This window comes from Dromiciops gliroides, chromosome 4 (genome assembly GCF_019393635.1).
Source record: "Dromiciops gliroides isolate mDroGli1 chromosome 4, mDroGli1.pri, whole genome shotgun sequence".
Taxonomy (NCBI): domain Eukaryota; kingdom Metazoa; phylum Chordata; class Mammalia; order Microbiotheria; family Microbiotheriidae; genus Dromiciops; species Dromiciops gliroides.
Window position 1 is genome coordinate 263,510,952 of NC_057864.1, and position 144,179 is coordinate 263,655,130.

The 144,179-nt window shown below is 38.5% G+C and overlaps 1 protein-coding gene across 1 annotated transcript; it reads right to left on the reverse strand.

The window, feature by feature from the left end:
* Window positions 1–3,533: 3,533 nt before the first annotated feature.
* On the reverse strand, window positions 3,534–62,457 carry ADGRF1 (adhesion G protein-coupled receptor F1). The gene is made up of 14 exons (XM_043999532.1): window positions 62,380–62,457; window positions 60,753–60,810; window positions 58,535–58,684; window positions 55,625–55,798; window positions 43,053–43,153; window positions 38,004–38,062; window positions 34,246–34,397; window positions 31,221–31,384; window positions 21,906–22,094; window positions 18,738–20,111; window positions 16,877–16,918; window positions 15,271–15,333; window positions 7,133–7,196; window positions 3,534–3,607 (listed from the first exon to the last, which is right to left on the reverse strand). The coding sequence occupies exons 1-14, from the start codon at window positions 62,455–62,457 to the stop codon at window positions 3,534–3,536; spliced, it is 2,742 nt and encodes a 913-aa protein (XP_043855467.1).
* Window positions 62,458–144,179: the final 81,722 nt, after the last annotated feature.

Genomic DNA, 144,179 nt, shown 5'->3' on the forward strand with positions numbered 1-144,179 from the left:
AAATTTGAAGTCTCAGGGAATTCTATCATCTGAACCTTATCCAGTTTCAGGTAGACAACTTCTTAACCTTTTTGTATCTAGTGAGGTCTATGGACCCTCTCTTAATAGAAAATTAGATTCAGAATACCAAAGTCCTCTATGATGAAAAAAGAACACCCAACAAGACAGTAAAGCAATACATTTTATTAAGGGGAGAGATACAACAGAAGGATGGAAGGGCATAGGGTAGTCCACTGGGGTCCTGGATAGAGTTTGGTGTCCCAGTGGGGCACCAGAGGGAATGGGGCATTCTCTCCTCAAACCAGTAAAGACTGGGGCATTTTATAAGATTTTTATTTGGATCTACCAGGACCAGGCATTAGGGGAAAGGAGTAAGGAGCCTGCTCCTGAAGACTGATGCTGATTCATGCTAGTAGGGAAAAGCAATACTCCTTGTGTAGAAATAGAAGAGGCATCATGGTGTAGGGAAGAGAATGCTGGATTGGAGTCAGAGGGCCTCAGTTCAACTTAAAGCCCTCTTTCAATGCCCCACACTTCCATTTTCTTCTACGAGTATGATCTCGAACAAGTCACTCAGTTTCTTCATTTGAAAAATTATTGGGGGGGGCGGGGTTCAACTAGGTGGAGCAGTGGATAAAGCACTGGCCCTGGATTCAGGAGGACCTGAATTCAAATCTGGCCTCAGACACTTGACACTTACTAGCTGTGTGACCATGGGCAAGTCATTTAACCCTCATTGCCCCACAAAAAAAGAAAGAAAAGAAAAGAAAAATTATGGGGTGGGATTAGATGGATGCCAAGGTCTCTTTCAGCTCTGGATCTTAAGAGTTGGAAAATGAAAGACTAGACTCTGTACCACTTTACTAACTTGCTTAGTAATATTGGCCAAATCAATTGATTCTTCTCAATCTCAGTTTCTTCCTCTAAAAAAAATAAGAGTTAGACTAGATGATCTCTAAGTATTCAACACATGTGCAAAGAGTAAATATGCCACTATTTCAGGGTGAGGGGGTGGTATTTAGCTGTGGTACATGATATATAATGAGAAAGGAGCATGGTTACTAATTGGCATGAGATGGAAGACTGGCCACAACTCTGTGGAGAGAAGGGAATGGTGGAACTATAGCTATTTGGGTAGTCTTTACTTTCATTTTTTTCATCTATTCATTTCAACAAACATTTATTAAATATCTACCATATACATGGCACTGTATGACAAAGGCAAAAATGAAACAACCCCTACCCTCAAAGAACTTACATTCAGCTTGGGGCTAAAACACATAAACAGATAAGTAAATAGAAATCATATGTAAAATAAATGCTAAGTAAGTTTGGGATGGGGATGTGGGAGAATGGCACCAACTAGGAGGATCAGGAAATGTAGCACTGGAGCCATTGTTTGAAAATGTGCTTATTTCAACAAGGGGAAGTAAGGAAAAGGGACAATTTTGAGTACAGGAGACAGCTGGACAAGGGTATGGAGGTGGCAGCACAAAACTTAGCTGTTCTACTTATTATCAGTGTAACCTTGGGCACTTGCCCAACTTTACCCCTCATGATGGGGCTGGACTCAGTGATCTAGTTTCCTTTCAACTCTACGTCTATGATCCTGTGATCCTCAGTTCTTAGCTCCATTTCTTCCAGGAATGAATTATCAACATCAACATCAATAGGAGATCCTACAGGCTTAGCCTCATAGCCTTTTAGCTGGACATCTAGGGAGTCAAAAACCATAATCCCTCAATAGGGCTGAAGGCTAGATAAGTATGTGATATCTAGCTCCATCAGTGAATATGTCTGTGTCAAGTGCCAATGTATGAAAAGGCACTATGGAAGTGTGTGTGTGTGTGTGTGTGTGTGTGTGTGTGTATGGGGATGCTATCCTATATCTGTAGATACTACCTTTGTGCTATGGTATTAGTTGAGACTTGATTTTCATAATGAACTATTATCTCAAGGAAATATCACCATTCTGACATAGATACATCATGTCTCTAGCATAGGTGTTTTTAACCTGAGTTTTATGCACTTAAAAAAGTTTTTTTTTTGATAGCTGTATTTCAGTATAATTGATTTCCTTTGTGATTCTATATATTTTATTTTATGCATTTAAGGACATTATTCCAAGAGGGGACCTATAAACAATACCAGATTGCCTAGGGTTACCATCACACAAACCAAACGATTAAGAACTCCTGCTCTCTAGAGTACCAGTTGGATCCATGCTCTATCGAGGTTCCCATTTGTTCTACCAAAAAAATGTGCACTTTCAGGAAAAGGCTATCTGTTCACATGAGCCCTTAAGTATACACTGTCTCAAATACGAATTATTATTTATCCAAACCGTAGAAAGTTCTTCAAAAAAATGCGATATTTAGCCACTAATTAGCATTCTACCCATGGGCTAATTGACCAGAGCAATGAGAATTGGAGAAATTAAATGCTTTCTGTGCTGCTACATTGTCCACCTACAGCTTCTTTCCAGCAATTTTCTGTAATTACAGCTCTGCACTCTGACCTTGAGGGATAATTTTTAGCAGATATGTATTCCCCACATGTATTTGTCTTGTACAATCGTATCAAACTCAAATAGAAATGGGTACCACTAAGTCATACATTCCTGCAGGGCACATATTGACTTAGAAAAGAACAAATTATCATTATCTATGTTTTATTATATTTTTATCTTGTTAAACATGTGCCGATTATACTTTAATCTGGGGAAACTCTTGGCCTGTGGGCTCCATCTTTGACAATTCTGGTCTAGTGGATATGTCAAAAACTCAATGAATAGTAACCTAGATAAATTGGAAATAACATGAGAAGAGCAAAATCTGAACTGCTCGGTGAGCACTAAGGCAGATATTGAAACAGAAGATGTAAGAAGGTAAATAAGAAAGGACCAACATGCGGGAGATATTGTATTCCTGATGTGGTTTTACATTGAAGTCAGCAAACTCAAAAAGAAAAAAATAAACAGTCTAGGATGTCAATAGAAAGTCAGGGAGGTTAGCACATTCATGGTGAGTCTGGGCAGAGTGGGGGGAGGCTCGAGAGGGGTGGTGTTTAGCTCAATTGCCTTCTAAGAGGAAGTAAGTACAGGCTCATCTGTTTGTCTGTTTGTCCCTGGTTTTTCTTCATGGATGACTTATACAAATCCCAGGGATATGAGATTAACTTTCAAGTCAGAATCTCCATTTTTAAGACTCTTTCATTGCAAAACAAGGGAGCACTAAGTGATATGAGCCCTGTTCCATCTAGTCATCAAAATAGTATCTCCTTTTTTGGGGGGGCTGTGATTCTCAATCAGCCATCATGCCAGAGAAGAAAAATATCCCACCTGATGGAATATAAAAAGGGCATTGGCAGAGCATCTGTGGTCTCTTTGTCTTGGTCCCAACCTCACAATCTGACATGACTAACAACGATCCTATAAAAGTCACCTAATGCCAAGGGTAATTTCTCTCCTGACATTTAGCTGTAAATGTTAAGTTGTGCAGAATGATTCTTATTTGATTTTGTGTTCCCCAGGATCATTCAGATGATAAAAACTGAGTGAGCATAATGTCATTTGTGGACTCTCCTACATCAGAAAGTGTATATATGCCTGAAAGAGAAGACAAGCAAATTATTTAACCACATGAGCATCCAATAGGCTGAAAGGCACAGGAGAAGCCAATAGTACTTTTCATGACTGTAGAGGTGAACTCTGAGTAAATATTAAGGATAGATATGAATAAAACATGTTACCAGTAAGAACCAGCTCAAAGACAGAATGATAGACACTGATGTATCTGACAGTTCTCTTTTAAGTATAATGGCTCATTGTCTATATCTACGTCTATGTTTACATCTATCACCTGTATATCTATATCTATCTATAGATATTACAGATATTATCTGACCTTATCAGGACATGAAATCAAGTAGATTAGATAAGATAGGATTTTATATTTTTCATAAGTCTGGTTTTCCCAATAATACAAACTTTAAGAGGCTTTGGCTGGAGTATGGTTGTATTTTTGTCCTATAGAGCAAAATTCACAGACTTTGTGTCCATAATTAACTGACATTTACATAGCACTTTGATTTGGAAAACATTTATTATGTATTTCTGTGCATTATCCTCATGAAAACGTGTTGAGGTAGGTATTATTCATATCACTCTCACTTGTTAGATAAAGAAACCAAGAAATAGGGAAAGCAAATAACCTGACCAAAGTTAGATAGGCAATGAAGTAGCAAGCTACAATGGAAAGACTGTTATTTCTGAAATCAGAGGACCTGGGTTCAAATACTATCTCTAATAATGCTTCCTGCTTTTTGTGACCCTGGACAAGGTACTTGCCCTCCCTGTGCCTCATTTTCCTCTTCTGTTAAAAGAAAAGGGTTTCCGGGGCAGCTAGGTGGCGCAGTGGATAGAGCACCGGCCCTGGATTCAGGAGTACCTGAGTTCAAGGCCAGCCTCAGTCACTTAACACTTACTGGCTGTGTGACCCTGGGCAAGTCACTTAACCCCAATTGCCTCACTAAAAAAAAAAAAAAAAGAAAAAAAAGAAAAGGGTTTCCAAAGAAAAATAAATTAATGCTAGCAATATATTCTATAATTTAGGCTCAAATCTCCCGAAAACTTTATTAAATTTAACACTGATCTAAATATCCAAGCCATTTCTGACTTGGAGAGAAAGATGTTCAAACTGGTATAGTCTATCATGTCTTCTAACACAACTCTTTCCCGCAGAAGATTTCGGGTAGCATTTATAGGAATCTTTAACAAGGAATAAAATCACAATATGTTAAAATATAGTTTGCTGTTCACATTCCAGAATGCTCACCACTCAATTTCGTCCTGGATCACTTCCCCTAAAGAATTCCTTCCTGAGATCAGTATCTTAACTTTGAATTTCAAGAGAATCATTGATACTCAGGTAGGTCATGGAGCTAATCAATCACCTTAGGTGAGTCTTATAGCTTGGTCATTATAATGTAAAGACAGAAAATGCTATGAAATGAAAATGATCAATCTAGAAGAATCATGAGAATGCACCTATTCTCTTATTTTGCAAAGACAGGGAACCAAGGATGTGGAACATTGCATATAATGTCAACATATTTGATGTGTTGGCTAATTTTGTAAAACTTGCACCCCCAATATTTATTTTTTCTTTGTTGTAGAGATAATTCTCTGAAAGTATAGGGAATAATATATTGAAAAATATAGAAGTACTCTAAAAATAAAATGTATCAAAATTATTTTTAAAAGTAAAAGCATTGGGGCAGCTAGGTGGCACAGTGGCTTGAGCACCAGCCCTGGAGTCAGGAGGACCTGAGTTCAAATCCGGCCTCAGACACTTAACACTTACTAGCTGTGTGACCCTAGGCAAGTCACTTAACCCCAATTGCCTCACCAAAAAAAAAAAAAAAGTAAAAGCATTGCGGGCAGCTAGGTGGCATGGTGGATAAAGCACTGGCCAATGGATTCAGGAGGACCTGAGTTCAAATTTGGCTTCAGACACTTGACACTTACTTAGCTGTGTGATCCTGGGCAAGTCACTTAACCCTCATTGCCCAGCAACAAAGAAACAAAACAAAACAGTAGGTTTAAAAGTAAAAGTATCAGGGGCAGCTAGATGGCCCAGTGGTTAAAGCACTGGCCCTGGATTCAGGAGTACTTGAGTTCAAATCCGACCTCAGACACTTGACACGTACTAGCTGTGTGTCCTTGGGCAAGTCACTTAACTCTCATTGCCCCACAAAAAAAAAAGAAAGAAAGAAAAAGGAATAAAAAAGAAAATAGAAAAAAAAGTACAGGTATCAACTTTATCCTCATTGCTTAGGAAATCTAACTCATATAAAATAGTTGCCACAATGTAGAAGCTCCCAAAAATCTCCTTTTTAGCATGTTATTTCTATATTTTATTGCCTATTTTTATTATATGTATGTATAAGCTTACATATGTGTATAATTGCACATGTATATGTATATACATACATATGAGCCATCTAGATGGTGCACTGGATAGAATGCTTGGCCTGGAGTCAGGAAGATTCATTTTCCTGAGTTCAAATCTGACTTCAGACATTAGCTGTGGGACCTTGGGCAAGTCACTTCACTCTGTTTGCCTCAGTTTCCTCGTTTGTAAAATGAGCTAAAGAAAGAAAATGGCAAACTATCTTTGCCAAAACAAAGAATGAAAGCCAAATGGGGTCATGAAGAATTGGACATGACTGAAAAATGACTGAGCAACTACATACATATATGTGTATATACATGTGTATATATATATATATATATAAGTGTATATATACATATACAATCACATGCATATATGCATATGATATATACATATACACATGCATTATATATATTTATATGTATATATACAATCTCTCCATCCATCTAGCTGCATCATATTTACAGAAGGTGGTAATGCAGCTTCAGCTGTAATACTCTCAACTTTATAAGGATTAGACAGCTGATATTCCGTACTTAGTGGTTTTTATGTTGTCTCCCCCATTAGACTGAGCTCCTTGGGAGAAGAGACAGTCTTTTGCCTTTCTTAGAATCACCAGCATTTAACCAAGTGCTTAGAAATAATAGATAGTTAATATACATTTTTTGACTGACAAAAAAATAGATCTGATGTTTTAGTGGACTTGAGGCTCAATAGGAGTCGATAGTATATTGTTATAGCTGAAGGAGCTAAACGGATCTGATGTTGCTTTGAGAGGCATAGATTTTTAGGAACAGAGAGTAGAAATCACAAAGGGGGAAATTTAGAATTAATGAGAGGGGGAAAAACCCTTCGTAAAAATTAGTCTTTCCTGACATGCAATGTACTGCCTTGAGAAGTGAGCAGTAGATATTTTTCCACCTACTTGGAATTTTTCATGCAGAAGTTGAATGGACACTTGTCAGTTTTGTTAGGAGGGGGCGGTGGAGATCTTTTTGGTGATGGATTGGACAAGATGGTCCCTGAGCTCCTTCCAGCTCTAAAATTCTATGATTCTGTAGATTGAGGGATGGTTTATTTCAAATTTTCTTTACAGAATACTATTGATGTTCATCTCCGCCCCTCCCCCCACCCCCACATGCTATCCCTTTAAAAACCCTGGGGTTATATGAGCTCACCTTTTTGGTGTAATGGGTTAAATGTCTTCAGGAAATTGGGCCCCACTTCTAGATCTGATGTACTCTGAAATAGAAAAAGAAAACACTAATAATATTTCCTTCTTTATCTTATCTTCCTTCTCTTTCTATTTTTCCTTTTCCTTCTTCCCTTCCTTTCTCCCTTTCTCCCCATTTCTCCTCTATTCCTCCTCCCCATCTTCCTTCTCCTTTGCCATCCTCTTCTCTTTCTTCTCTTTATTTTTTTTTTTTGCAGGGCAATGGGGGTTAAGTGACTTGCCCAGGGTTACACAGCTAGTAAGTGTCAAGTGTCTAAGGCCAGATTTGAACTCAGGTATTCCTGAATCCAGGGCCAGTGCTTTATCCACTGTGCCACCTAGCTGCCCCCTCTTCTCTTTATTTTTTGAAGGAAGATGAAGAGGAAAAGGAAAAGTAAGAGGAAGAAGAAGACTTGTTAATGATACTATGTTAGTGGTATTCTTCATATCTCAAATATTTGTAACAATTAGTGACTCTCCTAATACCAATCAGACTATCAAAAATATTTTATAAATCTAGAAAAATATAACAAAATTCATCTGGAAGAACAAAAGCTCAAGGAGATCAAGGGAATAAGTGAAAAAAATGGGAAAGAAGGTGGCCTACCAGTAACAGATCTCAAATTGTATTAAAAAGAGGTAATTATAAAAAAAAGGTAATTATCAAAACAATCTGGTAAGTATAAGTAATAGAGAAGTGGATCAGTGAAGTACACTAGGTACAAATTACATTATAGTAAATGACTATAGTAATCTAGTATATGATAAACCCAAAGATCCATGCTTTTGGAACAAAAACTCATTATTTGACAAAAGCTGCTGGGAAAACTGGAAAACAATATGGTAGAAACTAGATATAGACCAACATCTCACGCTGTATACTAAAATAGGGTCAAAATGGGTATATGATTTATACATAAAGGGTTATACTTAAGCGAATTAAGAAGGCATGGAATAGTTTATCTGTAAGATTTATGGACAGAAGAATCTAGGACCAAAGAAGATATAGATAGCAATACAAAATTTAAAATATAAAATTTTGATTGTATATAAACAGTTTTTGCACAGCAAAACTAATGTAACCAAGATTATATAAGGGAAGCAGAAAACTGGGGAAGAATTTTTGAAACAAGTATCTCTGATAAATGACATACTTCTCAAATACATAGAGAACTGAGTCAAATTTATAAAAATACAAGTAATTCCCCAATTGATAAATGGTCAAAGGATATGAACAGGCAGTTTTCAAACAAAGAAATCAAAGCTATAGAGTCATATGAAAATATCCTCTAGGGGCAGCTAGATGGCGCAGTGGCTAGAGCACCGGCCCTGGAGTCAGGAGTACCTGAGTTCAAATCCAGCCTCAGACACTTAATACTTAACTAGCTGTGTGACCATGGGCAAGTCACTTAACCCCAATTGCCTCACTAAAAAAAAAAAAAGAAAGAAAATATCCTCTAGATCACTCCTGGATCAGAGAAATGCAAATTAAAACAACTCTGAGGTGACACCTCATACCTATTAGAGTGGCAAATATAACAAAAAGGAAAAATATTGGATGTTGGAAAACTGGGATGCTAATCCACTGTTGGTGGAGTTATGAATGGATCTATCCATTCTGGAGAGTAATTTGGAACTATGCCCAAAGGGCTATCAAACTGTGCACAGCCTTTGATCCAGCAACACCACTGCTAGGTTTATATCCCAAAGACATCCCCCAAAAGAGAAAAAGACCTATTTGTGTAAAAATATTTATAGCAACTCTTTTTGTAGAGGCTAAAAATTGGAAATCAAAGGAATGCTCATCAATTGGGGAATAGCTAAACAAACTCTGATATATAATATTATTGTGCTTTAAGAAATGACAAGCAGGATGATTTCAGAAAGGCCTAGAAAGACTTGTATGAACTGATGTATAATGAAGTGAGCAGAGCCAGGAGAACATTGTGCACAGGGACAGCAATATTGTTAGATGAAGAATTATGAATAACTTAACTATTCTCAGCAATACAATAATCCAAGTGAATTCCAAAGGACTAATGATGAGGCATGCTATCCACCTCCAAAGAAAGAACTGATATTGATTGAACACAGATTGAAGCATGCTATTTTTCACTTTCTTTCATTGTTTCTTTTACTCAAGTTTTCTTATACGAAATGAGTAGTATGTTAATGTTTTATTTAATTGCACATGTAAAACTGTCTTAGGGAGGGGGGAGGAGTGGATGGGAAGGAGGGATAAAATTTGGAATTGAAAACTTTAAATAAAAATGTTTACTATTTTAAAAAATTAACAATTCTTTACTATGTCTCTGTTGCACATTAATCTCTTCTATTAAAGGCATTAAATATCTAAAGATATTTTCCTAAGTATGTGCTTGAGTTCTTATACTCACTAGTAAGAGGCTACTTTTTTTTAAAAAAAGTTTTTTGGGGAAAATTAATATAATTCTTTCCTATGGATTGTTTTCATATCATTACATAAACCCATTTATACATTGTCCCCTATATTACTTAGTTTTAGAAACCTTAGAAAATATCTTCCTTTATAATGCACCAAAGTATTGCTTCACTCCCTCCTGAGAATACTTGGACAGTATCAAGACAGCTTCAGACACTTTTGTACTTTTGACAGCATTTTGGTCAGTACTTTTGACATTTTTTTTTTCATTTACTAGGGATAACTTTTTAGAGCTATCATTTTGGATTCTGGAATTAGTCAACTGACCCTTTGTGGCACTTGTCATCAGCTGATAAAAGCATCCTCCTAAAAGATGACAGTCATGTAAACATAGTAAGAGAATCCATGAAAACATATGCTGTCGATTTTCCCCAAATTATCAAACACTATATACATTATTTGTTATTAGTAAGACAATCAATGGACTATTTATTAATTAGGGTCACACAGCCTCCTTCTGGCTAGATATAAAAATGAAACTCCTCCAATCCCCCTAAGATCTCCAGTAGTATCTCCACACATATCATTCAAGTCAAGATCTTTTTGATTTTAAAATCATATTTCCTTTCTACAAGACAAACCACAAATTGATTTACTAATAGTTCATTACTTTGAAAAATCTCATCCCCCCACATTAGGAATATGGTAAGCACTGGTACACCAAGATATTGTATGTGTGTGTGTGTGTTTAGATTCTTATCTGAAAGTTTCGAGAATCTTCTGTATACCTAACAAGGATTTTCCCCCTTTTAATTTTTTTTTATTTATCAAGCATTTATTTTCTCTCTCCTTTCACTGCCCCCCCCCCAACCCACTGAAAACCTGCCTCCTGATAGAGAGGTAATAGGTTCAGGTTTCAGATGAGACATAGATAGATAGATAGATAGATAGATAGATAGATAGATAGATAGATAGATAGATAGATAGATAGATAGATTCATGCATATCTATATGTGCATATATATATATATATATATTATGTATGTGTATATTTTGATATGGCCAGTATAAGGATATGTTTTACTTGACTACACATTTTTGTAACAGGGTATTTTGTTTTTCTTGTTTTCATAATGGAAAAGGGAGCACAAAGGGAGAAAAATATAAAATTTTATTAAAAAACTAATTCATGAAAAAGTTAAGGAATTTTAATTTGTTGCAATTTCACTGATACAAATATAAATAGGGTGAGGCCTTTAGAGTCATAATAGTATTATCGCAATAATAATAGGTTACCCTAACAATTTATATTAGAGCTAAAAAGAATCTTGTAGATCATCTGTTCTAACCACCTCATTTAAAAGATAAGGTAGGGGCAGCTAGGTGGTGCAGTGGATAGAGCACCGGCCCCGTAGTCAGGAGGACCTGAGTTCAAATCCAGCCTCAGACACTTGACACTTACTAGCTGTGTGACCCTGGGCAAGTCACTTAACCCCAATTGCCTTACCAAAAAAACAAAACAAAACAAAAAAAGATAAGGTAATGGGGGTTCAGATTGATTAAGGGACTTACCCAAGGTGCTAGGATTGGAAACAGAGTAGTGCAATGAGAAAGTATAACAGATTGTGATTCAGAATCTATGCTATGCCACATGTTACATGTGTGACCTTAGCTAAGTCTCTTAACTTGAAACCTGGTTATTTCACCTGTAAAATGAAAGGGTTGGGCTAAATGACCTCTAAGGTAGCTTGTAGTTCTAAATCTATGGCCCTATCATCTTTGTCTCCTTCCTACTACACAGTGCTCCTTCCTACTGTAGAATAAGGGCTTTGAGAGACAGCTAGGTGGTGCAGTGGGTAAAGCACCTGCCCTGGATTCAGTAGTACCTGAGTTCAAATCCAGCCTCAGACACTTGACCCTTACTAGCTGTGTGACCCTGGGCAAGTCACTTAACCCTCATTGCCCTGCAAAAAAAAAATTTAAAAAGCTTAAAAAGAAGAAGAAGAAGGGCTTTGAGAACAATATCTTAATGTCAGAGGCAGTTTTTTTACTGTTATTTAGCAAGTGTGGTATAAGAAGTTTTTTAAACTTTTTCTAAAAGCAACAACAAAACTATAAAGACTTATGTAGGTTTCCATGCAGTTAAGTTCATTGATTTATGTGAAACAGTGGAAATTTCTCACTTTAGCAATCAGGCTCAAGGACAGGAGAGATGGATCCTAATTAAATCCCCCAAGACCAAATTTCAACGCCAGAGTAAAACACACACACACACACACACACACACACACACACACACACACACACACAAATATGTTGTTTCTAAATATTGTTCAGCCGACACTCTTTTGGCAAAGAGAGAAATTGGAACCTCTTGCTTCTATAAAGAACTTTTCAGTCTTCGGTAAAAAGAAAAAAAAAATCTGTCCGAAATGAAGTTAAGTAGGACCAGCACCAATCAGGAGACAATGGATTATCAAGACCATTTCCTTACTTTTCTGGAGAAGGAGAATGGACTATGGAGAATGCAAAGAGGAGGAAACAAGGTGGTCGTTGATTGTCATGATTTGCACTGAATTGGATTTAGCTGAAGGAGGGCTGCACAAGGTCACCAACCTCACTCTTTCCTCCAGAGCCATCTGGGTCCAGTGGTAAGATATACATCAGGATGCCTGGAGATGGCCTCAGATGTTTAAGGCAATTGGGGTTAATTGACTTGCCTAGCGTCACATACCTAGTAAGTGTTTGAGGTGAGATTTGAATTCAGGTCCTCTCAATTTCAGGGTCAGTCTTCTATCCACTGTGCTACCTAGCTGCCCATGAAGACACAAGGTAAGAATGAAAATAATCTAAATCCATGGGGGCGACTAGGTGGCACAGTGGATTAAGCACTGGCCCTGGATTCAGGAGTATCTGAGTTCAAATTCGGCCTCAGACACTTTACACTTAATAGCTGTGTGATCCTGGGCAAGTCACTTAACCACCATTGCCCCGCAAAAAACAGAAAAAACAAAACAAGAAAATAATCTAAACCTAATATTTTTTAGTAGGTATTAAGTAGGTATCAGTTGCTAATATGAACAAAATTGATGTTATACAAAAGCTGTATTTTTTAAATATTCTGAAAAGAAAAAAATCAAAGTGAAAAAAAATCAAGTGAAAGATGCAAAAATGTTTCTCAATTGCACACACATACATACATATACACACATATACCATACATACACACACACACACACACACATATATGCTTTAAATTTTATAAAGCATTTTACATATATGGGATAATCCAAAAGTTAAGAAGGAGTCTGATGTTTTAATAACTTTTTGAAAATTATCTTTCTTTATTTTCCACCATTTACTAGATTTGACTTTTCACATATAATGTAAATTAATTTCCTATATATAGTGTATATGATGCTATGGTACTATAAATTATCAAATATTAAATATTTGTGACTTTTGGTCCACCCTCTATTATCTCATTTGAGCCTTATAGTAATGAGCATTATTATTATCCCTATATTACAGATGAGGAAATTGAGTCAGAGAAAGTCAGTGACTTGACAAGGGTTACACGACTGACACAAATTGGCTTTGTGATATGAGTCAAGTCACTTAAACTCTTTGGACTCCACAGTCTTTCTCTGAACTAGGGGCTCTTAACCTTTTTCTTGACATGACCTCTTTGGCAGTCTGCAGAAGCCTGTGGACTCTTTAGAGTAATGTTATTGCCTGGCTTCCGAATTGAAGGAAAATGGCAAATTTTAATTAGAGGTCAGTGAAAATAAGGATATAACCCCCCCCCGAGGGCATGGACCCCCTGAAATCTATCCACAGAGCCCTTGGGACTCTAGGTTCAGAACCCCAGTTCTTATATTGAAAGTTGCAGAATGGCTTCTGATCTGCATTGATAGAGAGGATTTCCTACTACCAATGAAATCACAAATCCTGACGAAAAAATAAAATATGTAGGTTTTAAAGTTCGATAGTCTTCAATCAAGGGGGCCCAAACAAATGGCTAAAGCTATAGGGTGGTTAAGGATTGTTTATGACTTTGATAGAAGGGTGTGGACATACCCTTAGACCTCTTGTTAAGAAGACTGTCATCCCCTGCATCTACCTACTTGGTCTATTTGCACTCCATTAAGGGAGTGAATGAACCCCTGGCTCTGGGGTATGATTTAACTGGCTCAGGCTGCTCTGAATTAGACATCCTTTTAAATTGGATCTATAAAAAGAAGAAAGAAGTCTGTCAGGGATGATCTGGGTGGATCCTGAGAGAGCTAAGTATAGGCAGACTGGGGAAGGAACCCTTCTTTACAGTCCCTGCCTTAGGAGCCACCAATTCCATTCTTGGAACAAAGGCATGCTGTAGTTGTATGTGTTCTCATCCAAATACCCAAGAGGTGGCAATAAGAGGATTCTCAAGCACATCATCTCAGGAAAGGATAGAACCACATGACTCAGGCTTGTGCTTTGGAGAGAAAAGAGTTTCTGAATCCAACTGTTGAAATGTGGGGGCATAATCTTTCAGCATGAGGGATGGCAGCTATGATAAGGGGAGCTGTGTAGCAACATGGTTAAAATTCCTAAATCCTTTCTAAATCTTAAGGATGATTCAAAAGAAAAAATATGGAGTCATGAAATCTGAGTTTAAGTTCCAATTCTGCCACTTATTTACTACCTAAGTGACCCTGTTCAAGTCATTTACCTACTTTAGGTTTCAGTTTCCTAATGTGTAAAATGAGAGGAGTGGACTAAGTTCCCTTCTCAATATAAATCCTTATGAAATAGATGAAAGAAAAAACTCACATTGGATTTAAACTCAAAAGACATGAATTCAAATCATGCACCTGTAATTTACTATCTTAGTGACCTTCAAAAAGTTTCTTAACCTCTCTCAGTTTCCTCATCTGATGATGGAGTTTATTATATATATAAAACAACAATTAATGTTAAATTTTTTTACTGTAATATAATGAAATACAACTAAGGGGCAGCTAGGTGGCGCAGTGGATAGAGCACCGGCCCTGGAATCAAGAGTACCTGAGTTCAAATCTGGCCTCAGACACTTAACACTTACTAGCTGTGTGACCTTGGGCAAGTCACTTAACCCCAATTGCCACACTAAAAAAAAAAAAAAAGAAAGAAATACAACTAATATTTAATAATGGAGTAGCTAGATGACACAGTAGATAGAATGCCAGGCCTGGAGTCAGGAAGATTCATCTTCCTGAATTCAAATCTGGTCTCAGATGCTTACTAGCTGAACAAGTCACTTCACCCTGTTTGCCTCAGTTTCCTCATCTGTAAAATAAGCTGGCAAAGGAAATGGCAAACCACTACATTATCTTTGCCAAGAAAACTCCCAATCGGGTCCAACAAAAAGTTGGACACAACTGAACAAAAATATTTAATAACATTGTCATAATATAATTAAATCTAATCAATATAGTGTTATATTAATATAATAACAATAAGTAACATTTATAAAGTACTTTAAGGTTTGCAAAGCATTTTTATATGTTATCTCATTCAAGACATCCTTGTGAGTTGTTATAATTACTTAATGTAGGCCTTTGTGTTATTCCATACTGGACACTCCTCTTCAGAAGAAATTTCTGTGACTATAGAAGAAAAGTGCTTTTTATACTCAAAGAAGAACCTTCCTACAATTGTAAATCATTATCAGAAGTTACCTTCATTGGCTGCATTGATGATGAGTTTATTGGAAACAGCTTCTTAGATAGCAGTTGGCGAACCTAGGAGGGCAACAAAGAATACTTAAGGTAACATTCTTGTATTCTTATATTTGTTGGTACTTGTTAGTCACTGTTCCGCTTCCATAGTCTTTGAGCAGGAGTGTAGGATGGTAAATCTAGATAAAGAAAGAACCTTAGAAGCCATCTAATCCAATTTCCTCATTTTACAGGTGAGGAAACTAAGGCCCAGTTAAATTGTGACTTGCCCAAGGTCATATAGAGAGTAAATGGCAGAGCTGAGATTAAGGGGGAGGGAAGAAGTTCTCTGCATAAAGGTAGATTGGTCTTTATGAGCAGTCCTTTTCTTATTTTTTGTAAATGTTTACAGATACCTTTTGTTTTTACATCATTACCCATTTCCCAAAATATCCCTCTGCCTTCCCCTTCCAGGGAGCCATTTCTTTAATACAAAGAATACAAAAGTGAGGGGGAGGAGAGGAAGTCATTCAGGAAACTAAGGAATCTAACACATTAACCAAGTCTCATATCTTATGCAGTTGTACACCCACAGCTCCCCACCTGTGCAAAGAAGGAAAGAAGGTATAGTCTCAGAAAGGACTAATGAACTCAGAATCAGATTAATGAGCTCATTTCAAATCCTTCTTTTTTATTTTTTTTTCAGGGCAATGGGGGTTAAGTGACTTGCCCAGGTTCACACAGCTAGTGAGTGTCAAGTGTCTGAGGCCGGATTTGAACTCAGGTACTCCTGAATCCAGGGCCGGTGCTTTATCCACTGTACCACCTAGCTGTCCCCTCAAATCCTTCTTAAGGTTTTTACTCACTGTGTGATCCTAAGCAAGTCATTTACTATTTTAGAGCCTCAGTTTCCTCATCTGTAATATGAAGGGATTAGATTGGTAAGGCTCTTTCTGCTATATGCCTATAATTTTATGACTAATACCTCTGTCATTTTAATTAGTTTAGATTTTTTTGATGTCCATTCACTTTACATTTTTGTAATCATTGTGTAAAATGCTTTCCTGATTTGGGCATTTTCAAAAATTGCATTATAAATGGTTCTGTATAATATTGCAGCTAGGTGGAGCAGTGGATAGAGTGCCAGACTTGGAATCAGGAAGATTCATCTTCCTAAGTTCAAATCTGGCCTCAGACACTTACTAGCTGTGTGACCCTGGGCAAGTCACATCCCCCTGTTTGCTTCAACTTCCTCATCTATAGAATGAGCCAGAGAAGGAAATGACAAACCACTCCAGTATCTCTGCCAAGAAAACCCAAATGGGGTCATGAAGAGTTGGCCATGACTGAAAATGATTGACCACCACCACCACCACCAACAACAACAACAACAACAAAATGGTATTGCAATCAGTGGTTACTGTTGGGTACTTTTGTGTCTCAATTGAGCCATCCATTCTGTTGTCTCATGTTAGAGCTATTGGAGCTGAGAGAGAGACCTTAGAGCTCAATTATGCCTATCCTATCATTTTCCAGGTGAGGAACTTGAGACCCAGGTTGGCCAATGACTTCAGATGATAATGGAGAAGAGCGACTGAGGAGGAAGAAAAAAAAAAGATGTACATACCTTATGATCAAAAAGCATTCCAAAACATAAGATGAAAAATCCCTAGAAAATAAAAAGGTAACAAACCATAGTTCCTTTGTTTAGCTTTTTCCAGACTTTAAAAAACCTACAAGATTTGATCTCTCTCTATTCTCTTGGGTCTGTTCTAAACTCTTTCCTTTGGCCAGATGCTATAGTTGGATAGAGAGGCTTTAGATCTTACATAGCACTCTATATTCATTATATTTTACCATTAGTTTTCCTTATTTTTCCTGATTAGTTTTATATTATAATTAATCATGCATGTGCTATCTTTCCTTGCTATATTATAAGCTTCCCAATCTTATCTTACCTATCTTTGTATTATCTTTATATATAGAAGGATTCTAGGCCCTGGCATGGTACTATGAACATAAGATAGGGATTGGATGGGGCTGACTGGGACTGTGATTTCATTGACATAAAGAGCACCTGAATGAAGGAGTTCTTTCAACTGATGAAGGTTGTCATCTCCTTTGTAATTTATAGTCATATAACCTTAGAATCCCAACATTATCATCCCCAAAAAACAATGCATTTGGAAATTCTATCTGGCAACTACTTCTACTTATTCTGCAAGTTTGTACCCTACTGATATACCACAACCCACCCCCTCTTTGGGTTCCATGTCAACCAAACTTGTCCTGGCCATAATTTTAAAGGTCAGCAATCACCACCCAAATTTATACTGATATATCGGAGAAGGGAGGAAGAAGGGGAGGAACTGGTTGCTGCTTTTAATTATGGTCCAGCTTCAGTGATAGAAGACCTGCCAGAGATGGAATAGTGCTTTACACATAGTAGGCACTTTGGAAACGTTGAATCGTTGCACTGAATTGTTAGAGCCCTCAGTAATTGTTCTGACCTAAGCCAGGCTCCATCCATGCCACATGAATGCAAATCCATCTCATTGGCTGCCTAACATCATAGCCCAGGAGTTCCAAAGTTCTTTCTCCCCCTAAATTCCATAATTCATCCTTGATTTCCTTTTTGCTGCCTCATTTCCATGGCAAAGGTTTTATGATGGGATTGCTTTCATTTTACCCCTTAACTGTCATTGCCTTAATTTCCTCTTTGATGCTGTGTTCTGAGACACAGAAAGTTTGGAGATTGTGTAGAAGAGTGGAAAGTAATGTTAATGGTGTTAAAATTCAATTCAACGGATACCTATTCATTGCCTTTAAATGGAATCTGCATATAACAGGTTTTTTAAAAATATTGTGTGCATTTCTCTTAGAAAGGACAAAACTAAGGGAAAAGATGGCGTAACAAGTGCACAAAAAAAGTCTATTTCAACAAAGAAAAAAACAAACAAATCAAGGGAGGTGTCCTTAATTATTAGGAGGCAGGATTTGGGTTGGATAAGTAGAACCTTATAAAAATGCTGGGGTTCAGGGCAGCTAGGTGGTGCAGTGGATAAAGCACCGGCCCTGGATTCAGGAGTACCTGAGTTCAAATCCGGCCTCAGACACTTTACACTTACTTACTAGCTGTGTGACCCTCAGCAAGTCACTTAACCCCCATGGCCCTGCCAAAAAAAAACCCAACCAAAACAAACAAACAAACAAACAAAAATGCTGGGGTTCTTGAAATGGATTACAAAAGAAGGTGATGAAATTTCCCATTTGGGAGGGAGGGGAAAAGGTAATCTTAAATCTTTTTTCAACCAATTTTTCCTTTTTTTAAAAATCACCTTTCTGGATAGTTAAAGGTACAGGAAGATGGACTAGGGGACCAGACAAAGTTGTATCTCCCACCTTCATGTCTTTACGCCCTATGGTTTCTATTATGTGATGATTAGAGTAAGATTCTTATATCTGAATTATACTATCATTATTCTCACCTGGAATGCATTGAGGAGGGCAAATATAATATGCCAAGCCACAGATTGGCTGTCAACCATTGTTCCTATGCCAAAGCCCCAAGTGAGCCCTAATAGGGGTATTAGAATGACTATTGTCTTTCCAATGCGTATGGCAGTAACTTTGTCTTCTCGGCTCAGCCTTTCTCCGATAGTAGGCCTCCGAAGTTTAAGTAAGATCACGAGCACAACCATCAGATTCACAACTATGACGGTCAGGGCTGGAAGGGCAAAGGCTAAAAGTGGTTTGGCATCCTCTGACCAGTTGAGCCAGCACACATCTCTCCTTCGGTAGGTATTGCTTGGTTGTGTGACAGCAATGGTGATGATGCTTATAAGGAGAGGACAACCATAACCAAGGGAGAAGCCAATGGCCATCATGGTGGGCATAGTCATGTGATGGAAAACCAGAACTATTCGATAGACCATTAAGATGCCTAATGCTAACATCCAAAAGAATAAGGAAAGATAGAAAAAGTGAGTGAAAAAAACAGCAGCTACACAAACTCCTGAGGCATTGTCCTGGGCATCAGAAGTAGCTGCAATGATAAACCAAATGTCAGCTATCAAAAGGGACAGAGCTATGTTCACCATGCAGATGTGGCGGCTGTGGGAGGTTTGGTTTTTCTTGACCTGCTTCCAGAACATAGCCTCAATCACCAGGCATAGGACCAAGCTTACAATGGAGACACTGAGACCCACATAAGTGATCCATTTCACCACAGGGATGATGGCAGGAGGGACAAAGGGTGACATCAGCATGGAGAAGGAGGTCAGGTGGGTGCATCTGCATGTCACAGTGTCATGAGTTTCATTCAATAGTTGGCAACCAGCCTCATTCCATTCAAAGTATCTGAAATCCCAAAAGACACAGTATGGCTTGCTCAGGTTGGAGTCTATCTTGGAAAAGGTAAGGAAAAGTTCATTTAATGAATAGTTTGGGATAATAGCTGATATCACTGGCCCATTAACTATAGCATTTCTCTTTGAGGTGCTGGGGAGTAAGCTTCCCAGAGTTAAAGAAGCCATACTGATGATAGTTTGGGGAAGGGATTTCTGGAATTGGTCTTTGCCTATTAAGAGCATCCCTCTGACAGGCATAGAATTGTTTTCCTGGAAGAGTTCTATCTGATAGCTGTAACCCTTCTGTTTCTGGCTTGCTGTAGCTGGAATCCCATTCCAATTAATGAAGTTTCCTGTAAACGTCAGAGGCATAACTTTAGAAGGAACCAGAATGCTAATGCCTTCCAGTGACTCTAGCAGCTGTGAAGCAGCATTTATTTCTTCCTGCAGCAACACCGTCCAATTACTTATGGCTGTAGAATTAAGGAGGTGATCGGCTACACTTAGGAAATTCTGAAATACAACGGAGGAACTTAATTAGTGGTTTGAAGGAACAAGGAGAACCATTACAAGTACATGAAAAATGAACAAAGAATTGCCAGAGGTATAATTAGGAATTTTTGTGCCCAGGGCAAGTACCACTAACCATGCCTGAAGCAAGCTGCACAAAACATCTCCCCAGCTGATCCCAATTTGATGCAGTTTGGGGAAAACTGCTCTGTTCAGAGACAGCAGGTCAGAATAGGGAAAAACTCTCTCCAGATTTAATATGTAGTTCCTTCCTATTTTAACTAATTCTTGTTAACTAGGTGCTAAACTTTGCTGTTTCCATGGCTATTGAAAGACTGTAAGTGCTATTATGATCCTGTATATTTTGGGCCCTGGGGAAAAACCCCAATTGCCCTGCCTTAGTTTTGACTCTGAGAATAATGCCCAGTCAGAGGAAAGGCACAGGCAAGGGAGGAGCCAGTGGCCATTGTGATGGGCACAGTCATGTGATAGAAAACCAGAACTATTACATAGGCCATAAAATTCACCAACTCAAATTATGTCCCTTGATGTATACAACAAGAACTTTGGGTTGAGTGGCTGACATCAACAGAATCAAGGGAATGTATCCAGGACTGATGAATCTAGGTCTCTTATGAGAAAACTGGAGAATCAGCAAATGTGAAAGAGGGGACATACGTACAGAGGGGGCGTACATACAAGGAGAGCCCCCCATGGGCATGCATCCCATTGAGGCTGTAGTGGTGGCTGCCATTTTACTCAGACCAAGAGGCAGCTAGGTGGCACAGTGGATAAAGCACTGGTCCTGGATTCAGGAGGACCTGAGTTCAAATCTGGCCTCAGACACTTGACACTTACTGGCTGTGTGACCCTGGGCAAGTCCCTTAACCCTCAATGCCCCACCAAATAAATAAACATATTACTCAGACCACAGCTGGTGGGTCTTGAAATCCTTTCCCCATATTGCCCTCATTTTACTGACAGGCTGAATTCATGACCTCTTTATTACTGTTTCAGTTTGTGTTTATTCATGTTTCCATGTTTATTGCAGTAAGATAGCAAAAATCCATGCTAACTTGCTGTGCACATTTTGGATTTTCCTGGGACTGAAGGGATTGGGTTGAAACATCCAATTTCCACAAACCCCATCTCCTCTCTTTCAATCCCCATATTCTTCTCTCTCCTGCAAACATCTCTGCTTATTACCAATGCCCCTTATTGTCCCATTCTTTCAAATTCAGATTACTAATCTGGCTGTTTCTTTGTTCCCAGTGTTCTAAGGGCACACTCCTTCCACAGGCCCCTTGACATCATTAAGCAAGTGAACATAAGTTATACAAAATTTGAGTTTGGGTCATTTTTTGGAGGGGAAGGAATATGTCTGTCTATTGTCTTTCTGTCTTTCATACATTCATCTGTATCAGGACAATGAGGCTCAGAGAGATTAAATAATTCATCCAAAATCACAAAGGTAGTAAATGTCAGAGTCAGGATTTGACTAGGTCTTCCTGACTTCTAGCATTCTGCCCACTCAACCAAGCTTTTCTTGAACATGGAATGGTGATTCCTACTCTCTTTGGCATGTGTTTTATAGACACAACCAACTTAAAGTTAGTTCTAACTCATTTCTAAGTCTCTGAGTTTAGCTCCTGAATTATTTTCCATATAGTGAAGAAGGTGGTTAGCCTCTCTGTGATGCCTTTAGGTAGTTGTTACAACTTTGTTGAATAGTTTTCAACTGTCCCCACTTCAATGAACATTTGGGTTGAGCATTGCCAAGCACCCAGGGCCAGATACCTTTGTTGTTGGGGCCGAAAGTTCGACATGACTGGACAATGACAGAGACAAAACATTTCTCAGAATTGAGACCGTGGATCCCAAGCTCCCAGCTGTGTAGGATGGACTTTGTTGAATGATGGTAGAAAGTTTTTCCATCACGGTAGACACAGCTGCCTCAGTGATATTGCCTTGAGTTGCACTGAGATTCTAAAAAAGGTTAGTCAGAGTTTTAGAAAACAAGGTAAGGTTTACTCGACCTTAAGGCCATTGAGATTTGTTGACTGCCATAAAAAAATTAAACTGAATTCCTTTAAACAAGCCTTTATCAAGAACAAGTCACAAAGGATAAATACACACACAGACACAGACACAGATACACAGAGACACAGACACACACACACCCACACTTAAGAAATAGTTTCTTCCTTTAAGATACAGCTAGGTAGCATAGTGGATAAGTGGATAGAGCACTTGCCCTGAAGTTGGGAGGACCTGAATTCAAATGTGACCTCAGATACTTACTAGCTGTGTGACCCTGGGCAAGCTTAAACCCACTTGCCTTAAAAACATCAAGGGCCATCTCCAGTTATCCTGAGATATATCTTGCTACTGGACCCAGATGGCTCTGGAGGAGAGAATGAGGCTGGTGACTTTGCACTGTCTTTCCTCACTTCAATCCAATTCATTGCTAGTCATGACATCACCCTGATATTATGGTCCCCTTTAAGAATGAAGGACAGGTTGACTCATCGAAGATGGCGGAGAGGAAACAGCAAGCTGCCTGAGCTCTCCTTCTGTTCCCTCAAAACGAACATTAAATCAAGCCTCTGGACAGATTCTGAAACTACAGAACCTGCAAAGAGACAGAGAGACACAGTCCTCCAAGGAGAGATAATTTAGAAGACTTCAGGAAAAGGTCGGTCTGACTCGGGCAAAAGGGAGGCCCAGCGCAGGGCAGCAACCCAGCGCCGAGGGGGTCGGGGCAAGTCAGCAGGAGCTGCGGGCCACAGCCAAACAACTGAGGCTCCTGGAACCTGGCTCAAAAATCTGTTGGCCAAGAAGGACAGTGGAAAAACCTACCTGCACCAGCCGAGAGGGAGACGAACGGGTCAGGCGGGATCAGACGCCAGGGTCTGGCGCCTGGCTGGCCGAGCGCAATCAGACTGGAAGTGCAGGGCGGGGGACCTCCACACACGATAAAGGCCTCAGAGTAAAAGCCCGGTCACACAGCACCTATACCCCTGCACAAGAAGCCCAAAACAGGGACCCTGGTGCCCCCAGAGCAGACCTCAACTTAAAGAATAAATCAATAAGCTGCAATAATGAGTAAGAAGCAAAAAAGAGCCCTCTCCATTGAGAGCTTCTGTATCAATAGGGAAGAAGCCAACACAAACTCAGATGAGGACAATAGCCTCAAATTGTCTACATCTGAAGCCTCACAAGGGAAGGTGAATTGGTCGCAAGAACAAAAAGCCTTCCTGGAAGAGCTCAAAAAGGATTTTAAAAATCAATTGCAAGAGATAGAAGAAAAAATGGGGAGAGAAATGAAAGCAAAACAAGAAAACTATGAAAAAAGAATCAGCAGCTTGAAAAAGGAAGCTGAAGAAAACAAAGCCTTAAAAAATTCATTTGGCCAAATGGAAAAAAAGCTGCATAATCTCACTGAAGAAAACAATACCTTAAAAAATTCACTTAGCCAAATGGAAAAAAAGGTGCATAATCTCACTGAAGAAAACAATGCCTTAAAAATTAAAGTGGGACAGTTGGAAGATAAGGAATCCATGAGACACCAGGAATCAGTCAAGCAGAATAAAAAAAATGAAAAAATAGAAGAAAATGTGAAATACCTCATTGGAAAGACAACTGATCTGGAAAACAGATCGAGGAGAGACAATTTGAGAATCATTGGACTGCCTGAAAGCCATGACCAGAAAAAGAATCTAGATACCATATTCCAGGAAATTATTAAGGAGAACTGCCCTGATATCATAGAATCAGAGGATAAAATCATCATTGAAAGAATCCATTGATCACCTCCTGAAAGAGACCCCAAAAGGAAAACTCCAAGGAATATTGTAGCCAAATTCCAGAATTATCAGGTGAAGGAGAAAATACTCCAAGCAGCCAGAAAGAAGCAATTTAAATATCATGGAGCCACAGTCAGGATTGCTCAGGACCTGGCAGCTTCAACATTAAAGGACCGCAAGGCTTGGAATATGATATTCTGGAAGGCAAAGGAGCTTGGATTGCAGCCGAGAATCTATTACCCAGCAAAAATGTGCATTTTCTTTCAGGGGAAAAGATGGACATTTAATGATATTGGGGACTTTCAATCTTTCCTGGTGAAAAGACCAGAACTGAATAGAAAATTTGATCTCAACATACAAGACTCAAGAGAATTTTAAAAAGGTAAACAGAGGGGAAAAAAAAAGTTACCCTATTAGGTTAAACTGTTTATATCCCTACACAGGAAGATAATACTCATAACTCTTAAGAACTGTAAATGTATTTGGGCAGAGAGAAGGACTTTATATAGAGGGTATAAATATAAATTGTCTTTGATGTGATGATACAAAAGAATTAAGGGGTTAAAAAGGGAGTCTATGGGGAGGAGAGGAAAGGGGAGGTGGAATGGGATGAATTATATCATATGAAGAGGTGGAAAAAAACCTATTACAATAGAGGGAAAGAAAGGAGGGGGGAACATTGTTTCAACCCTATTCTCATTAGATTTGACTCAAAGAGGGAATAACATATACATTCATTGGGATAAAGAAACTTAACTCATTCTTTAGGGAAACAAAAGGGGAAGGGAAAGGGGGGGACTGATAGAAGGGAGGACAAAAGCAAGGGAGATAAGGGTAAAGAAAAGAGAGGGGGGTGATAAAAAGGGAGGGCAGATCGGGGGAGGCAGGGGTAAGAAGTAAAACATCGGTGAGGAGGAATAGGGTGAAAGAAGGGGGGAAAAGTACAAAGGGGTTAAATAGAATGGAGGGGAATAGACAGTCAGTAATAATAACTGTGAATGTGAATGGGATGAACTCTGCTATAAAACGGAAGCGAATTGCAGAGTGGATTAAAAACCAGAACCCTACAATATGCTGTTTACAAGAAACACATTTGAAGCAGAGAGATACACACAGAGTAAAGGTAAAAGGCTGGAGCAGAATATATTATGCCTCAGCTAAAGTAAAAAAGGCAGGGGTAGCAATCCTTATCTCAGACAAAGCAGAGGCAAAAATAGATCTCATTAAAAGAGATAAGGAAGGAAATTACATCTTACTTAAAGGTACTATAGATAATGAAGTAATATCAATATTAAATATGTATGCGCCAAGTGGTATAGCATCCAAGTTCTTAGAGGAGAAGTTAAATGAGTTACAAGAGGAATTAGACAGTAATACTATACTGGTGGGGGATCTGAATCTCCCCCTCTCAGAATTAGATAAATCTAGCCAAAAAATAAATAAGAAAGAAGTGAAAGAGGTGAATAGATTACTAGAAAAGTTAGACATGATAGATGTCTGGAGAAAATTGAATGGGGATAGAAAGGAATATACCTTTTTCTCAGCAGTACATGGCACATTTTCAAAAATTGACCATGTATTAGGGCACAAAAACATCATAGTCAAATGTAGAAAGGCAGAAATAGTAAATGCATCCTTCTCAGATCATGATGCAATAAAAATTACATGTAAGAAAGAGTCAGGGAAAAGTAGAATGAAAATCAATTGGAAACTAAATAATTTCATTCTAAAGAATGAATGGGCCAAACAAGAAATCATAGAAACAATCAATAACTTTATCCAAGAGAATGACAATAATGAGACAACATACCAAAATCTATGGGATGCAGCCAAAGCAGTGCTTAGGGGAAAATTTATAGCTCTAAATGCTTACATGAATAAGAAAGAGAAAGAGGAGATTAATGAATTGGGCATGCAACTTAAAAAGCTAGAAAAAGAACAAATTAGAAATCCCCAATTAGACACTAAATTAGAGATCCTGAAAATTAAAGGAGAAATTAATAAGATTGAAAGCAAAAAAACTATAGAATTAATCAATAAAACTAAGAGCTGGTTTTATGAAAAAAACAATAAAATAGATAAAATATTGGTTAATTTGATTAAAAAAAAGAAAGAAGAAAACCAAATTACCAGTATCAAAAATGAAAAGGGTGATGTTACCACCAATGAAGTGGAAATTAAATCAATAATTAGGAATTATTTTGCTCAACTGGATGCCAATAAATTTGACAATCTAAATGAAATGGATGAATATTTACAAAAATACAAACTGCCCAGGTTAACTGAAGAGGAAATAAAATCCTTAAATAAACCCATATTAGAAAAAGAAATTGAACAAGCCATTAATGAACTCCCTAAGAAAAAATCCCCAGGGCCAGATGGGTTTACGGGTGAATTTTACCAAACATTTAAAGAACAATTAATTCCAATATTATACAAATTATTTGGAAAAATAGGTGAAGAAGGAGTTCTACCAAATTCGTTTTATGATACAAATATGGCAGTGATACTAAAACCAGGCAAAGAAAAAACAGAGAAAGAAAATTATAGACCAATTTCCCTAATGAATATTGATGCTAAAATCTTAAATAAGATATTAATTAGCAAGGAGATTACAGCAAGTGATCACCAGGATAATACACTATGACCAGGTGGGATTTATACCAGGAATGCAGGGCTGGTTCAACATTAGGAAAACTATTAACATAATGAACCACATCAATAAGAAAACCAACCAAAATCATATGATTATCTCAATAGATGCAGAGAAAGCTTTTGACAAAGTACAGCACCCATTCCTAATAAAAACACTAGAGAGTTTAGGAATAGGGGGAGCTTTCCTTAGAATAATAAACAGTATCTACCTAAAGCCATCAGCAAGTATTATGCGCAATGGAGATAAATTAGAGGCCTTCCCAATAAGATCAGGGGTGAAACAGGGATGTCCATTATCACCCCTATTATTTAATATTGTCCTAGAAATGTTAGCTTTAGCAATCAGAGAAGAGAAAGGAATTAAAGGAATTAGAATAGGCAAGGAGGAAACAAAACTATCACTCTTTGCAGATGATATGATGGTATACTTAAGGAATCCTCGAGAATCAAGTCAAAAATTACTTGAAACAATTAACAACTTTAGCAAAGTAGCAGGATATAAAATAAATCCACATAAATCATCAGCATTTCTATACATGACCAACAAAGTCCAGCAGCAAGAGATAGAAAGAGAAATTCCATTTAAAGTAACGGTAGATAATATAAAATACTTGGGAGTGTACCTGCCAAGACAAACCCAGGAACTCTATGAACACAACTACCAAACACTCTTCACACAAATCAAATCAGATCTAAATAATTGGAAAGATATCAATTGCTCATGGATAGGCAGAGCTAATATAGTAAAAATGACAATACTGCCTAAATTAATTTACTTATTCAGTGCCATACCAATCAGACTACCTAAAAATTATTTTATACAGCTAGAAAAAATAATAACAAAATTCATCTGGAAAAACAAAAAATCAAGAATATCCAAGGAAATAATGAAAAAAAATTCACAGGAAGGTGGGTTAGCGGTACCAAACCTGGAGCTTTACTATAAAGCGGCAGTCATCAAAACTATCTGGTACTGGCTAAAAAATAGAGTGGTAGATCAATGGAATAGGCTAGGCTCAGGAAATGCAGTAGTAAATGACACTAGTAATGTAGTGTTTGATAAACCCAAAGACTCCAGCTTCTGGGATAGGAACTCAGTATTTGACAAAAACTGCTGGGAAAACTGGAAGATAGTATGGCAGAAATTAGGCATAGACCAACATCTTACACCTTATACTAAAATAAGGTCAAAATGGATACATGATTTAGACATAAGAGGTGATACCATAGGTAAATTAGGAGAGAAAGGAATAGTGTACCTATCAGATCTTTGGAAAGGAGAACAGTTTTTGACCAAACAAGAGATAGAGTATATTATAAAATGCAAAATGGATGATTTTGATTATATTAAATGAAAAAATTTTTGTACAAACAGAAGCAATGCATCCAAAATTGGAAGGGAGGCAGAAAACTGGGAAACAATTTTTGAGGCCAGTGCTTCTGATAAAGGCCTCATCTCTAAAATATATAGGGAATTAAATCAAATTTATAAGAATCCAAGTCACTCCCCAATTGAGAAATGGTCAAAGGATATGAACAGGCAGTTTTCTGATGAAGAAACAAAAGCTATCTATTCCCATATGAAAAAATGCTCTAAATCTCTAATGATTAGAGAGCTGCAAATTAAAACAACTCTGAGGTACCACCTGACACCTATCAGATTGGCTAAAATGACAAAAAAGGAAGATAATAAATGTTGGAGAGGCTGTGGGAAAATTGGAACACTAATGCATTGTTGGTAGAGCTGTGAGCTGATCCAACCATTCTGGAGAGCAATTTGGAATTATGCCCAAAGGGCGATAAAGCTGTGCATACCCTTTGACCCAGCAATTCCACTTTTAGGTCTTTTGCCCAAAGAAATCATGGAAGGGGGAAAGGGACCCACATGTACAAAAATATTTATAGCTGCTCTTTACGTGGTAGCAAGGAATTGGAAGTTGAGGGGGTGCCCATCAATTGGGGAATGGCTGGACAAGTTGTGGTATATGAATACAATGGAATACTATTGTGCTGTAAGAAATGATGAGCAGGAAGAGTTCAGAGAAACCTGGAGGGTCTTACGTGAGCTGATGATGAGTGAGATGAGCAGAACCAGAAGATCATTGTACACAGTATCATCAACATTGAGTGTTGACCTACTGTGATGGACTATATTCTTCTCACCAATGCAATGGTACAGAAGAGTTCCAGGGAACTCATGATAGAAGAGGATCTCCAAATCCAAGAAAAAAAAAGAAAGAAAGAACTGTGGAGTATAGATGCTGATTGAACCATATTATTTCTTTTGTTTTGGGTGCTGTTGTTTTTTTTTTTTCTATTTTGAGGTTTTGCATCACTGCTCTGATTTTTTCTCTTGTAACAGGATTAATGCAGAAATAGGATTAATGTTATTATGTGTATATATATATATGTGTGTGTATATATCTATATCTATATGTATAGAGATATATAGATATAACCTATATCAGATTACCTGCTGTCTAGGGGAGGGGGGAGGGAGGGGGGAGGGAGGGGAGGGAGGGAGAAAAATCTGAAATTGTAAAGCATGTATAAACAAAAGTTGAGAACTATCTTTACATGTAACGGAAAAAATAAAATACCTTTATACATTAAAAAAAAAAAGAATGAAGGACAAAACACCAACACCAACATCCTACTATTTTCATTGCAAATAATGTGTTTTATATGCTTTCAAGCATCATACAAATATGACTTCCTTTTTATTATCACCCTGCTTATAGATTTTATTATTGCGAACTATGTAATCTAATTCAATTGAACTTAATTCCACAATTTGTCAAATACTTATTCAGCCCCTACTGTACACAGAAAATTGAATTAGATGGTAGGAAGAGAGACAAAATTTAGACAATATATAATTTCTTCCCTAAGAGTCTAGTAAGGTGAGGTAACCCTGGACAAGTTACTTAACCCTCACTGTCCTGCAAAAAAAAAAAAAAAGGCTTGTAAGGAACTATATAATAAAATAGAAAGGTGCAAACCAAATTATTATATGGTCCTGTTTGCTTCTCTAATCCTCTGTGTTAGGCCTAGGTCAGGTTTTGTTTGCTTCACTGGTTTCTCAACTTTGCTTCCTACCCAAGGTCCACTTCTATGGCCACTGAGTCATGCTTTCTTGCTTCACTGGTATGAGGAGGTGCAGTCAATTAGAATCAGCCAAGAGAACCCAGTTCCTGCACTGACCAGTTTCCTCTTCCCTGGTAACAGTGCCATTAGTCTCCATTGAGCATTGAGCAATAAACTATGTCGAGATCATTTCTTACCCCTACCCTCCAACCCCCTCCAGTCTAACCAAGTATAATCCCCTATCTGAGTGCACCTCTAGGTCTCACTCAGGAATGGCTTTAGTAAATTTCTAAAAGAAACCTCACAAAGATGGAAATTTACCTCATGATAAGGGTTTCTATAGCACTAGTTCTCTAAACCTATTGCCATGTTGGGTTTTTACTTTCCCTTTAATTCCTTTTAAAAAATTTATTACTTTTTTCCCCCAAGAATCAAGCATTTTTTTTTCTTTCCTCCTTCCCCAGTGGGGCTGGGAGTGGGGATAAAAGAGTGGAGGGGAAGACAAAGAAAGCCTTTGTTGCCCCTTTAATTCTTTTTTGGTTTCTTGGTTCTTGACTATCTTCTCAATCTAGTCCTTTGTTCAATCAGCCATTTATTTAGCAGTTATTCTGTACAAAACCTTCTGCTGGGTGAGGTGAGAGATACATTGATAACAAAGAAAGTCATCTGAATCTCTCTGCCCTTGACTACAGTAACACCAATGTAGCAGAGTGGCAAAGATATGAAGGAAAGCTCCTACTATGTGCCAGCTATTGGGCTAAGTGCTCATCCCCTTTATATGGTTGAAGAAACTGAGGCAGACAGAACTTGTCTGGGGTCACACAACTAGTAAATTTCTGAGGCTGGATTTGCAGCCAGATCTTTCTGACTTCTGGCTCAGTGCTCTATCCACCATACCACCTAGTTGAAATGAACCTTGCATGCCATAACCAGGCTTCTTCCTGACCGTTAGTTAGGATGTGATTCCGAATTTCTGATTCTCTTGCCTAGTTTAGACTCCTTCACCTCAGGAACTCCAAGTCCCAACTTCCAACCTTTGCTCTCAGGCTGCCAACCCTGGTCTAGGCAATGATAAGAGGAAAGGGATAAGTATTTATATAGGACCTACTATGTGCCTGTTTTTACATTAAGTGCTTTTTACACATATTGTCCCTGAATTCCAGGAAACTGAGGCAAACAGTTTAAATTATTTGCCCAAGGCCATACAGTTAGTGTCTTGAGCTGAATTTGAACCCAGGTCTTCCTGATTCCAGGCCCCATGGTCTCTCTACTGTATCATCAGTTGCCTCAATAAATTGTTGCTTTATGCCGAGCCCACTCTATGCCCTGGTAGAAGGACTTTGAAACTGACTTTTTTGTTCCTTAGAATGCAAGTTCCTTGGGGGTCAGAACCACTTTCATATTTGTCATTACATCCATAGTACCTGGAACCTAATAGGAAGTTTCTAACTGATCATTGAATTAACTGAATGCTGAGGACAATCAAAGTTGTCACATTCACTGAGGGCTGTTCATTGATGAAACCCAAGCCTGTGATAAGCCCCATTATATGGAAATACTTGACCTTCCTCAGTTCCTCCAGCTGAAGGGGCACACATGTTTCCTTGACCAGTTGCCATTCCGAAGAGTGACATCTGGCAGTGATGCATCCCCCATAGCCAGCACTGCAGGGCAGGGTGTACTCATCGTTCTCAGAACCAAATCCAAAGATGATGTTGTCACAGTCAGCTGGGTAAAAACAGAAACAAACAGGGGCGGGGAGGGTGAGAGGAGAACCAGAGCTAAAATGTCTGGTCCCCAAATACATGCAAGTCCCCTAGGAGCTGGCTCATGCTTTCAAAACAAATAGCCACAGGGGGCAGCTAGGTGGTGCAGTGGATAGAGCACGGACCCTGGAGTCAGGGGTACCTGAGTTCAAATCTGGCCTCAGACACTTAACACTGTGTGACCCTGGGCAAGTCACTTAACCCTAATTGCCTCACAAAAAGCAAACAAACAAACAAACAAACAAACCCAAATAGCCACAGGTGGCCTTGAGGTAAGACTAGGTGACACTGTGAATAGAGTGTTGGGCCTGGAGTCAGGAAGACTCATCTTTGTGAGTTCAAATCTGGCTTCAGACACTTACTAGCTCTGTGACTCTGGGCAAGTCATTCTACCCTGTTTTCCTCTGTTTCCTCATCTATAAAATGAGCTGGAGAAGGAAATGGCAAACCACTCCAGTATCTCTCCCAAGAAAACCCCAAATTCGGTCATAAAGCATTGGACATGACTGAAAGAATTCAACAACAACAACAACAACAAAACAAACCTTTGAACCTTTCTTCCCTCCGTGTTGTTTCTCCCTATAATAAGAATAATTATCTCCACTGACCCATTTGATGTGATCATAGAATGTTGAAAGCTAGAAGGGCCCCTCAGAGACCTTATAGTCCAAGTCATGGCCATCCAGAAGTCATTCCTACAATGTTCAAGACAAGTGGTCATCTAACCTTTCTTTGAAGATTTGTATTGGTTATGAACCCCACTACCTCCTGAGGCATTCTACTTTTGTAGATAGACTGCTAGACCTGGAGTTAGAAAAACTCTTAGAACTCTTCCTGAATTCAAATCTGGCTTCAGATACTTACTAGCTGTGTGGCCTTGGGCAACTCTCTTTACCTTATTTGCCTCAGTTTCCTTATCTGTAAAATAACACAGAGAAGGAAATGGCAAACCAATCTAGTATCTTTGATTAAAAAAAAAAATACCGAAATGGGGTCATGAAGTCAGACATGACTGAAACAAGTGAGTAACAATCACAGCAAAATTATCTCCTTAGTCCTGAATATTTATTTAAATTCACCTAAGATAACATCAGGGTTTTGTTTTGTTTTTTGGAGGGGAGTGGTGTTTAGGTCATACTAATGACTTACATTGAGCTCCCAGTTCTCTAATACTTCACCCCTTCTCCTGATCTTTTCTCCATCTAGTCATTGCAATCCTTCCCCTGTACTCCTTTTTGACTTCAGGTACCTATACTATGTCCTATTGCCCTTAGATGACCATCATTTAATCTTGCAATTTAAGGTGTGACCTGTTCTTAGATTTTCAAATTAATAAAGATTTTTAATCCAATATTTTTAGACCCAAAGAAATAAAACTAACTAAAGTGGTAACATGGGTGGTTACTTTGATATTTTGGAAGCAGGGAACTCTACCTAGAAAATAAGACAATAAGACAACTAGCTAAATAACAGTTGTTGTTCAGTTATTTTTCAGTTATATCTGATTCTGTGGCCCCATTTGGGGTTTTCTTGGCAAAGATACTGGAGGGGTTTACCATTTCCTTCTCTGACTTATTTTACGGATGAGGAAACTGAGGTAAACAGGGTTAAGTGACTTGCCCAGGGTAATTTAGCCAGTCAGTGTTTGAGGCCAAATTTGAACTTGCATCTTCCTATCTCCAAGCCTCGTTCTCTATCGACCACTTCCTAGCCTATAGACTTAGAGGTGGAACAGATTCCCGAAGTTTAAGTAGACAGGCCCCCTTTATTTTACAGATAAGAAATCTGTGGTTAGTCAGTAAAATTAAGTGATTTGCCCAACATCGTATAGATAGTAAATGGCAGAGTTGGGATTTGAACCCTCATTTTCTATCTCCAGATTCAGCTCTCCTTCCACTGTACCACACCACTTTCCCAAAACTCATTCAAATCCAGTTACTTATTTTTTAAGTGGAAGCAGAAAAGATGAATCAAATCTGGTTTGGAAAAGTCTAGGTTCAAGTGACAAAGACTGAAAGAAAAAGGGTCTTAGGGAAAAGAGTGAGTAGTTTGGGTTCAAATTTAATTCAGTCATTTCCTGGACAAGAAGGAAAGTTAAGTATTCTCAACATGGTTGCCTTGGGGGCCAAATTATGCAGTCATTCCAACCACAGCTTCCAATGACACCATAGTCTTTTTGCATGAGAGACAAATAAATACCACATCAGTGAGCAGCAAGCATCAGAATTAGTCGGCAGAACCCAGAAAGTATCAGTCATCCTAATCCAATCAAGAGTAGCACCCGGCCCACGGAACTCATTGCTTGCATGCCATATTGCAGTGGTATCAAACTCAAATGGAAAGGGAGGAGGGGGGACCGAGCCATATATAAGTACATCTGTGGGCCACATATTGGCTTAATTTTAAAATGCGATATTATCTATGTTTAATAAAACATATTTTTATTTCTTTTGGTAATTATTTCCCAATTACATTTCAATCTGGTTCCCTGCTTTATTGCGGAATATTGAATCTTGGATTAGATATTTCTGTGGTAGGCTTTTAATAAATATTTGTTGAATTAATGAATGAGAAATACTATACAATTGTAAGATTTTATTTTTCCATGTTTCTATGAGTAACAGTACAGCATGTATGTTTTTGTTTTGTTTTGTTGGTAAAAAGGTATGATGTGTGACTTTGGGTAAGTCACTTAACTTGTGTGGAACTCCATTTCCTCATCCATAAAGTGAATGAGTGTGACTATAAGGTCCCTTCCAGCTCTTTAATTCCCATGAACAAGAAAAGCAAATTGCTGCACAGAAGATTGAGAAATAGTGTTACCTTTTCCAAACACTCTGAAAGAGTTTTCTTCTATTAGGTAGTGCTTTTTAAGATTTGATTTCACCTTCTCAGAGACCTGCATGACAGCAGCCAAAAGCTCAGATGTGCTGCTGGAACCGATGATTTCATATCCAACAATTATGCTTCCTTCCCTAGAAGAATCACATGGAAAGAATAACCAATGTGAAGCAGAAAATGGAGTAACATTAAACCAAGATGGAACTAGGAACTTGTCCCAAGTGTTGCTATTTAGGGGGATGTAGTGCTTCTCTCCAAGGAAGATGCTTCCTTGCCTCTAGTAGTGTTGGTCGCCCAATCAACCATCTCCTTTTCTCACCCCTTAGCTGCCACTCTCCAGGGTCACATGGCCATCACAGTCCTTTCCTGGGTCTTCCCTACCCACCAGGAAAAGACTGTCCCAGTGGTCTCCACCATGTGAGCAAAATACTGAGATAGGCAGGTGAGATCAACTTCAGAGGCAACACAATGCTGGCTGCTTCAAGGAGTCCTCCTTACCCAATGACCACCCACAATCCCTATTTCCTCTGCCCTTCCTTTCCATTCTGTCCTCTGGAACCCTCCTCAATGACTAATAAAATCCTCTTCATCTTTGCATCCTCTGGTACTCAATGAAATCTACTGAAGATACCAAATTCTGTAATCCCAAGATCCATCTCTAGGGACCCTTTCCATGGCTGGCTGCTACTTCTCTCACATTCCCTGATACTCAGAGTAGGGAGAAGCAGTTGATAGATTCCTTGCTCCCTAGTACTACTTTCAGCCTTCTATTGTCACTGACAACTCTTTTTCTTTCTCCACAAAAGTTTACTATTTCCTGTCCAGATCCTTGTTGCTGCTGTCTTTAGACTTCCAGCTCACCTGTTCTTTTAACCAATAAGTTTAGTACCAGACTCACAATCTCCATTCATGTCAAACTTAAGTAGTAAAAGGGGCCACTAACCCATACATGGCTATTAGGTGGCACAGTGGATAGAGCCCTGAACCTGGAGTCAAGAAGACTCATCTTCTGAGTTCAAATCTGGACTTAGACACTCACAAGCTGTGTGACCCTAAGCAAGTCACTTAACCCTGTTTGCCTCAGTTTCCTCATCTGTAAAATAAGACAGAGAAGGAAAATGCAAACCACTCTAGCATCTTTGCCAAGATAACCCCACATAGGGTCGGGAAGAGTCAAACATGACTGAACAAAAACAAATCCCTACATAAAGATCCCAGCAAGGCACATAATAACTATTTTACAGGGTATATTATCTAGGTTTTGTTGTATTTTTATTTGTTTTGTTAAATATTTCTCAATTACATTTTAATCTGGTCATGCACTTGTCTACCTGTAGACCCTATGTTTGACACCTGTCTCCAAACCAAACCCTGCTTCCTTTGAATACCCTGGTTTCTCTGTTTTTCACCTTTCAGACTCCCCTCTGTCTTCAGTCTACCTCAAAAGGACAAGACATTTCATTAGACCTCTCTCTGACCCCAGTGAATTTGCCCCAGGTGCCAGGATTTCTAGTTAATGAGCTGTCAATAGCTAAAGTCATCGGGATTGCCCAAGTAAGATGAATAATTTCCTATTCAGTAAAGACCTACTCTATCTGAGTATCTATATTGCTCTGAGGAAGGAACTCTATAATCAAAGAAATCTTTCTTCTGGATTAATATATCTTTGAAGCAATCTGGTAGAATTGTTAAAATGCCAGACATCAGGACATGTGGCTATTTGTCCCAGTTCTGCCATTAATAAGCTGTGTGGCATTGGGCAATTCAATTCAATTAAGTAAAGAACTATTCGTTAATTGTCTAATATAAGTATTATTGTTCAGATGTTTCAGCCATGTCCAACTCTTTGTCACCCCTCAAAATACAAGAGTGGTTTGTTATTTCCATCTCCAGCTCATTCTACAGATGAGAAAACTGAGGCAAACAGGGTTAAATGACTTGACCGGGATAACACAGTTGGGAAGTGTCTGAGGCTACATTTGAACTCAGGTCTTTCTGACTCCAGGGCCAGGGCTCCATCCACTGTGCTACCCAACTGCTTATAAGCATTGTAGTAGGAGCTTTAAACAGAAAAGTAGATCTGACACAGTCCCTGCTTTTAAAAAAGTTATAATTGGGGGCAGCTAGGTGGCGCAGTGGATAGAGCACCGGCCCTGGAGTCAGGAGGACCTGAGTTCAAATCTGGCCTCAGACACTTAACACTTACTAGCTGTGTGACTCTGGGCAAGTCACTTAACCCCAATTGCCTCACCAAAAAAAAAAAAATAATAATAATAATAATAAAGTTATAATTGCATAGCAAATCACTTAGCTTCTCTAAGCCTTAGTTTCTTTCCTTATAAATGATGAGTTTCCCTTCTGGTTATAATATCCTAGGAGATTCTCATATTTGCCTACTGATCTTTTAAAGTTATTTTAGTAATCTATCAAGGGTTGTTCAACTATGCTTCAGTCCTAAGGATCCTAAGGGTATTTCAGCTTGAAGCACTATTCAATCTATAAACATATATTAAGCACCTACTATATACCAGGCACTATAGATACACAAACAAAACTGAGATGGTCCCTGATAACAAAGAGCTTCCGTTCTATTGCTGAGAAACAAGATGTACACAGATGAGTCAATATATAATAGATTCAAAATAGATTCAAAGTCATTTTCCCAGGAAGGGTACTAACAAGTGGTTGGGGAGGGGGGGTACAGTTTGGAGGAGAGGGAAAAGTAGGCTTCCTGTAGGAAGTAGCATTTTAGTTGAGCTTTGAGCAAAGTTAGGAAATCTATGAAGTAGAATTGAAAAGGTGGTGAATTCCAGGCGTGGGGCCAACTGGTGCAAATGAACAGAAGTGGGAGAGGGTATATGGTTTGGCTGGAATATAGAACGAGTCAAAGGGAGTAATATATAATAAGCCTCAAAATGTAGGCTGGAGTCACCTTGGAAAGAACCTTAATTGTCAAAGTTTACAATCTCTTATGATGAGGATGAAATGGAGAAGCATTTGTGTGGACAAAGATAGGACAAACAGCAAATTGAGGAAGCATTTTTCTATCCTGAACTAGATAGCCCTGAATTTTAACTCCTTTCATTTTATACAGGAGGAAACCAAGGTGCAGAAAAGTTAAGTGTCTTACCCGAGGTCACCCAGATAGTAAATGGGTGATGCTTTAAATAGTATGAAATATCAATCTGTTATCTCCACTCAGAGGAGAGATTGCAAATTTACTATTTAGTACAGTTAGCTCTCCAGGCTAGGAAATGAGCCTTGAATGCCAAGAAAGGTAACAATATGGCAGAAGATCTGTTGAAGCTTTAAATCTATGATGGTGTGATCTTATGAATCCCCCTATGCCTTATTTTCCTTGTCCCTCTGTTACTGGAGTTTCCCATTCTACAATATATCCTAATTGTTTATGTATGTGTCTTTTCTTCCCTATGAGACTATGAGCTCCACAGTAGCAGAAAATGAGTCACACACACGCGCACACACACACACACACACACACACACACATCTTTGTATCCTTTTGAACACAGCACAGGTTTTTACAAACAGTAGGCATTTAATAAATGCATGATGGATAAATGAATGGATATATAGGTGAATGTACAAATGAATAAATAAATATATGAAAGAATGACCTCTTACCAAGTTCTGTAAAGTCATTTGGGAATGGCAATAGACATTTTGCAGCCCATTATGCAATCTACAAGCCTACCCTTCCGGGGCTATTGTGTTACTTACCGAAACTGGGTGACACGAACAAAATCAAAACCCGGAACATATTTGTAGGCTTCCTTAAGCTAAGAAAGAGAACAGAGGGCAACATTTTGATTTCATACTCTTTGCCTGGGAAAGACATTTGAGCAACCAGTGGAGAAGACAGGAAATTAACTAGTTGAACAAGAAAAGCCTGGAAAGAGAGTGGGCAGGATCTCAAAATCAAACAAGCAGGCCAAACAAAAGTTGCCCTTTTACATTTTTTTTTTTAGTTTTAGGGTTATAGAAACAATGAGCCAATAACAGTCTAGGATGATAGAGGAATTTAGTTCAGATGGAGGGTACTCTGACATACTCAGGCCAAACTCCTTTTCCCTGCTGCATGAAGGGAGTAGCATTTACCTTATGATTAAAGTAAATTCTAGGAAAACACTTTGGCAGATCACCTGGGAGAGCCTGGTTGTCACCATTTAGGACCATATCTGAATCATCTGGAACTGGACCAAATCCAGCCAGTGATTTCTGAAGACTTTCATGAGAGATTTCATAATTTTCTTCAGTACTTAAGTTCTCTTGGGATAGTCTTCTGTACAAAATTGCATTATCTCAAAATTGGTAAATACCTTAGAGACCAACTAGGCCAAACCATATCTGAGACAAGGATACCTTGTACAACATTCCTGATAAGCACTTGGTCATCCAGCCTCTGCCTAATGAATTCACCACTGCCTGAGTTGTCCCATTGCTATTTTAGACAGTACAAATTCTTAGGAAGCTTTTCCTCATATTGAGTAGAAATATAGAAATCTGCCTATAAGGAACTTCCTTCCATGGTTTCTAGTTTTGTTCTCCAGAGAGAAACAGAGCAAATCCAATCCCCTCCTATGTGACTGTCTTTCAGATACATGTAGGCAGTTACCCTAAGTCTTCTTTAGGCTAAGCACTCTCATTTCCTTCTATCAACTCATATATCATGGTCTCTATTCTAGTCTTGAACTAGAATTCTAGAAGCTGCAAATCTACTCCTGTTTCACCATTCAACAAATTGAAGCACCTAGATGGCACAGTGGATAGAGTGGTGGTCCTTGAGTCAGGAATATGTGAGTTCAAATCCTCCCTCAAATTCTTACTAGTTGTGTGATCTTTAGGTTACTCTGTTTGCCTCAGTTTCCTCAACTGAAAAATAAAGATAATAGTAGCATCTATCTCCCATGGTTGTTGTGAAGATCAAATGAGATAATATTTATAAAGTGCCTAGCACATAGTAGGTACTATATAAATACCAGCTATTAATATACTCATGAAAATCTTGCTTCTATAGATCAGTGGTTCTCAAAGTGTGTGTTTTGGTACACTAGTACCCCAAGTTTGGGCTAGATGTTCCACAAATTGTATGGAATCTCATTTGTAATTGCATGTATGAATCTTCTATATTTTTTGGGGTCTGCCCCAATTTCTCACAGTATATAAATCATAGTGTGCCATTAGAAAAAAAAAATTATTCCACCATAAATATCCCCAAGACTGTCAAGATGTCTTTGTTCAATAAACTCAAACTTATTTGTCACCTTGTCTCAGTATCACAAAATGTAGACCTGGAGGTGACTTTCAAGAATATTCAGTCCAATCCCTTCAATTTATAGGCAAGTGAACTAAGGACCAGAGAGAAAAGCTGAGCTGTTCAAGGTCACACAGTAAGCAGAGTTAGGGCCAGAACCCTGATCTCCTGGCATCCAGTATCCAGTATAGTATTTGAAAGAGAAATAGTACATCATGTAATTCTCCCAGTGAGTATTAAATAATACTTTTTTTCTTTTCTTTTCTTTTCTTTTTTTTTGTTTTTGTTTTTGTTTTTTGGTGAGGCAATTGGGGTTAAGTGATTTGCCCAGGGTCACACAGCTAGTAAGTGTTAAGTGTCTGAGGCTGGATGTGAACTCAGGTCCTCCTGACTCCAGGGCCAGTGCTCTATCCACTGTGCCCCCTAGCAGCTCCAAATAATAGTAGTTGAATGAATGAATGAATGAATGAATGAATGAATGAATGAATGAATGAATGAATGAAAAATAGATAAAAGAAATGGACAAAAATCAACTAGTTTCAAAATACAAATATCTGGGTGGCAAAAACAGAACAATCAACAAATATTTTTTGAGCACTTACTGCATGCAAGGCTAAGAAAATATCAGGGTGGGGCACTAGATTTTTTTTTTAAAGAAAAGCATTCTGACACATTAAAAGACATCATGTGGGGGCAGCTAGGTGGCGCAGTGGCTAGAGCACCGGCCCTGAAGTCAGGAGTACCTGAGTTCAAATCTGGCCTCAGACACTTAACACTTACTAGCTGTATGACCCCGGGCAAGTCACTTAACCCCAATTGCCTCACTAAAAAAAAAAAAAAAAAGACATCATGTGGATGTGTTTTCTTTAGGAATAGATACATAAATTAAATGACTATGTTTACTCTCCACAAGAAATCACAGAGAAAATAAATGCATGGCACTTTGCCAGAAAAGCTTTTATTGAGGTCATAGTATAGAGAGTAAGGAACAGGCAGTGGGGAGAGGACAAATGCTTTTTTTTTTTTTCCCTATGGCATATTTGCTTCCATATTAGGGACATCTGAAGCCTTTGTTTACTTTCCTCTTCTAGTAATAAAACTTGTAAAAACATTAATGAATGAAAGCTTATCAAACTTCATAAATAGTTTCCTGACATTATGTTATATAAAATTAGACACTTTGAGAAATAGGAGGAACCTTAGGGAATCATTTTATCTGGTTCACTTACTTTACAGTGGAGAAACTGAGGTTCAGGAAGTTTAAGCAATATTTTTAAGCTCTCACAGAAGCAAAGAACAAGAACACTGGTGACCTGACTCTTGAACCAGAGGCTGCTTCCCTTAATTTGACTAATTCAACCTGGCATACTGAGGTTAACCTTCATCTAACCACAGTTCTGGTATCAGCCTTTTGTAGACTCTGGGGCTGTTATTGTGTAAAGGTGTCATCAGTATGAATACTCCCTCAAGGTAGATCTAAGTCTTTCTGTGTCTTAATAGACTTTCCTGGTCAAATAAGTAATTATCCTCTGACCAGTCTTGTGATGTCTCCCTCAAAACTTAGCTGAGATGGTTCATAGACATTTGACACCTTTCCAATTTTTAGTACTTACTGGAACTTACACTCCACTGCCTTTGGTTTGGAGAATTCAAGGTCACCTCCATGCCATGGAGGAAACCTCAAAGCTTTCCTAGCCATTCTATCAAGATAAATGAATGATTATGCATTTTAATTTCTATTTTCTGAGCTACTTTTTCCTAACCATTAATTTTCAGCACTAAATACCGAGACCCTAAAATATCATAGGAGTTGGGGGGAATTATAATTTAAATTAATTTAGACCTTTGTACCTTCAAACTAAAAAGTTATCTTCTTTCAAATAATTTTTGGTTCAAAATTCTGAAGGTTCAAAACTCCCATAACTAGGAATGGCTCAACTAAGACCCCAGGAATAAGACTGCAATAGTTCAAGAACACTGCTCTTATGGGCAGAGCAAATTATCTTTCGATCATAGATTCTTTATCTCATCTTTTTTTGTTTGTTTTCTTTTTTGGTGGGGCAATGAGGGTTAAGTGACTTGCACAGGGTCATACAGCTAGTGTCAAGTGTCTGAGGCCAGATTTGAACTCAGGTCCTCCTGAATCCAGGGCCAGAGCTTTATCTACTGTGCCACCTAGCTGCCCCCTGATCATAGATTCTTTTGTTGTTGTTGTTTGTTTTTTGTTGTTTTTGTTTGTTTGTTTTTGTTTTTTGCGGGGCAATGGGGGTTAAGTGACTTGCCCAGGGTCACACAGCTAGTAAGTGTCAAGTGTCTGAGGCCGGATTTGAACTCAGGAACTCCTGAATCCAGGGCCGGTGCTTTATCCACTGCGCCACCTAGCTGCCCCCTCTGATCATAGATTCTTAAGGGATACAAGGATAGATTTCAGGGGGTCTATCAACTTGCATCATTCTTTTCACTTATCTCTACTTGAAATTTAGCATTTTCCTCAATTATTTAAAAACATTATCCTGAGAATGAGCCCATAAGCTTTACCAGACAGCCAAAGGAATCCATAATACTAAGATAGGTGCAGGATTTCCCCATTCCTTGTAATAGGGATTAGTTTTCCCTAAAAAACCCCAACAAGGGACAGCTAGATGGTGCAATGGATAGAGTACTGGGTCCTGAGTCAGGAAAACCTAAGTTCAAATTTGACCTCGAGCTGTGTGACCCTGAGCAAATTACTTCACCCTGTTTTCCTCATCTATAAAATGAGCTGGAGAAGGAAACAGCAAACCACTCCAGGATCCTTGCCAAGAAAACTCCTAATGAGGCCACAGACAGTTGGATACAATTGAAACAACTCAACAACAAAAAAGCAGAAAAAGCTGTCCCTGTGATTTCATTGGTCCTTCCTTGCCTCCTTGGACTCGCCTAAGGACATAAAAAGTTCTGCCCACTTGGAGACAGAGTCCCTATATCTTTATGGATTTCTCAAGATTTCAGTCAGCATACCCAACCCTGCTGAGGAGATTCATTGACATTTGGAGATGAGAGGAGCTGCATCCAGAGAAGCTACACTGAATGCATGTTGTATATATCCTTGCTTTGTTAGGGCAAAGTCAACCTTCTTTTCTTAACTATTCGATGACTTTTGATTTATTTCCTCTCAACAATAAATCTGAATTAACAGAGTGCTAAAGTTAGAACTACCTTAAACAGACACACAAAAATAGATTAAGAACCCCTGCTGGTCTTGACAATAAATAATTTCAAAATAATTATGAAAAAGACAGATATCTAGGTATGGATTTAGATGTAATCATAAATATAAAAATAAGAGATAGATACAAATATAGTACACATCAATATGTTTAACTATAGCTCTATCATCTATCTATCTCAACTATATTTGGAGTCACTTCATTTTATAATGAATAAAGAATCACAGTCTCAAAATCCAAAGGGTACCTCATCTAGTCCAAACAATTTATACCAATATCCTCTGTGCCAAATGAGAAAATTCTTACTTGGATTTCAATGCCAGTTGTGTAGTTGGAGTATAATGCAGATGATGAATTCAGGAGATCTTTTCTAAATTTCTGATGAATTTCAAAAGTGCCAAAAATTTCTGTGAAATTTTGTGAGAGAGAGAGAGAGAGAAAGAGAGACAGAGAGACAGAGAGAGACAGAGAGTGGGAGAGAGAGAGAGATTTTAATGAAAATTTGTATACAAATCATTGATGGGAGTTGAATTAACATGCAATCAAAGCAGGTAGACTTCCTGAACACTTCATTTTCTTTTGATGACGGTCCTAAAATCAAATTGCTTCTAACAATAATAAGTTTAATTTCTAGGTGGCGTTACAGTTTTAAGGTGCTTTCACATCTATTATCTAATTCAATATCCAGATTCTCAAGGCAGTTTTTTTTACCTAGAAATTTCAATCACATAGCTAGGAGACAGTCCTAAAAAATGGAAAATGTTATTTCATAACGTTGATGATCAGCCATTTGATCACGTCTGACTCTTTGTGACCCCATGGACCATAGCATGCTAGGCTTTTCTGTCCTCTACTGTTTCCTAAAGTCTGTCCAAGCTCATGTTCATTGCTTCTATGATACTATCCATCCATCTTATCCCCTTTTCCTTTTGCTTTTAATCTTTCCTAAGATCAGGGGTTTTTCCAATGAGTCCCTTAACTCATGATGTAATTTATATACTTCTTTGCAATTAACATGCTTAAGAATCATCAGAGGCCATAGAGAAGAGTGAGAAAATAATTATTAATAATGGGTTTTTTTTGTGGGGGACCTGCCCCACTTAAAACTTTAGCTCAGGAACTTTAGCTGGTCTCTTTCAGAGCCAGCCCAAAGGTACAGTAGAGATGAGACTCTGACTAGCCCAGTGAAGTAAGGAGATTAAAACCACACCTATTTGAATGTGCCTTCGCCCTAAGGGGGTCTGTCTTTGCACTAGACCCTGATGTCCTCCTGGTAGAGCTCATTTTAATATGGATCACCCTCAGGTCATGTCAACCAATGGAATTGAATGATGCTAGCCAATTAGCTTTGATCAGTGTGTAAGAGCCACCTCTATCAGAAAAGGAAAAAGAACTGAGATCACAAGGTGAATGGTATTCTGGGTTGTGCATAGACTGTGAAGGTTGTCTGGTTGGTGAGTGCTCTCATCTTTAGGTAGGCTTTCTGAACTCTTCTTGGGGCCATGTGCTCTCTCTTAGAGACAATATGGTGCTGGGGGGCAGGCGGTTTCAGCTTGTGTAAATGTGGTCAATGCTCTCCAAGTATTTAATATACTTTAATAAATTCTTACTACCTAAACTGGTGCAATAGCCATTAATTTGTAAGTAACAATATTTTAGAAACCCCAGCCTAGTTCCCCAGTAATTTAGCCAGAAACAGCAAGCCCAACAATATTTTTAAAAATACAGAATTTAAGTGACTTAGTTTACAGGGCCATCCAACCAATACATGGAAGAGACAGGAACTAAACCCATGTCTTCCTGGCTAAGAAATGGGGATATTGATATAAAAGTGAGAAAGTCTTTACCCTCAAAGAATTTAGATTTTAATAGAGGGGTCAACAAAATTTGTGGAACTATAGCCAGAGGATATTTTCATCCAAGAAAGCACAGTCTAACAGCAAGGCTTTGAAAACAGAGATTTCAACAAGTGGAAATAGATGAGGAGGGAGAATGTTTCAAGTACAGAGGATGATAAGCTAATAGCAAATGGAATGATATCAGGGAATGGCTAACAGTCTAGTTTGGCTGGAATCTAAGATATCTTAAGGTGAGTAATATGAAATTAGGTTGGAAATATAAGTAAGAGCTAGATTGTGGAAGGTCTTAACTTGCCTGGCTGAGTTTATATTTAATCTTAGAAATAACTCATGATTTCGATGGACAAGAGTCATATGGTCAGGCCTCTGCATTAGGAAGATGATTTTGGCAGCTTTGTGGAAGATGGATTGGAAAGGGAAACAAGTAGAAACAGGGAAGGGAAGGGAATAAGCATTTGTATGGCACCTACTATGTGTTAGGAACGGTGCTAAGCCCTTTAAAAAATATTATCTTATTTGTTCCTCACAGCAATCCTGGGTTAAACAGCTTGTAAATATCTGAAGTTGTATTTGATCTCAGATCTTCCTGACTTCCTAGTGCTCTACCCGCTGAGCCACCTAGCTGCCAGGTAACACCAAGAGGGACATCTGTATAAAGGGTCAACTGTCCAGGAGAGAAATTATGAGAGACTCTATGTAAGGTGCTTTTTAAACTGTGATGTTTAAAATTAAATGTGTGGTCCACCTTATTTCTGTCCCAAGTGTAGGGAAAATTAGCTAGGGTTATTAATATATTTGTTACTTAAAAATTAGAATCTTTAGCACCAGTTTTGGGGCATTATTAAAGCAGACCAAATATTAATAAAAAGAGAACACCTGGGTAAGAAAGTTAAGAAAAGGCCTACCTAGCCTAGAGTTCCAGCCTGGCCTGCTTCTTCTTCAAGTCCTCCATCATGAGCACTTCCCAAAGCCTACTGAGAGTGGAAGCTTTCTCTGGGGCCCCGAGGAGAGGTGGTCCTTCCACACTGCTTCAAGCTAATTGGCTAGCATCACTCAAATCCACTGTTTCACTGGACTTGAGGGCGGTCCTCTGTTGAGGCCAGAGTTCACAGCCTCTGAGAACATAACCCTCTTGAGGGCCAGGCAGGTGTGGTTTTTTTTGTTTTGTTTTGTTTTTGTTTTTGTTTTATTGCAGGGCAATTGGGGTTAAGTGACTTGCCCAGGGTCACATAGCCAGTAAGTGTTAAGTGTCTGAGGCCAGATTTGCACTCAGGTACTCCTGAATCCAGGGCCGGTGCTCTATCCACTGCGCCACCTAGCTGCCCCTGGCAGGTATGGTTTTAATTGAATTAACTTTAAGTGAGTTAATCATCAAAGTCAATCAGTCCAATCAATCCAATCAATCCCCTGGAGCTGGGGCTTTGGGGTGTTCCAAAACCCATTATTTTCTCACAAAACCTTAAAGCACGATAAAAATATTAGTGGTGATAATGATTATTGTGGTAGTAATAGAGAACAATGGTGGCGGTGATGATGATGACAGGAGTGGTGGTGAAGAGAGCAGTGATGATGGTTATAATGATGGTTATGGTGGTGGTGATGATAATGATGAGGACCTGAACTAGGATGGTGATTATGTGAGTAGACAGAAGGGAATTCATTTGACAGATTCTGGAGACAGCCTCCATTGAATTTAGCAGATTAGAAAGTTTGCTGGCTTCGAATGTCTCCTCAGACATGAATGGTCTTGGCCATGTTACTTGGCCTCTGAAATCCTCAGTTTCTTCATCTGAGGAAGATGATAGAGGCAGCTAGGTGTTTCAGTGGATTGAACATGGAGCCTAAAATTAGGAAATCCTGAGTTCAAATTTGACCTCAGATAGTTACTAGTTGTGGGATTCTGTCCCAACTTCTGTCTGCCTCAGTTTCCTCAACTGCAAAGTAGGGATAACAATTATAGCACCTTCCTCTTAGGGTTGTTGTGAGGATCAAATAAGATAACATTTTTCAGGTACCTGGCACATAGACACAATATTAGACATTTAATAAATGCTTATTCCTTTCTTCCATCTCCAAAGTGGTAATAACACTATTTACATGACCTATATCACAAGTCTATGGTGAGGAAATCACTTTGCAAATCTTCAAGTACTATGTAGCTATGAACTATAATTGTGGACAGCTGCTCACATGTTCTGGGGAAAAAATAGTTAAAGAGGATTCTAAGGTTTTGAATCAAGATGATCTGGGAACATTAGAAAACCCAGATCTGGAAGGTAAGGGGAAGCTAGAGTGCTAAAGATATCTTTCCTGGTTCTATCCTTATCACTTTGGATTTTAGTCTTCCCTCCTTATTTGTCATACCTCTCACACAATCTCTAACACCCACCAAAACTTGTTGTTGTTCTTCCTTCATTCTTTTTTGTTTTGTTTTGGGTTTTTTGCAGGTCAATGGGGGTTAAGTGACTTGCTCAGGGTCACACAGCTAGTAAGTGTCAAGTGTCTGAGGCCATATTTGAACTCAGGTACTCCTAAATCCAGGACTGCTACTTTATCGACTGCGCCACCTAGCTGCCCCCTCCTTCCTTCGTTCTTGAAGAGGATCAATGATATCACAGGCTAAATTGTTGGGGGAAGGGACTGATAGAATAGACAAGGTTGTTGTTGTTTGTCCTTCATTCTTTTTTTTTTTTTTTGGTGAGGCAATTGGGGTTAAGTAACTTGCCTAGGGTCACACAGCTAGTAAGTGTAAAGTGTCTGAGGCCGGATTTGAACTCAGGTCCTCCTGAATCCAGGGCCAGTGCTCTATCCACTGCGCCACCTAGCTGCCCCTGTCCTTCATTCTTAAAGAGGACCATGACATTAGGGAGGTGACCTCATGACTTGCTTTGAATTAGATTTAAGTGAGGAAGGGCTGTGCAAAGTCACCAGCCTCACTCTCCTCCAGAGCCATCTGGATTCAGTGGTAAAATATATATCAGGACAACTGGAGATGGCCGTGCTGTGGTGGAAGACCTTAACCTTTTAAGCTAAAGCCTTTTCAGTTTGTCTGAGGAAATGCCCATTCAATGATTAAGGCTAGGTAAGAGAGGAGGCAAAGAAAGTCTTCTTTTAGAATAGACAAGGACAATTCTATTGAATGCCTAAAGGAAACAATTTCCCTTTTGCCGAAATTTATGGAGGGATAACCTTTCCTAGGGCAGCTAGGTGGTACAGTGCATAGTGTTGGGCCTGGACTTAGGAAGACATCTTCCTGAGTTTAAATCTGACCTCAGTCACTTACTAGCTATGTGATCCTGGTTGAGTCACTTAATCCTGTTTGCCTCAGCTTCCTCACCTGTAAACTAAGCTGGAAAGGGTGATAGCAAACTAGTATCTTTGCCAAGGAAACCCCAAATGGGGTCATGAAGCTTCTGACATGACTGAAAACAGCAACCACCTTTGATAGCTTTTATCATTATGTTTCCCTACTGGGGGAAAAAAATCAATGAGTAGAATCAAAGAATGGTTCTTAACTAATGCAATGGAAAAACTTTGAACTTAGAGTCAAGAAGATGTTGGTGGAAATCATAGCTTTGCTACTTTCTACCTATGTACTCATGGACAGGTCACTTCTTTTTTCTGGGCCCCAATTTCCTATCTATCAATAAAATGAGAGGGTTGGACAAGATCTTCTCAAATCCCTTCTGGCTCTCATACTATGGATGTCTGAACTTTTCTTTTTTGTTTGTTTGTTTGTTTTTGTTTGTTTCTTTGGTGATGCAATTGGGGTTAAGTGACTTGCCCAGGGTCACACAGTAAGTGTTAAGTGTCTGAGGGCGGATTTGAACTCAGGTCCTTCTGACTCCAGGGCTGGTACTCTATCCACTGTGACACCTAGCTGCCCCATGTCTGAACTCTTCTGACAGGAACACATGACAAATCAGAAGAGTAAGGATTTGTACATGGAGAGAGTCTATTCTCTGGCAGTTATTCACCAAGATTTATTGAAGCAGGCAGTCAGTGCTAACTGTCTAGAAAGCCCAAAGTAGAAGACTCTCACTTGTAAAATGTCACCATTCACTTCTTCATAATGAAGGATTGCAGCCATATTTCCAGAATGCTACTCCATCAATGTGAGAGGAGAACATACTGGGGGAGGAGAACACAGCAGGCAGTAAACATGGGATTTTATAGATGCTAGTGAATATAGAGGTGATCTGGTTCAATTCTGGGGCAGCTAGGTAGATAGAGCACCAGACCTAGACTCAGGAAGACTCATCTTTCTGAGTTTAAATCTGTGGATTTACTATCTGTGTGACCCTGAGCAAGTCATTTAACCCTGACTGCCTCAGTTTCTTCATCTGTAAAATGAACTGGAGAAAGAAATAGCAAACCACTCCAGTACCTTTGCCAAGAAAATCCCAAATGGGGTCATGAAGAGTTGGATACAACTAAAAACAACTCAAGAACAACGACAAGAACAACAGTTCAACTCTAGCATTTTAGATTAAGACTGGTGAGGAAAGCTAAATACAACACAAAGGGTTGGATTTGGGGGGGGGGATGGTATTTTAGTTTAGGTTTTTTAATTATACTGGGGAAAAGAGGAGGATCAAGGAAATGATAGGAACATTGCTTGTGATAGATAGGATAACAAGAACAAAAGACCAAGTGCTGAATTCTGGTTTTGCTTCTCTTTGCTCTGTCAAGAGGATAGTGGGGATACAATGGAAAGAATTGGCTTTAGAGTCAGGGTTCAAATCTTGTCCTTAATGCTTAATATTCCGAGTCATAGATATAGATAGATAGATAGATAGATAGATAGATAGATAGATAGATAGATAGATAGATAGATAGATAGATAGATAGATAGATATAGATAGATAGATTAGAGACAGAGAGAGAATTAGATAGAGAGATTAGATAGATAGATAGATAGATGATAGATAGATAGATAGATAGATAGATAGATAGATAGATAGATAGATAGATAGATAGATATCTGATAAAGACCTGAGCCCAGAGTGATAAAGACTTGAATTCAAATCTGACTTCAGATACTTCCTAGCTGTGTGGCCCTGGGCACTGCTCTCTACCTCAGTTTCCCTATCTGTTAAATGTGGATAATAAGAGCACCTACCTCCCAGGGAAGTTGTGAGGTGATTATGTGTGTGTGTGTGTATACACACATACATATATATGTATATGTGTGTATAGGTATACATGTGTATATATATGTATATATGTATATATACACACACAGATATTTGTAAAGTGCTTTGCAAATCTTGAAATTGTATATAAATGCTAATGATTATTAACACATTTATAACCTTGGGTAGGTCACTTGATTTCTCTTGAGCCTCATTTTCCTCAACTGCAAAATAAAGCAGTGGGTAGGGATGGATCAAATGGTCTCTGAGGTCCTTCACAGCTCTAGACCCATGATCCTATGATTATTTGATTGGAAAGGACAGGGCAAAAACAGGGAGTTCTGGGTACTACAGTTAAGGAAGGAAATCAATATATTGCAAAGCATGTGAAGGAAGACAAGCAGGATGGTGATGGGCCTTGAATCCACCCCTATCAGGATGTATGGAAGAACTAGACATATTTAACCTAGAGAAGACTCCAGGTGAAGGAAGACATGAGAGCCGTGTTTGAATATCTGAAAGGCTGTCTTATGGAAGATGGTTTGGGAGCATCCTGTTTGTTAACTGAAGAGTGAAAGTGGATGGAAGTATCCAAATGCAAATTTAGGATTCATATTAGGAAAATCTTGTTAACATTTACAGCCCCAATGTGGGATAGGCTGCCTTAGGAGGTTGTGAATTCCCCCTCTTAGGAGACGTTCAATCAGAGACTGAGTGACAACTTGTTAGGTATGTTATGGCGGAGTCTCTTTTCAAAATGACTAAATGGTGACTGAATCTGCCTCCAATACTAGAATTCCGTAATTTTGTGAAGATGAGTAAGATGGTGACAAGAGGGCATTTAGCTGACCTTAGTAAATAAGTCACCTGGTCTAAAAGAACTGCAAATTACAAAAAGAGTTGGTATATTAAATTGCTGGGCCACTGTCAAAAATGTTTAAAAGACTTTAAAGAACAGGAGAAACATTGCAGCATTGGAAAGAGCCAATGATGCTCTGATTTAAAAAAAAAAAAAATAGAATGGGATAGTTAGTGAATACTTAGAAAAGGAAGTAATGACCACAAAAAGCCAGCATAGTTTGAGCAAAACCAGATCTTGACACACCCATCTCATTTCCTGTTTTCAGAGGATTACTAGCCTGGTGGGTCAGGGAAATTCTGTAGATAAAATTTACCTAAAATTTAGGGAAGCATTTTACAAAGACTTGCATGCTATTCTTCAGGGTAATATAAAAAGATGTGGGCTATAATTAGGTGCATATGGAGTTGGTTCAATGACATGATCCAAAGAATAGTCATTAAGGGTTCAATGTCATCACAGAAGAGAATTTCTAGTGCAGTGTTACTAGAATATGTTTGGTCTCATGCTATTTATCATTTACATCAATGAAGATGGTAAAGATTATCACAATTATAGAAAACAAAGACATATATTGTATAGAAACAAAGATATAGATAACATCAAAAGAACAACATTTCTCAACAGGCTTCAATGTTGGAATTAGTCTAAAAAGATAAAATTTAATAGTGATAAAATGTAAAGTTTTACACTTGGGTTAAAAAAATAAACCTTCCAAGTACAAGATGGGAAAGGCTTAGTTAGACTATCTGAAAAAGGTCTGGGGGTTTTAGTGGCCTACAAGCTCAATGTGAGTCAATAGTATGATATGGCAAACAAAATTTCCTAATACAATCTTAGGTTGAATTAAGAAAAGCAGTATGTCTGGGATCAAGAAGGGGGATAATCTTCCTCTACTTTGCCCTTTGGGGTATTATATTCCATTTGGGGGGCCTTATTTTAAGAAAAACACCAACAAGCTGAGAAATGTCCAGATAATGGCAACCAGAGTGGTAAGGAATCTTGGTAGGGAGTTATATAGGAATTTTTTTGAAGGAAATGGGGACGGAAAGGAGAAAACCTAAAGGCAGGGAATATTAATATTGGCCTTCAAGTATTTGAAGGGCTATCAAATCTGAGAAAGAATAACCTTATTTTGTTGGCTTGAGATATCAAAACTAGGAGTAAGACAGAATTTACATTGAAGCAAATTTAAGTTTGATACAAGGAAAGACTTTCTAACAGTTAGAACTACCCACAAGTGATTCCAAATCAGTATGGTCCAGAGTGTAATGGATTCCTCCTCACTGACTTTGGTCAAAGGCTGGATAACTCCTTATCTGTTTTTTTTGTACAGGCCATACATTCTTGTTTGGGTAGAGATTGGGCCCTATGGCCTTTAAAGATCTTTTTCAACTTTGAGCTTCTGTAATTCTGAGCTGTGAAATGAACTTGTCCAAGTTCAGATAAGTATTGAAGAAGAGTAAGGATTTGAACCTACTACTTTTTACTCCAAATGCAATGTTTCTTCTATGGTTTCTCTCTGCTTCAAATGCAATGTTTCTTCTATGGTATCATCTTTCTGCTTCAAAGACAATGTTTTTTCTATGGTATCTCTCTGCTTCAAAGGAGCGGCTCAAGCCAGAGAAGTTACCATTCTAACAGAAAAACATTCTTCACTTAGGTACTATAACAAAGAATATTGTAGGGCCCTCAATGCCATTCTAATTTGTCTGCTGCATTCATATATAAAGATGATAGATAGATAGAAATATACATCTATATCCATATATACATCTATATAATTCATATATATCCATTCATATATGCACATGTACAAGTACTTATATATGTATATGTGTATACACACACAAATGTATATGGTATGTGCATGCATATATAAATATATATGTGTGATATACTATATATATTTATATAGTATATTTTATATACTCTACACACATATGTAGATAGATAAATGAGAGATGAATGATAGATAAAAGATGAATGAAAGATAAATGATAGGTAAATGATAGATAGATAGATAGATAGATAGATAGATAGATAGATAGATAGATAGACAGATAGACAGATAGATAGATAAGGTAGGAGCTGTAATTTCTTTGGTATAGGAACCTTTCAAGTAAGGAAACTCTTTCTATCAATATAGTTTGGCTCTTCCTCTGTAACTTTATAGTCTTAGAGAGATGCCTAAAGAGAAGCTAGTGACTTGACCAAGGCCCCATAACTACTACATGTCAGAGATAGTAGTGGAACCCAGGACTTGCCATCTTTGAGTATATGTTTCTATGCAATATGCCACACTGCCTCTCACAAAGCGGGGTGGGGGAGGGGAGGAGGAGGAGGAGGAGGAGGAGAGAAGATATAGAAACAGACACAGAAACATTATAGCTATTTTATCCAAAGCTAGGAAATTAGGGCCTGAAGAGGTTAGACTTTGCCCAAGATCATAAGGCAATAAGAAACAGGGAATTAGAACCTGGGGATTCCAAAAGAATGAGTTTGTTGATTTTTCCTTTAATAAGTCCTTTCAATACTTTATGAATAACTTGCATGTTAATTAGGGAATTGGTAACAGCCTAATGGGTTTTCCCAAATTTTCTGGTTGGGAATTTGAGCCAAGAAAAATGTGGTACTACTAGAAAACCTTGAGATGTTTTTTACTTTCTATGGCACAGGCATGTAAACATATTGTTTACATTTGATTCAATACCTTTTCTACATTCATAAAGATAATTCTTAGATTTTATATAATCTACAGCAAAGTTGGATTTGGAGGAGAAGGGAAACAATCAATAGTTCATCAACAATGGAGGCAACTTTGGGAAATGGTATAAGTTTGAGATCAATTGAAATTCTCTGCTATGCTTTACTTGGACATTTCTGCAATTTAGCTGGGGTGAGGTAGAGTGGAAGGAGAGCAATATTCATCTTTTTCCTCTTTTTCTCTTGTCACTATAGCAGTCCTTTCTACCATATTGCTTGTAATAGTGTCATTAAAGAAGCCTCCTACTCACCCAAAATGAGCACATGAATTACTAAAATAGATATTTAATTGCTCTTATTCTCCTCCCCACCCTGTCTCCAAGTCTCTAGCTTATCTTAATCCAGTCTACATATTTTTGCAAGATTAATTTTTTCTAAAGCACTACTTTCATAATGTCACTCCTTTTAAAAAAAAAAAACACTATAATGACTTCCTTCCTATGGTTTCTTGGAACAAGTGCAAATGCATGGCATTTAAGGATCTCATTTCACTGTCCCCATTCTGCCTTATCTTTCACTGTTTTCCAATCTGTTCCTTCCATTCCAGCCTGGACAGTCTCCAAGCTGCCCTGCACATGAATTATAGAGTTTAGAGTCTTAGAGCTAGAAGGGACCTTAAAGATCCATTACTTAACCTCTTTACATCTTATTTTCTCCATTTGATAAAATGAGAAGATTGGACTAGATAGCCATTCACATTTATAATCCTGGTCTAATCCTTTCATTGTAAAGATGAGAAAACTGAAGCCCAGAGAGACTGTGAATTGCTCAAAGTTTCAGAGCTAATTAATTGTTTAATCAATCAATTAACAAGCATTGTTATTTGCCATGCATTGCATTAGTGGTAACAACAAAAGTGAACCAATCACTATTCTCAAGAATCATATATTCTAATATGGGAGACAACATGCTCATATATAATTATTGACACAATATTTTAATTATCTATACAATATTTTCTTTTTTATTATAAAAGTATTTTTATTATTTTCCAGTTACATGTAGAGATAGTTTTCAACATTTGTTTTTATAAGATTTCTAGTTTCAAATTTTTCTCCCTCCCTCCCTCCCCAAGCCAGCAAGTAATCTGATAAAGGATATATATATATATGTGTGTGTGTGTGTGTGTGTGTGTATGTATGTATATATATGCGTGTGTGTGTGTGTGTACATACATAATAATTTCAAATAAAGACAAGGAAATTTAGAGAAAGATTTTACTAACATCTGGGAGGACCAATAAAAGCTTCATGTAGAAGGTGGTGCTTGAGCTGAGTTTCCCACTTTCTCTGACCTATTCTGGCAAGTAGCAGCTAAAATTAGCTTGAGCTCATTGGGTTGGTCAATGGAGCACTTCCATAATGTCATCCAAACACGGAGTCCCAAATAGGCGCGTAATTCACTACCTGCCAAAACTATATAACTGAGTTGACAAGGCATCTCTCAGCCAAGGCTGGCTTCTAGCACCAGTCTTAATCTCTGCTTTGCTCTGATCTTTTTAAACTTTCTTTTAATAGATCCAGCCCATGTTCCTCATTTCTCTCTTCCATCCTTTGAGAGTCAGTAGTGGTAGGAAGGGATGGGGGTGAAGACGCAAGGAGATGTAGCAAGAAGGTTCAAATGTTTTCTTGGTATAGCTGTATCTACACAGGGTCATAGATTTAGAGCTGAAAGGCACCTTAGAGATCATGGAGTCCAACTCCATCATTTTACAGATGAAGAAACTGAGGCTAAAAAAGGCAAAGTGATTTGTCCAGCATCCCTCAGGTAATAAATAGGGAGAATGGAAAATATGACCCTACGTCCTTTGACTTTAAATCCAGTATACTGTGGCAGCTAGGTGATGAAGTGGATAGAACACCAGCCCTGAAGTCAGAAGAACTTAAGTTCAAATCTGGCCTCAGACACTTGACATTTACTAGCTGTATGACCCTAGGTAAATCACTTAACTCCAATTGTCTCACAATCAATCAATCAATCAATCCAGTATACTTTGTGGAAACCATGCAGTCTGGCTGTGGCCCTATTTTGACCCGGGTAAACTATTGTATTCTCCAGTTTTCAGCAGCTGTCCCTTAGGATTCCATTGGTAAGGTGAGGGAGAAAGTATTGGTGTCAAGGGCACCACAGAAGGGAAGAATATGAGCATTCTCCCTCCCCCCCCCCACCTTCTCTCTTAATCTAGCTTAAAGGAAAGCCTCTTCCATTTTTCCCTCCAAGAGCTGCTTTACCGTGCCCTACAGTATTCTATGATCTTACTTGTCCTCTCACAGAAGTTGATACTGTCATGAAGATTGTTCAACTGACAATCACAGTTTTGGTGTGCCCCTCTCTTGTTAAGGTGGCATCTCCTGGGATCCAGGCAAGTGTGAGAAAACCAGTGGTAACCATCTTCACAAGCACATCTCAGGGTTCCATTCAGGCTACTACAATCTGCACAGAAGGAAAAAGGGATAAGAGAATAAATGTTAATTTTAAAATATATCTTTCATTAAGTTAGGTAAATGTTTCCCAATTTCATGTTTAAAAAATGAACATTTACTTTTTTTTCTTTTTTGCAGGGCAATGGGGTTTAAATGACTTGCCCAGGGTCACACAGCTAGTAAGTGTCTGAGGCTGGGTTTGAACTCAGGTCCTCCTGAATCCAAGGCTGGTGCCTTATCCACTGTGCCACCTAGCTGCCCCCTGAACATTTATTTTTAAAATTTTTGAATTGCCAATTCTTTTCCTCCTGCCTCCCTTCCCCCATCCTTTAAGAAAGTAAGAAGTATGATATTGTTGTTGTTTGTCCTTCATTCTTGAAGAGGACCGTGACATCCAGGTGATATCATGGTTTGCAGTGAACTGGATTTAAGTGAGGGAGGGCTGTGCAAGGTCACCAACCTCACTCTCTCCTCCAGAACCATATGGGTCCGGTGGTAAGATATAGACCAGGACAACTGGATATGACCCCAGATGTTTAAGGCAATTAAATTTAAGTGACTTGCCTAGGGTCACACAGCTCGTAAGTGTCAGAGGTGAGATTCGAACTCAGTTCCTCCTGACTTCAGGGCCAGTGCTCTATCCATTGTGCCACCTAGCTGCCACTAGCAATATGATATTGATTATACATGTGAACTCATGCAAAACATATTTCCATATTATCCCTGGAATAAGTGCTTATTAAACACATATTATGAGTAGTGCTTACAAACATCTCATTGGAAGAAAGGTTGTATTTTTCATTATGTCTGACGTGAATCTCTGATCATTAAGAATAGAATGTTTTATATGAAATGAGTCACTCAATCAAGAGGAAAGACAACTAGATTTGGAGTCAGAGTACGGAAATGCAAATCCTGGCTTTTCCTTAGTATCTGTGTGACCTCGGATAAGGCCCTTTAATTCTTCTGGTCCTCAGTTTCCTCATTTGTAAAATGAGGGGTTGGGATAGATGTTCTTCAAAATTCTTTCTAGCTTAAAATCTATGATCCTATGTTCCACCTATCTTAAGGAATGGAACCAGTTATCAAAGTAGAAAGACTTCAAGATAAGTAAAAGCTCAATTTAACAGATTTAATTGTTACAGCAGAGGAACCATAATCTCAGGGCAAAGATACACATGCTCATTGAACATTGTTTGCAGTGAAGGGGTGATGGAAAAGTAATATTTATGAATTATGGGGTTTATTGGGTAGGATCCAAATAATTTCTCCAGATAAGGAGATTCTTTTATCCTCATGATTCTACCAGAAGATATTCCCCACATCTAGGGTCAATCTTTTTTCTAACTAGAACAAGCTGTTCTTAACACTGTCCTGCCATGACATTACTGCCCTTAGCTTCTACTTGGCTCAGAATTCCCACAATTAGAGTTATTCTCTTAGGTCATATCATAAAAATTGGGGTCCATAAGATAAACATGAAAATATACATGTATTACTTGACATAAGGGAAGGTCCTGGGGCATCTCCTCATACATGTTGTCATTAGCGTGCATTAATTATGAAATTATTTACTCATATTGGCACAGAACACTAGCCTAGTCATCATGGTATTGGAAATGCAGCATGGAATAGTGAAAAGAACATTTTATTTGGCATTAAGAAAACATGAGTTCTGATTTTACTGTTAGCATTCACAGTCTGTGTGATTAGGACAGATCCTCTACTTTTCTAAGTCTCAGTTTCTTTATCTGTAAAAAAGAAATTGAAGTGGTTATCCTTTGGGGTTGTTGTGGGGCTCAAATGAAATTATGTATATAAAATTCCTGGCCGGGCAGCTAGGTAATGCTGTGGATAAAGCACCGGCCCTGGATTCAAGAGGACCTGAGTTCAAATCCGGCCTCAGACACTTGATACTTACTAGCTGTGTGACCCTAGACAAGTCACTTAACATTCATTGTCCTGCAAAAAAAAAAAAAAGTGTGGCCCATAGTAAGGACTTAATAAGTCTTTGTGGATTGGCTGTCAGTCATTAATTATATAAGGTAAGGAACTTTCAATGGTGAAGGGAATAGAGGGGGAACCAGAGCTTGAAAGTCACAAGACCAGAAAATAACAATGGCCACCACCTGGGAAAGTTAGGATTTTTAGGGCTCAGGACCATAGGGATTGGGGCAATTACTGGAGGGTTGGGGACAAAATATAAAGGTCCTAGACCAGGCAGGTCACACCCTATAGTATAGGGTTCTGAAAGTGAAGAAGTAAATCTTAAAAGGTGAAAAGGGCAGGGTATGATAATAAATTTGGAGCTGGAAGGGACCTTTGAAACCATTAAGGCCGGGCAGCTAGGTGGTACAGTGGATAAAGCACTGGCCTTGGATTCAGGAGGACCCGAGTTTAAATTCAGCCTCAGACACTTAACACTAGCTGTGTGATCCTGGGCAAGTCACTTAACCTTCATTGCCCTGCCAAAAAAAAAAAAAATAGAACTGAAACCATTAAGGCCAACCCCCTAATTTTACAAATGAGAAAACTAAGCTGAGAGGTTAAAGGACTTGTCTAGTGTCACACATTTATTAAGTTTCTAAGGCAGGATTTGAACTCAGGTCTTCACAACTCCAACCTCAGTGATCTATCTATTGTGCCATATAATAGCAGGTAAGTTTGACCGCCTTCTAAATATATATGGCTCACTCACACTGATCTATTCCCCAGACCAATCCTGAACAAAAGAGTGTTGGCTCACATGTAGTAGCTTTCTTTCTGATAATTTCCAATGTCCCATTTGGCCAGGAGTATTGAGGCTTCAGGGCCTTCAGAAAATTCTGAAATTTTCTTTTCTCATCTGGATGTTGATAAATTACCTGAAGCAAAAGCTCATATTCCTGTGCCATACCTAAAGAAAAGAATAGGAGAGATCAGAATCTACTCTTATTTCAGGCAAGATGAGAAGAAAAATCCTGATAAATAGACTGTGAGACATTCCATAGATACTGTAACGATTGGAATGATGCCACCTGCTGGAGAGCTACTGTAGAAAAGCTCAACCATGAGGAGAAGGTACCTGAGGGCAAGCCATGTGGCTTTTCTTTGGTGTCAGGAAGTGAGGTTTGCTTGTGGGAGGAAGAAGGGGTGAGGCTGGTTCTCTCACTCTCTTTGGTCAGGACTCTCATGGAGAGCAGAGTAGAACTGTAGCTCCCTGAGATAGATAGCTGAATCTAGGCCTCTTTCTCTTTCTCTTCACCAAATTCTTATTCTCCTTAATAAATGCTTAAAAGTCTAACTCTTGCTAAAGCTTATAATTTATTGGCCACCACTCATTAGATATTTTAGACAGACTAGGTAGAATTTTAGCCCCTTACAATACAAAGGGATGTTCAAGTATGATGCAATGTTCTCAGAGCCACAGAATATCAGAATGTGAGAGTTGGAAGGCATCTTCATGCCCAGCCCATCCAACCTCTACATTTCATCATTAAGGAGCCTGAAGTTACAAGAAGGGCTCCCCAGAGTTGGAAGTTCTCTATACACAAGTAGCCCTAACCATTAAGTAATGAGTTGAACAGATGACCAAGTTTGGTTAGGATAGCCCAGACTCTTGCATTTCCTATCACTGGTGGTCTTTTGTTGCCATCCTTTTTCCTCAAAGTCTTCCACTAGCCCCAGGTCACCACTCCTACAATGGCTGAGCCACCACACCTGCCATACACAGGGTACCATCACCACAGGGGATCTTTCCTGGGATCTGCATTCTCCCTCTGCTGTTTCTCCATTCTTGAATTTGGGGAAATTCTATTTGGGAGGAGAAAAGGGAAGTATAGAGTACAACAATACTCCTAAATTGCCTGTTTGGGGGGGGGGGTGTTTGTTTTGCTTGGTTTTGGTTTTGTGTGTGTGTGTGTGTCTGTGTGTGTTTAATAGCTCTTTGAGAAGATGATAGGTAGGTTCTTCCTCAGGTGTAGATTGTGTATGTAATCCTATTGGTACAGATCGTCCTTTTTTCACTACTACAGAAGCTTGTTAAGGGCTAAAATTCTAGCTAAACTGTCTAAAATATCTAATGAGTGGTCGCCAATAAATTATAAGCTTTAGCAAGAGTTAGACTTTTAAGCATTTATTAAGGAGAATAAGAATTTGGTAAAGAGAGAGAAAGGCCTAGATTCCTATCTATTAAAGGGAGAGCACATTTCTAGCTCCACTCTCCCTTAGAGTCCAAAGGAAAGAGAGTGAGAGCCAGCGCCAGTCTCTTCCTTCCTCTTCCCACTAGCCCGCTTCACTTCCTGACGCCAAAGAAAAGACTCCTGTTCTTGCCTTCAAAGACCTTCGCTTCATGGGCGGAACTCTTCTACAGTAAGTCTCCAGCAGGTGGCATCATTCCAATCATTACAAGCTCCTGAGGAACATAAGTCTCTTGATGGAATTTTTCTCTTTGTATCCTTAGTGTCAATCAGAATGTCTTGTACATATTGTTATTGTATTATTTTTCAGTCACGTTTAACCTTTTATGATCCCATTTGGGGTTTTCTTGGCAAATATACTGGAGTGATTTGTCATTTCCTTCTCCAGCTCATTTTACAGTTGAGGAAGCAAAGGCAACAGGGTGAAGTGATTCACCCAGGGTCACACAGCTAGTAAGTGTTAAGTGTCTGAGGCTGGATTTGAACTCAGGTATTCCTGACTCCAGGGCTGGTGCTCTATCCACTGTGCCACCTAGCTGCCCCAGAACAATATCTTCTTAAGGGCCAGCCAGTTGTGGTTATAATCTAATTAATTTGAAGTAGGCTAATCAGCAAAATCAATCACTCTCACTTAATTCAATCAGTTTAGATTAAACTCCAGGTGGGGCCTTTGAGTATCTGCCAAATCCCATTATTTTCTCACAGCACACACATGTACATGCAGTTTTTGTTCCCAAATGAGAATATGGCTCTATAGCTTTCCCTTTGATATCTAAAAACTCTCACCTGGATGTATTTCCTTGCTCACACCAAGGTTCTTTTTTGTTCTGAGGCCTTTGTTTCTCTAAAATAGAAGCATGATAAAGTTTTTAGAAGGTGTGCTTTCAATTAATTTGCTATGTTCTCTAGTTCAATTGAAATTACAGGTCCAGACCCTCAACAAAAACCAGCATCCAAAGAGATGCAACAGTGCCCTTGTCTACATGCTAGCCTTATCCTGTATGGTCTCTTCCTACACACCTTTGCCTCAGACATCAGCCATCAAAGATGCCTGGGATAATAGAATTTTAGAGTTAAGAGGAGTAAGTAAGGATCCTGTCTTTCTCCCAGTTGCCCCCTCTATTGTCAGCCACAAGGGAGTGCCTCAAAAACCCATTCTTCTACACTAGTCTATGGACTAGGTCAACTTAGTAGTAGCTGCTGACATCTTTACCTTGGCCAATTAACTGAGTATCAACCTCTGAATCTGTTCACCAAAGCAGAAATCTGCAAAGGAACCCTACTCTTTTGGGGACAAAATAATATCATCTCTTTCCTGATTTAGAGTCCAAGATCATAGGAACATAGACTTAACCCTGCCAGGGACCTCATATGCTGTTTGCAAATAAATGACACTAACTAATAAAACAGAAGAAAAGGCCTCCAGACACTGAGCTCTGGAGGGGCGGAATTACAGAGAAAAATAGATCTAAATGTGAACTTTCATAGGACTTTGTACCTCAGAGACAGACCTCTGCAGCAACTCCTCACTTGGTCTCTTTAGATGGCATAATGAGAATCTTGAGTTGGGTCTTCTAATGTGTTAGTATTTATATAACACTCTAAATTTTGTACTTTACATGTTTTATCTTATTTATTTCTCATGATAACTGTGAAGTAGCTAATATTTTATCCTCTTTTACAGATGAGGGGATTGTAACTCTTGTTAGGGGATTTGTCCAGGGTCACACAGTCAGCAGATATCTGAGGCAAGATTTGACCTTAGATCTTTCTGACTCCAAGGCCAATAGTCTATTCACTGGTACCATCCAGTTGCCTTTCTAAGAGCATGGGACTTGTAGTCATAGGGCCTACGTTTGAATACTAGCTCTGCTGCTTACTATTTATGAAATCTTGGAGAAGTTACTTTAACATCAAAGACCACATTTTTCTCATTTGTAAAATGAGGAAATCATTCCCAAGGCCCTTTCTAGCTCCAAAGCTTTGAACCAAGTTCCAGAGAAGAATGGTGGCTCCCTTGCAATATAACTAAAGGGATGTCATTTCAAGGAGAGTAAGAGACCTCTTCCAGGGTCCAAGTCTGATCCTGGGCTTTAAAAGTTGTTTTGGGGTTTTTTTTGTGACATCATGGAAACACACACACACACACACACACACACACATACACAGAGATATGAGTTTTGACTGACTATTATCAGTGTTCCAATAACCAAGAACTTGAAGTCCAGAAAACTTAGTCACTTGTTCAAGGTCACATTGCTAATGGGTGTCAGCACCAGAACTAGAACCCAGGTTTCTTGACTTCCAGTCCAATGTTCTTTGCTCTAACCTTAAAATTGTTTGGCTTCTCAAGAAGTCAAGAGGAGAGATGTTGGAAGTGATAAAGGAGAATGGATTGAGTAAACAGACTTACCCACAGCAGGCCCTTGGATCCCAGGGCAGAAGTCAGGAGGGAAACCAGACAAAGCTCCCAAAATTTCATCTTCACCATTTAACTTCTGTACTCTAGACTGGGCATAGATAGAAGGGCATATGGGTTGGAGTTAGATTATGAGGATATGGCAGCTCCTAGGGTGGTACAGGCCCAAAAGAGAAATTCTTCTATTAGTCCATCTAAAACACTTGAATAAAGCAGTACTGAGCCCAATGTCAATTGAAATTTCTACTCTGATCAAGACTACTCTATACTAGCCAGAGGGGACACTGCTTTAGGGCCTTCTCTGAAGAAGAAAATGGATTTTTAGTGGCTTTGCAGTCTTAGTGAGAGATGATTCTTCAGCCCTCTTGGATCTGTGCAGCTATGACTAGTATAAGCTCTTGCTTTAAAAAAAAATTATCTGCTTTCCTTTATAATTAGAAACATTGATCATCCTGCCCTTTTTATTATACTGGTGGTTTAAGGTTTTTTTAAATCATCCCAGGGAAGATAAAGTTAAACCACTGAGGCACTGGCTCTTTTAGCATTGTGAATTTCATTTTATAAATAACACAGAACTTCATTAGATAGAGAGATGAGTCAAGCAGCCTTGAAAACCTGCCTCCTTGAGGCTTTACTAACTGGCAATGAATTAACCATAATTCATGAGATCTACAACAACAAAATTTCATTTCTCGTCTCCCTGACCCTCAAAAAAAAAGAAAGAGTGACCCTCTTAACTCCCATTGCCCTACAAAAAAAAAAGGAAGGGAGGAAGGGGGGAGAGAGAGAGAGAGAGAGAGAGAGAGAGAGAGAGAGAGAGAGAGAGAGAGGAAGAGGAAGAGAGAGAGAGAAAGCAAGGAAGGAAGGAAAAAAGAAAGAAAGAGAAAAAAGGTCTGACACGGTAGAAACATCACTGGATTTATAACTGGATAACTTGAGTTCAAATATTGACCCTTTTACTAACTTGCCCCTCCGTGCCTTGGGAAAAGTTTCCGGATGTCAATTTTTTCATTTGTAAAATGAAGAGGTTGAATTCTATCTGAAAGATACCCTATAGTTCTGAATTCTATGATCTTATATACAGGGACAGTGGGTTTGTTTGAAGTAAAATTTTAAAATCAAAAAACCCCAGAAAAACCTAGAACGAGGTGAAATGTAGAATTTTTTTAAAGGAAGGTAAGGTCAAATGTAAAAAGAATATCTTCTCCCATCCTCATCTTGATGGGAGTAAAGGAGGAAGATTAAAGATTTTAAAACAAGAGGTTGTATTGGATAATCTCTTTTATCTCTTCAGGTTCTAGGAACCAGGGGTTACTAACAGTCTCCACACTTGCCCAGGACTGCCTAAGCCTAAAATTAATTAACTCAAGGCACATGGTGCCTCTTACCAGGCCACAGTTATCTCTAGAGTTAGGCAGAAGAATGTCCTTCCCCCACTCCCTGTCCCCTACCTCCAGTAGCTCCATGGCTTGCTTTTTGGTCCTCTGCCATATGTGATATGACAAGTGCTGGGAAAAAAATGGCGATGATGATGCCGATGACAAGACAACAATGATGGTGGTAGTGATGACAACAACAACAATAATGATGGTAGTTGACATTTACATAGAACTTAATAGTGAGCAAGGTTCCTTATTGTCATTTGATCTCTACAACAACCCTGTGAGATAGGCCTCATTAATAACTTCTTTTTGTAGAAGAGGAAACTGAGGCATAAAGTGAAGTGACTTTATCAGGATCTCACAGCTAGTGTCTATTATAAGATTCGAACCCAGGACTTCTTGACTCCAGTTCCAATGCACTATACACTTCATCATACTGTTGCCAGGGTTCTTTGCCATGGCACCCTTCTCTATTGGGACTGGCCTGTCTCTTCCCCAAACAGGGTTATAGGATTAAGAGAGGGTGCATCATTCCATCTCCCAATATGATTGTCTTCTTATCCATGTCCCAAAGTTGTTTCCCCAAATGAAAAACTTACTCGGTATGGCTCTGATAGAAGTTAATGTGATTCAAAATGAAAGCTCAAAGCTTGATGTAGTTTTTCCTCTCTGCTCAGTTGAGAGTTTTCTTTACAATTTTCTTATACTCATTTCTGCCATTGTTTTGACTGCGGCTTTGATTTTCTTGATCAGCACTGAATGGAGAATGAAAAGAATAAAGAACTGTATGGGGACTGTCCACCTTTCCTGTTGCTGACAGTAGAATGTAAGTCCCTTCAAAGCAGATACTATTTTATTACTTGAACTAAATTTCAAAGGCAAAATGGAGAAATAAGGAAAATTGTAGGCAGCTAGGTGGCAAAGTGGATAAAGCACCGGCCCTGGATTCAGGAGGACCTGAGTCCAAATCCAACCTTAGACACTTGACACTAGCTGTGTGACCCTGCCAAGTCACTTAACCCTCATTGCCCCACCAAAAAAATTTTAAAAAAAAATTGTACCTTGGACACATACATTCTTTTTTTTTCCAGGACAATGGGGGTTAAGTGACTTGTCCAGGGTCACACAGCTAGTAAGTGTCAAGTGTCTGAGGCCAGATTTGAACTCAGGTCCTCCTAAAGCTAGGGCCCATGCTTTATCCACTGCACCATCTATCTGTCCCTCACATACACATTCTTGACACAGCCCCTCTTAAACATCTTCTGCGACCATAATCAAGGGAGTTCTTAACCTGGGGTCTGGAACTTGGTGTTTAAGAAATACTTTGCTAGCCATTTTTCAATCCAATTTGACTCCTTTGTAATCCTATGTGTTTTATTCTATATATCTAAAACTATTATTCTGTTCATTATTATTAATAATGGTCTCCTCCTGTCTGCCAAGGTCCATGACACACCCACACAAAAGTTGAGAACACCTGTCTTCAACTAGGCTGGGCCTGTTTATCACACATTCTCAGAATCCAGGAACTCTGCTTCCCTCTCCTTGTTCAGCTTCATTGGCTCCTGTAATCAGGATGCTGAGTATTTACATAGCATTATTCTCCAGGCCAGCTGTGGAATGTTCTCCAGCTGCACTGGCAGAAGCCTTGGTCTGAAGGATTAACCATGGCAGAGACTCCCTTGTTTCCTTGAATTCATATGAATAAATTAATTTTCTGATAATCCTTATCCTTCAGTTTGTTGGGAACAATCACCAGAGTTTTCTTCTCAGCCTTCGGAGAGGGACTCCCCATTGTCTCTATAACCTTCCTCTGGGAGTATTTATGGCCAGTGTTGCTTATTTATGTCAACATTAGTCACCTTATCAACAATGACCCTTATTTTGGATTGCTCACACATGCCCTACCTCCCCTATCCAGAATATTTTTAAAAGAGTAATGATCTAATTTAAATTATACTCTTGACTCGTGCCATAATTTAATAATGGAGATTTATTCCCATAGATTAAATTTCTGGGTATTTATGACTATGTTTCTAGGAGACTATGTTTCTTAATTATCAACTTATTGTTTCTCTTCCTACATAAATGTGTCAAAAGTATTTGTTTTTGACAGATGCTTCCTCACTTTTATAGGATCATAGACTTGGAGCAGGAAGGGATCTTGGAAATGATCTAGACCAATTACCTCATTTTAGGACAGGGTGGGGAGTTGGTGACTGGTCCAAGGTCACACAAGTATCAAGTAGCAAAGCTGGAATTGGAACCTGGGTCCTCTGGGGCCAATTATCTTCTTGTTACTATACTTTACTCCTATCAGAGAGGAGGAAAAAGGATACATAGGGAAGCTAAAAGGATAGAAAATTGAAAGTGTATGTGAGCATGGGGTAGAAAAATGTAAATTCTGTGCCCCAAATAGATTTTTTTTTTTGCTTAAGGATATTAGAAAAAAATACAAAATTAAGTCTATAATTAGCTTTTTATGACTTACATATTTACATATTAAATATTAAATGGCTAGCATTTGCCTAGCCATTTAAGTTTTGCAAAATGCTTTACATATATTATCTCATTTTATCTTCACAACAACCCTGGGAGCCAGAGAGTATTATTATCTCCATTTTGTAGATGAGGAACCTGAGACCGAGAGAAATTCAGTGACTTGTCCAGAGTCACACAGCTAAGTGTCTGAGGCAGGTTTTGAACTCAGGTCTTCCTGCTCCATATCCAGCACTCTATTTAATATGCCACCTAGCTGTTTCTAATATATTTATATAGACTGAGGCTTTAAAGCCACCATCAAGCATTAATGTTGTACTTGCAGGCTAAAAAAACTCCAGATCTTTTTTTCCAAAATACTGCTACGTAATTGTGCTTCCTCTATCTTGGACTTGTCAGTCAGTAAATAAGTATTTATTAGGCAGCTACTATGTGCCAGACATTCTGCTAAGCACTAGGGATATGAAAAAGGTAAAAGTCCCTGCCATCATGGGCTTTACAATCTAATGGGAGAGACCACGCAAAAATGTTATACAAAGCAAACTATATACAGGATAAAAAGGAAATCATTAACAAACAGAAGGTATGAGAATTAAGAGGGATTGGAAAAGGCTTCCTGTAGAAGGTAAGATTTTAACTGGGACTTGAAGGAAGTCCGGGAAGTCAGTGAGCCATTATCACTGGATTGAAGAGTGCATGGAGGGTAAGGTGTAAGAAGCCTGGAAAGAAAGGGTTTAGGGGGATAGGTTATAAAGGACTTTGAATGCCAAACAGAGAACTTTGTATTTGATTCTGGAAGTGAGAGGGCACCACTGGAGTTTATTGAGTAGGTGGGAGGGGTGACATGGTCAGACTTGTGCTTTAGGAAAAATCATTTTGGTGGCTAAATGGAAGAACTATCAGAGTAGGGAAAAACTTGGGGCAGGAAGACCAATCAGAATGCTAATAATCTAGGCATGGAGATGAATAGTGATAGTGTAAGAGGAGAGAAGGGGGTGTATTGGAGAGGTGTTGCAAAGGTGAAGTCAACAGGCCATGGCAACACATTGAATACTGGGATGAGAGATAGTGAGGAGGCAAGGATGAGCCCTAGGTTGTGAGACTGAGGGACTGAAAGAATAGCGTTGTCTTCTATAGTAATAGGGAAATTTAGGAGAGGGAAGTGTTTGAAGAGAGAGAGAATTAGTTCCATTTTGGAGTTTAAGATGTCTACTGGAAATCCAGTCAGAGATGCCTGATAGATAGTTGGAAATATGAGACTAGAGGTCTGCAGAGAGGTTAGTGCTGGATAAGTAGAGTCAAGAATCATCAGGATAGATGATCATTAGATCCATAGGAACTGATGAGATCACCACCTGAAGTAGTATAAAGGGAGAAGGAAAGAGGGCCCAGGACACGGCTCTGAGGGACACACCCAAGTCCTTGTGACAATTTTTTTTAACACAAGTATAACTTTTTAAAAAAATTTAATTCTATTAAATTTCATCTTTTAGATTTGGCTCACTCTTCTAGCTTTTAAGGTGTTTTTTTTTTCTTTTTTAAGTACTAACTCTGTCATCTAGTATGTGAGCTAACTTCCTACCTTCATGTCATCTGAAAATTTCATAAGCATGGAGGCAAAATACTATCTATGCCTTCTCCAAGTCATTGATAAAAATATTGAAGAGCACATGATCAAACTCCACTGATGACATCCTTCCAAATTAATATTGATCCATGACTTATTTGTGAGTCTGATCATTCAATCAATTCTATTATCATATATGTATCTCAAAGACCCTTCTCCTCTATAGACAAAACAGAAGCCATGAAAGAGTTTGTAGTTCTGCCTTCTTTCTGTCATTAGTTATCATCCTACCCTCCAGTCTTATCCATGGGGCAGCTAGGTGCTGCTGTGGATGTCATCTAACTTGGACAAGTCACTTAACCTCCGTTTGACTCAGTTTCCTCATCTGTAAAATAGAGATAATAATATCATCTACTTCCCAGAGTTGTTGTGAGGATCAAATGACATAATAATTGTAAAGTGCTTAGCACAGTGCCTGGCACATACTAAGCACTATAGAAATGCTGGGTTTTATTATTTCTTTGGTCTTCCAATTTACCCCAATATCATTTTTTTAGAAAATCCTTTTTGTTATTGTTCAGTTTCCTTGTCCATCTGTACTCATTCTAAAATTGACAGCTTCTCATGTTATTCTTATAGGAGCATGTCCTCTTATGATGGTACTTTTCTTACTGCTTTTATCTTCCTTTCAAAATATATGTTGGTATGACTAATGGAGAAATATGTTTAATGTGATTTTATGTATATAACCTATATCAGATTGCTTTCTGTCTTGGGGAGAGGGAAGAGAAGGGATGGAGGGAGAAAAATTTGGAACTAAAAATCTTATGAAAACAAATGTTGGAAACAATCTTTTCATGTAACTGGAAAATAATAAAATATTTTTATGATAAAAAATATGTGTTGGTTGCTGAGTTCTTTGTGTAATCATTGTTCTCTTTAGACAATTCTGCTTTTCTTTTTCATTAAAATTCTTTTCCTAATAGATTCTCATCTTTTCTGAACTGAGTTCCCTGAAGAATTGTAGTCTATGGGAACCCATGTATTCTTCTGCATGCTTTGATATCTGCTTTTTCAAAATCCATCATGCATATTAGACTCAATTCCTGGTTCTATCCTTCTTTATCACAAATTGTCTATCACATGGATTACTATTGTGTTAGAAGAAATGAAGTATGGGAAGGATTGAGAAAAACCTGTAAAAACTGATATGAACTGATGCCAAGTGAACAGAACCCAAAAATTAATCTGTACATTCAAAGCAATATTGTGGGGGCAGCTAGGTGGCACAGTGGATAAAGCACCGGCCCTGGATTCAGGAAGACCTGAGTTCAAATTCGGCCTCAGACACTTGACACTTACTAGCTGTGTAACCCTGGGCAAGTCACTTAACCCCAGTTGCCTCACCAAAAAAAAAAAAAAAAAAGCAATATTGTAAAGATAATCAACTTTGAAAGACTTAGTAACAATGATTAATACAATGATCCACCACAACTCCAAAGTACTCATGATCTAATATCTTTTCTACTTCCAGATAGAGAAATAGTGATCTCAGAGCGCAGATTGCAGATAGAAGCCTTTTCCACCCTTTATTTTCCTTGTTTTGTTTTGTTTTGTTACACAACTGATGCAGAAATATGATTTTCATGACTTCCTATATATAGTGGATGTTGTATTTCTTGCTTTCTCGACAGATAAGGGAGGGGTGGAGAAAGGGAAAGAACTTGGAACTGAAAATAAAAATTACAAATTGTAATAAAAAACCAAATTATCACAAATTGAGATTTGGATTGAGGGGTAACTTTCTCTGAACTTTTCTGTCATTCCCACTGAGGCAACCAGTTTCTCCTTGGTGAGAATCAGATGCAAAGTAGAATTCCCCTTTGTTGACTGAATTTTGGGGGGAATGAAATTATTACGGCAAATCAGGAAATTATTAACTGCTGTACTTTTGTCAAAGGCTCCAGAAGATAGATATCTGCATAACTGAAGCCCAACATCACCATTATTATGTCATGTTACTGTTGTTGTTTGTCTTTCATTCTTGAAGAGGACCATGACCTTGGGAGATGATGTCATAACTTGCAGTGAATTGAATTTAAGTGAGGGAGGGCTGTGCAAGGTCACCAGCCTCACTCTCTTCTATCAGGGTAACTGGAGATGGCTCCAGATGCAGTGGGAGACCTTGGCCTTTTAAGTTAAGGCCTTTCAAAGGTCTCAGTTTGCCTGAGGCAATGCCCACCCAGTGATTAAGAGACTAAGTACTGTTAATAGGAAAGGAGTGTTTCTTTTAATTTCATAAGTACATGCAATATTTTCTTTTTGTTCTTTGCTTTTGCCTTGGACTCTACACTGGATCTTCTCCATGACAATTGCACGTTACTGCACCGGGCTTAGGATAACCTATCCCTGAATTCCCTGTCTTCCAAATCTATCCTCTTATTTATTTATTTATTTATTTATTTTTTGGGGAGGTGAGGCATTTGGGGTTAAGTGACTTGCCCAGGGTCACACAGCTGGTAAGTATTAAGTGTCTGAGTCAGGATTTGAACTCAGGTCCTCCTGACTCCAGGGCCAGTGCTCTATCCACTGCGCCACCTAGCTGCCCCTCAAATCTATCCTCTTAAAGAGCCATATTACAATAATGGGTCTTATACCATCAAGTATCAGTGATACCTGTGAGGTCAAATTTGCCTCTTTGTATTAGGACCTCTAGTTCACTTTATTTGTTAACCATATTAGGTGCTTTTATAAATAGAAATTTGAAGCCATGTGTTTTATTCCTGGATTTTATCTTAGTTTCTGTCTTTTATGAATTTCTTAGTATCTCTAATGTTTTTCTTCTATCTACATTGTGGCCACTCCCTATATCATCTCTAACAGTGGTTAATTTTGATCTTTATTCTAAAACGTCAACATTGTACTTTCACAGCTGAATTAGAAATGACTCCCACATTGGTAACCAGTTACTTCCTGCCTGTTAAGATAAAATCAATTTCATTTTTGTGATATTATTCAGTGCTTTCTGCACCCAGCAACTTCCTGACCCTCTTCTTGGACAAAATACTCGTGACATATAGAGGCATGAGGCTGCTTTGTTTCTTAATCCTGAGCCATAATTTTCAATATATTTCCCCCTCTCATCCTCTATGTATACTTCTGCATTGAATTCAGCAAATATTAAAGTATATTTTAATTTAATTTGGAAGCTTTTATCAAGCACTTTTAAATAATTTCTTTACCTCTTTATCTCCTGCAACAGAAATTGGTGCATAAGCCACAGTCATCTACTTGGTGGTCTTTTGGCAAATGTTTACTAAGAGCATTGTAATGTAGGATGACTGAGTCCCATGAAATGATGTTTGGACATACACTGAAACTGTGTTTAACTGTAACTTTCTTTAGTTTCCTAGTTTCATATGTAGCCAGCATGTCAAATTTGACATGATACAGTTCCTTGAGTAGTATGTCAACATATTGGTCACTAGATGAGGATCTGGTACCATTCAGAGTTAAATGAACATTTATAGATAGTCTGAAAACCATATGATTCTTATCATTCTTTGACTCTCTTTGTTGCTTTAGCACCATTACTAAAGAAGCTTAAAGGGGTCACACAGGACCAAAGGCCATTTGGTATTGGTTTGTTTGTTTGTTTCATGGGTTGCTATGGCCAAAGATTTCATCATCAAGTAAGCAGTCTGCTGGTGATGAATCTCTTTTGTATTTAGCTGGCCTTCCTCAGAAAGCAGACCCAGTCAGTTACCCAGTTCCTTATAACTTGAAACAATAAAAATAAAAAGACCCCTGAACCAGGTAGGTAGAAGTGAGATAAAGGTTATGCATCCAGGTAGGTACGTGGGATGAAGGTTATGCAAAATGTTTAGAATGACAGAGGGATCAATGAGGGGCTGTTTTCTAACATTACTTTTTAAAGTTCACATCTCAATGACAAAAAAAAAAATTGCTCTCTTCATCATCTCATAGGTATTCTTTTTTGTAAAAATGTGAAAATGGGGCAGCCAGGAGCTAAGGTGGATAGAGCATTGGCCCTGAAGTTGGGAAGGCCTAAGTTCAAATCTCACCTCAGACCCTTACTAGCTGTGTGATCCTGGGCAAGTCACTTAACCCCCCCCTCCAATTTCCTTAAACATCTGGGGCCATTTCCAGTCGTCCTGATAATATCTCTTGTCATTGGACCCAGATGAGAGAGTGAGGCTGGTGACTTTGCATAGCCCTTCCTCACTTAAAACCAATTCATTGCAAGTCATGACATCCATCACGGTCCTTTTCAAGAACAAAGGACAAACAACAATTTTGTGAAAAAGCATGCAAAGGCTCTACTGGACAATTTCCAAAATTTGCCTATTTCTCACCTCTTCTTTGAATGGAAGTATCAAAGGGAAAAAAGCAGAGAATAAGGGGTTAGTATAAATATATGGTTTTATTGGCTCAGGGCAGAAGTTATCAAACATGTGGCCCATGGGCTGCAGGCAGCTCACAACATTCCTGAGTGTGGCCCAAACCAGATTAAAATCTAGTTCCTATCTGATTGTAATATGTTGGAATATTAATAATACTAATAGAAATGTATCAATATGTGTGGGTTTCTAAGTCAATATGTGGCCCTCAGGCATTCTTATGTGTAGTTAAGTAACCCTTATTTATATTTGAGTTTGATACCCTTGGTATAGCAGACTCCAGGATAGAAACTCCTTCCACTGATGTTAATCAGCAACAAGTTTGTAACTTAACTGTTGTAGAATATCCTCCATTATGAGGCTGAGTGACTTGCTCATTGTTACAAATGTATCAGAGGCAGATCTTGAACTCAAAATCTTCTTGACTCCTAGTCCCTCCCTTTATCTACCATATTCTCTTAAATGTGGACAAATTTATTAATTTGCTGATCATCTAGTTAATCAATCAAACATTTATTAAGCACCTACTATGTGCCAGGCCATGTGCAAAGCACAGAGATTATTTTTGCTTTTTCTCTATATGCCCTACATTTAGCACAGTGTTTGACATAGTAGGTACTTAATAAATGCTAAGATTAATTGATTTATGGAAAGAAAAAAATGAAATAGTCTCTCCTCTCTAGGTACATATATTCAAGTATTAATAAATATTAGTAAAATAACCATATACATATATACTCATATGTATATATATTTGTATGTGTACATATATACATTTGAGTATATATGTATATGCATGAATATATTTGTACATGCATATGAGTATAGATGTATATATGTAGGGAATGTAGGTGGTGTAGCCTCAGACACTCTAGTTGTGTGATCCTGGGCAAGTCACCTTAACTCTGTTTGCCTCAGTTTTCTCATCTGTAAAATGAGCTGGAGAAGGAAATGGCAAACTACTCCAGTATCTTTGCCAAGAAAAACCCAAATGGGTTCAAGAAGATTCAGAAATAACTGAACCAACTCAACAACAAGAAAAATATATGTATATTATATATACATAGATACATGTAAATACACATAGTAGGCAATGACTGATTGTCAATTGATTATTTACAGATATCTTTGAAGGACTTCCTTTGCCAGCTTTAAAAAAAAGTCTCCTTCCTTCTCCACCCAGCAATTGCTCCAGCATCCTCCTGGTGTTCAACCCCTGCATCTGACAAGCCCAGCCCAATTTAGTTTTGGAAAAAAAAAATCTGGCTTCAATACTCAAAGACTGGCTTCACTCCAGACCCCTGTTACCAGAGATTTTTGTCTCCTCACTTGTGGTTTGGTATGGCCTGGAGTTACAGCAGATTCCCTTAAATGAGAATTAATAGCATTTCAGCAAAGATGCCAAGCCTTTTGTTCCCAGCCAAGCCTTCAGCTTAGCAACAAGGACATGACACTCCTAGAAACTTCAAGTCATTCTTATTTCTCATTTTCCTCATTTGATTTTGTTTAGTCAGAGTAAAGCCCAGAGAACTGGATCTTCTCTTTGAATTGTTTCTCTAACAAAAGTTTCTGAGCAGTAATGGTGAAAGGTACTTTAGAAAGGATAGTTAGGTGGAATAGTTCACTGTCGATAATTAGAGTAAGATGAAATCCACCATTCCCATACATACATGAAGCAAGTAGAAAGTGGGTAGGCTGAATGGCATGGACCTGTGCACATCTGTAAAATGAATGAATTCAATTAGATGGCTTCTGAGGTCTCTTCTTCCAGATCTATGATCCTGTGATCATTTTAGTTGATTAGAAAATAGTACTAATATAAACATGATTATAGGTTTCACCAAGTTCCTTAGAAACCAATTATCCTTACACAAAGAAACATTATATTTTATCTATTCACTCTGTTATTCCTCAAATACATATTCTACTCATGGTCTCTCTTAACCAGATCTGGTAGAAATTTAGGATGACATGATCATAGGGATTGAGCCTTTCAAAGATGAACCAAAGAGCTTCATTGGCCTAGATAATTCATTCTGAGCATATGAACAGGGAAAAGTATACATTTACCATCCAACTCTTCTGTCCAGGGACTACATAGAACTTCTTATATTATCACATTTCCCTTTGGTGTATGTAGTTATCAGACTATCTAGCCCTAAACTACTACAAAGGCCCCTGCATTGGGCATTTCCCACCATTTCATAACTGGAGTCTGTTTGTTTTCCCCCAATTACCTCCTCTTTCTGTGGTCACCTGGAGTCATTTCCATTAGCCTGTGACTACCTCCTTTCTCTACTGTATCCCTGTGGTCTGATGATCAGTCATCCATTAATCCTCAGAATGTTGCCATAACTCCTATCAAGGGAGCATTGGAAAGGGAATGAAAGAGCCGTTCTCAGAACTTCCCTTACAGTCCCAGGTGCATTAACAGATGTTGTTAGCTCTGGCTCCAGCCAGAGTCAGTTTTACCTCCATTTTAGCTAACTTAACTACCTTCCTACTGTAATATCTTCATTCCTTTAACAAATAATTATGGAGTGCCTACTACATGCAAGGCACTTCATCTTTTTTTTTTCCTTTTTAAAGATTGGGTCTTCTCATCTCATCCAAGATGGAAGTGTAGAGGTTACTCATGGTCCCAATCTCACTACTGACTCTCACAAGAGCTTTGGCCTGTGACATTTCTGACCTGGGCAGATTCACCCCTCCTTAGGCAGCCTTATAGTTCCCAAGAACCCTAGAGCTTAATTAATACAAGAGTGTGGACATCCACTCTGCATAGCCATCCATTGCATCTCAGAACTCCTAGGCTTGAGATCTACCAGCCTCAGTCTCCCTGGTGCCTATGATCACAGGGCCACCACCCTGGCCAACCAATTGTCTTAAGGATATCTGTTCTTGATCATTAAGAGGGCTAGGCAAAACTGTATGGATGAATCAGCACAAACTCATCATTACAACTGGTAAAGCAAAAGTGTGTGTCTTGTTAGCAAAGGGCCAATGGTGACATCCTTATGTATGACAACTTTAGCAACTCGACAAGCATTTATTGACTACTCTGTGCAAGGCATCATGCTCAGTGTCCAAAATACAAATATCTACAAGACATAGACATTGCCCTTAAGGAACTTAGAAACCAGGCTCCTTTTATAAAATAATCTTTACTATCAGATACATGCAAATGGAAACCATATTTCTCAGTTTTATTTTTGCATTGGCCTAAGGGCTTTCATGTTAAATAGCCACCATCAACTTTAGCTTTAAAAAGCATCTTCATACATTGTAAATATCTTTATCTTCTGTTGATATAGCACAAACCTAAGCTTTTAAGTCACCCTCTGCCAAGTTACTCCATACTAGAAATGGAACCAGTAACTACTAAGTCCTAGGCTGTGTGAGCCTCACACATCTGCCATATTATCAGTCCTTTCTTATATAAAAGGTTGGATTTCTCAGTTGATTGGTTCAGCAATGTAGATGTTACATGACCAATAGATAGGTAAAGACATTGATAGACACATGTTGTTCAGTTATTTTTAGTCATGTCTGGCTCTTCATTATCCCATTTGGGGTTTTCTTGGCAAAGACACTGGAGGGGTTTGCCATTTCCTTCTCCAGTTCTTTTTTTTTTTTTTTTTGGTGAGGCAATTAGGGTTAAGTGACTTGCCTAGGGTCACACAGCTGGTAAGTGTTAAGTGTCTGAGGCCAGATTTGAACTCAGGTCCTCCTGACTCCAGGGCCGGTGCTCTATCCACTGCGCCACCTAGCTGCCCCAAAAAAGTTATGGCCACCAATCTCTTGGCAGACTATTTTTTTTTTTGGAAGGGCAATGGGGGTTAAGTGACTTGCCCAGGGTCACACAGCTAGTAAGTGTCAAGTGTCTGAGGCTGGATTTGAATTCAGGTACTCCTGAATCCAGGGCCAGTACTTTAACCACTGCACCACCTAGCTGCCCCTCAGTTCATTTTACAGATGAGGAAACTGAAGCCAACAAGGTTATATGACTTGCCCAGGGTCACATAGCTAGCAAGTGTCTGAGACCGGATTTGAACTCAGAGAAATGAGTCTTCCTGGCTTCAGACCCAGAATTTTATAAACCATACAACCCAGTTGCCTAGATAGAGACTAGGCACACACACACACACACACACACACACACACACACAATTATATATGTGTGTGTATATACATATATACACATATATATGCATACATAGCAACCAAGAAATATATCATGAAGCTGTGTTTTTCCCCCTAAATAATTAATCCACTTCTAACCCATAGTCTAAAATTTAATAGACATCTAGATTTAGAGCAAAAAGAAGCCTAAGAGATTATTTGGTCCAAAACCTGCATTTTACAGAAAAAGAAATTGAGGCCCAGATTAAGAGAAATGACTTGCCCAAGGTCACAAAGCTAATAAGTTGAAGAACCAGGACTCAAACCAAGAACTCTAAATCATAGGAATCTTTCCCCAATATCATAGGAAAGCCCCTACTACCATGGGTAGGACACAAACAAATAATCACTTTGGGGGGGAAAAAACACCAGGAGGGAGATAAGATGGGCTTCATACAAGTCCACTTTCTTGCAAACTTTACTCTTCCATTAAGCAAAGGATGCCTTTAGGGGTAAGCATTTTTCATATTTACAGTAAATTCTGTTTGCTTATCCATAATCCAGACAATTTGAAAGTTCAGCATGCTTTAATGGCAAGAGCAGTCAACTTGAAATGGAAGCCCTCATTTAGCCTCCCCCCTTCTGCTATTAATGGCTCTGTGACCTTGGACAAGACACCTTTCCATGCTTCTGTCTCCTCAGTTTTGAAATAAGGAACTTGGATGAGGTGATCTCTAAACCACCTCCTAACTCTAACATTCTGTGATTCATTCAACTGCATTTTATTTTCTACATTCCAATTTCATGAGAAAGGCACAGAGTACTAGCCCTAGGGTCAAAGGACATGGGCTGTGGGATTACAGGAAAGAACGTCAACTCTTGTGCTCCCATCTGTAAAATGAGAGGGTTGGACTAGCTGGCCGTTGCCGGCCTTTCTAGCTATACATCTATGATCCAACAACAAATAAATTGATGATATAATAAAAATTTGGACTGGTCAGCAAAAAAAAAAAAATTCCCTAATACCCTCATGTCATCTCTCTGAGTTCAAATCTGGCCTCAAGACACTTCCTAGCTATGTGGCCCTGAGCAAGTCACTTTTAACCCTGCTTGCCTCAGTTTCCTCATATGTAAAATGAGCTAGAGAAGGAAATATCAAACCACTCCAGTATCTTTGCCAAGAAAACCCCAAATGAGGTCAAAAAGAGTAAGACATGACTGAACAAAAATGAGCAACAAAAGAGTCAATCAACCCCAATTGGGATCATGAAGAGTTAGACACAACTGAAAATGACTAAACAACAACATTTATATAATGCCCACTATGTGCCAAGTACTGTGCTAAATTCTTTATTATTATCTCATTTGATCCTGTAAGAAGCTAAAATTATCCTCAGGCACGCTGCGGCTCCCTCTGCACCCCCCCCCCCAACACACATACACAAACCTTTTGGGTGCAGTGCCTCACAGAAGCCTCACACGCCACTCCCAGCTTCCTCTGTTCTGCCAGAGGATATGTACAGAGCTCCAGAGCTCTGGGGGGCACCCAGCACAGAGTTTCAGTGCCCCAGCCGGCCTTGGGTCCGGCCCTAGGGGTACCTACGAATTAGCTTGGTATGCGTGGGTGCGGTCAGCCAGAGTTTCAGGAAAGAGAAGGTTTTTATAGCCTGGGGGGGTAGAGATGCTAGAAGGTCAGTTGGTAGGAAGGACTGAGAAAGGAGATGCAGGGAGACACTTTAGAAAAAGGGGGGGGGAGGGCATGACCAAGAGACAGAGGAGATGAGAAAGCACAAGTAGTGAGCTAGAGAGATGGAGGCAAACCATTCTGAGTGAGGCATGGCTGCAGGGGCCGGTCACACCCACAGGCCAGAGACAAGGGAGGAGATTTCATGGCAGCAGGTGAGAAAGTTAAATGTAGTCAGGTTAGATATTTTACTTTTCTGTATCCTTATCTCTAAGTCTATTCTAATCAATAAACCTTGGTTTTTGCTTTAAATTGAAGGAGGCCTTTTCTTATCAGTTTGGGAGAAGCAGTTGGGAAGGGGCTGGCCCCTGCAGATTGGCCCACATGGGGCTTAACGAACCTGGGGGATCTTTAGAAGCCCCCCTTACAGACTGGCTTAGGCAGCTAGCAGCAGTCAGATAGCCAGCCAGCTCAGAAGTTTTCAACTATAGTTTTCAGCTAAAATTTTACAATCCTTACAACATCTCTGGGAAGTAGGTGCCATTAATACCCCTGTTTTATAGAGAAGGAAATTGAGTCAAACAAGCATTAAATGATTTTCCCAGGGTTACACAGCTAGTAAGTATATGAGTTCAAATTTGAACTCAAGTCTTCCTGACTCAAGGCCCAGTTCTCTATCTATCGTACCACCTCGCTGCCCAAACCTATGGTCTGAGGCCACATTTGAACTCAGATCTTCCTGACTGCAGGCATCAGCACTCTACCTACTACCTAGAAGTTCCCATTAGATTGTGAGCTCCTTGAGGACAAAGACTGTCTTTTGCCTCTATTTGTATCTCCAGAATTTAGCAAGGTGACCAGCACAAAGAAGGCATTTAATAAGTGTTTACACATTGATTAATCAGTACAATGAGAAACTATGTACAGAATAATAAGCCAGAGATACTAAAAGAGTCTGAAGAATAATAAAAGGTTATATGCAAGAAAGTTTTGTTTCATCTTTTATCGTATTACCATTTTTTTTTCAAAATTTAGAAAAGTATGTAGTACCAGGTGGGCCAAAAGTCATTAATATTTAAAGATTCCTTGATTTTTTTGTTTTTAATTTACAATACCATGGCATCATATGCAGTATAGATAGGAAATGAATTTACATTACTTGTGAAAAAATAAAATCTTGTAAATGGCAAAAAATAAAGAAAAAGTGATTTTCAAAAAGTTATGAAAACATCAGACCACTTCGTGACTTTTGTCCCACCCTCTACATGTCAATTCTCAGTTAAATCAATTATTCCAACTGCAATAATTTACATTTGAGAGAATCGAGAAAGAGAAAAATAGGAAGGAGAGGAGAGAAGGAGAGAGGAGGTCTTCCCACAAATCTCTTCCCCTTCTGTTATTCAAGGTTCTTTTCTCTATACTCATTGAGTATACATTGGAGTGGAAATGAATAAAATGTTATGTTACATACAACATTTAGAGAATCACTAATGGGGGATGTGGGGCAGCTAGATGGTGCAGTGGATAGAGCACTGGCCCTGAAGTTGGGAGGACCTGCGTTCAAATCTCACCTTGGACACTTGCTAGCTATGTGACCCTGGGCAAGTCACTTAACTCCAAATGCCTTAAACATCTGGGGCCATCTCCAGTTGTTCTGATGTATATCTTGCCACTGAACCCAGATGACTCTGGAGGATAGAGTGAAGTTGGTGACCTCGCACAGCCCTCCCTCACTTAAATCCAATTCAGTGCAAATCATGACATCACCTCCCTGATGTCATGGTCCTCTTCAAGAGCAAAGAGGGGGTAGACCTCAGATAACAACAGCAAGGGCAACAAAAATGAATGACCCTCCAGTGCCATAGACTGCAAAGTAGGCTCCTAGAAGACATTTCCCCAGAGGTGTTCTTTATGGCAATGAAATCTCTAATCTTGTCTGATACATGTACAAAGAGGAGAGCAATAGGGACCAGATAGGGACCTGTGATTTTATTGGTAGAGGGAATCTTTGGGGAGGAGCTCCTTTTATCAGTGCAGGAAGTCAGGTATCTGTAACTTAAAGTCTCAGAGAATTGTCTAGAATTGTTTCTCTATGGGTATACATGCATGCACACATGTACATGTGTGTACATGGTTGCATAGATATACATGCGTGTGCTTGCACACACATGCATATATGTGCTGTGCATGCTTGAATATACACTATATATTGCATTTACATGCTTTGAGCTTTGCAAAGTACTTTACAAGAAATGAATGTACATGCACATGTATATGTGCACAACACTATATGTATGCATATACATACGTTTGCACTTCTGTGCTTGAAGGTTTTCAAGGTGAGGTAGAGAGATAGAGATAGAGGGAGAGATAGAGATGGAGAGCGATAGAGAGAGGGGGGAGGGATAGAGAGAGGGAGAGGGGGAAAGGGAGAGGGATAGAGAGAGGGACAGGGACAGGGACAGGGACAGGGAGAGGGAGGGGGAGGAGGGAGGGAGAGGGAGAGCCTATATATATTATATTGTCTGAGCCTCACAACATCCAGGAGAGGTAGGTACTATTGGTATTATATTCATTTAGCAAAGGAGGGACTTGAAACTTGGGTTAAGTAATAAGAAAGCTATTGAATGTCAGAAGCCTAGTTTGAAGGCAGATCTTCTTGACTCTAATATCAAGAGCCCCTGCCCCTCCAGGAAGTTGAAGAGCTGCGGAATAATGACAATGATAATAATGTTGTTGTTGTTATTGAGTCATTCCAGACACTTCATGACCCCATTTGGGGTTTTCTTGGCAAAGATAACCATGGTGTTTTGGCATTTCCTTCTCTAGTTCATTTTACAGATGAAGAAACTGAGGTAAACAGGGTGAAGTAACTTGTCCAGGGTAACACAGCTAGGAAGTGTCTGAGGCTAGATTTGAACTCAGGTCTTCCTGACTCCAGGCCCAGTGCTTTATCTACTGTACCACCTAACTGCCCATAATATGGACAATGATAATAATAACAATGATAATAGGGGGCAGCTAGGTGGCACTTAACACTATTTGCCTCAGTTTCTTTATCTATAAAATGAGTTGGAGGAGGAAATGGCAAAGTCTTCCAGTATCTTTGCCAAGAAAACCCTAAACGGGGTCATGAAGAGCTGGACACCACTAAAATGACCAAACAACAACAAAATGTATAAATTTGCACACATGCAGAGATATATTGATACACACACATGTATACATATGTCGATATATGGATTATAAGTCCAGGCCAGATACATACATACATATATATACATATATATATACACATACACATACACATATATACATATGTATATATGTGTATGTATCTTGATATATACACACATAGTTAGACATACATATATCTGGACCTGTGATCTCATCAGCATAGGGAATTCCTGGTGTAGAAACAAATTCTACCAATGCAACTGGATTAATAATAAAATAGCTAATAATAGCTAGCATGTATATAGTACATTAAGGTTTGCAAAGTCTTTTATAGCTATTTTCTCATTCTCACCCCCCAACAACCCTAGGAGGTACATATTATTATTATCTCTATTTTACAGATTAGAAAAGTGAGACAGAGATTAAGTGACTTGCCCAGCGTCACATTACCAATAACTGTCTAAGGTTAGTTTGGAACTCAGGTCTTTGTGACTTCAGGTTGAGAACCCCATCCACTGAGCTGCCTAGCTGCTTCACTTTGATAGCATTTCCCTTTATTATCTTGATGAACAAATCCCCCAAAAGCAGAGAACAAAAGGAAAAGAGATCAATAGCAACTTCTTAATAATAACTGTAATACAATACAATATAACACAATACAATACAACATACATCTCAGGAGATGTGGTGGGGGTAAAATGCTAGATTTGGAATCTGAGAATTTACTTTCAAATCCTGTCTCTGCCATTTACTAACTGAATGACCTTGGGCAAATTACTACCTCAGTCTGGGCCATAGTTTCTTTATCCATAAAATATAACAGTCAGACCAGATCCATCAAGGTTAGAAGTTGGGGATCAAGAGCCACATCAAAATATTAATAAGAATAAGTCACATCAAGAGCCCATTCGAGAGGCTTACCCCTATCCAGCTACCCAGTTTCGGCCTTGCTCTCCCCACTCCAACTTTTTAACTCTTCTCAGACTTACAGTTAATAATAATATTGCTGGTGTCTTCATTCCCTAAATTCATAAAGAAGAACTAGATTTTTTCACCTCTGAACTCTCCCCCTACAAATCCCAGAGAAGCAGGACAATTTAATATAACTGCATTCATTCATTCCACTCACTCATTCAACAAATTGAATAAACATTTATTGAGTACTCATCACATAAGAGGCACTGTAGTAGGCACTAAGGGAACATTCAATGCTAAATAAGATAGCCCACTTTAAGAGATAGGAGACAAACACTTCAACTGGGCATGGGGTTTAGCTTACCTGTGGGTGCCTCTTTTCAGGGAGCAGCCAAAGGGAACTTTGCTTCCAACATAACTCCTGTGTGATCACAGCTTATACTTTTTTAAGGGGAAATAAAAACCAAAAAAAGATCTAAACTATGCAACCACCTGGCACACATACTCCTGATGGGTTATCTGTACCTCCTGATTCATTATTCTGGAGTTCCAGGGAGAAAGGACTACGACACACCCCTTTGAGAAGGAAGAGAGAAAGAATTCTCTGAGAGCATTCTCCCTCCCCTCAGAGTCAATATAATTTTTGAAAAGAGGAAGGAGTCCAAACTTGGGAAAGGAAAATAACAGAGGGGGGAAATCTACAATTGTGGTGCAATAAAGAACACCTTTGCTTCAGGCAAGTATTCTCCCCTCCCTGATAGCCAAATGACCTTCTTCCTCAGACCACACCTCCCACTTTATTTTGCACCTCTCTGATTCACATCTGATTGATGGGACTGATGGGAGGGAACCTGACAAAAGAAAAAAAAAAATGAAGAACATGCCAAGATATGTTAGGCATATTCTTTGTTCTTAGAGAAACCTGGGGCTAAACCTGCTTAGCTTCTTTATAAAAGTCTCTTCCTCTTTCTTCTGCAGAGTCCTCTGATTGAAACAATGAAGAATCTAATTTTACCAAGCAGCCACCTCTCAAATCCTTTACTAATGAATTTTTGTGGTTGTTCAGTCATTTCAGTTATGTCCAAATCTTTGTTGTTGTTTTTTTTGTTTTTGTTTTGGGTTTTTGTTTTTGTGTGTGTTTGGGTTTTGTTTTGTTTTGTTTTGTTTTTGTGGGGCAATGAGAGTTAAGTGACTTGCTTAGGGTCACACAGCTAGTAAGTGTCAAGTGTCTGAAGCTGGATGTGAACTCAGGACCTCCTGAATCCAGGGCCGGTGCTTTATCCACTGTGCCACTTAGCTGCCCCCGTGTCCAACTCTTTGTGACTCCGTTTGGAGTTTTCTTGCCAAAGATACTGGAATGGTTTACCATTTCCTTCTCTGGCTCATTTTACAGATGAGGAAACTGAGGCAAACAGGGTCAAGTGACTTGCCCAGGGTCACAGGGCTAATAAATGTTGGAGGTTGGATTTGAACTTAGGAAGATGAGTCTTCCTGACTCCAGGCCTGGGACTCTTTCCATTGCACCTCCTAGCTGCCCCATTACTAATGAATTGCCTATGCCCAAAAGTCACTATGGCTATCCATCATCTTAGATCTAATATATAGAATCAAGGAAGTGTCTTATCTACCTTAGACAGTCTGTATCTAAGACTATTTTCACTAACTCCTCCACACTCACCACTGCTACTGACAGTTTTAAAGAGAGCAGAATGATTTCATTCCCCCATGCCTTCATCACCTGTGACTTTATATGAGGGAAAACAATACTCTTCCCAATAATTCTCTGGAACTCAGCAGCGATGTGACAAAGGCTCTTTTATTTCCTTCTGGTGAGAAGGAGGTACCCTAGTGTGCAGTTGCTGGGTGCAAAGAAAGGGGGCTTGCAGATCCTGTTTTAAATCCTAGTCCTTAATGCAAATGGACCCTCCCCTTTTTCATCATTGGTCCTATTACTCAAGGGTTACAATCTATGCACAAAAACTAGCTAATTGGAATGCAGTATTACCATCCCTAATCAGTTCTTCCTTATATGGGCATAACTCAGGAGTGGACCTTATTCTTCCTTTTATGGACACAACTCCGGAGTGGATCTTATAGAGACCAGGGCTCCTTAACCATGTGATTTTGTTGTTGCGGGGGAGGATACGATCTGAGACCTTTGTCCTAAAAACAGGTCAGGAGGAGTATGATTGACTGTTATATACTCATTGAGAAGAGACAAAACCCATTTTCTCAGAATTTATAAAAAAGAAATCTGGTTCACAGAGTCCCATTAATGAAAGTATCACTGTAGATATTTAATTAATATGAATCAGTGATTAAGGGCCTTGTGAGTAGCATGAACAAAGGTCTGTAGAAGTTGAGGGTTGGGAGAGATCACTTCTGGCTGGAATGATCACAGCAAGAGGAAGATGTTAGCTGTGTGCTGACTCTTGAAGGATAGATAGGATTTTTATATGCAGAAATGAGAGAGGCGAAGGTATTCTAAGGTGAAGGAATGGACCAGAGATAGGCAGGCACAAAGCATGTTGAGGGAATGATGGGTAATTTACTTTAGCTGGAGGCTGGAGTTTAATTGAAATTTAAATTGAGACCACCTTGTGAAGAGTCTTGAATGCCAAGCTAAGAAGTCAAAACTTTATTTGGTACGCAGATGGACAATTTTTGAGCACTCATTGCTCTCTTATTGTCCAAGTAGCTCAGGAAGGTCAAGGGGAAAAGAACCAGAATAATGGAAGTCTAGTAGTTTTGTAATTATTTTTTTTTCTTTAATGTTTCTTTGGGGGATAAGAATTTACTATTTCTCCATCCCTTTTTGAATTCAATTTCTATTCTGAACATCTGTGTCCCCATATTGGGTTTTGTGTGTGTGTGTGTGTGTGTGTGTTTGTTTTTTTTTGTTGGTGAGGCAATTGGAGTTAAGTGACTTGCCTAGGGTCACACAGCTAGTAAGTGTTAAGTGTCTGAGGCCAGATTTGAACTCAGGTCCTCCTGACTCCAGGACCGGCGCTCTATCCACTGTGCCACCTAGCTGCCCCTGTGTGTGTTTTTAATGATTTCAGGTGATTTCAAATTAACCTTACCGTATCCACAAGTGTTACAAACAGCATGATGGGGGACATTTGACTAAGGGCCTTAGGCAGAATAGGAATTTGGAAATTTTCTTAGAACAAAGCTCTGCACTGGGAACAACAAACCAAAGAGAACAATTGAACCTCTTTGGGCCAAGCCCTTAGCCAGAATCTTTGGATGGAGTGGGAAGAATAGAACAGAGGTGGATCATGAATCACTTAGAGAGACAGCAAGACCTTGAGAACTGAGCTTGCAGTAAGGCGGATCTTGGTTCTTATTCCACCTCTGATTATTTATTTACCAGCAGTAGGATATTGGACAGATCTCTTCCACTCTAAGCCTCGGATACCCCATCTTTACAATGGGAACAGAAACAACTATAATAAAGCAAACCCCTTGGCATCACCATGAGGCTCAAAGGAAATAGTATATTAAAACATTTTACAAACTTTGAAGCCCCATATAAGTGCTAAATAGTATTATCTGCATACCTGTCATGTTACCCCAGGTAAATTCCTCAAGGATGAGGAATATTTCATTTCTTACTTTTGTATTTGTAGCACCTTGTGTGCAGTCATAGCTTAATAAAAGGATGTTAAATTTTAGTGTAAAACACATTGTGGGGGTAGTGGCAGCTAGGTGGCACAGTGGATAAAGCACCAGTCCTGGAGTCAGGAGGATGTGAATTCAAATCCAGCCTCAGACACTTGACACTTACTAGCTGTGTGACCCTGGGCAAGTCACTTAACCCTCATTGCCCCACAAAAAAAAAAATAGAAATTTTTTACAATGGTTAAATTTTAAAAAATGCATTGGGGCTAAAAATAGTCATGTGAATCCAAGGAAGCAAATAGACTTTTTAAAAAAATTATTTTTATGTTTCATTGAAGAAAAAGATTCTGTAATTAAATCGCTCAGTAGGGTGTATTGCTGAATCACAGATGACTCATCAATAAACCATTCCAGAACCCATACTAGTTTTCACCTAAAAATCTGTTTATGCCTTCTATACTTAACTCCTCAATACTTCCTGGTGAGAAAACAGGGCTACTCCCCTGCCCCCACACACACCCATAAGAGAGGGAGTCTGGAAAAAAAAATGGTAAACAGCTTGGGTTTTGACTGCATAATATTTATATTGCATTGGTCTACTGGCCCAGGACAGGGCAGACCTTATGGGAATAGGATGAATGAGTAGGCACCAACCTCAAGGATGTTATTGGGGATTTGTGGGGATGGTTAGAAAGGCCCTCTTGTTCCAAACATCTTCTCCAATGGTCAAATGTTCCATGAACACAGGGAATTAACCAATCAACCAATCAATCAACAAGCATTAATTAAGCACTTACTATGCAATATATGTGCATCCTTACATTTCAGTAAGCGTCGGATTGTTTCCATATGTTCCCCGGGCATCCTTATCAGAGAACTTGGCTTCTCCTTCATAGAACCTGAATGCCTCTGTTAGCCCTCAGTCCTGAGCACTGCATAAATGCTGACTAAATAAGAAAAGCCACTCATTAAGTCTTCTAACATCTTGGGTTTATTTGTGTTGGCTTTGTGTCTACAGGCTGATCACTGTGGTTCCCATTTAAAGGGCAGGGTCGCAGGAATAAACAGCAGCAACACCAATCCTGAGAGAAAGAAAACAGTAAATAGAAGGCAAGCTCATGGAACTTGTTATTTAAAGCTGAATCCAGGGCTGGTGCTTTATCCACTGTGCCACCTAGCCACCCCCTGAGTGAATGGCAAACCCAGCAGGGCAGTAGGAGGAAGGGGCCTCAGCCTGCCATTGGATAGCTAATTATTTTTAGCTAATTATCATAGACCACCCTGTGCTTAAGTTCTATGCTGCTGAAGGTATGCAAATGCTGTCAGATCCTTCCAAATGGAGCACCATGGGCCACAGACCTGATCACCCCACTCTGGTTTATACCTCTGATTCTTTCTTCTCTCTACACCTGCTAAAAGGGAGGGGGAGCAAAGTCAAGGCATCCTGTGGATATCTTCAGATAAATACCAACTGTTGAGGCACAACAGTTGGGAAACAGAGAAAAGTTCCTAGTTACAACTCTGGAAGATGTGACAAATAAAAATAACCTCTCAAAGAACAGCTAGAATAGGAGTTCTTAACCTGGGAGTTCATGAACTTAAACAAACATATTTTGATAATTGCATTTCAATATAATGCATTTTATTTTATGCATTTAAAGACAGTATTTTAAAAAGGGCTTCACTAGGGTCCATGGCACAGAAGGATTATGAACCCCTATAAAAGAGATAGCCAGAATGGAGGATAACTTAACAGGAAATACCTTCCTCCTACTGCCCTGCTGGGTTTGCCATTCACTCAAAAAGCATGGGAAACACTGCTCTGGAGAGTCTAGAATAGATTTCCCAGGGCTGCCCCATAAACAACTCATTTCATAGAGGGAGACACAAGTAGATTTGGACAAGATCTCAATTTTCCCCGAGAAGATAATGAATAGCTATCATGACTGAAGAACTGGTGATAGCTGCTTAAAACATTTAAAGAGAGCCCTGCCAACTGGCTTTTCCATCATTGCTGCCATCTTTTTCCCATTTATTTTTAATGGTTACTTCCTTAAGAAGGAAGCAAATTCAAAACTGTCAAATGTAAGAAGCAAAAAAATAGCAACCACCACCCTTGGGTACTTCAGTCCTGAGCTAAAGTGACCCTCTTCTGAAATTGATTAACTTGCTCCCCTATTCCATCCATTTTAGATGTTTTCATCATTATAACCATTTCTATCAAACAGAGAGAAATTTGGTTTACTACTCTGTGGGAGACTCAAGAACAAATACATGTGGCCAAAAATCCAATACATAAGCTATTGGCTAATGCCCCTTGATTGGCAAATTAATAAATGGTGCCACTGTTGCTGTCCCATGTCCAAGTTAATGATTCATTTATTTAACTGATTGCTCAGTTCTCTATTTGGTGTATAACAGAACATGAAAATTAAAGCCAAGAACAAAAAGTTATTGCCTTAGATTCAGAAAACACTATTTTTATGTGTTAACATACCCTAATAAAGACAGAGATAATTCAGTTAATTAAATATGCCAGTAGTTAGAAATGAAAGGTCAAATCAGGCACCACTGACTAATATGCAAATTAGTCAGAGACTATTTACTGATAGCTAATAGGCAACCTCACATTTAGAGTGATACTTTTTTTAAGGGAAGTCATTTTCATAAAGGAATGACTAGGCATTCATTTGTGAAATATTCAGTTTAGTTAGAAAATGCTTATTATGAAGGTATGAATATTAATGCTGGGAGATATTTCAGCAGATAGAAAGGACCCATGTCAGCTACCCTTAAGAAAATAATATTCAGTGATTGGAGTACTGTATGCTATTTCAGGCATGAAGAACAATGTGAGATAAGACTCAGAGTGGGACATATTGTAAATGACAGGGAGGAACTTTGCCTGACTGGATGGAAGGTAGGCAAATGCCAGGACTTGATAAGGGTGGGTAAACTTATCTGAGATCTTAAAGTCTAGAGATAAGACCAGAAATTGACTGTTTGGGAAGACTGATAGAGAGTCTGCAGAGGATTTTAAGAAATGATTTGATTCAGCACTTTCACAAATATTTAAACACCTAGATGATGGATGTCCCAGGTGCGGTGTGAAGATAAAAATGAAATTTCTTGTAATATAAGGTGCTTACATGGGAGAGGCAGTGTGGTGTAGTGGAAAGAGCACTGGACCTGGCATCAGGAAAGCCTGGGTTAAAATTCCTCACTAGCTGGGTAGCCCTGGACAAGTAAAGACTTCTGTCTGCCTCAATTTTCTCATCTGTAAAAAGGGAAAGGGGGGCAATAATAGCTTCTAAGAATAAAATGAGACTCTTATAAAGAAAGTGCTTACAACCTCTAAAGCATTATGTAAATGCTGGTTATTATTATTAGTGTTGTTCCTAAAACCCTCTTGGCTTCCTTTTCTTGTCTATAAAAGGAGAGATTGGGATTTGGACTCAATTGTCTCTAATATCATTTCTGGCACTAACTCTATGATTCTATGATAATAATATACCTCCTAAAGAGAAAGGGCATGTACTCTGTCAAGTAAATACGCAGTAATTTCAAGAGGGAGGAAGCTGTTAAACATTGAAGAGATCACAAGAGGCCTTGTTCACCTGGGGCAGCTGAGGTGTGTCTTAAAGGACAGCTAAGGATTCCACAAGGCAAAGGAGAGGAGGGAGCTCATTCCAGGAATGGAGGATCATTTGTAGAAAAGGGCAGAGATAGGAAATGGAATTTGAGAGAATACCACATACAGGAAACATCTGTTAGGTTCATTTGATTGGAACTAAGTGTGCCAGGTTGAAATAATTTATAAAGAAATGAATTTCATTTATTCTCTGAAGGAGTCTATTCCCTGATACTAAGCATTGATTAGCACTAAGACAAAGGAATTTAAATTAGCATTTGATAGATTGAGGAAATAGTTGTACCTGGGGAAATTCTTTGTTTTTGTTTGTTATAGTTTCTTTGTTTTTTTTTTTTTTAATTCAATGGCCAGGGAGAAAAAGGTCATCACTAGAACTGGCCAATGACAGCAGGTTAAGAAGGAGGTGCCACGGGTATAGACACCTTGCTCTTAGCAGTGAATTGAAGAGATAAACACAGGTGTACAGGACTTGCCAAATGATGGAAGAGGAGATGAAAACAAATACAGGTGGTTGGCACTGGCTTCAGTGTACACATCTGTGAGCTCATTTTAGTAACTACAAAAGCATGGTTTTGGAGATCAAAGCTTCTGGCGTCAGACACTTACTAGCTGTGTGACCCTGGGAAAGTCACTTGACCCTGTTTGCCTCAGTGTCCTCATCTGTAGAATGAGCTGGAGAAGGAAATGGCAAAGCACACCAGCAAAGATAAAGAAAACCCCAAATGGGGTCATCAAGAGCAAGACATGACTGAAATGGTCGAACAAGTCTCATTCTAAATCATGTCTATGAGTGAGCATGATATAAGAGCAAAGGAAAGGTCTAGACAAAGTATTCTAGCAACATTTAGGGAAAGTGAGAGACTTCACAGATGGGGAAAACAGATTTCATGGAAGAAATGATGATTAAGGTAGGTCTTGAAGGAAATGGGTTCCAACTGGTAGAGATGAGGAGGGAGTATATTCTAGGAAAGGGGATGGTCTAGGTGCATACACAGAAGTGGGAGAAGGCAGGATGCAACTGGGAAACAGCTAGTGTTTCAGTTGGTCCAGAACAGAGTATATAAGGGAGAAAAGTGGATAATAAGGCTAGAGAGATTTTAGAGACTGCTAAGTGACAGGGTAAGGACTTTGCAGCTTCCTTATCCTAGAGCTTCTCTCTGAAATGCAGTGTGGCATGATGGTTAAAGAGCTGGCCTCAGAATCAAAAAGGCCTCAGTTGAAATCTTGCCTTTTATATTTTGTATCAGACTTGGCAAAGTATACCACCTATCAACAGGTAACCGCATAAGATACAAATTGGAGAGAAGTTACCAACTAGCGGCTGTAAGGCGAATTCCTTGATCTGCTAGTCAGAAAAGCCCGAGTTCAAATGCTGCTTCAGGCACTCTGTGACTTTAGGAAAGTCAATTAACAACTCTCAGCCTCAGTTTCCTCATCTGTAAAATGGGGGCAATAATAGCACCTACCTCCCAGGGCTGTTGTCATGTGATTCAAATAAAATAGCATAGAATGTACTTTACAAACCTTAACATGCTATAAAATGATGGTTACTATTGTTATTATTCCTGATACAGATGAAATCAGGAGTTCACTCCCTGCCTTATCCTATTAGTGATATGAACCCACTGAATAAATGATACTTTAAAAAAAATAGAATTAAGGTCTTTCATTGGGGCAGAGGAGCTATAACTCAGAGTATCACAAAGCAGATAGCTAGGAATACCCCAATAAATGGTATTTTTAAAAAATTGCTTAAAGATGAAGACTTGGGGACAAACCATACACAGACATATAAACTTCAGCCACATCCATAGATGCCTCCCCCAAGCTCCTCCTGTGTTGCCTCTGGTCTGGACTCTCAGAGAATATATACCAGCCACACATAAGCCCTAGGAGGCCCTACCAAATAGGAAAGTCATCAAGCATGGGCCCAGTGGACCCAGCACCAACCACCATCCATGAACCAACCTAGCTAAATGCCAAGGGGCTCACCTCCAGAGGGTTGTCCATAGTAAGTCTGCCCAAGGCTGGAGGGGACTGTGATCTGATGGGGGACATGTGATATTCCCACTAATAACACCATGGTTTCAGAGGCACAGGAAGTTCAGCAGGATTAGTACTGGCATCTTTGAAGAAAAGGGACAACCCTGTAAAAAAACCTTCCCGGCCTCCTGACATTTCTTTCTAGGAAGCCCCCTGAGAGTCCTCAAGTTCACCCTGGAGCTACATTTCTGCACAAGCCAGACAGAGGGAGAAACTTAATACAAACAGACCTTGGGAAGAACAATGCTGTGTCCATGAGATCAGTGAATCAAACCAAACATGATGTGCAGAATGCCAGACAGGCTCATTCCTGTTGATGAGAACCTCCCCCAGAACAAAAGAAATCTGATTCCAATCCTGGGCAGTTTTGTTTTATTTAATTTAATTTTATTTTTCTTTCTTTGACATCCCGGCTGTGCTAAACTTCCTCTGAAGGACAAACATCTGAGGAAGATGTGGCTGGAGATTAGGACATTCTTTGTTGTTTTTTTAGCCATCCCACATGTTGACCCTTGGTGCCTTGGAGTGTCCACCAAGCAGAGGGAGACATCTAGTGGTCAAAATAGACCATCTGGACAAAGCCACACAGTCAAACCAAATGACTGGACCGTGCAGGAAAGGATTTCTTGGTCTTCTGCAAACCTGGCCTTTGTAAATTTCCACCTCTACTAAGGTCCTATGAAAGGTTGAACCTGCTACTGAAGCATGTGGAGTTCAGGATCATTTCCCATTCCTAGTCTGTGGAGAGATAAGCTTAAAAAATATTTTAAGTACAATGGAACCACATGAGAAAGAATGTTGGGTTTTAGTGGGGTTTTTTGGGAGGGGGGTGGGGGTGGGAAATAATGTGAAAATGAACATGATATTGCTGTCCTTCATCTTACCATGAACTGCATTTCAAGTCCCAAGCTCTGTACCTTATTAGCTCTGTGACTTGGAACAAGTCATTAGATCTTTCTTGACCTTAATTTACTTATCTGTAAAATGGGGAGACTGTACCCAATACCTCCAAAGGTCCATTCCAGGTCCAGATCTAGGATCTAGGATCTTGTGACTTCTACCTGGGCCTCAGTTTCTTCTTCTGTAAAATGAAAGGATTGGACTAGATGGTCATCTCTAGACCCAGAACCTTATGTTCTTCCTTGACCTCTTGCCATCAAGTCCTCATCTAATGCCATAATTTTTTTTTTTACGGGGCAATGGGGTTAAGTGACTTGCCCAGGGTCTCACAGCTAGTAAGTGTTAAGTGTCTGAGGCTGGATTTGAACTCAGGAACTCCTGACTCCAGGGCCGGTGCTCTATCCAGTGCACCACCTAGCTGCCCCTTAGCTGCTTTCCTAAAGGTCACACAGGTACTAAGACATGTAAGATAGTAAGGTGTTAGAGTAGGTAAGGTATTATTTGAACATCTATTTGGCACAGTGGAAAGAGTGCTGGGCCTAGACTCAGGAAGAGTCATATTCATGAGTTAAAATCTGGCCTCAGACACTTACTAGCTGTGTGACCCTAAGCAAGTCACTTCACTCTGTTTGCCTCAGTTTCTTCATTTGTAAAATGAGCTGGAAAAGGAAATGGCAAACCAGCTCAGTATCTTTGCCAAGAAAATCCCAAATGAGGTTACAAAGAGTCAGACACAACTGAAAAACAACTGAACAACAAGAAAGTATTAAATGTGAGAATTTAAATTTGAGGACTTGCGGATAGAATATCACCTGTGAAGGCAGGAAAGCCTGAGTTTGAATTCTGCCTCAAATATTTAATAGCTCAGTGACCCTGGTCTTCTTTAACCTATTTCAGCCATTTCTATAAAATGGGCATAATGATAGCATCTTCATTATGCGATTTTTGTGAGAATCAAATGAGATAATGATGTAAAGCTCTTTGAAAACCTTAAAATGCTGTATAAATGTTAGTTACTATTGTTATAATTATTTTAATAATCTAGGCAGACAGGGATGACAGCTTAAGCCAGAATGGGGATAGAAAGGAAGGAATGAATATTATCAACGCTGTGGGAAAATAGTTTAGAGGACCTAGTAACCAATATGATGAGTAAGGAAGAGAGAACGGTCCAAAATAGTCCTGAGGTTATGAACATGGGACACGTAATGAATGACGTCCATAGACAGTGATAGTAGTCAGAAAAAAGAAAAGGATTCGGGGAGGGGGTAGTGGGGGAAGAGGCAGGAAATAATCTTGGTTTTAGACATACTGAGTTCAAGATGCCAGTGAGATACCCAGGAAACATGCCCACAGGCAGCCAAAAATGCAGGGTTGATGCTCAGAAGAGAGGTCTAGATTAGAGAGAGATTTGGGAGTCATTTTAAAAGAGGTGGAAATGGAAGCCAAGTGGTGGATGGTATTGTCAAAGGATAGAGTGTAGGAAAAGAAGCGGGCTTAGGACAGACCTTTGGGGAGCCAAAGGACCAAGAAGAAGATGAGAGGAACCAATGAAGAAGACAAAGAAGTGACTAGATAGGTAGGAGGGGAGACCAGAGAATGTGGTGTCTCTGTAGCTAAGGGAAGAGAGAGTATCTAGTAGGAGAGGTAGTTAGGTCTGTAACTAGAAATTTATTCACCTGAGAAAAAAAGAAATTAAAGTGGGGGGGGTGGTGGAGACTCAGTGCAGTGCTAAAGAGGACAGTCTATGAATGGGTGCAACTGCATTGGATGATGGTATAGTCCCTCCTTTGCACCCAAAGAATCTAGAAAAGTATGTGGGAGCAGGAAAAGGGTCCACTGAAATGGGATAGTGGTGGAAGTGGCTGTAGCAAATTGTGGCATTGAAATAGTGTTTGCAACTGAAAGGAAGCACACATTTGCTGGATGTGGACATACTGGGCAAAGCCCTGTTCACTCTATGCTATTTATGGTTCTAGCATGGGGTGAATGAATGAAAGGGTGGTTAACTTACTAGCCGTGTGACCCTGGGCAAGTCACTTATCCTTGTCTGCCTCAGTTTCCTTACCTGTAAAATGAGCTGTAGAAGGAGATGGCAAACCACTCCAGTATCTCTGCCAGGAAAACCCCAAATGGGATCACGAAGAGTGAGACACAGCTGAAACAACTGAATGACGCCCCTTGAGATTTCTTCTCTGGTTGTACTTTGAATCACTGAGCATGGGCACCTGGTTATTCAGGATGGCTATTTGTCACAGTTCAATAAATAAAGGGAACATCCTTTCTCGACATTAGCAGAACTTGCCCGTAAAATTTATGTTCATTGAATGAAGCAAAATTATTACAAAATGGGACTAGTTTAAATTGATTGATTTAGGCTCTCTTGTTCTTGCTATCAATTGATCAGACAAATAGGTATTTATCAAGGATGTGTCACTATGTTCCTATCACTGTGCTAGGAGCTTAGGATCCAAAGACAGAAATGAAATGGTTCCTGCCCTTAAAGGGGTTATACTCCATCACTCTGAACTCAATGGCATGCTTAACAAGATAATTTGGGGCTTCAGGTACAACAAACAAATTAAACATAGTGGCAAAAATATCAAAGAAACAACTTAGGTATAGAGCAGCAAGCGATTATGGATCCAGTGTGATATATTGAGAAAAAGGGCTGAATGTCAGAAGACCTGAATTAAAATATTATCTCTTTACTGCTTGTGTGATTTTGGGGCAAATCATTTCACTAATCTAGGCCTTGGTTTTCTCACTTATAAAATGGGAGAGAGGCCTGGATTAGGTGACCTTTTAGATCTCTTCCATTGCTTAAATCTGTAAGATGAAAGAATCACCCACTGTCGCTATTTTAATTGTTTTAAAAGTAGCATAACTTTTGTTGTTTAGTCATTTTTCAGTTGTGTCCAACTGACTCTTCATGACCCCATTTAGGGTTTTCTTGGCAGAAATACTGGAATGTAAAAAACACTGGAGTGGTTTGCCATTTCCTTCTCTAGCTCATTTTACATATGAGGAAACTGAGGTAAACAGCGTTAAGTGACTTGCCCAGGTTCACACAATGAGTAAGTGTCTAGGCTGGATTTGAACTCAGATCATCCTGACTCCAGGCCTGGCACTCTGTTCACTGTACCACCATAGCTTAGAAAGTAGAACAACCCTTTCCCTTTGAGTGAAATGTTTTCAGTGGGACTTGGAAACAGCAGAACAGTAGTTCACATAGCAGGTTTCCATTGTGGGATGAGGGATGAGGGCCATCCTTGGGAGAAGTTGGGGGTAGCGATTATGAGTCGGACTGTGGCATAATGCTTAGAGTGTTCAACTTAGAGTCAGGAAGACCTGGATTCAAATTCTGCCTCAGACATCCTGTAAACCTTTGGCAAATGGTTTACCCTCTCTGAACTTCAGTTTCCCTGTCTTTAATATGAGGTGGTCCCTGCTGACCTCTAAGGTTCCTTCCATTTCTGAATCTCTAAATTTGTGATCCTATGACTATGTCATACCCCATAAAGAAGCCCAAAATTTCCAGGAGCCTATCACAGCTTCACCCACTTAAGTGGGGGATTCTCCAAGTCTGACCCTCCCATCAAACAGACAATAGGACCTCCTTTTACCTATTCATCCACCCTTCCAAACTCAATTACCTCCTCCTCAGGCCCACCAAGAGCCCCCAAATGAGCACATCTGAAGCTGTGCAACTAATATTTGTGATCCTTCACTATTGTTTTCAGATTTCCATTGTTCTGTGTCTTAACGTGGGAATGCATTGATAGAATTATTGCCGAAGAGACCCTTGTAAGACTGTGGGACTCTCTAATAGACACATCTAAAAATGCATGATGTGGATATTTGTGAGGCCATCGACTAGGAGAGAAGTAAGGCTTGGGGGAGAAAGGGGAGATGAAATTAAAATTGGACCAATATTAGGGGCAGCTAGGTGGTGCAGTGGATAGAACACTGGCCCTGGATTCAGGAGGACCTGAGTTCAAATACGACCTCAGACACTTGACACTTACTAGCTGTGTGACCCTGGGCAAGTCATTTAATCCCAATTGTCTCACCAAAAAAAAAAAAAAGGTTTTAAAAAAATTGGACCAATGTTACAGTCTCCTAAAAAAGAAGTCATCAGTTCAAAAAGAGCAATGGAAACTGTTTTTGTCCCTTTGTAACTTTGTAGAATATGGCATAACTCCTTGGTGCCTTATTTCCCTTTACAATGAAATTTCCTTTAAAAAAGGAGTAATAGTAAATGTCTTAACAAAATCTATGAAAAGCAATAAAAAGCTGTTTATCTCTTATCTTCTGTGTTACTATTCTATCCCAGTGTTCCTCCTACTTCCGGAGCCACTTCTCCACTGTTTCCTTCACTCAGATTCATAAATCAGAACTTGTAAAGCCATAGCAAATTTAGACGTTTATTTTTTGGGGGGGAGGAGTGAGTAGGTGGTGTTTAGAGGATTCATGGAACACCTGTGTTGGATTCAGACATGTCAGGAAAGGACTGGAAGAGTAGAATCAATTGTTGACACCCCTAACAGTGAGAACTCAGTATATATTGTAAAAAAAATTAATTATTCATAACTATAACTAACATGGAAAAATCTAATAACTGTACTTATGAAAAATTATGATTATATGAAAAATTATAGGTTTAGAAAAATTATAATTGGGCCATAAGTCCCTTCGTGGTCACCATTAAAATGTAAAAATATTTTTGAATTGACTAGGCCTAATTTGGGGGGGACTAATCTGACTGGAGGACTAAATTGGGGACTTGTGACTATTTGGCTATCTGATTGCATTTAATTTAATATGGGCCATTTATAAAGTTTCACCACACTGCTCCACTCCCAAATTGATAAGCACAGGATTAAGAAGCCTCTTAACTAAATAATCCAAGCAGAGTTTATTTATGAGATACTGTTGAAAATTAAGAATACAGGCAAATAAAATGTACAACCTGACTGCTTTCCTGCAGTCTCTTTCCACTGCATCTCTTTCCCACCTGCTGCACTTCGAACTTCTTGAATACAATAAGGGCCTTAGCCACCTCCGGCCTCGGGGCATGTTACACTTTCCCTGGTTTGTAATAAGGCCTGTAACCTTGTCAGCCCCATCTCTCCTTTTCTGAACCGAACTCTCCTCCATCCTTGTCCATGCTCCCCTCTAGTCAGCCCCCCTCCTGGTCCATCCTCTCTCCTTCTTTTTGCCATCTCCTCAGCTGCCTCTTGACCTCTTCTTGTCTGTCCGAACCCCTGAGTCTTGTCTATCTAGTCCGTCCTCAGCCCATCCTCTAGTCTGTCCTCGCTCCTTCCTTAGTCCGTCTCCCCGCTTGTCTTTCTTGTCCCTCCTCTAGTCAGCCCCCCTCCTCTAACTCCCAGGTCGGTCGGTCTATCTATCTATCTATCTATCTATCTATCTATCTATCTATCTATCTATCTATCTATCTATCTATCTATCTATCTATCTATCTATCTATCTATCTACCTACCTATCTATCTATCTATCTATCTATCTATCTATCTATCTATCTATCTATCTATCTATCTATCTATCTATCTATCCCTTTTCTTCTCTCCACTCAAATCTCAGGGCTTCCTTCACCCCCACAGACAAAGCTAATCTGCCAGGCAGAGCTGCAGCTGGTGGGGAAGGGGGGTGTGAATGCCCACTTCACGTGCCTCAGCATAGGCTATCTGAAAGATAGCTCTGCTCAGGTTGGAGGGAGCTGGGGGCTTCCCCCCCCCAGCTGTCTGACCTGGCATCTTGTATAGCCCATGGGGCTTTTTCACTCAGCTGAAGCTGAGGAGGAGGGGTAGAGACCCTGAGGGCCTAAGGCTTTCTAATCTCAGCCTAAAGGTAGGGTCCCCAAATCAAAATAAATTTCCACAGTATATATAAATTATATATATGTATATGTATACAAATATCTCTATATAAATTTATATATTATATTTATATATTTATCTTTATATATTATATATGGATATATATCCATATAACTTAATATATCCATATAAATTTATATATATATATATATTAATTTATATGGATATATATATACACACACACACACACACACACACACACACACACACACACTGAACATGAATAGCAGCTGGACTGGCACCCTTCCTGGTCTCCATGCTCATTACCATCTCCTTGCCTTTGCTCAAACCATTTGTGGGTTCTAATGCCCACCTCAGCTTTTGCCACTTATCCAAATCCTATATATCCTTAAGATGCTTGGCACATAGTAAGCTCTTGATAAATACTTCTTCATTCAATCAAGTGCTTGTTACATAGTAAATGTTTCATTCATCCATTCATTCCTTCATTCATGACATTATGGCCTAGCTCACGTTCCAAATCCTACAAGAGCTTTTTGGATCATTCAAATCTATACTACACTGATCTTTCCTTTCTGGGATCTTCCTTCTCGCTCACTGACCCTCCACCCCATATCCAAACATTTGAAAAATCTCATTAATTCTACCCCTCCACAAATGCAGACACTATCCTAATTCAATCCCTCATCACCTCTTGCCTGAATCATTGTCCTGCTCTCCTAATTGTTCTCCCTACTTCAAACATCTCCCCTCTCTAATTCATCATCCATACAGTAGCCAAAGTAATTGTCCTAAAGCATAGGTCTGACCATGTCATTCCTTTATTCAAGAACCTTCAGTCACTCCATATTGCTTCTAAAATAAAATGCAGATACTCCAACTTGGCATTTAAAACCTTCCACAATCTCATGTAAGCTTAGCTTTCTGTCATTATTTCATATGACTCCCATTCTAGTCAAATAGGTCTACTCACTTCCCTGAACTATGGAATCCACCTTTTACTACTGGTACTATTGAATTGGCCATTCTCCAGACCTGGAATGTATTCCTCTTCACCTCTGCCTCTTAGAATCAATCCTCAGTACCTTTCAAGGCTTAGTTCAATAGCCACCTCCTACTCAAAGCCTTTCCTGATCTTCCTCTTTCTCAGTGTCCTTTCCATTCTCAAATTATCTTTTATTTATTTATCTGAATACATATTGTATAAGCCCAGGAAAATGGAACCTCTCTGAGCAAAAGACCTATTTTTTTTACTTTGTTTCCCTCACATCCATCAAAGGTCCTTGTACATGATCACTACTACTTTATACACTCTCATTGAATTAAATTGCATTCATGGGCTGTGCTATGCAATCTAGCATTCACCAATGGACCATTTTTCTATTATCTGCTTTTATTTCATGTGTTAGTTTTGTCTTCCAAAGTGTACAGTGAAGTCCTTGGGGGTAAAGATTCTATCTTATACTTCTATAAGTGCCTTTACATGAGATGGGGGCTTGGTAAACATTTCTTCCCTCAAGTACAATCATAACTGAGTGTGAGACATAGTATTTGATAATGGGTATAATTCTAAGTGGAACAGCTAAGTGATGCAGCGGATGGAGTGCTGGGCCTGGAATCAGGAGGACCTAAGTTCAAATTCAGCCTCAGATATTTATTAGCTGTGTGACTGGGCAAGTCACTTAAACTAGTTTGCCTCATCTGTAAAATGAACTGGAGAAGGAAATGGCAAACCACTCCACTATCTTTGTCAGGAAAACCCCGAATGGGGTCATGAAGATGTGGACATGACTGAAACAACTGAACAAAATGAACAAAAAATATTTCTGAAGACTTGAAGTCTAGAATTTAGTTTGTTGCTTTAACCAATGGAGAGCTACAATGGAAAATCTTCTTTCCTAAAGAAGAAGCTTTAAATACTAGATTCTAGCTAGATGGTGCAGGGGCTAGAACATTGTTGGAGTTGGGAAAACTTAAGTTCAAATCTAGTCTCAGACTCTATACTGTGTGACCCCTAAGCAAGTTACTTAACTTCCCTCTGCCCCAGTTTATCCAATTATTAAATGAGGAGTCAAAATGATAGCATTTACCTCCCATGGTTATTTTGAAGATTAAATGAGATTTTTAGATCGTCCAGAAGCTAAAAAATACTGGTTTTCTGGGCAGCTAGGTGGCGCAGTGGATAGAGCACCGGCCCTGGAGTCAGGAGTACCTGAGTTCAAATCCGGCCTCAGACACTTACCACTTACTAGCTGTATGACCCTGGGCAAGTCACTTAACCCCAATTGCCTCACTAAAAAACAAAACAAAACAAAAAATACTGGTTTTCTTCATCATTCACAGGGTTTATAACTATATAAATTATGATAAGGGCTTCTCCCATGCAACCTGAGAGGCATTATAGTGCAAGGAGAATGAAAAAAACCTGATATTTATATAGCACTTTAAAGCTCGCAAAGCCCTTTGCCCTTCTTATAACATCACAACAATACTGTGAGGAAGCAACTAACAATCCCTGTTTTACAAATAGGAACTGAGACTGAAAGAGGTTGAGGGTTGCTGTTGATGTTGGTGCTCATCCTTCCTTCTTGAAGAGGACTAATAACATCATGAGGGTGATGCCTTGACTTGTGAGTGAATTGGATTTAAGCAAGGCAGAGCTGTACAAAGTTGTCAGCCTCATTCTCTCCTCCAGAGTCATCAAAGTCCAGTGGCAGGACAAAAGCCAAGATGACTAGTGATGGATGGCCCAGGATGCAGGACTTACCTGTGAAAACACAGTAAGGAAATGCTATCAGTAAGAGTTTAACACAAACATTCCTGATTCTAAACCCAGGACTCTATTAACTATGATGTCCTGTAGAATCTGATCAAGAAGACTAGGAATTCAAATTTCTCCTCAGAGCATGTCAAGTTATTTGAATTATAGCTGTGTATTACATACTATAATTTATAAGGGTTGGATTCCTTTAGACTCTGGCTAGATAGGAAATATGTTTCTCCACTCAATCCCTCTATTTCCTCATCCCTCAAAAGTTTTCAGTATAGATTTGGGAGTGAAGCTGGGTGTCAAAGTGACTAGAACACTGGTTCTGAAGTCAGGAGTACCTGAGTTCCAATCCAGCCTGGGAAATTTAGTAGCTGTGGGCAAGTCACTTAAATCCAATTACCTCCAATTAAAAAATAGTCTCAGTATACTTTGGGGAGAATTTAGAGCTGAAAACTGTCAAGGCTGGGAGAGAAGTGCTAATGGGAGAGCATGACTTAAAATTTATTTCTATCACCAAGGTGAGTATTAAGTGTAAATGGAGTAGCAACTGATGGTATAGACCCAGTGTGAACTCTGACTCAATAGGATCAGGTCTAGGAAAACCCAAGCCAAAATTTCGGGAAGAGCACTGGGAAGAAGGCAGAGAAACTTGATATTGTGACAATTATGTATAGACAGAAAAAATGGGCTCTGAAGCAGTGTGATTTGAGGGGTACTGAACATGTCCCCTTAATCAAAAGGCATACTCATCATGGGTCTGTTTTCCCCTTTGAAGCCTTTTTCCCCCTTTTCATTCATAATAGCTCACATTTATTTGCTATTTTAAGGCATCTACAACTTTTTCCTCATAACCCTGAGAAGTAGCTAAGTTTTATTGCCTTTCTCATATAGTTGAGAAAGCATGGTGTAGTAAAAAGAACGTTGACTGACATTTAAGGACCTGTTTTCAAATCTCACCTTAAGTCAAATAACTTCCCTGGGCCTCAATTTTCTTTTCTAGGAAATTTGATGTTTGGACTAGGTGACCTCTTAGATCCTTCCCACAACTCAACCTAGGGGGCTGTGCTTTGTTGACAGGCTCTGCCACTGGGTTTAACAGTTTGTTATACCTTATATTGCCCTGAGGTAGAGGGAGAACATTAGGAATGAGAGAGATTGCTAATATAGGAGGTGAGAGGGCCCTGAAGGCAAACTTTCATTATTTTGTGATTTGTGTTTAGGGCCAACCCTATTACATTCATCCCTTACTTAGCCCTTTCTACCTGGAAAACCCAAATAAATTTGGAGGGGAGGCTCCCTTTGCAATTTAAATGACACAAGATACAAGAAACTCAAAATGCAAAGATCACTGGGAGATGTCAGATGAGAGATTGCAGTAAATATGCTTGGCATCCTTGGATGTACCTAGAATTGCTGTTCTTTTACAACAAATTTAATTTTAAGAAAAGTAAATTGTAGTTCCGGGGGCGGAGCCAAGATAGTGGAGAGAAGCCAGGAAGTTGCCTGAGCTTTCCTGTGATTCCCTCAAAAACAATATTAAATCAAACCTCCAAACAAATTCTGGAACTACAGAAACCACAAAAAGAGAGACATGATCCTCCTACTTGAGATAATTTAGAAGACTTCAGGAAAGGTCTGTCTCACCTGGGTGAAAGGGGAGAGAGGTTCAGCACAGCTTGGCTCTGCTCAGCTCAGTTGGCAGCTCAGCTCAGCACAGCTCCATTCAGTGGGCAGCTTTGTCCTGCCACTGGGCTTTGATGACTCTGGAGGAGAGAGTGAGGCTCAACACAGCTGAGAGTGGGGCAGTTGAGAGTGGTGCAGCTGAGAGCAGTGCAGCTGAGATCAGTAAGAAGCTTGCAACAGTGAACCATGTGCCCCAGGAGCAGATTTCAACTTTATAAGTTTAAAAATAGTTTATAGTTTAAAAATAGACTACAACATGAGCAAGAAACAAAAAAGGACCCTTAGTAATGACAGCTTCTATGGTGAAAGGGAAGACCAAAACTCAAACTCAGACGAGTTTGTCAAAATGCCTACAAGTGAAGACTCAAATGGGAAGATGATCTTGTCTCAAGACCAAAAAGCCTTCTTTGAAGAGCTCAAAAAGACTTGTAAAAAGCAAATGAGAGAGGTAGAAGAAAAAAAATGGAAAAAGAAATTAGAGTTACCCTGCAAAATGAAGCACAAAAATTGACTGAGGAAAACAATTCCTTAAAAAATACAATTGGCCAAATGGGAGAAAAAATTGGCAAAATGGAAAAAGAGGTACAAAAGCTTACTGAGGAAAATAATGCCTTAAAAATTAAAATTGGGCAGATGGAAACTATTAACTTCATGTGACACCAAGAATATGTCAAGCAGAATCAAAAAACTAAAAAAATAGAAGAAAATGTGAAATACCTCACCAGAAAAACAACTGATCTGGAAAATAGAACCAGGAGAGATAATCTGAGAATTATTGGACTACCTGAAAGCCATGATCAAGAAAAGAGTCTAGACACCATATTCCAGGAAATTATCAAGGAGAACTGCCCTGAAATTTTAGAATCAGAGAATAAAATTACCATTTAAAGAATCCACCAATCACCTCCTGAAAGAGACCTGAAAAGGAACACTTAAAGGAATATTATAGCCAAACTCCAGAATTATCAGGTGAAGGAGAAAATGCTCCAAGCAGTCAGAACGAAACCATTTAAATATCATGGAGCCACAGTCAGGATTGCACAGGATGTGGCAGCTTCAACATTAACGGATCACAGGGCTTGGAATATGATATTCAGCAAGGCAAAGGAGCTTGGATTACAACTTATAATCAAATATCCAGCAAAACTGACCATTTTCTTTTATAGGAAAATATGGACATTCAATGAAATAGGGTTCCTGAGAAAAAGACCTGAATTGAACAAAAAATTTGATCTCCAAATACAAGACTCAAGAGAAATATAGAGGTAAAAGGTGGGGGTGGGGTGGGGAAAGGATGTTCAATGATGTTAAACTGCTTGCATCCCTATGAAGGAGGATAATACTTTTAAATCTTGGGAATCTGTATCTTTGTTAAGGTATTGTTATTAAATTGACTTTGATGTGATGATAAAAAGAAACTTAAGGGGCAGAATAAAAGAAGACTAGGGGCAGGAGAGGAAGGGGGAGATGGAATGGGGTTGATTACATCATATGAAGAGGCACAAAAAGAACCCACTACAACAGAGGGAAAAAAGGGAGAGGTGAGCGTTGTTTCAACCTTATTCTCATCTCATCAGATTTAGTTTAGGGAGGGAAGAAAATACACTCCCATTTGTATAATGGACCTTAGCTTACTCTTTAAGGAAACAAAAGGGGAAGGAGAAAAGGATAGTATTGATAGAAGGGAGAGCAGAAGTGGGGAGAAGGGGCAAGACAAAGAAGGGGAGCAGATAAAAGGAGGGCAGATTGAGGGAGGCAGTGGTCAGAAGCAAAACACTGGTCAAGAGGAATAGGGTGAAAAGAAGGAAAAAAAGAGTACAAACAAAGGGGAAAAGAGGATGGAGGGAAATAAACAGTTAATCTTTTTTTTTTTTTTTGTGCGGGGCAATGCGGGTTAAGTGACTTGCCCAGGGTCACACAGCCAGTAAGTGTCAAGTGTCTGAGGCCAGATTTGAACTCAGGAACTCCTGAATCCAGGGCTGGTGCTTTATCCACTGCGCCACCTAGCCGCTCCCCCCCCCTTTTGTTGTTGTTGTTGTTGTTGTTTTTTGTTCTGTTTTGTTTTGTTTTTTGGTGAGGCAATTGGGGTTAAGTGACTTGCCTAGGGTCACACAGCTATTAAGTATTAAGTGTCTGAGACCGGATTTGAACTCAGGACCTCCTGACTCCAGGGCTGGTGCTCTATCCACTGTGCCAACTAGCTGCACCAACAGTTAATAATCTTAATTGTGAATGTGAATGGGATGAACTCTCCCATAAAATGGAAGTGAATAGCAGAGTGGATTAAAAATCAGAATCCTACAATGTGTTGTTTACAAGAAACACATTTGAAGCAGAGAGATACACCCAGAGTGAAGGTAAAAGGTTGGAGCAAAATAGATTATGCTTCAGTTGATGTCAAAAAAGCAGGAGTAGCAATTCTTATCTCAGACAAAGCAAAAGCAAAAATAGATCTAATTAAAAGAGATAAGGAAGGAAACTACATCTTGCTAAAAAGTATCAGAGATAATGAAGTAATATCAATACTAAACATGTATGCATCAAATGGTATAGCATCCAAATTCTTAGGGGAGAAGTTAAATGAGTTACAAGAGGAAATAGACAACAAAACTATACTAGTGGGGAATCTGAACCTTCCCTTCTCAGAATTAGATAAATCTAACCACAAAATAAGTAAGAAAGAAGTTAAAGAGGTAAATAGAATATTATAAAAGTTAGATATGATATATGTCTGGAGAAAACTGAATAGGAATAGAAAGGAATATACCTTTTTCTCAGTAGTACATGGCACATACTCAAAAACTGAACATGTATAAGGGCACAAAAACCTCATAGTCAAATGTAGAAAGGCAGAAATAGTAAATACATCCTTTTCAGATCATGATGCAATAAGAATTATATGAAAAAGAGAGCCATGGAAAGATAGACTGAAAATTAATTGGAAACTAAAAAATCTCATCCTAAAGAATGAGTGGGCCAAACAACAAATTACAGAAACAATCAATAACTTCTTCCAAGAGAATGACAATAATGAGACAATATACCCAAACCTATGGGATGCAGCCAAAGCAGTGATTAGGGGGAATTGTATATCTCTAAATGCTTACATCAATAAAAAAGAGAAAGATGAGATCAATGAATTGGGCATGCAACTAAAAAAAGCTAGAAAAAAGAACAAATAAATAATCCCCGACTAAATATTAAATTAGAAATTCTGAAAATCAAAGGAGAAATTAATAAAATTGAAAGCAAGGGCAGCAGATAAAAGGAGGGCAGATTGAGGGAGGCAGTGGTCAGAAGCAAAACTATAGAATTAATCAATAAAACCAAGAGCTGGTTTTATGAGAAAACCAATAAAATAGATAAACCTTTGGTTAATTTGATTTAAAAAAAGAAAGAAGAAAATCAAATTACCAGTATCAAAAATGAAAGAGGTGAAGTCACCACCAATGAAGTGGAAATTAAAGCAATAATTAGGAGCTATTTTGCCCAACTGTATGCCAAGAAATTTGACAATGTAAATGAAATGGATGAGTATTTACAAAAATAAAAATTTCCCATTTTAGAAAAAGAAATTGAGCAAATCATCAATGAACTCCCTAAGAAAAATCTCCAGGGCCAGATGGATTTACAAGTGAATTCTACCAAACATTTAAAGAAAAATTAATTCCAATACTATACAAACTATTTGGAAAAATAGGTGAAGAAGTTCTATCAAATTCATTTTATGACACGGATATGGTGTTGATACATAACCAGGCAGAGCTAAAACAGAGAAGGGAAATTATAGACCACTTTCCCTAATGAATATCAATGCAAAAATCTTAAATAAATTATTAGTAAGGAGATTACAGCAAGCGATCACCAGGATAATACACTATGACCAGGTGGGATTTATACCAGGAATGCAAGGCTGGTTCAACATTAGAAAAACTATTAATAATATAATCAACCACATCAATAACAAAACTAACCAAAATCATATGATTATCTCAATAGATACAGAGAAAGCATTTGACAAAATATAACACTCATTCCTATTAAAAACACTAGAGAGCATAGGAATAGGTGGAGCTTTCCTTAAAATAATAAGCAGCGTCTACCTAAAACCATCAGCAAACATTATATATAATGGAGATAAGTTAGAGGCATTCCCAATAAGATCAGGGGTGAAACAGGGATGCCCATTATCACATCTATTATTTAATATTGTACTAGAAATATTAATTATAGCAATAAGAGAAGAAAAGGGAATTAAAGGAATTAGAATAGGTAAGGAGGAAACAAAACTTTCACTCTTTGCAGATAATTTGATGGTGTACTCAGAGAATCCTAAAAAATGAACTAAAAAACTGCTTGAAACAATTACTAACTTTAGCAAAGTTTGAGGATATAAAATAAGCCCACATAAATCATCAGCATTTCTGTACATGACCAACAAAGCTCAGCAGCAAGAGATAGAAAGAGAAATTCCATTTAAAGTAATGGTAGAACATATAAACTACTTGGGAGTCTACCTGCCAAGACAAACCCAGGAACTCTATGAACACAATTACAAAATACTATTTACAAAAATAAAATCAGATCTATGTAATTGGAAAAATATTAATTGCTCATGGATAGGCCAAGCTAATATAATAAAAATGACAGTTCTACCTAAATTAATTTACCTATTCAGTGCCATACCAATCAGACTACCTAAAAATTATTGTATAAAGTTAGAAAAAATAATAACAAAATTCAACTGGAAAAATGAAAAGTCAAGAATATCAAGGGAACTAATGAAAATAAATGCACAGGAAGGTAGACTAGCCATGCCAAATCTGAAGCTATACTATAAAGTGGCAGTCATCAAAACTATTTGGTACTGGCTAATAAATAGAGTGGTGGATCAATGGAATAAGTTAGGCACAGGAGACACTGTAGTAATTGACTATAGTAATCTACTGTTTAATAAATCCAAAGACTCCAGCTTCTGGGATAGGAACTCAGTATTTGACAAAAACTTCTGGGAAACCAGGAAGATAGTATGGCAGAAACCAGGCATAGACCAACATCTTACACCTTATACAAAAATAAGGTCAAAATGGGATCAAGATTTAGACATAAATGGTGATACTATAGATAAATTAGGAGAGGAAGGAATAGTTTACCTCTCATATCTATGGAGAGGAAAACAATTTATGTCCAAACAAGAGATAGAGAATATCATGAAATGCAAGATGGAAGACTTTGATTACATTAAATTAAAAAGGGTTTGTACAAACAGAAGCAATGCAGCCAAAATTAGAAGGGTGGCAGAAAACTTGGAACCAATTTTTACAGCCAGTATTTCTGATAAAGGCCTCATTTCTAACATATATTGGGAACTAAATCAAATTTATAATAATCCAAGTCATTCCCCAATTGAGAGATTGTCAAAGGATATGAACAGGCAGTTTTCTGATGAAGAAGTCAAAGCTACCTATTTCCATATGAAAAAATGCTCTAAATCACTATTGATCAGAGAAACGCAAATTAAAACAACTCTGAGGTACCACCTCACACCTATCAGATTGGCTAATATGACAAAAAAGGAAAATAATAAATATTGGAGAAGCTGTGGAAAATTGGAACACTAATGCATTGTTGGTGGAGCTGTGAACTGATCCAACCATTCTGGAGACCAATTTGGAACTATGCCCAAAGGGCTATAGGACTGTTCATACCCTTTGACCCAGTGGTACCACTGCTAGGTCTGTATCCCAAAGAGACCATAGAAAAGGGAAAAGAAAGCACATGTACAAAAATTTTTATAGCAGCTCTCTTTGTGGTGGCAAAGAATTGGAAATCCAGGGAATGCCCATCAATAGGGGAATGGCTAAACAAGTTGTGGTATATGAAGGTAACAGAATACTATTGTGCTGTAAGAAATGATGAGCAGGAGGAGTTCAGAGAAACCTGGAAGGACTTACATGGACTGATGCTAACTGAGAGGAGCAGAGCAGAACCAGGAGAATATTGTACACAGCAACAGCAACATTGTGTGATGAACAATGGGGATAGACTTGGCTCTTCTCAGGAGTGCAACAATCCAAAACAGTTTCAAAGAACTCATGATAGAAAATGTTCTCAACATCCAGAAAAAAAGAACTGTGAATTATGAATGCAGATTGAACCATGCTGTTTCTACTTTTGGACTGTTTTTTTTTCTTTTAGATTGTTCTTTTTTAAGGTTTTTCCCTTGTGTTCTGATTCTTCTTTCACAAAATGACTAATGTAGAAATATTTTTATTGTGATTGTACATATACAACCTATATCAGACTGCCATCTTGGGGAAGAGGGAGGGAAGGGAGGGTGAGAGAAAAATAAATTTGAACTAAAAATCCTGTGAAAACAAATGTCGAAAACTATCCTTATAGGTAACTGGAAAATAATAAAATACTTTAAAAAGAAAAATAAAAAATAAAAGTAAATTATGTGTTATTAAACAGTATAATACATACTGTGAGGTAATATGCATAACAGTACATGTATTGTATGCATTTGTGACTTATTAACTCTTTAAGATATCTCTACATTAACAGCCTTTGCATGCTTCTGCAGGCTTCTGCATTCCTTTCGCAAACATTAACTTTTTACTTATTTTAACTTTAAAAAACAAATTGTATATATTTATGGTATTAAAAGATAAAATATGTTGATGTTATATGATACTGTACATATATTTATGCACTTCTATGTTTCTAAACATTTTCTGTGTTGTCTGCTGGCCTTCCCATGTTTTCTGCAGCTTGTGCAAAATTCCCCAAAATTCCCATTTAATTTCTTATGCCAAGGGGCAGATAAAAAAGAAAGACAGAAAGACAGAAAGAGAAAGAAAGACAGAAAGACAGAAAGACAGAAAGACAGAAAGACAGAAAGACAGAAAGAAAGAAAGAAAGAAAGAAAGAAAGAAAGAAAGAAAGAAAGAAAGAAAGAAAGAAAGAAAATTCTTATGTCAACCTGCAATATATGGAACAGTGATGGGAAAAGTTACATTGTGGAAGGTTTAACGGTATTTGCTTAAGGCACATTTCTATGAGGCAGCCGTAGTACATTCTATAAAGTGTAGGACTTGGAATAAGGAAGCCCTGAGTCCAGATCTTGCCTCTGACCCAAGCTGTGTGCCCCTCCCTCAGCCTCAGTTTCCTCATCTGTAAAATAGGAATAATAATGGCACCTACCTCACAGGGGTATACGGAAGATCAAATGAGATATCATATAGAAAGTGCTTTCCAAACTTTAAAGCACTAAATCAATTCTAATTATTATTATTATTTAGTATAAGTCCTCCATGTCCATCCTAGAATCATAAAATGATAAATGTCGAAAGGACCTTTGAAGGAGGGGAAGTGACTTGTTCAAGCTCATACAGCTAATTAGTGAGAGAAATCAGACTAGAATTCCAATCTCCTGCCTCCTATCTCCTCAGCTCATTGGATAGATCACTGGACCAGCAATCAGGAAGACCTTAGTTCAAATTCAGTCACAGGTATTTACTAACTGTGTGATCCCTGGCAAATCATTGAACTCCTGCTTGCCAGATTTTCCTCAAAATAACACCCACCTCCCAAGATGGGAGAAAATGAGATATTTGTAAAGGATTTAGCAAAGTACCTATCATATAGTAAGAATATAATCAATATACACTTCTTTTCTTCCATTCCAGCATCCTTTCATACTTCAGCCTGACAGTGATTCTCCTTCCTTTTCTCTCCCTCCTCCTTTCCTTCACAGCCTTATCCTGACAAGAAGGGGGAAAATGAATGAATGAATAAAAGAAAAAGGACAGGGTTTTTTTGGTGAAAGATCTTTTCCCTAAATCTGTGAAAGCATTTCATTTCTTTTTCTTTTTTTTTCTTTTTTTTATGGGGCAATAAGGGTTAAGTGATTTGTCCAGGGTCACACAGCTAGTAAGTGTCAAGTGTCTCAGGTTGGATTTGAACTCACATCCTCCTGAATCCAGGGCCAGTGCTTTATCCACTGTGCCACCTAGCTGCCCCTGAAGGCATTTAATTTCTGACATATGGGATCCTAAGTGTTGGGAAACTGAATCACCATGTTAAACTCACACATATTTTTCGAATCAAGTCAACAAATCCTTATGACATATCTGGTACTATGCAATTAAAGGGGCATCTAGGTGGTGCAGTGGATGGAGTGCTGGGCATGGAGTCAGGAAGACTCATGTCCCTGAGTTCCAATCTGACCTCAGATACTCACCGCTGTATGACCCTGGGCAAATCACATAACTGTTTGCCTCAGTTTCTTTGTCTGTAAAATGAGCTGGAAAAAGAAATAGCAGGGGGGCAGCTAGGTGGCGCAGTGGATAGAGCACCGGCCCTGGATTCAGGAGTACCTGAGTTCAAATCCCATCTCAGACACTTGACACTTACTGGCTGTGTGACCCTGGGCAAATCACTTAACCCCCATTGCCCTGCAAAAAGAAAAAGAAAAAAGAAAAAGAAAAGAAAAAGAAATAGCAAACCATTTCAGCATTTTTGCCAAGGTAATTTTAAAGGAAATCACAGAGTCAGACTTCACCAAAAACAACTGAACAACAACAACATGTGATTAAAACCATCAACTAAGCCCTATTTCCTATTCAGTGAGGTCTAAACACTTCTCCTGGTATTTAACACCCTTTATAACCCAGGCTTCCTCTGACTTTCCAGAATAATTTCTTATTTTTCTCAATATGGCTTTTCTTCTCCATTCAGCTCAGTCTATTCACTGTTCTCTGAATTACATCATATGTACTTCTCCTTCCAAGATTTCCTTCATCTTCTTGTCCAGAATGGTTTCTCTTTTCCTTATGCCTCCCTAACTTAAAAAAACACTAAAAATTTTCAAGTCTCTGTGTTATCCATGAACAATACTCCTTCCTTCATTAATGTCTTTCTCCTCCAAACTCCATCCAGTTTCTACCACACAGTTCAACATTTAACTAATAATATTAGACTTTATATTTAATGTTGGTGTCATATTTGTCAGTTACAGAATTCCAGAATATGAGAGCTAGGAAGGACCTTACAGGCTATTTAGCCTAACCTGTACCTGAACAAGAAACCCTTCTAGAGCTCTTCTGACAACTGGGGATCTGGCTTCTGCTTGAAGACTTCCAGTTAGGGGGAAGCCACTGTCTCTCAAGGCAGTCAATTGCATATTTTGACTGCTCTAATTATTTGACAGTTTCCCCTAAAATCAGGCCAAAATTTGCCCTTTAGTAACATCCACCCATTACTTCCTATTCTGTCCTCTGTAAAAAAAATAAATAAATAAAATAAAGATAAAAAAAGCAAAACCATCAAATCACATCAGTCATGGGTGACAGTATTTCCCATACTGATGATAGTCCTCTATCTCTGCAAAGAAGTGAGAGAGGTGTATTTTCTTTCTTTCTTTTCTTTTTTTTCCTGTAGCCAAGCTTTGCTATTAGAATTGTAAAGCCTTTGGATTCCCTTTTCCCTCCTCTTATGTGCATTGCTTTTTTGTTGTTGTTGTTGTTGTTGTTGTTGTTGAGGCAATTGGGGTTAAGTGACTTGCCCAGGGTCACACAGCTAGTAAGTGTTAAGTGTCTGAGGCCAGATTTGAACTCAGATCCTCCTGAATCCAGGGCCGGTGCTCTATCCACTGCACCACCTAGCTGCCCCTGTGCATTGCTTTTTTTAAAATTCTGCTCACTTCATTCTACAAACAGTTCATATGGGTCTTCCCATATTTCTCTGAATTCTTCAGTCATCATTGCTTTGACACAGTCATATTCCATTACATGATGTTACCACAATTTGTTTAACAATTCCCTAACTGATGATTACTTATTTTGTTTCCAGTTCTTTGTTACCACAAAAAGGTATTTTTATTAATGTTTTGTTGTACTTATGATCTTCCTCATCTCCTTGGGCATATATGACTAATTTGGGGGTATAGACATTTCATTCACTTTTTATCATACTTCCAAATGCTTCCCAGAGAGATTGAATTAATTCACCATTCTACCAATAGTGTATCAGTCTACCTATTTTCTCATAGGCATTCTAGAATTGACAATTTCCATCATTTCTCACTTATGCCAAGTTTTGGGTATAAAGTGAAACATCAGAGTTGTTTTAATATAAATTTCTCTAATTAGTAATTTGGAGATATTTTTATGATTGCTAATAATTTGGCATTCTTTTGAGAATTCCTTGTTCATATTCTTTGACTACTTATTCAGTGGGTTAGAGATTTGTGTTCATATCTTATATATCTTAGATATCAGACCTTTATTAGATGTAATTGATCAAAGGATTTTCCGAAAAGTTTTGCCTTCTTACACTAACTGTGAGGATTTTTTTATATACAATTTTTTAAAAAAAATTTCAAGTATTGAAAATATCTAGTTTATTTCTTGTGATCAGATCTCCCCCCTTGTTTGGTTAAGAATTTTCTCCCTAGTTATAGCTATGAAAGATATCTCATTGTTGTTGTTGTTGTTCAGTTGTTTCGGTAATGTAATGTGACCTCGTTTGGGGTTTTCTTAGCAAAGATACTGGAATGGTTTGCCATTTCCTTCTCCAGTTCATTTTATAGATGAGGTAACTGAGGCAAATAGGATTTAAGTGACTTATCCAGAGTCATACCACTAGTAAGTGTCTGAGGCCAGATTTAAACTCAGAAAGATGAGTCTTTCTGACTCCAGGTCCAGCACTCTATCCATTGTACCATCTATCTCCCCCAAAGGTATCTCAATCTCTTCTAATTTTTTTTCTAATGGTATGGCCTTTTATATTCAGGTCCCATATTCATTTCCTCAGACAATTTTTATATGAACTACTCCCTAAGCTGGGGTTAAATCTTAACTCTGCTGTCATACCTTAATTCTAATATTTTATCTACCACTTGCTACATTTGTGACCTTGGGACAGTCCCATGAACTTTGTGGGTTCTAGTTTCCTCATCAAATGAGGGAGTTGGACTAGATGAATTCTAAGAACCTTTCCATTTCTGAATCTGTGATTCTATAATTCTAGCCACATCTCTCTAACCTTAAATTTATGAACTTAATTTTTTAACCCAAGTGTATGTTTTATGTTCATCCTTATTAAATATCATCTTATTGCATTTGACCCAAAGTTCTGCCCTATCAAGTCATTTTGCCTCATTGAGATTATAATGTTCTAGATAGTATAGACCATGCTTTATACTTCTATGTCCTTCATAACCCCTAGTGAAATACATATTATGTTCTTAGTATTCTTGGATTGATTGTTTAATAAGGTGTTGTAGCAAGATCACTGACCTTATAGTCAGCATACATAAGTCCAAGTCCCCGCTCTGCCACTTACTGGCTTAATGATCTTTGGCACATTCATTTGCCTCTTTGTACCTCAGTTTCTATATTTTTTTTAAAATGAGGAATGGATTTTAGCTTATTTTTCTAAAAAATGAGGAAATTGGGTTATGTTTTTTCAAAGGTCCTTTCCAGTTATTCTGTGGTAACTCAATTTTTACCCTAAATCTGACCCCTGCCATTTAATGTTATAACCTTTAGGTGGCAGTAAACACATGGACATATCAATATATGGGCATGCCTTCAAGTGATTTGGATGGTAGGTTGTATTACCAGCAAAGTGACCCATGGTTGTTATTGTTGTTGTTGCTTCCCCTAATTACTTAATTTTGTTCAGTATTAGTGAAGTTGACAGCTCCATTAAGCTCATAGAATTACATGAATGTTGGAACAGAAAGAGACCTTGGAGATCTGTGCTTTGAAAGAGGAAGTTAGAAAGTAGGACAATATTATGTCTCTCCCTCCACCTTTCCCCCTCACATCTGAGCTCTCCCAAAGTCTCTAACACATTTTTATACTTAGAGTGTGCTTTCTTGATAAATATGAATACTAATCACTAATATTTGAGGTTTGGGGAATTTTTAATATTGATAAAGATTTTCAAAGATGAGTCAGCTATGTGGTATTATTTTCCACTGGAAACTCTATGAAATACTTAAGTCATCCATGAGTGGCTAAATTAGTTCTCTCCATCTCTATTGAATACCTTTTCATTTGCGAGGCATGTTTGATGTCTACAGTATTCAGAAATTGAAGGTAAAAAGTTTACCTGGGATATCCCTTTATGCAGTAGAAAGAGCACTGAATTTTTCAAGTCAGAGGTCAGGGCATCTAATCTCAGTTCTGCTTCTGACAACAGACATACATTCAGGCAAATTATTTGACTTTCAGGCTTCTGTTTCTTCCTCTGCAAAATGAGGCACTAGATAAGAGGATAAGATTCCTTCCAATTCCAATTTCATTATTTTATGAAGTGACATTGGTCAACTAGCCCAAGTGCAGTAACAATATGGTTATAACATAGAAAAGATAATCAACTACCAGTCAACATGAAAGTCATCCATCCTTTGAAATATTATTTGATTAATATAAAGCCATTGCCAGTTTCCAGGATCCCCTAGATCTCTTCCAATTATAGAACGATATAGAAAGAAGGAAAGATAAAAAACTGTCTAAACATAACTCTACTTGAAAACATTTAGTGGTTTCTCATCATGTTACAATGAAAAATATAAATTTTTTTAATCTGTTATCAAGCCCTCCATTCACAATATAGCTTTAACCTACCTTTCTATCTTCTGTTCTATTCTTTCTAATCTAGTTTAGTCTATTTTACTTAAATTCACATTTTATTGCTGTCTTTTGCTTTTACATTATAGTCTTGTCTTAATATTTGTCTTATTTTGTGCTACTTTCCCTAACATACTTCATATTCAAGCCATGATATTCTCTTATTTCACCCTACCTCTCTCACCTCTTATGCATTGACATATCATACCTAAATGCCTGAAACAGATTCTGTCCACATCTCTGCCTAATGAAATTTTTTTCTGAGAAGAGCCAAGATGGAAGAGTAGAGGCAACAACCCAGCCAAACTCTCCCAACATTCCCCTTCAAATACCTTTTAAGTAACATGTCAAATAAAATACTAGAGCAACATAGCCATCCAAAGGTAAGGGTGGGATATGTTTCCAGCCTAAAACAACATAAGAGGTTGGTAGAATAGATCTGTGACACCAGGGTGGGGACCAGCCCAGAACCTATGCTGCTACATTAGAGGTAGGCTTTGGAGGTGGCTGTAGCAGCAGCAACAGCAGCAGCTTCAGGATCCAGAGATAGTAATGAGATAGGACAATTGGTCAGAAAGAAATTACAAGGAATCCTGAGATGACACTGGGTACAGCACTGGGTGCTGTTTGGTATTTCCATTGCTCATGTGAAGTTCTAGGTCACAGTTATAGGGCAAAGAGGAAAAATAGTACTTGTGGCTATAGAAGACAGAGGCCCTTCCTGGATAAAGACTACAGTACAGACCAGGAAAGCAATGACCACACCTCTCCTACCATAACAATGCCTCAAAAGCATTGAAAGCTTGAAGACCTCCAGAGCAAGATCTTAAAATAGCATTGTAAAAAAAAAATAAATAAATAAATAAATAAATAAATAAATAAATAAAGATCAAAAATTGGGACACTGCCGCCTCAAACCCAGGTAAGAATAGTTCAACTTTCACAAAAAGTTCAAAGTACAGAAATAGGTTAGGATGATCAAACACCGAAAAAGAACCTGACTATAAAAAGTTACTTTGGTAGCCGGAAAGATCAATACACAAACACAGTAGAAAACAACAACATGAAAACAGCTACAAAGCCTCAAAGGAAATACAGATTGAGCACAACTCCAACAAAAATTCCTGGAAGAGCTAAAGAAAGAGAGGAGTGATAGAGGAAAATTTGAGTAAAGAAAGGAGAATAATATAAAAAAATATGAAAAGAGAATTTAAAAATAATGAAAAAAAGACTCAAAAAACAGAATTGGCCAAGTGGTAAAAGAGGTACAAAAATTTACTAAAGAAAAAAATTCCTTAAAAAGTAGAATTGGCCAAATGGAAAAAGGTACAAAAGCTCACTGAAGAAAATAATTACTTAAATATTAGAATTGGCCAACTTAATTGGGCAAAGCCAATGACTCCATGAGACATCAAGAAGCAATAAAACAAAATCAAAAGAATGTGAAAAATAGAAATGTGAAATGTATCATCAGAAAAACAAATGACCTGGAAAATAAATCAAGAGGTAATTTGAGAGTTATTGTGCTACATTAAAGCGATGATAAAAAAAAAAAGAACTTTGATATCATACATCAAGAAGTTATAAAGGAAAACTGCCCTGATATCTTAGATCCAGAGGGTAAAATAGAAATTGAAAAAAATCTACCAATCCCCTCCTGAAAAAGATTCCAAAATCAAAACTCCCAGAAATATTATAGCTAGATTCCAGAGCTCCCAAATCAAGGACAAAATATTGCAAACAGTCAGAAAGAAATCATTAAAATATCATTGAACCATAGTCAGGATGACATACAATTTGGCAGCTTCCACATTAAAGGAGGAGAGGGTTTGGAATGTTATATTACAGAAAGCAAAGGAGTTGGGATTACAATAAAGAATAACCCACCCAGGGGCAGCTAAGTGGTGCAGGAGTACCTGAGTTCAAATCTGGCCTCAGACACTTAATACTTACTAGCTGTGTGAACCTGGGCAAGTCACTTAACCCCAATTGCCTCACCAAAAAAAAAAAAAAAGAATAACCCACCCAGCAAAATTGAGTATAATAATCTTTGGGAGGGGGGGAGTCAATAGATATTTAATGAAAGGACTTTAAAACATTCCTGATGAAAAGACTAGAGGTGGAGAGAAAATTTGACTTTCATTTATAAGACTCAAGAGAAGCATAAAAAAGTGAAAGAGAAATCATAAGGGAGTCAAGGTTAAACTACTTAAACTATTTACATTCCTGTATGGGAAGATAATACATGTAACTCCTAAGATGTTATCATTCTTAGTGTTATTAGAAAGAGTCTACATAAATATAGGGTATGGGAATGAATTGATTATGTTGGAATGACCCTAAAAAGGTGGATGGGCAAGAAAGAGGAATGCAGTGAAAGAAAGGGGAAGGGAAAAGAAAATGGAAAAAATTATCTCACATAAGAGGCACTCATAGAAGACCTTTTACAGTGGAGAAGAAAATGCAGGTACAAGCAATGCTTGAACCTCACTCTCATCTGAATTGGTTAAAAGAGGGAGAATATATTATACACACATACACATATACATTTATATACACATATATACATATATATACAAATATGAATTTATGTATGCATGCATGTATAAGCATACTCAATTAGGTACAGAAATCTTTCTTAGCCAACAGGGAAGTAGGAAGGTAAGGGGTTAAGAGAAAGGAGGAATAATAAAAAGGGGGCATATTAAGGGAGGCAGTGGCCAAAAACAAAATGGACTTTTTTTTTTTTTGGCAGGGCAATGAGGGTTAAGTGCCCATGGTCATACAGCTAGTAAATGTCAAGTGTGTGAGGCTGGATTTTATCTCAGGTCCTCCTGAATCCAGGGTCAATGCTTTATTCACTGTAAATCAAAATGGACTTTTGAGGAGGGACATGGGAGAGACAGAGAGAGAGAGAGAGAGAGAGAGAGAGAGAGAGAAGAAAAGAAGAAAATAGGATGAAGAGAAATACACAGTAATCATTACCGAATGTGAATAGAATGAATTCACCCATAAAATGAAAACAGATAAGCAGAATGTATTAAAAACCACAATCCAATAATATATTGTTTTACAAGAAACAAATATGAAAAAGAAAGACACAGAGTTAAAATAAGGGGCTGGAACAGAATCTATTATACTTCAGCTGAGGTTAAACAAAGGTAGAGGTAGAAATCATAATTTCAGACAAAGCAAAAGCAAAAAATAGACCTAATTAAAAGAGATTATCAGGGAAACCACATTTTTCTAATGGGTACCATAGTCAATAAAATAATATTTTAAAATGTATACAATGCCCTGGATTCAGGAGGACCTGAGTTCAAATCCAGCCTCAGACACTTGACACTTACTAGCTGTGTGACCCTGGATAAGTCACTTAACCCTCATTGTCCTGCAAAAAAAAAAAGTGTATACAACAAGTTTCTCTGATAAAGGTCTCATTTCTCAAATATATAGGGAAGTGAGTCAAACTTATAAAGATAAGTGCCATTCCCCAATTGATAAATGGTCAAAAGCTATAAACCAGTTTTCAGAAGAAGTTAAAGCATTCTATAGTTATATTTTTTAAATTCTCTCAATCACTTTTGATTAAAGAAAATAAAAATAAAACAACTCTGAGGTATCACTTCACACCTATCAGATTGGCTAACGTGACAGAAAAAGAAAAATAACAATTGCAGGAGGGGATACTAATAGAGATACTGATGAACAGTTGGTGGAGTTGTTAACTGATACAACTATTCTGGAGAACAATTTGCAACTAAACCCAAAGGGCTATAAAAATGTGCATATTCTTTGACCCAGCAATAACACTATCATATCTGTATCACAAAGAGATAAAAGGAAAAGGAACCATATGTACAAAAATATTTATATCAGTTCTTTTTGTAGTGGTAAAGAACTGGAAATTGAGAGGGTGCCCACCAACTAGAAAATGACTAAGCAAGTTGTGGTATGTGATTGTGATGGAATATTATTGTGTTAAAAGAAATGATGAGCAAGATAGTTACAGAAAAATACCTGGAAAGACCTATATGAATTGATTCAGAGTGAAATGAGAAGAGCCAGATCTTTGTACATAGTAACTGCAATATTGTAATGGTGATCACCTATGAAAGACTTAGCTACTCTGATCAATACAATGATAGGAGACATTTCCAAAGGTGGTCTCATGATTAAAAATGGGTGGCTAGATGGTACAGTGGATAGAGTGCTAGACTTTGAGTCAGGAAGACTCCTCCTCCTCAGTTCATACCCAGCCTTAGACACCTATGTGAGATTTAAAATTGGATACTAGAGCATTAACCTCCCCTTCTTAACCTTTTCCTTATTTATCTCCCAGACTAGTAAAAGGAAGAAGCCTCTGGTCTCTCTAGTTAGAGCTTTTATTGTTTGGAAATTACAAGGTGATGTTGATTAGAGAGACAGGAAAGTAGAAGTGCAAAACAAATAGTCTTAAGTCTAAGCTTAGTCTATATTCCATATAAAACTCACCAAAAACCCAAGGCCACCTTTGAGGGGGAGAGGCGCTTAAAAGGCAAGGAGAGAACAGAAGTGTGCAGCACCAGTCATTGGACAAGGAGAGCCGACCCATAAGACCTCACTTCTGTTCTCTCCTTGCCTTTTAAGCTCGCACCCTGGAAGCGGAGTGCCTAACAGACAGACCTGGTGGTTCATCCCGGTCTCCTCCCTGAAACGGTGGTTCTTCAAAAAAAACTGGCGTCTTTCCGTTATCACTAACCAACTGTTAAAAACTTACATTTTACCACATTCCCCCCTTTGCTTCCTCAAGAAATGAAATGTTTCCTTGATGGAACAGTAAAAACTAACAGACTATAATAACTATTGCTAACTAATAATATGTTAACAACAATATAGAAAAGGAAGAGAGGAAAGTTTTGTCCAGAGGTGCAATTTTTTGTCCTCATGAACCAACGCTTTGACATTAGTCTTGCAAAGGGAGGACCTCTGCAGAGAGTACATGTTACAGATGGTATATATTATAACAGAAAGGAGATAGTAAAAACTAACAAAACAAAACAGTTCATATAAAGTCCCTGAGTTCTCTTGTCTTCTTGAAGTGGTAAGATGTCATCAGGAGGAAACCGGATTCTGGTCTGGAAAAACTGGATTCTGGACTCTGGTCTGGAAAGCTGTATTCTCTTCTTTAACTGTTTGAATTGCTGCATTTTTACTAAACCGTAGCATAGCATTGTCAATGATCAAATTAATAAATTCCATTACATTCCCTCCTTTATATCCTTAGACTTCTAATAGAGGGTTGAGGTAGTTATGCAATCAATAACACTTTTTACCACCATGTGTCTGGATCAAAGCCAAATTTAGTATATGTTCATGACACCTGAAAATGTTATGGAAAGGTTATCATACCATATCTTATGGTTCCAAGACAGCCAGTGATTATGCTAGGCCACAGGTGAGTTCGACTGAGACAAAAAGAAAACACATTCAGTTAAATTAGGTTATATTAGAAGGGAGATAGGATGAAACTGGACTGTGCCTAGTAATTGTGCTCTATATAGTCACCATCATAAGTAAACCATGGACTTACGTATACCTGTCTCTCCTTTTGTTGCACATATATTCTCTCCAGGGCCTGCATCAGAGTTCATAGCAAGTTAGTCTCTGAAATGATAAGTTTCCATGCTTCCGAAATCTCATATTAATTTCACCAAAGACAGTATGATGGTAAAAATGAATGCTATGCTGCATAACTGAGAATATATTAGTGATATATACAATAATTCCAAACCATACCCAGAGTATAATGACATATAAATAATAAATGAATGTAAATAGCTGATTATATTAGACATTATTACATAATCTTCTTTTAGACATTATTACATAATCTTCTTTTAGCAAGTAAACCACATCATCTTATACATGAATTCTCTAGTATAACAGTAGCAGATAATTAAAGTGGTGATTAATTTATCAAAAATAAATAAGACTTCAATTAGCAAGATTCAATATTCAATGTTTTCAGTGATGTATCAAGCAATAGGATTCAATAACCCTCTTTTTTAGTTAAACAGAATACCATAAAAGAGAAAAGAGAAGAAAAAAACCTCATTAGAACTCATGGTTCTCTCAAAAAGAAAGAGTAAAAAAAAAAAATTCTAGTAGCTTCTGAGGCCCGATGGCCTCACCCACAGCATATACTTAAAATGTCTTGAAAAGTCACTTAGTTTACAGAATTGAGTTTTAAAGAATAGCAAAAGAAACAAAAGTCAAAAACCAAGGCAAAACCAAAAACAAAAATAAAAAGCAATAGATTCGCTAAGCACCCTTTTGTGCTCTTAAAGAACTTAAAGGTGTGGTGAATTCGAAGTCTTTTAAGTGCCTTTCAAAAGTCAAAATAAAAACAAAAAGGATTAAAAAAAAATAGGTATAGGGTAGGGAAAGGGTGGGGGAAATTGAGGTGGGCCAGAAAACTAGGCCATGTGCTTCAGTGCTTTGCCTGTAGAAGGAAATGCTTGTTAAATTTTAAGGTATTTAATTTGCTAGAATTTGGGGTATGCCACATTGTTTTAACTGGTTCCCCAATTCTCTGCATGCCATATAGGTTATTATATTCTGTTATTTTTTGACTGTTTCATCAAGGAAACATCCCGTTTCTTGAGCAAACAAAGCGGGGAACTGTAACGAATGGAATGACGCCACCTGCTGGAGACTTACTGTAGAAGCGTTCCGCCCATGAAGCAAAGGTCTTTGAGGGCAAGACCAGGAGTCTTTTCTTTGGCATCAGGAAGTGACGTTGGCTAGTGGGAGGAAGAAGGAAGAGACTGGCGCTCGGTCTGGGGCTCTTTCCTGGGGACGCTGGTGGAGAAGGCAGCTAGAAATGCGCTCTCCCTTTAATAGATAGAGGAATCTAGGCCTTTCTTCTCTCTTTACCAAATTCTTATTCTCCTTAATAAATGCTTAAAAGTCTAACTCTTGCTAAAGCTTATAATTTATTGGCGACCACTCATTAGATTTTAGACAGTTTAGCTAGAATTTTAGCCCTTAACACTTACTAGCTGTGTGATCCTGGGCAAGTCACTTACCCCTGTTTGCCTCAGTTTCCTTATTTGCAAAACAAGCTGAAGAAAGAAATGTTGAACTACTGAAGTATCTTTGCCAAGAAAAATTCATGTAGGGTTATGAAGAGTAAGACACAACTGAAATGACTGAACAACAGAACAATGTGATGAAAAATGCTATCCACCTCTAGAGAGAGAGCTAATGAATTCTGAGTGCAGATTGAAGCCTAATTTTTTCACGTTCTTTATTTTTCTTGCTTTTTTCTTGCAAAATGACTAATATGGAAATATGTTTTGTATCATTTCACTTGCATAATTGATGATATTGTATTGCTTACCTTCTCAATGAGTGTTGTTGGGCTTAGAGGGAGAGAATTTGGAACTCAAAAAAATTTAAGTGTTAAAAATAATAAATCTTTTTTTAAAAAAACATAATTTTTTCCATCTTAAAATCCTAGCTCAGGGACTACCTCCTCAAGAAGTCTTTCCTGATAATCACAGTTAGAAGCAATTCCTCCCACTTTGGGTAACTCAAGGTGGGGTCTCCAATGCGTTTCAGCTTGTATTATAGTTATTCCTGTATACTCATCTCTGTACTACTACTATGGTAGAAATACAACTGTTACTACTACTACTACTACTACTACTACTACTACTACTACTACTACTACTACTACTACTACTACACATTTTTGTAGCCCTTTACGAAACTTTTCAATGATCCTATATGGTTTTTATGCCCTTTTTTACCTACAAGGAAATTGAGTTTCATAAAGGTTAAATAATTTCTCTTTCATCATACTTGAACCCAAGACTGGAATATAAGATTTTGAGGGCAGAAACAATGTCATTTTTATAAAAATGTATCCCTAGTACCTATGAGAGTATCTTTTATATAGTATGTGCTCTGAAGCTCTATGACAGTTTTGACCTATGATACTGCAGGCTCCTTGCTAAGCATCTGAGATCCCATACACCACTGGGAATAGGGACATGTCCCCACCCTGAAAGGGTGAAAGTACCTTTTGCCCTTGCTTCTATAGCCTTTAAGTTTGCAACACATGTTGTTCTTTACTCCACCCCAATCTGGAATCTGGATTCTCTTTCCAATCAAAGACAATGCCAAAGGCTACTGGCACCGAGTGCTGAGAGGAATACAGTGACCAGGATTTTTTGATGTAAACATTTACTGGGTATGATTGAAGTTTGGCTCAGCTAGGCCTTTCAGATTCTGTCTCTAGCCAACAGCCTGGAGGGATTCATATGCTGAGTCGTGTATAAAAACAACAGTTTCCTTTCCCCTCTCCCTCCTCCCCCCTTACCAAAGTCTCCTAGCAAGTAACTGGCAGGGACAGACCCTTCTGTCATCCTGCTGTGGTTTCCAGTAAGAGCCACGGGTGCTTGGAGGACTGCCAACAACACCAGCCAGGTGATTGGCCCCAGCAGTGACCGAGTCTATAGCAAAAGCAGAGACCTAAAGGATGCTTCTCAATCTGGAAAGGACTGAGTGAGCTTTGTGATCAAATAGACTGCTGCTGAACAGGGAGAGATTTTTTTGAAAGGATACTTCTTTGTTCTGCATTCCCCAAGTGGAGTACAAGGAGAAAGGCCAGTATGTGAGAGTAATAAGTCTAACAGAAGCCAGCATTTCACCTGTGACACAGCAGTAATGAAGCAACTCACAGGGGGCCCCTTGATTATGGTCCTCACCGGTCACTGGTACTGCTGTTTTTCATCCTGTTATCCCTGCGCATAGATCTTAAGACCATAATTGTTCCTGAATTCCCTCCTTTCCAAGCCTACTCCTTTCTTTTTTCCCCATTCTTTCTTCCTATCCTTCTTTTCTCTCCTTTCTTTTAATTTTCTTCTTCCTTCCTTTCCCTTCTTTTCTTCTCCTCTCTCCCTTACCTTACTCAGCCTGACCTTTAAAAGCCTTCCAGCATCTGGCTTTCTCTTACCATTCCAGTCTTATTTCAAATTATTCTCTTTCATGTGTTCCTCATTCCAGCCAAATTGACCTGCTACTTGTTATTCATTGGTGACATTACCTCCTTTGTCTCCATGCCTTTGCATAAGTTATCCTTGAAGTCTGAAAGGCCCTTCCTCCCCATTGTAGAGCCCTAGGCAATAGCCTCCATCATTTCCTGGTCCTGCAATTTGTTTTTGTCTTTATTTTTTAGTACTCCTTTTTAAAATTACTTTTTCTTACTTTGTATTTGCTGTCTACATATTTTATTTCTCTAGTGGGATGTAGCCACCTTAAGGGAAGAAACTTTAATCTTTCGTGTCTTTCTCACAGTAGGCTATGTTTAATTATAGGATCATAGATATAGAATTGTAAGGCACAAGAGCCTATCTAGCCCAGGCCTCACATTCTACAGATGAGGTAAACTGAGGTCTGGACAGTCACACAGGTAGTAAGTGACAGCAAAGCAGTTAAACCCAGATCTGTGGACTCTAAAGTCAATAATCTTTCTAATATGGTTGCATGCTGTCTAATCAGCGATTGTTAATTTGGCTTACCTTTCTCTCCTTTTCTGTGTCCCTTTTTCTTTTCCTCTTTTCTTTCTTCCTTTTTTCTCTTTCTTCTCCCTTCTCCTTTCCCCTCTTTCCCTACCCTCCCTTTTCTGCTTCCTATTCATCTTTTTTTTCTTTTCCTCTTTTCTCTAACCATTCTCATTCTGGTATTCTTTGTGACATGTATATGTGTGTATGTGTGTTTTGTTAGGAGTGTTAGCTAGGACAAACTTTTTTCCTTATAAACTGAGGTCAGAAAAATAAAGGTTCCATACACAATAAAATATTGATGGTAGCACTTTTTGTGGTAGCAAAGAATTGAAAACCAAGACCATAGATTAAGAAATAGATAAACAATGTGGTACATAAATATAATGGAATATTACTGGTCTATAAGAAACAACAAACATGAGGAATATGGAAAAACATGGAAAAGACATGTAAATTGATGCAAGGTGTGGTAACCAGAGCCAGGAAAACATTATATACCATGTAAATGGAAAGAAAAATAGCCATAGAGCAAAAGAAACTTAATGTTGTGAAATTATGATAATTATGGTTGGCCCCAAAGCAGAGATATGAGAGGACAGTGAATAGCAACCCACTTCTTTGGAAAGGTGGTAGCAATGAAGGGAGTCCATGGGCATGGAACATTGCATATAATATGAAAGTTTTTCATTGTCTTTATTGGTTTTACTGAATTTTTTCTTCTTTTAAAAAATTGTTTTGTTATAAGGGAAAGCTATGGGGGAGGTATTTAAGAACACAGGGAATCTATAGGTGATACAACAATAAAAGTTAGCAATAAAAATATATTTTAAAAAAAGCAAAAAGAAACAAAACAAGGTATGTCAGTCTGAAACATTGGGCTGATCATCAGGAAGGTGACTTTAAAAAGCCACTGAGCAGGGGGCAGCTAGGTGGCATAGTGGATAAAGCACAGGCCCTGGATTCAGGAGTCCCTGAGTTCTGTAGCAATTGGAATGACGCCACCGGCTGGAGACTTACTATAGGAAACCTCCTCAGTGAGGAGAAGGCGCCTGAGGGCAAGACATGTGGCTTTTCTTTGGCATCAGGAAGTGACATTTGCTTGTGGGAGTAAGAGGAGGCGAGGCTGGCGCGCTCACTCTTTCGCCAAGACTCTCGTGGAGGGTGGAGCAGAACTGTAGCTCCCTGAGATAGATGAATCTAGGCCTTTCTCTCGCTCTTCACCAAATTCTTTTTCTCCTTAATAAATGCTTAAAAGTCCAACTCTTGCTAAAGCTTATAATTTATTGGCAACCACTCATTGGTTATTTTAGACAGACTAGCTGGTATTTTAGCACCTTACAGTTCAAATCCAGTCACAGACACTTGACACTTACTTAGCTATGTGACCCTGGGCAAGTCACTTAACCCTCATTGCCCCACAAAAAAAAAAAAGAAAGAAAAAAGAAAAGGAAAAAAAGGAAAAAAACCACTGAGTAAAAAAACCCAAACTTTCTAAAGAAAAACTGTTTTTTCCTAGTTTTCAGGTTTTGACTGCCTTGTCAAGATGGGTATCGAATCTTATGCCAAAGACAAGATGTTCTTATCTCTAACAATCTCATCATTTTCTACAGAGTCTGGTGGACATAAGTCCTGGGAACAAATGCATCAAACCTATTTTTTCCTATTAATTTGCCATAGCACTGATAAAATCACTTAATTTCTTTATGCCCAATTTTTTAATACAAAAAAGAACAATGATATGTCACCAGTATTCTCCTCTTATCCTTTCAGAAAATGGCAGTGACAATATGAAATGAATTTCATTATGACATTATGACAAATGAAAAAGAATTTCATTATCTTAGTCACCCTCTGCTTTGTCCATATCCTTGCCCTACTCCTTAAGATGCTTCAGTTTGAGAAGACTTCTGGGGCAGAACCAAGATGGCTGAGGAAAGGCAGTGAGCTCTCAAACTCATGACATGATCGCTCAAAAAAAACATCCAAATAATGCCATAGGACAATGCCTGGAGAAGCAAAACCTACAGAAGAATGTGCTGAAATAATCTGCTAACCAAGAACGGCTTGGAAGGTCAGAAGGAGGGAGTTGCTGTGCTGAGACAGGAGTCAAGCCCAACCCCACAGTCACACTGACACAGATCCAGTCCCAAGAAGGCCTCAGCAGAAAAGGAGACCCCCAGAGCCTCTGAGTGAGCTGAAGCACCAGTGTCATCTGGGACTTAGCTCACAGTCTGGTGAAAGGGTTGAGCCCTTGGCTGGGGGGAGACTATAGGGCTCTATGTTGGTGCTGAGGCAGAACTTGCATTTTTCACTCCTGCTGGGAACCAGGAGGTAGGATTGAGTAGCAGTGGCCCAGGTGGGTGAGGGGCACAGGCTCATTGGAGCTGACAATGACAACACACAAAGCTGGTTGATTAGCAAGTTGGACTGGGGTCATCTAAGGACCAGGGAACAGGCCAGGTGAGTGAAGAACCTGATCCTCCTTAAATCATACCACCTGGGACTTCTGAAGGTTGGGATACTACAGCCTGGAAACAGTGCCCCACTTTAAGGAGCTAAAAGGCAAGTAAAAGAAAGGAAAGATGAGCAGACAGAGAAAGGTGAGGACCATAGAAAGTTTCTTCACTGACAAGGAAGACCGAGGTGCACCCTCAGAGGAAGATGTCAACATCTGGGCTCCTATATCTAAAGCTTCCAAGAAAAATATGAATTGGTCTCAGGCCATAGAAGTGCTCAAAAAGGACTTTGAAGATAAAGTTAGAGAGGTAGAGGAAAAAATGGAAAGAGAAATGAGGGTGATGCAGGAAAGACATGAGAAAAAAGTCAGCAGCTTGAAGATTCAAATTGGCTAAATGGAAAAGGAGGTACAAAAACTCTCTAATGAAAATAATTACCTAAGAATTAGGACTGAACAAATGGAAGCTAGTGACTTTATGAGAAACCAAGACACAATAAAGCAAATCCAAATGAATAAAAAAATAGAGGGCAATGTGACATATCTTCTTGGAAAAACTGCTGACCTGGAAAATAGGTCCAGGAGAGATAATCTGAAAATTATTGGTCTACCTAAAAACCGTGATCAAGGAAAGAGCTTAGACATCATCTTCCAAGAAATTGTCAGGGAAAATTGCCCTGATATTCTAGAAGCAGAAGGCAAAATTGAAATTGAAATAATCTACTAATCACCTCCAGAAAGAGATCCCAAAAGGAAAACTCCTTGGAATATTATAGTCAAATTCTAGAGCTCTCAGTCAAGCAGAAAATATTGCAAGCTGCCAAAAAGAAAGAATTTAAGGACTGTGGAGCCCCAGTCAGGATAGCACACAATCTAGCCACTTCTACATTAAAGGACTGGAGGGCATGGAATATGATATTCCAGAGGTCAAAGGAATTGGAATTACAACCAAGAATCACCTACCCAGCAAAACTCAGCATCATCTTTCAGAGGAAAAAAAATGGGACTTTAATGAAAAAGAGGACTTTCAGGTATTCATGATGAAAAGACCTGAACTGAATGGCAAATTATACTTTCAAATACAAGATCCTAGAGAACCATAAAAAATAGGAGTTGGGGGACATACCTGGGGTCATGCAGTGGGTGACTGTCTTGTGCCTGAGTCTGGGTTTTAGCTGGGATCCCCCTGGGTCCAGGGTGGATGTTTTGTCCACTGTGTCACCTAGCTGCCCCATGATGACATCTTTAGGGTTAAATTGAGGGGTGAGGGAAATGCACTGGGGGAGGGGGAAGGGCAGAGGTGAAATCCTACATGAAAGAAACAGGAAAAGGCTTATGGAGTGGGGGAAGAGATGGGGGAGGAGCAGGGCAGTAAATGAATTTTACACTCATCAGAAAAGGCTCAAAGACCTTAAACTCATCAGAGTTGCCTCAAGGAGGGATTAACACACACATCCAACTGGGTGGAGTAATTTATTTAATCTGGCCAGTAAATAAGCCTAACACTCTTCAGAATTGGCTCAAGGAGGGAATAACATACACACTCAATTCCCTGCAGGAAAATAGGAGGGAAGGAGATAAAGAGAGAGGGACAAGAGAAGGAAGGGCAGATTGGGGGAGGGGACAGACAGAAGCAAATCCCTTTTGAAGAGGGATAGGATAAAAGAAGATGGATAATAGAATAAATATCATGGGGAAGGGAATAGGATGGAAGGGAAACATTTAAGAATAGTAATCATGAAAAAGAGAAAAGGGGGAAAATTGTACAAAAATATTTATAGCAACTCTTTGTGGTGGCTAAGAATTGAGAATGAAGGGAAAACAAAACAAAAAAACAAACAAGCAAAAAAACTGAAAACAACAACAAAAAGATGCTTCAGTTCAAGTTTCATTGAGTTAGACTGGATTTAAAGGACTTCCATGTGTTGAAATTATTTATATGAGCACTTTTTAACTGACTTTTTTTTGGTGAGGCAATTGGAGTTAAGTGACTTGCTCAGGGTCACACAGCTAGTAAGTGTCAAGTGTCTGAGTCCAGATTTGAACTCAGGTCCTCCTGAATCCAGGGCTGGTGCTCTATCCACTGCACCACCTAGTTGCCCCAATATATGAGCACTTTTTAAAAGAAAAAATGGGGGAATCTAAAACATTTTACTTCTTTGGCAGAATTGAAACAAAATAGGATTCAAGATACACCTAAGTTTACACAATTGATACTTAGATACTTAAAAGGTATTGTGATATAATTGTGGACATTCTCTTCAAATTTTATCATCCAGTGCACTTTTGTCCATATGTTTTTCTTCCTTCCTTCCTTCCTTCCTTGGAAGTTAAGTTGGGGTTAAGTGACTTGTCCAGGATCACACAGCTAGTAAGTGTCTGTGGTTGAATTTGCCTGGTGTCAGAGCCTCCTGATTCTAGGGCTGGCATTCTACCCACTGTGCCACCTAGTTTCCCCTATCCATATTTTTTCCCTAAATTTTCATCAGATGACCCACTCAAGGCAATGTAGACCTTACTCTTAGTCCTTTTAATAGTTTTGGGGCAATAATCTAGCTTTTGAGTCATTTATATGTTATTGTTCATTCTTTATACATGACCAACATTCCTTCTTTTCTGGTGATATATATTCTTGATTCTTTTACGCCAGTTTTCAAGCAGGTTATAATTGATCCTAAGGATGGTATCAAGGCAAAAATATTGGATCCTACTTGCACTCGCCACATTTTTTTCAGTTGCTTTTGGATTTGTTGTGATTTTCTTCTTCTTCTGGGATTATGTTATTTCAGCATTGAGAGCTAATATTTTAAAATTTAATGGGATTTCATTTTTCCAACTACATATAAAGATAATTTTCAACGTTCGTTTTTTGAAATACTTTGAGTTTCCAAGTTTTTCTTGCCCCCCCCACTATTCTTCCCCTCCACCTTCCCCAAGATAGCAAGCAATCTGATATAGGTTATACATGTGTACATATGTAATCCTGTAAAACATATTTCCACATTAGTCATGTTGTGAAAGAAAAAAACAGGACAAAAGGAAAAAAATGGAAAAAAGTGAAAATACTATGCTTCGATCTGTATTCAGAGTCCATCATGTCTCTTTCTAGAAGTGGATAGCATTTTTCATCATGAGTCTTTTAGAATTGTCTTGGATCATCACACTGCTAAGAAGAGCTAAGATCTAAATCATAGTTGATTATCACACAGTGTTACTGTTTCTGTGAAAAATGATCTCCTTGTTCTGCTCACTTCACTCAGCAAGAGAGAATGCTAGTATTAAAGAAGTGAGCTTTTGCAGCATAAAATACTTTGTGATCACTATAGTTCCCACAATTTTGTCTAAATTGATATCCTCCTCATGTTTAATTCTTACTCCAATTCATTGACCAATTGTACTGACCATTATGCCTATTCAAGATATCGGTCATCCAGCTGTATGGGACAATATGGATTCTTTTTGCTTTTTGCTACTTTATTTTCCTGTGTGGATTTTTAGACCAATTTCTTTGAATTACTATGAATTTCATTGAAATGACTTTATAGTGTTCTGGGGCTTTGTAGGATAACAATATTGCTGCATTATACATCTAAAAAGGCAGGTTTCAAAGAGTAGCAAAATCAGTTTTCTCTTTTTATCTTTCATACAGAACCATCTATATCTTTGGGGATGTCTCAATTATAAAGAGGATGGACTTTACCTTTACCTTTAGCAGTACTTCCAAGGTGTCATTCTTAGATATTCTCATAAATCCCAGGACTAGATCTCCTATATTAACACCATCATCCTAGCTCTTTTCAGTTCCCCGATGTCTCCATCAAAATATAACAACATGATTCTTTATTTTCCAGATTATGCCTCTTGGTGACTCATAAATCTCTATCATTTCTTTTTACTGCTGTGTTTCTTCCACCTCAAACCACACAACCTGACTCAGAATAAAACAAACTCCTTAATGCCACATAGAAATGTTATAGAGGTGATTTTTGTTTTGGGTGGAGATTAAATTCTGTGGCCCTTTTCAATTCAAAGATTCTATGAGTTTTTGATTGAAATATTGTTAGCCAGACTCTCTCTGGCTTTTTTTAAATTCTTTTTTTTTTTTTTTTTGGTTAGGCAATTGGAGTTAAGTGACTTGCTCAGGGTCACACAGCTAGTAAGTGTCAAGTGTCTGAGACTGGATTTGAACTCAGTTCCTCCTGACTCCAGGGCCAGTGCTCTATCCACAGCACCACCTAGCTGTCCCTGCACCACCTAGCTGCTTGCTTCTCTCTCTGGCTTTTAAAGACTTCATTCCAAGCCTACATTGGGCATGCACTAAGAGAAATAAACCTTTAAATAAAGCTAGAGAGGAAATAAAGAATTATATGTCACTCTTGAATGGTACTATCCTTTCTGAAGCAATATGTCCACTTGAGCACAGGCACACAAGGAACCCTAAGATAGAACAAACACCTCATCAATTCTTTTGGGTGTCTTCCCACAGGAATCAGAGTAGACTGGCATACGCAAAAGAAAGGGCAGACACCTGGCCACCCATTTGACAATAGATATACTGCCTCTCTCAGACTATCATCCTTCCTTCATATTTCCTCCCTTCACACCTATGCAGCTATCTATGACAGTCAAATTAGAAGAGACTGAGTTTGAACACAACAGCAAAGTTTGCATTGTCTCACCAACCCAACAACCTGACTAAATGCAATTTTCTTATTGGTGGAAATTTAGGAGTACTCTCACAATCTACTTTGGTCCTTTTCAATCTCTACCTTATCCACTATGTTAATATGAAGCAATAATTGCCAAATATTTTAAACTAATCTGTCCTAATGGAAAATAGGAGATAACAAATGACAAATATGTCAGAATGCACCTTTGTCACATAGTTCTGATTTTTGTCTAGACATTATAAAACATGAAAACAATAACTAAATGGGATTACAGTACCATACCTAGGCTGTTACTGGGGTATTAGTGGGAAACTCAACCAAAAATGCATGGATGAATAAGTATAAATTTTATACTACTACTACTACTACTACTACTACTACTACTACTACTACTACTACTACTACTACTAAAAACATGACTCAAGTTCATGCTATACTGAAGCTTAATCAGTAACATTATCCTTTTCCTAGAGGAAAGATTTCATGATAGTAAAGTAGATTTACAGGACACAACATGAGAGAAAGATATAGAGTCAAAACCTTTGAGGAAACCTTTTTTTCTTAAATTACCAAAAGAAAGAAAAAATCAATATAATATAATTTCCCTTATTTTATTTAAAATAGATTTTTTAAAATCATAAAATGATCCTTTACTTGACTTGAGTATTCTCTACCAAATAACTCAATTTTAAATTCTGTGTTTGGGGCAGCTAGATGGCGCAGTGGTTAAAGCACCGGCCCTGGATTCAGGAGGACCTGAGTTCAAATCCGGCCTCAGACACTTGACACTTACTAGCTGTGTGACTCTGGGCAAGTCACTTAACCCCCATTGCCTAAAAAAAAAAAAAAAAAAAAAAAAAAATTCTGTGTTTTACTAACACATATAACTTGGTTAGAATTCAATTTATCTTCTTAAGTAACATTACTATGGATACCTTAATATTAATATTTCCCAGAAGTGAGATAACAATAACATCAATATTCTCTCCCAAATCACTAAGTTTCATGGAACACCAACATCTCAGAACAAAGTTGGGGGGGGGGCAATGGAAAGAGAGTGGGTAAAAATAGATTGCAGTACATTGTTGATGAATTGTCATCAGATGTGATATAAATTACCATCAAAAAGACATTTGATCAGAAAAAGAAGGGTCTCAGTCATATAAAACAATGGGAAACCATAGAGAATCTGAGACCTACTGTTAGCACTATAGCATGTGGTTGTCGTGGAACTGATAGATGAACGGATCAGCACCTAAGTGGTGAACAGCGACATGTCCCTCATAACTGCATGGTATTTCAAAGTCATTGTACAATATACAGGTGTATTGCCAGGGCTAGTTAAGCATTAAAGCCTATTACCAAGGCTGGTATCTTTGGTTTGGATGTCCACAGAGTGAGAATAGGGTCTACTTGAGTTTCCATAATATTGTTGTATTAGAAAAACAAACTATATTGTCAGGGCAGGCATCCCTAATGTGGTCATTTCTTTGTGTCTCTTCCCCAGTGTGCCAACTTGTGGTGCAGCAGGACAGGGAGAGTATCTGTGTCTATATCCCTTTTCCAGGTGCCCAGACTCACTATTCCTGAATGGCAAAAGTTAAGAGAATTGGAACATGGTATCTAGAATTAGACCTGGAAGTTATCTTAAAGGCCATCTAATTCACTGACTGCCTGATTGCCTGACCCTCTTGTCTTACCAAATGAGGAAATTGGCGCTCAAAAAGGTTAAGTGATTTGCCAAAATTTGCATACATATGAAGTGATAGATCTCATTTCACTTGTTCTAATAGGGGCTAAATCTGTGATGAGAAGGCCTTTTAGAGATATCTTCATCTGAATTTCTGGTGCTCATTTTGATACTGCTCCTCATCATATCTAAAAGAGTTAAAATGTAGTTGAAACCCTATATAAATAAGATGGTCTGACAATATATTCCTGATCTTAATGAGTTCAAATCACCAGACCGCAGATGAGCTACATCCTAGGGAACTGAAAAAAAATGGGTTAATGCAGCTATTTGGTGAACTTCTCAAGATCATGGAAAACAGAAAATGTGCCATAGGGCTAGAGAAGAATAAATATTTTGATATTTTTTAATGAAAGAGAATAGTGTTAGCTAGTAAGTTTGACTTTGATTTCTTTTTATGTATTTATTTTTAGCATTCTTTGAAAAAATTTTGATAATAAGCATTTTTATTTAAAGTTTTGAGTTCCAAATTCTATCCCTCCTTTCCCTCACCCCCCTCCCTCCTCTCTGAGGTGGTAAGCAATCAGATATAGGTTATACATGTGCAATAATCTAAAACATTGTGATATTAGTCATTTTATATAAGAAAACTCAAATAAAAGAAAAAATGAAAGAAAGTGAAAAATAGCATGTTTTAATCTGTGTTCAACCAACATCAGTTCTTTCTCTGGAGTTGGATAGTATGCTTCATCATTAGTCCTTTGGGATTGTCTTGGATCATTGTATTGGTGAGAATAGTTGTTATTCACAGTTCTTCATCCCACAATATTGCTGGTCTTGTATACAACATTCTCCTAGTTCTGCTCAGTTCACTATATATCAGTTCATATAAGCCTTTCCAGGCCTTTCTAAAATTTCCTGCTTGTCATTTCTTTATAGCACAATAATATCCCATCACCATCACCACAGCTTGCTTAGCCATTCCCCAAGTGACAGGCATTCCTTTGATTTCCATTTCTTAGCCACCACAAAAAGAGCTACTATAAATATTTTTCTACAAATAGGTCTTTTTCTCTTATGGGGGATGTTTTTGAGATATAAACCGAACAGCAGTATTGATAGATCAAAATGTATGCACAGTTTTTAAGTCCTTTGGTCACAGTTCTAAATTGCCCTCCAGAATGGTTGGATCTATTCACAATTCCACCAGCAGTGGATTAGCATCCCAGTTTTCCCACATCCCCTCCAGCATCCAATATTTACCTTTTTTGTTATATTTGCCATTCTGATAGGTGTGAGCTGATATCTCAGAGTTGTTTTAAGTTGAATTTCTCTAATCAAAAGTGATATAGAGCATTTTTATATGACAATAGATAACTGATTTCATTTTGAATTTAACTTCTGAAAAAATTCTAGAATTATTTTTATTTATATTATTTAAAAAAAAACAATTTTATTGACTTTTACAACCATTATGTTTCCCTACATATCAGCACTCTCTCTCTAGAGAGCCATCCCTCATAACAAAAGAGGGGAAAATAAAAGTTAGGAAAAATTAACTAGCACATCATAAACATCTAACATTTTATGTAGTGTTTCATATTCATAGTCTTCCTCCTCTGCCAAAACTTGAGAGGAAATTATCTTTTCCTTGAGATCAAGCCTGGTCATTATAATTTCATAATATTCAGTTTTAATTGTTTTGATATCTTTGTTTTTGATTTACTTTGTTATAGCCATTGTATATATTGTTTTCCTATTTTTTCTTATTTTGCAACAGTTCATCTAAATCTTGTCATGCTTCTTTGTATTTATAGTGTTAATATTTACTTACAACCTGGAATTAATCTATTAATCAAGAGTATCACAACTTGCTTAGCCATTTTATAATTAATGGAAATCAATTTTTTTTTAGTAATCTACTATGCAGAATAGTTGTTTTTAGTTCTTTGGCACCACAAAAGACAAATAATATACATGTTAGTAAAAATCATTAATTATTTTATAAATGGTATTTGCACATTTCTTTCACTTAGGTCCTACTTTGATGGTTCATCATGGCATGGAGGTAACACCACAGCCTTGAACAATCAAAATGCCCATTATAGCAGATCCTATCATGTGGAAGAAGCTTTGAGAACAAGCCCATTGATTAACTGTATGCCTATAATATCAAGCAGTAGTATAGTTAGCTATCCATCAGCACAGTCATTACCAGGTCATGAATTTCCTTGGCTGCAGCAACTAATGAAAACCATTTACTAAAGCTTAGAAGGGCTATCTTTGGTAAAGAAAATGTTCACATGGATAAAGTCATCAATATTTTTAAGCATCAGAGTAAGCTGACATATCTATACTACATCCTCAAAATCCCTCTTTATAAAATCTTTGCGTATTTTGGGTGTCCTTAATGAAAAGGAATTAAGCAGGTTACTGTAAATAATATTGTGCAGTAGATATGGAAAGTATAGATCTCATCATACTTATTGTTTGTTGACTATTTTTGAAAATCATTTTGTTTTCTAGAGCAAAATCATATCAAAATTATATAAGATTAGAAGTATATATAGAATGATTTTACACATGTATGCATATGTAGACATACACATAGATATACATATACATATTTGTGTCTAATGGTAGCTATCATGAGGGCAGATGGGGAAGGAAGAAAAAAGGGGAAAAAGAAAGTTTCATGATATCTTTATTATATATTTAAAAGAAAAAGCAAGTTGTACATAAGAGATTTTCAGTTACATATGCAATTATCTTTTTTTCTATTCTACTATGTTATGGAAATGCTTGTTTTATTTCTTAAGTTCAAAATAAAATAAGAATCTTTAAAAATCTTTTTTAAAGATCCCTTAAAAGGCACAAGAAATAACTTGGTCCAACAAACACTCTGATTTATTAATTTTAAGTGAGGCATGAACCAGGGAGAATCAGGCTTCATAATATGTTTGCCACACAGAGTGAAAATTGAAGTGGGATTCCCTATAGATGTCAAGGTCTTCCAGAAGCTCTTGCTTACAGATTACATTTTGCTGATTGCATATATTTCCAGAACATTGCAGTGACCCCTTAGTGAGATCTAAAATTATTTAAAAGTGTTCAATCTAATTTACATGCAGAAAAAAGGAAATGGATAAAGCCTTATTGTTTAGGCATTGATGTTATATAACATTAAATGGATACTTCACAAAGCCAATCTGTGAAACTTCTTGTTGTTGTTTAGTCATTTCAATCACGTCCAACTCTCTATGACTCCATTTGGGGTTTTTGTGGCAAAGATGATGGAGTTTGCCATTTCCTTCTCCAGTTCATTTTGTAGATGAGGAAACTGAGCTAAACAGGGTTAAGTGACTTGCTTAGAGTCACACAGCTAGTAAATGTACAAGGCCAGATTTGAAGTCAAGAAGGTGAGTCTTTCTGACACCAGACCCAGCACTGTATCCACTGTACCACCTAGTTGCCCCAACCTGTGGAGCTATATAACTAGAAATAACAGCATGGGTAGACAATGGTCTTGCCCCACAATTAACCAGGAGGAGAACAGGGTGCTGGAAAATTTGGAAAATTATACGGGATTTTTTAATGATATCATGTCCATAACATGACATGACACAACAATGACATAAATGTCCATCTTTTTAAAATCAATATTCTTTTAGTAATGCTATATGATTTTTAGTCAGAGAATAACAATTTCCGAGGATTTTAAACTGAGGGTCACCCAAAAGACAACTCTGAGGTACATGGGCTAGAATATGTTGCATATGGAAATAGCTGTGATGCGACAGAGAATCTCATATTTACTACTTACCAGCTATAAGACTGTTTGAAAGTCACTTAATCTCCATGAGCTGGAATATGTTGGTAATATGATACCAGTGGAGAATTATGTAAGGGAGATTACATAAAGGATTACATTGGAAAGATATTTATCAAAAGAAAAATAAAAGTGATCCCATCATAATATGAGCGTGAGAGTGAGGAATAAACCAATGGACAATGCTGTGTGTTCTCTGGGTATCCATGAAATTTGATGAGAACTACTGTAGAGGAAGACTCCCCAGAAGACCGAGTAAAGTCCCTGTGGAAATTAAGCAGGTGAATATGGGTAGGAATCACACCGGATAAGAAGGCAGGGATGGAATCCATTCTGAACTATCTGAGGGAGTATTCAAATGAATGTGATCACTAATTTATTAAAGCACTGCAGTAGGGTCTGGAAGGAAGGAAGGAAGGAAGGAAGGAAGGAAGGAAGGAAGGAAGGAAGGAAGGAAGGAAGGAAGGAAGGAAGGAAGGAAGGAAGGAAGGAAGGAAGGAAGGAAGGAAGGAAGGAAGGAAGGAAGGAAGGAAGGAAGGAAGGAAGGAAGGAAGGGGCCTTGAAAATTCAACTTATAATTGCTTAACATTTGCTTCTAGACTGCAGAGAAACTGTCTAACAACCCCTGGGATATAGTTCACACTTCTTAAATCCTAACTAAATAGAACTCAATATAACCCAGGGTGCTTCAACTTCTTTCTTAGCCCAGACTATTTTACCTGCTGAGACAGTTCTTCTGTTAATAAAACTTCTTGTTCTCGTTTTTTTCTTGCCAAACTCCAGATGAGAAGTGTTGTAATTACTCCCAAGTTGCCTTCATCCAAATGAACAGGGAAAGCACATTCTGTAGCCATGTTAAAGGAGGTTGTTTAGGCTGAGACCCCAGGGGTGTTGTCCTTGGGTGAGGTCATTGGTTTTCAGCAAGTCTGTGAGTGGCTTGGTTTCCTTATTCTATTCTAACCTGGCTTTCAAGCAAAGGAACAAACAAGAGGACTTTGTGATATGACCTATGTGGAAGTAGTTGTGACATGACAGAGAATCTCATATCTACTTACTAGCTATGAAACCCTGGGCAAGCTTCTTGAACTTCATGAGCCTCAATTCCCTCAGGTATAAAATTTGGGGGAGTGTAATCATTTTTGCATTCTAGAACTCACAGAGTTATTGTAAAGAAAGTGCTAAGGAAGGGAGGGAGGGAGGGAGGAAATAAGCATTTATTAAACACCTACTATGTGCTAGGCATTGCGTTAAGCACTGTACGAATATCATCTTGTTTGATCCTCACAACAGCTATATGAAGTAGGTGCTATTATTATCCCCATTTTACAGTTGAGGAAATTGAGGCAGGCATCAGTTAAGTGAATTCTTACTTGAAAAATATAAAAAATAAAAGGCTGGGTAAGTAGGATAAAGTGGTGCAATAGAAAGAGCACTGAATTTGGAATAGGAGGGCTTCAGTTCAAATCTTGGCTCAGTCATTACATATATCACCTTGAAAAATCACTTTAACCCCTCTGACTCAGTTTTCTGCAGGAGGTTGACTAGATTAGAGATATCAAACATACAGTCTCAACTAGATAAAAATGTAATTAGAAAGTTTTTAAATAAATAAAAATACAATAAAATGTAGATAATACATTTTAAACCTAGCTAAAAGGGGCAGCTAGGTGGTGCAGTGGATAAAGCACCAGCCCTGGATTCAGGAGGACCTGAGTTCAAATCCAGCCTCAGACACTTGACACTTACTAGCTGTGTGACCCTGGGCAAGTCACTTAACCCTCATTGCCCTACAAAAAACCAAACCAAGCCAAAAAACAAACAAACAAACAAATAAACCCTAACTAAATAAGACACTTGCTGGGATTGGATTAGTAGCCCTCATTTCTAGAAGAGTTTCATACAATTGTGAGAGTTGGAATAATGCCCCCTGCTAGGAGGAACATTTTGTGAGCTCTGGCCTGAGGACATAGCCATGTGGCCTTGGCATCAGGAATTGATGTTTGCTCGTGGGTACTGTCGAGCAAAGCAACCAGCCAATTAGCTTGGAGCTGTGTGTGTGTATGGGGATGGCCCTGTTTCCTGTTGGAGAAGAGGCTTCTGGGAGGGAGAAGGAGCGAGTGTTCTCTTTCGCCCAGGACCTCGGTTTGAGTGAAGCTGAGATGCTGGCTCCCTGAGATAGATAGATGAAGGAATCTTGGCTTCTTTCTCTCTCCTCACCAAATTCTTATGCTCCTTAATAAATACTTAAAAGTCTAAACTCTTGCTAAAGCTTATAATTTATGGCAACCACTCATTAGATTTTTAGACAGTTTAGCTAGAATTTTAGCCCCTTACAGATAGCAACTTTACACAACTGGACAAGGTGACCTCTGAGTTCCCTGCCATATCTAAATCCTTGATTCTATGATGCTTACAAAACTTCAAAATACCCCTAATTACACAAATGCACACCTATGTGTGTGTATGTTCATATATATGATATCAGCAGTGATACCATCATCCTATTGTCCACTTACTGCTTCTCGAGTGACCTAGCTATTTGTGTGGCTGAGAATACAGCAAATAGGAGTTATATATCTTTTGTTTAGTGGGGAGGGGTACTTAAGAATCCTCTTGAAACATGGAGCCATACTCTGTAATAACAGGAAGGAGCCTTTTCTATAGAGCCGCCAGACACCAGAATACACTGTCTCCTTCAGCAGTCCAACTGGGATCCAAGGAAGATGCTATCTGGGCCTAATTGCCCCAGAAAAGATGGCACAGCTTAGAACAGCTTTGAGAGGAAGACAGGAGGAATCTTTATTTGTTTTCTGATAAGTGAATGGATCTCCATTGCTAGTGCAAAGCAGGCAGTAAATCCAAAGATAATAAATGAGGGACTGCCGTTCCAGTAACAATGACAGCATTTCTCTTTGTGCTTATAGTGAAAACATCCCCACAGGGCTTTAGAGGGACATTTGGATTTCTTGGGATTTTTTTTTCTTGAATAAATAAAATTAAGTGAGAACAAGCATTTCCTACAGCTGTGGCTACCCAGAATTTCCCAGAATTCCCCAGCTCCCACCAAGAAGCCCTTGTCCTTCTGGCCTTAAGTGGTTCTTGTTCATAGATGCCCTAAAGCTGACCTTTCATCCATTTGGTCATCCTTTCCAAGACCAAGGACCTCAAAAGTTCTAAGGAGAAAAATGTGCTTTCCTTTTAATCATCCTCACCTCTGCGCCCTTTCTCATCCTCTGTAGAATTTAGGCAGGCAGTCTTGTGTCTTAAAAAAAAAAAAAAGTCCTGGTTTCAGAGTTAGATATGTGAATAGAGGCAGTGGGTAACTATGGAACGAAGTCACAGATCTGGAGTCAGAAGATGCGGATCCATCTCCCATCTCTGTCATTTACTACCTGTGTAAAATCAGGCATCACTTTTCCTCCCATGGCTTCATTTTCTTCACCTGTCAAATGAGGAGGTTGAAAATTAAAAGCCTCTAAAGCCATTTCAGTTAGAGACCTATAATCCTATGAGTCTTTTGGGGGGGCAGGGCAATGAGGGTTAAGTGACACATACAGCTAGTGTCAAGTGTCTTTGGCTGAATTTGAACTCAGGTCCTCCTGAATCCAGGGCCAGTGCTTTATCCACTGCACCACCTAGCTGCCCCCTACTATGAGTTCTTTCTCTGATACTTACTACCTCTGGGTTCTGGGGAAGTCAATAAATTTCCCTGGATTTTGGTATCTTCTGTAAACTGAGAGAGTTGGACCAGAAACCTTCTGACTCTAAATCTGTGGTCCTATGGACTGAAAATAGGTGTACTCTTTTTGAGTATACCCATAAGTGGAAATTTCTATCTACAGTCTCTGATATTTAAATGGTGCTTTATAGTTAATAATAATAAAACTATCCTTTACATAGTACTTATGTGCCAGGCACTGGGCTAAGGACTTTACAAATATTATCTCATTTGATCCTCACAACAACCCTGGGAGGTAGGAGCTATTATCATCTCCATTCTACACATGAGCAAAGTGGCACATACAAAAATCAAGTGATTTGCTTAGTCACACAGCTGGTATCTGAAGCTGATTTGAACTCAAGTCTTCCTGATTTTAGGCACACTGCCACCACCTCACTTCCCCATAACACTTTTGTTGTTATTAAGAAAAGATGAATTAAGGAGGAGTTATTTACTTTATAAAAAGATTTCTGGTGATAGATTTGAATATGGAAGAAAACAGTGATCTAGTGAAATTTTACACATGAGGAAATTGAAGCCCAGAGAGATTATATGAGTTGCCCAAAGACAAGAGAGTGGTTGGGCTGGGATTCTAACCTAGGTTTTCTGATGCCAAAGTCAACACTCTTTCCACTGTCTTTCTGATTCTTTTTAAAAAGAAAAGAAAAAAGTCAACAATGGGTTCCTTTAAATAGCAATTGTCCCAGTGCTTTTTAAATCGTGTTCAATTGAGACAGAGGAGGAGAAACAGAGACAGGGACAGAGGGATAGGATGAAGGAAGGGAGAGAAAGAGACTGAAGAAAAATTTGTATCCAACTTTCTTTAAGGAAAATATTTTTCATGTAAATCAAGACACTAGAATTCCAGAATCAGAAAATTATAGCCTTTAAGAGTCGGATGATATATGCATCCAGAGAAAGAATTGATAAGAAGTATGTATAAAATGATTATTACATAATCCAAATGCCCCACTAAAGTATGTATATACATACATACATACATACATACATATATATGGAGAGAGAGAAACATATTTGTGTCTAAGGATAGCCATATCTAGGCCTGGGGGGAAGGGGAAAAAAAAGGAAAATATACATTTACATAACTTTATTATGTATTTAAAAGGAATAGCAAGTTGTACATAATAGATTTGCAGTTTCATGTACAATCATTTTTATTATTATACTAAGTTATGGAAATGCTTGTTTTATTCCATAAATTAAAAATAAAACAAATAATTTTTAAAGAGTCAGACTGTATTATACTGGCAGTACCCAGAATTCCTTTAGCTCTGCTTCCAACCTTTTAAGAAGAGGCTCTTTGCTCAAAACTCTAGTGAAAAACAAGTTGATGACCATCAGAGGTAGGACTGGGGGTGAATGGCCCTGTTCATTTTCCCACTTCCTGTTAGAATGGTAGTGTTCTATTGACATTAAAACAACAGCAACAACAACATCAAAAACAAAATCTATGCCTTTGTTGGGGCTGTGGAGTCCATCATGGACAAGTTACCTTTTACCACTTCCCAGAATTCACCCTGAATTCAGGGGATTCAAAATAAAATTTGCTCCACATCATTCGTTCCCCCTCCTCCTAGTAACTATCTCCCTCCCCCATAGTTCCATGATTTACATATTCCCTGCAGATGCTGGGTCAGATTCCCACAAGGTCAACTCAAGGACTTTGGGCCACATGTAAAAAGAGGGAAAGCAACACATGTGGGCCAGGATATGATCCAAGCTCTGAGATTAAAACTTTTCTAAACCCAGAAAGGGGTTTCACATGGGCACATGTCACTTTAAACAATCTGCCCTTTGCCCTGAGCAAAACAAACATGCTCACCACACATGAGTTTCCCAGAATTGTCTTTATTTAGGGACAGATGTTTGCAATTCAATTAAATAAGCATTTTTCATATCTCCTATGCACCCCAAACTGGGCTGGGAAATGAGAGACATATAGCAGTATAAGCAAGAAATATTTCCTACATTCTAATTATAATTTAAACTGGGGGGTAGGGCATACACAAAGAAAGCAATTAAATAGCAATATGCAATTATGATGATGAAGGTCCTTAAGATCCCACCATGTGAGGATTAATTGAAGGAAATAGGGGATATTTGGCCTAGAGGGGAGAGAGAGACAGAAAGACAGAGACAGAGACACAGAGACAGAGACACAGACAGACAGAGAGAGACAGAGACTGTTGGGTAGGGAATATAGCTGTCTTCACATATTTGTAGGGATAGAAGAGGGATTAGACTTACCCTTCTTGATTCCAGAGAATGTGAAAATTAGGTGCAATGGCTAGCAACTCCAAAGAGGCAGATTTGGACTCAACAAAATGAAACATTTCCTAACAATAGAATGGGCTGCCTCAGAAGGTGGTGGAGTCTCCATTACTGAAGGTTTCCAAGCATAGGTTAGATGACCCCTTAGTGGAAACAAAGGATTGCTACTCATGTGTGGAAAGGACTGGAAAATCTCTGAGGTCCCTTTCAGTTCTAAGATTTTGTGATTGGGCACAAAAGTTCACTGCACAAACAGTAAGCAGTTTGAGTTCAGAGTTCAGAGAAGGACAAGATGATTTAAGCTTTCAATAATATGTGAAGGCTTCATGGAGTAAATGGTAGTTGGAGTAAATGGTAGGCAATATTTAGGTGAGCAGGAGTAGTGGTGGTGAGTATTCTAGATAGAGCTACCCTGAGCATGGGTAAGAATTAGCATGGCATATCTTTGGGACTAGTTTGATGAGCAAAGGTACTTATTTGTGAGTAGTTATATTTCTCACTTGCCATGGGCTATCTGGTCTAAAATAAGGGGTTCTTAACATTTTTTGTATCATGGACCCCTTTAGTAATCTGGTGAAACCTTTTGTCTCTTCAATGTTTTAAAATGCACAAAGGAAATCTATCATATTGAAATGTGAC

What these genes read in the sequence shown, in the direction of transcription:
- ADGRF1 (XM_043999532.1), bottom strand. Translation starts at nt 62,457, where the DNA reads ATGGTGAAGATGAAATTTTGGGAGCTTTGTCTGGTTTCCCTCCTGACT. An exon ending in GATCCAAGGGCCTGCTGTGG is followed by an intron (nt 60,811 to 62,379) that starts GTAAGTCTGTTT and finishes CTTCTATTTTAG; the next exon opens with AGAAACAAAGGCCTCAGAAC. An exon ending in CAACTTCTGTGAGAGGACAA is followed by an intron (nt 43,154 to 55,624) that starts GTAAGATCATAG and finishes AAAATTTCACAG; the next exon opens with AAATTTTTGGCACTTTTGAA.